The sequence below is a fragment of the Rhipicephalus microplus genome, chromosome 3, assembly GCF_043290135.1.
Source record: "Rhipicephalus microplus isolate Deutch F79 chromosome 3, USDA_Rmic, whole genome shotgun sequence".
Taxonomy (NCBI): Eukaryota; Metazoa; Arthropoda; class Arachnida; order Ixodida; family Ixodidae; genus Rhipicephalus; species Rhipicephalus microplus.
The window spans coordinates 154,779,083-154,923,261 of NC_134702.1; the positions used below are offsets into that span (position 1 = coordinate 154,779,083).

At 47.2% G+C, this 144,179-nt stretch overlaps 1 protein-coding gene and 1 non-coding gene across 3 annotated transcripts; one reads left to right on the top strand and one right to left on the bottom strand.

Annotated features, from left to right (window-relative positions):
- Positions 1–16,473: 16,473 nt before the first annotated feature.
- TRNAE-CUC (transfer RNA glutamic acid (anticodon CUC)) lies at positions 16,474–16,545 on the bottom strand. Its single transcript has one exon. It is a non-coding gene; the product is annotated as a tRNA-Glu (tRNA).
- Positions 16,546–16,841: 296 nt separating this feature from the next.
- On the top strand, positions 16,842–121,353 carry LOC119170357 (sphingomyelin phosphodiesterase 4). Of its 2 annotated transcripts, none has more exons than XM_037421505.2 (16): positions 16,842–16,980; positions 21,877–21,963; positions 26,291–26,500; positions 29,439–29,547; positions 33,475–33,533; positions 35,306–35,520; positions 52,591–53,053; positions 53,892–54,040; positions 61,747–61,837; positions 62,283–62,389; positions 83,673–83,796; positions 87,933–87,972; positions 95,413–95,582; positions 96,390–96,689; positions 107,504–107,743; positions 120,281–121,353. In XM_037421505.2, exons 1-16 carry the CDS (start codon positions 16,945–16,947, stop codon positions 120,635–120,637), a joined length of 2,757 nt encoding a protein of 918 aa, XP_037277402.2. In that variant the 5' UTR covers positions 16,842–16,944; the 3' UTR covers positions 120,638–121,353. The 2 variants fall into 2 exon arrangements, with proteins under 2 accessions (XP_037277402.2, XP_037277394.2); XM_037421497.2 differs by lacking the exon at positions 16,842–16,980 and adding an exon at positions 17,310–17,551.
- The last annotated feature ends 22,826 nt before the right edge of the window (positions 121,354–144,179 follow it).

Sequence of the window (144,179 nt, forward strand, 5' to 3'; positions counted from 1 at the left end):
CCGCCCTTCCCAACCCTATTGTTAATTGAACTCTGTGGCATAACCAGGGGTTGGCACACCAGGCTTGTGCTACACACACACACCTTTAGCCTGTGTTGGCTTGTGCCCCCCTTCTCCCCACATTTTTTTTGTCATGACATACCAAGCTTAAAATGACACTCGTCCACAATTTCCTGCCCAGACCCGCTTCAGATTAAAATATCCTCTCCCTCTCTCCCCCGCCTGATAAACAATTCTGTCCGCACCGAAACAACACTAAATTTACAGATCCGGGGCGGATCCAGCCCCTCAGTTTAGGGAGGGTGTTCGTCTGCAGTAGCATGCACCAGAGAGGGAGGGGGGCGTGGTCATGACTTTTTGTTTTTACTAGCATGAAATACTGTTGTGCTCAAAGGGGTTTAACACATTTGTCCTAATTGGTGATGGATGGTGAACTACGAGCCCAGAAGTGAGGGGGAGGGGTTGCTGACAAAAACTTTGGGTAAATAGCGATCAACTTTCCCCCCCCCTCTCTCTGAATCTGCCACTGTCAGAGGGTCCCTTAAGCATTTACTTAAGACAACTCGAAGCCGAAATCTTTCAGTTCTTCTCAGCCGATGTATTAGTCTTCGCCTGCACTCCACTGAGCCTTCCGCCCTTAACTTGGTTTCGGACTGCCTCCGAGATCGGAGGCGTTGCACGGTTTCTGCACCTCACCTGGTATTGCATGGCCTCCATGATCGGCCCACCTTTGACCAAATGACGTTGTCGTGTGATGACGTCACCATGAGGTGCCCCTTGCACGACGTCATAGTGACGTCATGTAGACACAAATTATAGTGATTTATGATGACGCCATGTAGTTGCGTCACCACGTGATGATGATTTTTTTTTGCATCGTTCGCATGGCGCCGGCGCCGCTGGACGCTGGCGGTCAATAGAGGCATCTGATGAATCATCTAAGGCTTCATCCTAAAAAAAAGTGAAACCCAGCAGTTCACTTGCTATCCATGCATTGACAGCGATTCATGGCAATCCTTATAATCCGAAATGCATGTTATACAATAGGCAACAGTTTTCTGTAGGCTCGATACCAAACATACAAACAACAGAAATAACTTTTTTGCCTTGGAGGTAACATACATACTAAAAAAACATTACTCTAATAGTCTGCACCCTTCTTAGTTTCGTTTAGCTATAACTTTAAAAAAGTCGTTCTTTCAGATTTTATTATAGCACATTTCGCAGTAGAATAACGATTGTGTCTTTTATTACTCGGCTTTACGCATGTTTTTATTTTCTGAGTTATACAAATAACGCAGTTTAAAATAACAAAAGCCATAAAAGCGGATGAGCACCTAGCGTTCAACTTTAGCCATGTAGCAGGTAGCCATTTTTACTGTAACATTTTTACATCACAGAGCTGCGCGGTTGTCTATGAATGAGAGGAATTATGAGGAGGGTTATTATGCTGTACATATTACTTCTACGCCTTCCTCATCACAAATACAATCAGCATATATTGTTGTGTGAAAAAAAAAATAACATAACTTGCCATACCTTTTTTTACACAAACCTCTTCAATTTCAGCATGAATGTTATAATAAGTGAGTGATGAAGCTTTTGTGGCAAATAACCGGCGAGCTCAACTGAACGAGTTAAGCGGCAGCACGTACTCTCAGTTCGCGAAAGTGCGGTACGTCATGGACTCGTCGTTGTGTTCTCATAGAACGACTGCATAAGCGTACATTTTTGTTACAACATAAGTACTTCACGCCTCATTGAATTCATTGTACGCACCTTCAGAGAGCGCGTCACAACGCTGCACGCGAAGGGGCTGGTCCAAGCGACACGTTTACTGACCGCAGCCTGTATTCCAGTGGTAAGGACAGTCGTGGCGCCATCTCTCGCGCGTGTGACGAACTGGCACGACCGTCACGTCTGCTGCGCGCGTGAATTGAACGGTTGCCGTAGCTCGCTAAGACTCGAACTTCTGACGAGGACTTTCATGACGAGGACGTATGTGTTCTCTTTTACACTCATACGCACAACGCTACACGTTAGAAGTGTGGCAGCTTGGGCTAGTTGGTATGGCATGACGATAGTTATAGCGCGAGAACAAAACGACGACACAGAGTCTTTCGTGTCCTTCTTGTCTCTGTGTCGTCGTTTTGTTCTCGCGCTATAACTATCGTCAGGCTACACGTTGATGTTTCGTAGTCGGTCAATTAAAGCCGTTTTTCGGTGTTTCTAAACGGCAAGAAAGAAGAAATGCTTGCAAGCGGTCCATAGGTCAACTTTTGCTCGTTTAGCACTGAGTCCGTAGACCTATATTGAAATTCGGAGACAACTGAGTCATTGAATTAATGTTGAATGACGACGATGTTGCGTTTGGGCCGCGCCTTCTCCTCTCCATCCACCATCTCCGGCGGACAGATGACTTCCGCTATCCTCCACTAGGGCGCCACGTGATTTACGGGTGCGCACATTCAGTCACATGTTCCTTACTGGTTTTCGCTACCAATTTTGAATTCATTGCTACTTTGCGCAGCCGGTATTGTGCCTCTAGTTCTCTTGGACAACTGTCTGTTATAATTTACTCACTTGCAGTCTGTGCTTAGCCTACTTCAGGTCTACTAATTACTTTCAGCTGGAGCCCTCATAAAGAAAGTCTATATTCGAGGCAAATTCAAAGCAGCCATACCTCATCATCTACGTTATATTCCGTTACAGAAAGCATAAAGCTGAAACCTTATTGTTGACATTCCCGTAAAGCGTGCTTCTTTAAACGCTTCAAAGCCTGTGAAAAAGCCAGCTTTAAAATCAAAACCATTATCGTTTTTTTTTTTTTCGGGCATTTGCACAGCGATGCGGTATTCGCGGCTTCAATGAACTGAATAGAGTTGTACGCACAGACGCACATGCATGCGTGGTCGCACACCTGTAGGCGTCCATGCAGACTGAGATATTCACCGTTTGGTGCTGTAATGTTCAAAGGGACACTCAAGCGCCTAACAAGACGCCGATGTTTAATAGTAGACTATTTTACTACGACCTTTGCCTGGTTATTCTGACAGCGAAGAGAGCTTCAATAAACCAGAAAAGAGCGAGAGAGAGAATTGCGAGGCTTGCGCAAGGCCACATCGGACTTGGCACAACGAAACAGAATGGTTCTGAAGACTAACCTAATTGCTTCTATGTATCTGGAACTTAGCTAATGGATACAGGTTGCTTCTAGATCGTTGTTAGGCTTTAGCTAGGAGATGATTGGTTGTTCCTAAGTTGATCCTCAAAGCACGGAGGTTCGAGAATAACCGCAGATAGTCGCAGACACGCCACGGATTACCAAACTAGTAACGAAAGCTGGCAGTGAAAGCAAGCGTTCGCGCCTCTTTTACATATACGGCAATGTCGTCCTTGGCCTATATGCATTCCAACGCTTCGGGGTTTCCCCTCTCAGCGGTCGCTGCCTTTTCCCGTTTCCTACAGTGTTTTTTACTTGCACGAACTCGGGGTCTTCGGCTCACCACCATCGCTCCGCAGCCAATTGTTGTGGGACTAACTGTTGCCGTTTTGATTATTAGTGGACTATTAGTGCATCGTGGGACTTCTCCGATTTCTGTGTCGCATAAGTATTCATGATGAACATAGTTTTCGGCATCAATTCCCAAGAAACGATTTGCTAAACAGCCTCGCTGGTAATACTGAAGGACACACGCTGACGCCCCTTAGAATTTCTCGCTATAGACTATAGTCTCAAACAAGCGGTCCGAACGCAGCGTGTGGCCGCGGGCGGTTTTCTAGAGGCCCATGGCACCTCAAAGATTAAAATTTTTGTTCGCTAAATAGTACTCGAAATATTTACTTGCCCATTGCGAATAATAACCATTTGTGCGGCTTAGCTGGAAGCGGGACTGGTATCAAGCATATTTCTCTCGTGAGGTACCTCATCGGGTCACCATGTATTGAAACATAACCATAGAACAAAATATCTATTACGGAGTCGGCGTCCAAATCGGAGTCATTCTGCAAATCAACATCGACATTTTTTCTGGAATCCTGACGCATAATGATAAAAGTCATATGTGAGATGTGGGAAACGCGGTCTTTCAAAAGGCAGCACGTTAGGTGACATATTTTTTCAACCCCCCCCCCCCCACACACACACTCCTTTTCCGCTTCAGCCTTCATCACTGTCCCGGCCCTTGAGAAAATGAATGTCGTCTCTGTAGCACGTAAGCTGAAGTGAGTTTGACATTCTTGCCTTAGATACTTGTCACCTTGAAGGTCACAAACGCAGTCCGGCCACGATTCGTCGAGTGTTTTTCCTCAATGATGGCGAAGACGCTAAATTAAGTATACCTTACACGTGCAAACGTATTGCGCCGCTACAAGTGAACTTGATACTCCATCGACGAAAATGACTTGTTCTTCTCTCTCGGCACTGCTGGTGGCGCCCCGTCCAAAACATCCACAGCAGTTAGTGCTCCGTTTTTACCGTAGTCGCTGAAACGCAGCCTCACTAATCTGACGACATCTTCTTTGCAAGGTTCAATGTTGGCGACGACACCTATCAGGGTGACTGTGGAAGCATCGTGACCACTTATACACGTGCCAGCTTGAGAGTCGAGGCCAATAAAGCCGTGGAAACACTGATTTAACGCATAATCTGGGACGAGAAAAACTACTGAAGAGATTATTGGTCTACGGTTACGAATTTCGCCACGATATAGTTCCTCTTTCTGCAGCTAACAAGAGCTGCGCGCCTTCTCGGATACTCGCATTTCCTTCCAGCTCAGCCACGAGTTTCTCTTCGATGCTTTTTTTGGTGTAATATAAGTACGGCCACAGAAGCACGAATTTGACATTGGAATTTACTTCGAACAGCGGCGCGCTGCATTCTCACCACTCATTCCGCAGTCAATCAGGTTCGGTCAATTGCATTCTCAGTAGTTAACACTGTATACGCAGCGTTCTAGGAAATACTCTGCGCAGAATGTACGTACATATTATGCACATATACAAAGAGACTGGGAAGCACTGTACTGAAGCAAGAACTAACTTCAATGGACGCAAGTCTCACTTCAAATTCAGGTTTTCCTCGAAGCGCGTTTAAGCATGAAAGCAGAAGTTGCCTCTCTGCATGCCTAATTAAAAAAAAAGCACCACCGTGCCTCTTCAGTAAGTCACTACGGCAAACATACTTCTTCATAATTTTCGCGTTAAGGTAATTTTGTCCGCTTCGGTTGTATCGGACAGGCAAAAAACGTGTACACCGAGCACTTGTTCGTCCATACAGCGGTGCGAACAAAGCACCAGCCAAAGTGCTTTTGCCACCCCAGGATTCATGTTTATAGAATTAAGATATCTAGGATAAACTGTGATCCGCAACACCTGTTGCTGGTGAACTAATGCTGCAGACAAAGCTTTCGCTGACCGCTAGCGAATAGTACGCTGAAGCAAAATGGCGTCCCCTGCACCCAACGACCGGCGATGACAAACTCTATGCGACGCATCATCTCCGTTTTCTCTTACAATATTGTTCGTATATAGTCGCAGCCACGTTAGTTTAACAAGCACGCATTCCGCCTGATTATGTTCTTCGCGCACATTTCACCTCTGAAACGACGCATGCGAGTGCGCTGCTTCGGCGTTTTTTTTTTATTGTTCTTTCTTGACGGCCGGACAGCCAATCTTCCCATCCCACACGCTTACGTTCTCTCGTACCGAAAAAAAAAGAACAAACTCGAGCGAGTGTTCGGAACGGCTCGGAGGAGCGGCGACATAGCTTCTCGTTCCACGTTCGTCGTGTGTTCGCCGGCATCTAAAGCGGAGAACGCCTTTTCATGAAGCTAGTCCGCTCCCCCCACCCTATCCAAGCCACGGTCAAAGTCGCATGATCTAGTAGCAGACGACGTTGTCGCCAGCAGACGACCGTACACACACACGCGCACGTTTTGAGCGTGGATCCAGCGCCGTCGACAGTGGCTAGCGGTGGCCACGACGGCGTGTCGTCTGCGAGGACCAGGCAGCCTTTTCAATTTGCCCGCCAAATGACGCTTGAAATGAAGACGCCCCGCTCTCCGGCGCTAAACCACCCGCCACAACCGAGCGAGCGTTGCCGGCCGTGAGTGGTTGGCAGGCCGAGAGGAAAAAACGCAAGAAGAGCTCCCGTTCTCTCCGTCCGCACTATCCCTGGTGCCGCTAAAAGTCGGTGACAAATGGCACGGCGTAAATATAGCCAAGACGAGCCACGAGCAGATTGTCCTCGGTGGAAGTTGGAATGAAAAGAGGGTGGGGATGGTTGAGGGGACGTTTGGAGTGTCGCCTTCATTTTGGGCCGGTGTCATGTGCGGAGGTGGAGTATAAAGTGGGTCTCGTGCTATTGACGCTCATGCGCAATTTGTTTTCCTTTTTTTGTTGTTGTTGCAGCAAACACCAATCTTGTAATTGGCGCACAAAAAGGAAAAGTGGATGACCGCGCGTTTTCATCCTCCGATCATTACGCAACGCACGCTCACAGATAGCCGAGACTGAATTAGCCTCTTCAATGACTGTTAACCTATAGCTTGAACCTTGCTAAATCTATTGCGTGTTTTTGGCCACTGTGATAATGATTAGGTACCTTGCGGCAGTCTTAGGAATACTATACGCGAACACAGTACACTTGAGAGTCAGCCGTGGCGGTGGCGCGTCGCTGAGAGGAACCAATTTGTGGTTGTCGCTGAATCATCACCCACCACGAAGCAGTTTGATTCCGTATTTCTACCGCGCACAACACACTTGAAACAGGGAAGAAATGGAAAGACAGGTAGACTCCTTACTGGGAGCAGAAATAATTCAGCACTCAACCTCCCCCTGGGGAGCACCCGCACTGCTGGTCGAGAAGCCGGACGGGTCATACCGATTTGTAGTCGATTACAGGGACCTCAACAAAGTTACCCGCATTGACCCATATCCGCTTCCCAATGTTCACGAAACACTCGCCCAACTGGGGAAGGCGAAATATTTCACGGTCGTGGATATGGCCAGCGGGTACTGGCAAATTGAGATGGAGCCAGGTGATAAAGAAAAAACAGCCTTCAGCACCCCCTCCGGTCATTACGAGTGGAACCGAATGCCCATGGGGCTTGTAAACAGTGCGGCCATCTGGCAGAGAACCGCAGATGTGATCCTCGCAGGCTTACTCGGCAAACTTTGCCACGTGTATTTAGACGACATCATAATATACAGTGAGACATTCGAGGACCATCTGCGGGACCTCGGTGAGGTGTTTTCGAGAGTGCGAGCGGCTGGCTTGAAATTGAAACCCGCTAAGTGCCAGTTTTTAAAGCCGGAGGTTAAATACTTGGGACACATCGTGTCTGCGGAGGGCGTCCGTCCGGACCCGTTGAAAGTACAGTGCGTAAGGGATTTCCCACCACCCAAAAACAAAACCGAGGTGAGACAGTTCTTGGGACTCTTGTCCTATTACAGGAGACACGTTCCTTCATTCGCGGAAATAGCGAAACCAATTACCCGTCTCACCAGCAAGAGCCCATTCGAATGGAATGCAGGCACCCAGGCGGCATTCGAGCAACTAAAAACGCTACTCGTAACGGCACCTATCCTGCGGTTTCGAGACTTCTCAAAACCGTTTGTTTTGACGACGGACGCGTCAAAATACGCTGTCGGAGCGGTGCTATCTCAAGTCCATAATGGACTTGAACACCCAGTGGCCTACGCAAGCCGCCAGCTTAATTCGGCGGAGCAGAAGTATGGCGCGACTGAACAAGAGTGTTTGGCCGTCGTTTGGGCAGTGCGTCACTTTAGGTGTTACTTGTACGGTAGGAGTTTCCGAATTGTTACCGACTGTCAACCTCTCAGGTGGCTCATGAACGTGAGGGACCCTAGCTCGAGACTGGCGCGCTGGAACTTACTCCTTCAGGAGTACAGCTTCGACATCGTACACCGCCCAGGAAAGCGTAACCAAAACACCGATGCGTTAAGCCGTGTGGGTGTGGCGGGTGTGGTCGATTTCACGCCGTCGTCTGATGAAGCTCATTTCCGTGAGGAACAGGGTAGGGATCAGGCACTTCAACAGGTGATCCAGCAATGCAAAAACTCCACAGACAACACCTGTGGGAGGTATCGGCTAGACAGCGCCGGACTATTGAGACTAAAAGAGGGAAGTACCGCAGACGGCGGGAAAATCGTCGTTCCGAGATCGATGGTCGGCGAACTGATGAGAGTACACCATGATTCACCTTGTGCCGGACACCTGGGAGTGAGGAAAACCCTGTTGCGATTGAAGAAGGTATTTTTTTGGTTAGGGATGAAAGCGGACGTGGTCAAATACTGTAGCAGATGCGAGTCGTGTATTCTCCGAAAGATACCGAAGGGTCGAAAACAGGCTCCACTTCAAATATTCTCTGATGTACACGAGCCGTTTCAGAGAACTGCGATGGATATTGTGGGACCGCTGCCATGTACGACGTCCGGAAATAGGTACATCTTGGCCTTTGTTGATCACCTGACTCGATTCGCGGAAACATTCACGCTGCCAGACCAAAAGGCGGACACGATCGCTAAGGCATTCATTCGTCGAGGGCGTAGTGTTGCGTTATGGCGCCCCGCTGCAACTCCTCACAGACCAGGGCACCAACTTCACTGGTAAACTCATGAAAGAGGTATGCGACGTGCTTGGTGTGAAGAGGCTACGAACGACCGCCTACCACCCGCAGTGTAACGGAGCTGTCGAACGCCTAAACCAAACACTCGTTGGGATTATGTCCCACTACGTGAGCGAGGACCAGAGGGATTGGGATAAGTGGCTACCGTTCGCGACTTTTGCCTATAATACCGCCGTCCACGAAGGCACAAAAGACAGCCATTACTACCTCCTGTTTGGCAGGGACCCCGTCGTTCCCGGGGTGGCTTTCTGTGAACCAAAGGGGCACTACGGCACACTCGATGACTACCGCGCGGAGCTAACACAGAGGCTCCAGCGAGCTCACCACATGGCTTCGTCCATGCTCCGTTCCGCGGCAGAGTTGCGTAAAAAGAGGCTTGGACCTTCCCGCAGGGACCCAAAATTTAAAGTTGGAGAGAGAGTTTATATCAGGGTCGGCGCGGTCGTGCGGGGACTGGCCAGGAAGTTAGCCGCCAAATGGGTTGGACCGTATCGCATCATTGAGCGCCTTTCGTCCGTCACCATGCGCGTGCGTAACATCAAAACGCGCGAAAGCAAGGTTATCCACGTAAACAGGCTGCGACGAGCGGATCCCTCGGGACGCGCCGAACTTGAGCAAAGCAGCCGGCCAGAATCCTCGACACGGTCATCCGGCAGTCCCGCCATCAGGGCAGGTAACGCGAACATGCCTAACGTATACCCCCGGAACTACTGCTGGAGTTAGTTCTACAGGAGCAGCCGCAGCGACCCGCATGTCCAGCAGGCGCCACGGGTCCTAGATACGCCCTTAGAAGCCACGGTCCTGTCCCGAATCCACCTTAGGTTAGGAGACAACGCTATGACCCACCCATACAGCGGACGAACAGGTAGTCAAGAGGCGAGGCGGGATCTTGGGCCACCTGCTATGTCGAGGTCATAAATGTGCATGGTGATTGCTATTTTTATCCCCATGTTTTTACCCGTATTCTACTTTCATTACTTTTGCGTGAGCACTGTGCCGAAGTTTTTCGCCCTTTGGGGGTATTTTTTTTTGCTTATAGACCTGTTTCGTTTCGAAGATTGGATTTCGAAGAGGGCATATAGTTCATTTGATTAGTGTGGCTTTGTGTTACTCGTAATATCTGATGTTGGCCCCTGAGCGAATGATGTGCCTACAACCGATTGCACCTATGGCATAGGGGAGGAACATAGAGTTAGTCAATGTGAGATTATCTAGACCTCGCCGCGTGTCGGAGAGAGGGCGCGAGGGAGACTGGTTTGGGAACGGTGTGGTTTAGATGGAAAGGATATGTGGCTGGCATCTGTGGCCCAAACTAGGCAGATTATGCGAGGTGGTTGGCCCGCTCCTTTCGAGATGTGTGCGCTCGTTTCTCAAACCCACGCATAAAGGGCATTCCGGAGTTAAGTACCAGAAGGATTGTTTCTATTATCCTCACGGACTCCCCCGCGTAGACACGAGGACCGGGCGGCGCCTTGTCGTCTACAGACGATGTGACAGAGTACAATAATCGGCGCGCACCCTTCAGATCTGTGGCATGGGGGAGCAGCAGAACACCTTTTGTTGATTCGGGGAAAGCGACCTTTGCGGCAAGCGCCTGTGCCGGGTTCATTATGCCTTTCCGTCAGTCTCCGTGGTGCCAGGGCTCTTACTGCGTTCTGCGCGGATGGCCGCCCGCGACGGTGAACGACGAGGAAGCGGCGGCTACGGAGAATTTCGTGGGAGACACAGAGCTGCATAGAAACGTTGAGACTTGGTCTCGACATCGGCTCACCAAGTAACGGAAGCATCGAGACCATTGTTCGCCCGTAATTAAAGTGTCTTCGGACGGCGCACCCATCACTCTCCCTGAAGCTTGAGTTTATACATTTTACTTGCTCGGCTTTGTTCGGGAGAGGGTTTTCTACTGGTGTAGGCCACGGGGGCGGCCGCCGAAGATAATACACTCCGGACAGAGAAGAAAATATGCTGCGTGGATAGCGACGATTGGTTTGGTGCCCCGGTAGGGCAGAGTGGGAACCCGAGAAAGGCGGCCACGTGTCAAGAAAGGGGAGAAGCGAGGAGGGTCTCTCCCAGGGGAGAAAAAGAAGTAGACGGCGACGGAAGGAGACAGATCAGACCGCGATGTGAAGAACCAACCTTCGGCCCCGACTCGAGCAGCCAACTCCGAGACTCCGACTACATGGACATTCTGTGAGACGAACTTCACCTCCTTTACTTGAACGAGTTTTGCGGGAAGGAATGCGGTGTATTGAGGCATTGCGCGGTTTTATTAATTTATCACTTTATCATTTGTGTCGTTGTACGTTTACTATGTATTGAGGCACCGTTGTATTGCCACCACTACTCGCTTATGTATTTTGTTTCGCGTGTCGCGAGTATTTGTTGAAGTGACCTAGGTGCTTTTGTGTAACAAAGAGGTCGTTCACGGGCGCTATGTGGGTACGCCATTTGCACTTGTTATTCAATTAAATGCGTCCATGATTAAGAAAAGATCGTGACGTCTCTTACTTCCCGGCACCAGCACGAATCCCTGTATGTGGAAAGCAATTGAGACACGTAGCCAAGAGGGAACCAAATAAAAAGGGGTTGAGGGGCTTCCCTCTCTTTGGCGATCGGTGGCGTAGCGGGGAACGTCTCAACCTTAACGACTTTTGTACTGGCTGCTTGAAGATCAGTTACAGTGTTTTCGATAGTGATCGACCACGTCCCGAATAAAACGCACTGATTTGAGCTTAACATCTGGTTCACGCGCAGGTCGCCAGGAATTGTGGAGCTCACTCGAACCCACTCATCAAATATATTTTACGCTTCGGATCCACTCGAAACTCAGACTCACCAAAATGTTCTTCTACCGGACTCACTCGGTCTTATGCTCACGGCTCGATCTGAGTCTGAGTGAGTTCGTGTGAGACGACTCATGAGTTCATGAGCCTAGAATTATATAGATAGTTCGACCATGAAGTCAATGCGTTGTAAAACCATTATCTTATCTTATCAGCGCTGTTCATGGTGCCTTTTGATGTAGTAGATTGGAATATGAGTGATGAGTGGCTGGAAACGAACAAGAACATTTTTTTTCTGAGAAGAGGTGACAAGATAAAATATATTTAAGAAGAGCTCCTCTGAAAAAGTTTGTGCGGGAAGGTCAAGGTACCGCCTTACGTAATTCACGCCTCTGCATGGTGTATGAATGATACTGCCATGGAATACCTGTGAGTAGACGCGAGTATAAACGTGAAATCAAGTAAGACCGATAGTAAGGTCAAAGATGAGTATAGATAGGTGACGCAGGCGACGCCGTCATTGAAACACACGTAGAATATCAACTGGTATAGCGTATAGCTCTATTGCACACAGCACATCACGAACCAACCGTCATTTTTGAAGAAACAGAAAGAATCACAGCGAATTTGTGCACCCGGGCCGGCTCGTGTGCGCTTCAAAAATTGAAAAGGGATTCTCGTCACCTATCCCAAATTTGCTGTCTCACAAAAGAATAAATAAAATATTTGACAAATCCCACATACCTTGAGAATCGATGTTTCGCGAAGCATGCGGAGGTAAGGTGACTGCGTTGTAATTAGCGAAACGTTAAAAAAATGATGCTTAAGATATACAGAATGTACAAACAGACATATTTGAGCCATCGCATACATTTTGGTTAATGAATTGTTTACGCTTACCTAATAATACCAACAGCAGTATGAGTGTTAACAACAGCAGAAGCCTTAAGCTGCTAAGCTGCACTTGCGCGCTGTTGATCAGCTTAAGGAATAAGGAATAAGCAATTCACAGTAAGTTCGGTTCTTTTACGTTTTCATCATGAAAACGTAAATTGAGAGTCTTGGTGCGAACTGTATATCTTTAAGAATGTCTGCGCAGTAAGAATTTTAACCCTACCAGAGACTATTCTAGCACTGAGCCACGCCGGTGCTTAGGACTTGTCCGCAAACTTGCATTAGGCAGGCTTGATGTCGAAAAGGGATCGTGTTAATACGAATAACAAAACGTTTTAGAGCAGTAAATGAACGACTAGGCATTGCACAAGGCAAATAGCGTAACGAGTGGGTCGTACAATGCTTCAACCCATTACAAAAACTTGTTCTTGATCACCTATTAACTGCGGCGCATACCCTCTTCAAGCGTAATTCCTCATTGTAGTCAGCCACTGCATGAACAATCGGCACACAATTCCTTGCAAGTCTTTAGCGGATGCCACGCTTCTCAGAAGAATGACGAATAATGGCGTATCGAATGCCGGCCTACTACTCACAAATTATTATCATTAATGCCGTAGTGGTACCAAGCAAGTGTGCTTGCAGCAGTTACACAATGAGTGTTTACGAAAGGCTCTGAAAGACAACTTTTCTAGCCTTCGCAGCGCAGGCCTGGCGTTTTATTTTTCTGTGGGCGTAAAAAGAAATGTGAATTTCATAACGTATCAGTGTTTCAGTGTTCAACGGACTACTTCGCACAGTGTTACATGTGCAGAAGCTCCGTCCCGTAGTTTTCTTTCCCTTCAGTACCAAGAAAAGTTGTCGCCCAATATACCAGACTTTCAAAGTGTCCAGCTGCATGTTCGGAGTCGGGCAGCCCAGGACAATCGGAATAAATTAAGATTGAGGTTACAGTGAACTAGAATATTCTAGCTATAATTGAGGTTCATCACGAGTGGAGGCGTTGGAGTGACAAAGGCTGAGTACGTACCGAATGGCCCGCCAACACTCTGAGTCACACGGCCCAGACTCTGGCAACGCCTCGTTTTAATGAATTGGTTAAGTCCTTTGTGAGACATGCATCAATCGAATAAGTACTTTTAAAATTTTTCTTTTTATTTGCACGACTACGGTCCTGGATAAATACAAGACACTCACTTGACTTTATTAAAATTATCTGAATGAAAATGTTGTGAAGGGGTCCTGAAAAAAATGCCGTGTGCCACCTAACACTATCACCTGAAAGTACGCATTTTTCTTTGCATAATATATATTGGGCTCTTAACGTTGCCGCTTCGTATCTTTAGAAGACTAACAGGTTGAGTTGGTGCATTGGACGTTTCTACATCTAACCGTATCACGTCGCGAAATAAAAACAAGGAAACATTCACCCAAGGTCGTGGCGTCCGTACGTCTTGCGTAAAATAGTCTATATGGATCCTTTCTGAAAATGATTTGGTGTCGCGATTCGAAACAAACGGATGCTGCTTTCGAAAATTACGCAAACCGAGGGGCCCATGCATGCACTGCATAGTGACTGTTTCATCGTTATGCATGGAGCGCCTATCTCTAAAAAAAAAAAAGATCTTTTTTTCCGAACAGATTGTTAATAATGTCAATAGGCGAGTAAATGATTCGACGTACAATGTCGGAATATCCCAAGAAGCCTACAACCTTATCCACAAACATTTCACCGCTGGGAAAACGTTTCACAATCATTCACCACTATGAGCACTTCTATTTGAAGTTGATGCAAAGCTTTATGCTTGTTTGTTTTCAGTGCCTCAGTCGACGTAACTGTAAAGCATAAATGCATCATACCTGCTCGCTCGTGCCTTTTGATTCCGCTACTGTCAGCCAGGAGCATAATAAGAAATCTTTTCTTTTGGAGCGGAGGGGGGAGGGGGCGTAGCGTTCAACCATATTTTATATATGTTCTTGCGTGCGTTCGTATGTGTGCATGTATGAACGCAAAATTCAAAATTTCGTCCACTGCGGTGGTTGTTCGTACGGGCTGCTGACTGTGCCAATTACGCCAACACAGGTCGGTATCGGACCTGGTCGGAGGTCCGATACCGGCCGTGGCGGTCTCATTTTGATGGAGGCAAAGTGGTAGGGACTCGTGCGATTTCAGTTCGCGTTAAATAACATTAGGTGGTCGAAATTTCCGTAGCCCTCCACTACTTCATCTCTCATACTCATATCGTGGTTTTCGGACGTAAAACCCCAAATATTATTATTAAAATTGAAAACCTTCGGGAAATGGGTTCGAACTCTCACCTCTTGGCTACGCCCAAACCGCCAACACACGAACGACCGGCGCATTTAAACCATAAAGCATGCTGCTTGATTTGCTGCTTGCTAGGGATGTGCGCAATAGTTGTGACATGTATGTGGTAGCTTTTCGAGAGGCAGCGTTCAGGGTTCATTCGCACGCGCTAAGTCTATTGAGAGCTCTCAACCATAGAGAAAGAACTCATGGCGAGCAGAGAGACAATCTACAAGGCACGCTGAAGCGCATGCATCTGCTACCCCCTTCCCTTCAACGTGCTTCCTTTCGTTAACTTCGTATATTGCGGGGATTAAAAAAAATAATAATAATAGGGGACCCTAAAGCTTCTCCTTTAGGAGTTGAACGCGATAGCGACATTATGCTCCTATAGCGCGTACTTCAAACACTTAGTGCATGAAACCTTTTCATGCACCGGCTTTCAACCGTGAAGCCATTATGATAATCACATATTCTGACGACCATTGGCAATGGACGCTTGCACCACGCATTAATAGTGCAATATTTCATGTTGTATTGTGAAGCATGTCTACAGGACGCGTGTGTTTGTAAAGCATGAAAGCTACTTTCACTGCATTACCATGCAGAAGACCTTGTTTTCACTATTTTCACAAGCATAAGCGTGGCCATGTGGTAGAACATCCACTTGCTACGCGAACGACCAGCGTTCGACCGCCAGTTGGAACAAAACAACCCTGGTTCGGTCCCCGTTCTGTTGCAGGAGTGTTCATTTATTTATTGCATTTTTCTCGATTTTTCGGTCACGCATAAGATGACGATTTTTCACTCACAACCAACGATGTCGGCGCCGGCACCGACGCTGGAATATCTGCAAAATGAGCAGATTCGCTATCGCGTTAAAATCTTCGCTTCATACGAAGCTCCGTGTAAGTGGGGATTCTAAGCCCCCGCGACTCGGTGAAAGCGCTGATCATTGCATCCCCCCCCCCCCAAAAAAAAAAAAGATTCCGGCGGTTTGCTTTCGAAAAATAAGCCGAGCCTAATCATGTACAGCACGACTTGACTCCTCCTTAGAAGTGCGGCTGTTTGAACTAGTGGTATGACATGACGATAGCTATAGCGCGAGAACAGAACGACGACAAAGCGCTCGTGTTCTTCTTGTCTCTTTGTCGTCGTTCTGTTCTTGCGCTATAACTATCGTCTTGTCTCCTCCACCAGGCAGAAACGCGAATTTCCTTATAGGCACCCGACAGTGGACCAGAGGGCGCGGCGAAGCTTTTTGGACTAGAGTTACTACATATGCTACCTTTAGGTAGCATATGCTACCTAAAGGTAGCCTATACCTAAAGGTAGCATAGTTACTATATATGGTAGCATATATATAGGTAGCATAGTTACTGTATAGTCTACCTAAAGGTAGCATATACAGTAACTCTATTTTGGGCCACCTCAGCATTGTTGGTACCGACCACCAGGGATACCAAGAAAATGAAACGCCCGCTGAACACATTGAGACGCTGAAGTGTCAATGCCCTTTTTGGCGCGTTTTCAAAGAAAACTTCCTGGGCGCTTACATAATCAGCCGTGACCCCTTGCTCACAACTAAAAAAAGAAAATAGTAAGCGCATGCAAGTCCGGTTTTGCTGCGTCTGTTTGCTTGGCTACGCATTGGAAGACTCGATTTTGCTGCGCCTACTCGCTAGGCTGTGTGTTCTGGCGCTACCATCAGATCTCGTAAACTGCATTGCAGGGTGCCTATACACTAAGTGCTCGGCCCACAAAGGACGATGCATGTATGCAAACTTGACAGTTACAAAAACAAAAAAATGAGTTTATAGTATGAAGTAAAAAATTGTTCCGACACCGGGAATCGAACCCGGGCCTCCTGGGTGAGAGCCAGGTATCCTAACCACTAGACCATGCCGGAGTATGAATGAACGCGGAATTTGAAATGTAGTGTAGCGTAATGTTTTCGTATTATCTCCGTTTTATTATAATTTTACAATAAAATAAATACAATGTCAATGTAGGTACCATTTACCAATGCTAAATAAATGAAATAACCTTAAGTATAACATCTTACAAGCACATTTCTAAGTTGAAGTTGTCTATTTACAAACAGTTAGCGATACGTCTGGAATAAGGCCGCTCATAGTTCGATGGACATCACGCATGTTTATTTCAGTTTAAATTAGAGATTTAAACGTGGTACGAACGTCTAGCAAAAATTTTAAACTCGCGAATGACAAGTGGCTAATTTTAGCGTACTTTTAAACCGCAACTGGGCAACTATGCGCGTAGCAACAAAACACGCGTAAACGTTGTAATGGCGGGTTCCGCAGGCGGTGCGGTTCAGTTTTCGGTGCGTATACGATTTCATATTTTCCTCCTTCTTCCTCGCTATCGAGTTCCTCGCCCCTATAACAGGGAATAAAACTATTTTAAACCAACTTACCTACACTGCTTCAATAGCTGCCGCACCTTGCGAGTGTGGATCCTTGTAGCATTCACGTGCAGTCCGTAAAGACAACTGCCTGCCGCTCGGCCTACCTTTTTTGGCAAATTTTGCCTGGAACCTCATACTTGTAATTGCGTCGTACAGGGTCGCTGGTTGCGCGTACAACTCCCAACAGCCACACTGAGTCCGATCAAATGGACATCGCGGTCTATTCAAACCTGCCGCTGGCATCCGAAAAAGGAGGCTACCTTTAAACGCAGCTACGAGCAGCACACTCATTGGCCGTCACCAGCCTCTGACGGGATTTCCGGCTTTGCTTACGGCAGGCAACAAATTTGGTGCGTGCCGCCCACGCCACAGCCGTTATGTTTTGGTGACACCCAGCCGTGCTCAAAGGGTACTCGACATGGGGTGGAGGAACGCCCTACAAATATTCTCGAACGATGCCTCGCCGCCTTTGTTGTACCAGCAACAGGTACTGTCACGCTCGGCAACTCGCTTGTTTCGCATTCGTCACGCGTGTTGCCATTCGTTCGTTCCGAGTAGAATTTGTGCGAGTTTTAGTTGACGAAGATTGACGGTCGCGCGTCTGTCCAAACGAAACCCGTTTTCGCAAAACGTTGTCTTTGAATTAAAAGCTCACCGGCCGTTAACCATGCGCTACAAGCTGCATGAGCAATCGCGCCAAGGAAATTCAGTGTTGTTGTTGTGACACATCGTATTGAGTCTCATGTTTTGTAAGCACGTGCCCTACGTGACAGTTTTGTGCCGTGTCTTTCAGCTGTGCTCTCACTGCGAGGCCTCTCGCGTAAAAGAAGAAAAAAAAAGAAAAATACAAGCACCGACATGCTTTACGTAGTTCATGCAGTTTTGATTTTGGCCGAGCATGGCAAGCTTTCGTTTGAGGACGCGTTTGTTAGGATTACGTATCTGTTTTTTCCTCAACCAGTCTGAAAGGGGGCAGTAGTCTTGTGAATGTAGACGACTATCTACAAGATTGTGCGCAGTTGTTCTGCTGCGCGAAGCCCACTTGTAATGTTACGGAACGAAATGTTGTTCTGAAGTGGTATATGACAGAATGTTACAGAAATTAGGCTCCGAGAAGCGTGGAGTGCTGGAAGTTACTTTCGGAATCGCTCTCCCCCCGACACAGTGCGCAATCATCCGGGGTATACCTGACAATATGTTTTCGTGCGAGTTTTTTAAAATGATTCCTGCAAAGTTAAGGCAGCCGTTCGGCAGTCTTCAAGCCACTTCTGTGCTTCAAGCGCAGCCCGCGGTGCTAACGAGGTCGCCGAGTTTATTCTGGCCACAGCTGTGGGTTAGTTTAAGAGGCCCGTGACTGGAGTTGCGCGCGCAGCCGATAACTGCGCGCATTTGGAAACCCTCAACTTTTCCCTTCATTTTCTTATGCGTTACTGTGTCATGGTTTTGGCGCACGAGGCACCGAAGTTCGGTGCGTATCTCCTTAGCTGTTACGACATTTTTTAGTTTACTCTGTATTGTGGTTATTTTTACATTTGTTATTGAATATTTCCCATGTCTAATCTAAAAAGCATGCTGCCATTAAAAAAAATTGGAAGTACACACAAAGTATAATTGCCGTTATGAAGCTCACTGTGATTTTTTCATGGATAGAAAGGCCGGCTACTCAATTATAATTCGCACAATCAAGAACGTAGGTGAAAATGATCAGCATTCACAGAATGGTTTGATAATTCTGACAACGCAGGAAAGGCTTTCTGTCAAGTGGGTGAGCTACATTCATACAGAACGGTTTGGTAGCAGTTAAAGGGACCGGACATGGCCAGACTGTGTGAATAGGTCCTAATCGATATTAAGAGACCGCAAATTAAAGCGACACATTCAAGCATGCTTTTTGCAACTTCAGTAGGTTTATATTTTTAAATTGCATTCAAAAGTATCAAAAACACGGATATGTCACGCAGCCTACCCGTACGGGAATAAGCTTGGTGCTGTACTATAGAGCTGATGCTGATGCTTTTATGTACACTATAAATAATTGCTCACAATTAGAGTAGTGTGTTATTGTTTAATCCATGCTTTTCTGTGATGCTCTTCAGGTAAAAGGATTTGATGCTGAACTGTGGCATTACTGTTGTTGCAATTAGGGCGGCATATCGATCCATGTTGCATGCAGTAAACCGTTGCACATTAACGTGAATCTCTCTACTGCTCACGTACCACTGTTTGCAGCGAGTGTGTTGTGTTGCAGCGAGTCTTCACAGTTGCCGTCTATAGAAGAGGCTTTGACTGCAAGAGTTCCAGTGTTCTTTCTGCGTTACGATTCCATGATTAGACACTCTGACGTAAACTTTTTATTGCACTAAATTTGGGACGGTAAAAATTGGTGGTCTGTTCTTTTGACAGAGTTAAGTGGCGACATACATCTGGTGTTGGTGATGCAACTTTATGCTGTAGCCTGCTATTCTTGTGTTCTGTGGTGCACCAATATTCATGCCAAGTTTTATTGCATTTGCTGTCTTGTGCAAAAGTAAGCCGTTTGAAGCAGTTTTAGATTCCACACGTCCAGTCGTGGACACGTGAGACAGTGTTCCTGAAAAGGGGCAAGCTAGAGCACAGAGCAACTCTGCTGAAAGATATTGCAGAAGTAACGGCTGTAGCTGAATTGTATTTATGCTTCCTTCAGTACTGTGTTGTCTGGCAGAATTGTGGTCCATGAAATGTTTTTGAAATGGTCAGCAGGGAGCCAGGAGTGCACATGTAACTTGGGTAGCACTGAATTTGTGACATTAGCGTGCCATAAAGCCAAGAAAAAAATGAATAAATCAGGTTACCTTTCACTGCTGATGATTGGCCAGTGCAGCTATCGATCACCACAAACGGCATTGCTAAGTCGGTTTACTGTCGCGGTAGTGCTGGTGCCTGTGCTCGCATTCTCGGGCACAAATTGATGAGTTTTACATAGCTCTGCGCATCAACCTGGCAACCTCCCTGAGCGATGTGTTGCTACCTACAGTGACTATGAGCATAAATGCCGGCTGTTCCCACCTGGTTCCTGATATAAATTTTCAAGAAAAGTCTTAAGAGGACATAAGGCAAGAATGGTTTTTGAATGTGCAGAGATTGTTCTTAAGTCTATGTTCTTCCAACTAGTTATGGTATGTTCTTCTGCTACTCCAATATCGTGTGCTGCTGTACCTCGATACATTGATCGCACATTGCCATTATGTTCTGGAGAAGGCATTCCGGCATGTAGAGTGGTTTTCATGAATGTCTCCATAATTTCACTTGGTGCTGACAGTGTTTTCTGCACAATCCATAGTCTGACTATTGCTCAATAAAGTTGAGTGATTTGAGAAATCCATGCGTCACTATGAACTGGGCGAGTTTTAGTGCTGCCTCCAGAACATTGTAGCATACCATATGCCATGTGTAGGTGTTTTTTGACCTGACAGAGAGTGAAACTATGCGAAACTTGTGGTTATGCAGGACAGATTGTTAAGGAAATAGTTATGAGTGGTCAGATTAGTGATATCCTGATAAACGTGCAGCACGACTGATGTTCTTAGCATTGCCAAGGTATAATATCTCAGTCTTATTGGCTTGCAACTGGGCACAAGTGCATGTTTTATAAACTTTTAAAATCTAAAATGTCAGCACAGCACTGACAAACATTGAGCAAAGTTGTAAATAATCAGTGGTTAACTTGAAAACCATTTTGTGACTTAGCATTGAAATGTGGGATGTTTAAGAACACCAGAATAGTCACAAGCTCATAAAAGATGAATTTTGAACTATTAATGACAAAAACATAAAATTTTCTTTTGCAAAATTTGTCGTCACATACGCTTCATCTTTTTTTCCCCCATTTTTCTGGGAGTGTGTCCTGATTGCAAGCCTCATATCTGCAGGATGTCTCAATGGTGCAACCACGTCCTTCACCCTTCTGACCTTAACTACCCGCCTCAATAGTGCCACATAGGTTGATGCCTTGCCCTTAGTACTCCTGTGTCTTTAGGGATTGTCGTCTGAGCAGACTTGGTGTTCTACAGCTGAGCTGGTGTATAGCAGTCCTCTCCGGCTTCCTGGAGACTTGTTTACATTAATGCAGCCGCCAGCTCAGCGACAGCGATTTCTACGACGTCTCCTGGACTGTGCTGAAAACCTCCAGTCCATTTCATCCCGACCTTGCCACCACAAACAGTATTTGTCCACCCTGTCGCGGCCACTTTCAATACACATATTTATGCACTGTGACGCAGTCCAGCCACTTTTAACCTCAGCCTACGATCAAATATTTAGTGTCTTTAATCGTGCCCCAGAAACTGCCACCCTCCTTCAGAACAGCCTCGAAGACAGAGCAAACTTGATTTGACCTAAGGTGTTATAGTTCGTATCTATGCCTGACCTCTCGTTGGGCTGTCACAAATGGCCTTCAGCCACATTTCAACTTCGTCTATGCAGAGTCCTGTAGCGCCCTCCTTTGGGCGGTTAGCCCAAACGAGGGCTAACCAGAATAGAAGCAAGTAAAGACCTGACCACTGAGGCAGTGTGGAACCAGCTGATGTGCAGAAAGCTTGCTATGGCTCTAATCTTGGAAGCAGTGCAAAACTAGGTTAGGTGAAGCTTGGGAGGATGAATACATTAAGTAAGAAGAAAAAGCAGATAGCTTTTGCCTTTGACTCATCATAGATTGATGCATAAGATATACTGTTAAGGCTTTTTTTTTCTTTCCCCTCATCTCTTTCGTACAGCACTCACACTGGGTGTACAAGGGGTATTGTCTCAGTGTTGCGTTTGCTTGTTCGCTCTCAGGGCTGCCTAGTGGCTGCATTGGATACATACCCATTGGAAAAGCGGTGCCTAGAGTTGAGCCGCCTGTTTCACGAGTTGCCTTTTAAGGTGAGTCTGCTGGTTCTGTGAATATGAGATGTAAAGTAGCTAAAAGTGTCAAGTTAATGCTATGGTATGACCAGTATAGTGTGGCCACCTCACCTGGGTGCTTAAACCGAAGGTTCAGGAGACACAAGTTCTCTCAAACGTTTACATCGAAGCACCACCTGTCTGAACATACAGAAGTTTATTTTATGCTACGCTCATTAACCAATCTTAGGCCTTTCAGCAGCTGTGCTGTCAGTAATTCATTGACAGCTCATGATGGAACGGCATACTTGTTGCTCTAGTAGGTGTGCATAGTTGCGGGTTTTTCGGGTGTAGCGCCAGGTACGCAAATTGTAAGAAGTTGACACGAAAGACAGTTGATAGGAAATTGCAAGAAAGAAGCTCACATGCATAGTTGATCTAAGCATAAATGATGCTATGCTAGGTGGTAGAGTCAAGGGGCAATTTTTTAGAGGTTTTTTTTTTCTTTGGTAGACAATCTAACAGACAGTTAAGTGAAGGAAAGCATAGGAGACACTAATTGTTGTCCTGAAATGTAGTAATTATTACTAGTGTGTGCCACGCTCACTGCCTTGGCAATGAGTGGAGCTAACTAACACTGCCAGGGATTACTCGTACAGAAATGCCCAATGAAGTGAACTGGTGAGTGGCTTCTGGCATAGCTCAGTTGGTAGAGCATATTACTCATAATTTGAATGTTGTAGGTGTAAACCAGTCAATGGAAAGTGTGGTTTTTAGACCACTTTATTTCTTATCAATTTACGTTGTTATTGTGTCACTACAGTTAGAGACAACAGCTAATGCCCTCTAAGCATACCTTGGTCTAAGTGTATATTGCATTCATTTGGCTGTGCTAGATGAAATATAGAACGTAGTAGTAGGCTGCTTCGCCGCACTTTCTACTTTTGTCAGTTGTGTACAGAGCCATTTCTACTACAATTAACCCATGAATACTTGCATTGTGCTGATTGGCCATAGCTGATCCTTGTGTCATTAATTCATCACTAACATGCCTGTCGTGAATCACATGCATAAGTTTTGCGTCCTCATTAATGGCAACATTTTGCCGTGCTCATATATTCACTGTTTTTGTCTCACTGCGTGCCAACTTCAGGAAAATTGCAATAGCTTTGCTTGGCAGTGCTTCTTCGTTTCTGAAGTTGTGGTGCTTGTAATTGGCAGTTTTTGCCTTTTCGCTGTAACACATTTCGCCCTCATTTGAATCAAGTGGGACAAGTGAAGGCTTTGAGATAGCTGCTGCATATCTTGATGCTGAGTTTGACTGATTGCTTCTGACTAGGGCTCCACGTTTTTGGATAAATTGGTAAAAGTTAAATAAACTCAGATTTCAAATGGGCATGTTCGATGTTAGAAGAGCCTTTTCGAAGCTGAGAATAGCCAATTGAACAGAGCACACCTTCGTAAGCGGTAGCAACCTCGTAGAGTATGCTTGCATATACAGTCGAAGATGGATATATCAAACTCAAAGGGGATCGCAAATGAGTTCAGTATAGGAAAAATTCGAAATTCGATATTAAAAAAAATACAGGCCCCGAGAGCTTACCTATAGCGCACCATCACCTACAGTCGGCGCATTCAAGAATGACAACTAATTCCGCACCAAGCCACGACAGAATTATTTATTTGCATGGAAAAAATTGCTTATCTTGGCCTGTTTTTTCGTTTTTGAATGAAGTTGAAGATGCTAGTTTCGATCTTATTAAGGCTGTCTATGTGCGACAGCCCGGGTTCCTCCATGTGGCTAATACAATGGCGAATGACACTGAACGCTGCCACCACTTCAGTGGCAGAGTACGCACGTGTAGCCAGCGCCTCGTCTGGACGGTCCTTCTTGTCACATGAGCTGTCGGTCAGCGCAACCTGGGTCGCTGTGACTGTACGTATTATGTCCCCACCAGTGAGGCTCGCAACGGCCTTGGCATTGCAGTCCACTTTCACGAAATCGTTCGCAGACGCTTCGCGTGTAACTGTGGCAGGTAAGCGGGATGACAACCCGTGAAACGCGTCTATGCACTCGTCATCGTAGTCTTTGCAGATTTCCGCAAGTTACACCGTCTTGAAGCCTGCCTTGCCAAAGCCATTGACCACTGTGTTCGTCTTCACGTCTCGCCAGGCGTTGAAGGTCTTCGTGGTAGAAAACTTCGTGGAGATTTCCGGCCACTTCTTCGTCATCCACTGCTGGATGTCCTGGCTGCTGACAGCTTTGCCAACGTTGTAGCGCTGCTTAAATCGGTGAAGCCACTTGGTGTTTTCGGCAAGGTTGTTTCGCCGAGTGCAGCGGCAAACTATTTGGCTTTGGCCATCAGCGCCGGGCCGTCTATTGGAATGTTCTTTGCACGCGCTTCTAAAAACCAGGTATAGAGTGCCTTTTCTAAATTCCCTTGGGCAGGTGCGCGCACATGACAGGCTCCCGACATTCGCTGCTTTGCCACCTTTGCCTTGATATCTACTTTGTTCTTCAACAAGGTACTCGAGAGTGCTCCGTGTTATCCCGAAGTCGTTCGCGACGATCGAACATTTCTCGCCCACCTCAACAACCTGAATAGCCTTCAACTTTGTTGCTAAGTCAAGGGCCTTGCGCTTCTTGACGCTGCCCATAGCTACACGGAACGTCGACAATTTCAGGAGTCCGCAACGGCTTTGCACGCCACGCACACAAAAGAGAAATGCTGCACTGCGGCGGTACGTAAGCGAAGCGACAACTTGCGAGGCGATGGCCACCTGCGAGGGCAACAGCAAAAGGCTCAAGCTGTGGCTGGCTGATCAAAACTCGCAAAACACCAACAAAAATATCAAAGAAAAGGCGAAAGGAGGAGGACGTCAGCTTTCTTCCTGCTCTTCGAGCCGACGACGGAGATAACATGAGAGAGAGAAAGAGAAACCAAAAAAAAAGACTCTTCTGCAAGTTGGAGATTGTGTAGTCCGAGTCCTCTCGCCCTTTTCTTCTTTCAAGTGTTTCGGGATTTCGTGGAGGCGTGGTGTCACGCGGAAGTCACCAAGCGCTGCGAGTGCCAAAGTGCACCTTCAAACTCGCGCGCCGAGTCGCCTGTCACGGAGTTCACCTTCCACATGACCACCTTCCAGCTCACGCGGCGTTCGGTATATCTGAAGGTGGATGAAAATACCATTCGATATAAACGTGCAAATTTCTATATTTTTACAAAAGAATTTCAAGTGGATAACTTTAGAGTTCAACACTATATCCAAAAATTATACATATGTGGGTTCGATATATCCGTGTTCGACTGTATTACATGCAACAAGCTGTACAGGTCCAGTAAATAGGCTCCGCCTTTTTTTTTTTCGCACCCCCAAGTTCGCCAATTCGTACAGAAAACCACGTTGATCACATTTGCCGAATATTACAGGGCTGCGCTGGTCCTCCATATTGAAAAACAATCCCGCGCCTGTTTCCCTTGCCTGACCAATCTCCCTCACCCGCGCAGTCTGATGAAAGCTTGCCCGTGGGCAATGTTACGCACCACTGAGCTCGTCGATTGGCTCTTTGCCTTAAAAAACGCCGCCTAGGCCCTGTGGTGATGCAGTTTCAGCCGCACAGTTCACATTTTCATTTTTTTGTGCTGCCCTTTGCTGTTTTGTAGAGCCCGAGACTTCGGGAGAAGCAGTTGTGCCAGAATAAAAGCCTCCAAGATAATAGGGCATCTTACTACTTTACCGGCAAGGGGAAAAGTGCCCATCGCTCTGCATTTTGCCTACAAAGTATGCTTCACAAAGTATAAAGTCACTTTCTTCACTTCAATGCAAATGCTGGCGCAATAGTTTTGGCATTCTGCAGCTTCGCATATTTTGTAGGCTTGATTCCCAAGCACTGAAAGGAGTAGAGTTACAATGTAGGCTGAATTCTGATATGTTCTGGAATTTAAAAAAATTACAAATGTCTGCCTGAAAGTATGCTGAAAGGCAGTGAATGACCTTTATGTTACAGATCTAAAAAACAAGAAATTTTGGTATATATGCATGCACACACACTACTACTAATCTGTTGCTGTTCAAGATGTTCTTGAGGAGTAATCTGAAAAGGAATTTTGAAGAGGCACTGTAGCCACTGGAAACTGTCACCTCACCTAACCAGGATCAGGACATATGGTTAGATGTTCACGTTGTTGAGAATTCCTGTTGAATTGATGGCACCGTGCATTTTTCGGGGGGAGCAGTAAGTAAAGCATACTTTGTTTTCACTGTGCTTGATGGGAGCTTGTTAGCATTTGGCTAATGACTCAAGGGCTGCAACCACGCATTACGTCAAACTGCCAGGCGAGAACGAATTTTTTTTTACGCACTGCAGGAACTGCAGCACTACCTGCCGACAGTGTTGGAGCATGTGTTCGGCTTTGGGGCCAATGTTGGCTGGAGCCTGCAGAACATCACTCACGGTCAACAGGGATTCAATGAGGTCCGCCGCTTCCTCAGCCCAGAAGGCCCGCTGCTGCTGCTCATCTATCGGCTACTGTCTGATGCGAGTGTCAACTATGAATTCCCGGTATCCTGCCTGCCCGTGAGTGTTGCCAACAATTACTAATATTGAAATCCAGCATGACTAAAAAATGTAGCGCTTTTTGCATCGTTCCTTTGTGTATAAAAACTAATGTTAACAATATCAAGAGTTGGTAAAATTTATTATTATTAGTTATTAAGTATTTATTTATTTATTTACAAAATACTGCAGACCTTAATTGGGTTCATGCAGGAGGGCAGCACATAAATACATACATTCACAGAAACCACTACAAAATAAGACAAATTTAAAAGACCAAAAGAAAAAAAAGAATAACAATAGCATCAGAACAAAACAAAAGTAATAATGGAGAACATAATGCACATGCATGAACATTAGATAATACTCTCACAATATTGAAGACAGCAACAACAGTTTTTAAATACTCAAGAAGAGTAACAGTAAAACTAAGGAACGAAGGGTTAATCAATGTGACATTCTTGATAACATCAAATACATATACGTTCAATAGAATCTACATTTATTATTTGCGATACCTCCAGGTTATTCTAATCGTTTACAGTTCGTGGGAAGAAGGAAAACTTAAATAGGTTATTTCTGGTGCTGTATGGCGTTAGAGAAAGATCATGACGATGTCTTATTCGACGTGCTGTAAGTGGGGACACGTAAGCCTGTGGGTTAAGAGAGAAGCAATTGTTTTTAAGTTGGAAAAGAAATTTGAACCGGTGTATTCTCCTTCTGAGTTGTAGAGTCTGAATATTATGATGTATTATTAGGGCTGTGGGAGAGTCATGTATTTATATTTAGAGAAAATAAACCTAACTGCTCGGCGTTGTCATCTCTAATTCATTGTTAGTTTTTGTGTAGGGGTCCCATACGATGCAAGCATATTCGAGTTTTGGTCCGGTTAGTGATCTGTAAGCCAAAAGTCTAGTGTCACAAGGAGCATGTTTTAGTTTGTGCCTGAGGATACAAAGTTTCTTGAAAGAAGTGTTACAGATGTTGTAAATACGGTTATTCCAGCTTAGGTCACTGGTTATTGCAAATTCCAAGGTATTTATATTGGTTTACTTTGGTGAGCGGTGTGGATCCTAGGTTGTAAGTGCACGACAATTTGTTAACTTTCTTGATAACAATACAGACCGTGTCATAAAATTTTTACTGGGGCAGGCTTTTACGTAGATGGCATAGCCAGTGTACAGATGTCCAGTCTTCCTATATTCTCTTTGACTTCATTTGGAGACAAGTCAGGCAAGGAAAAGCCCCCTGCGTCTGCTTGCATGCCTGGTATGTGGTGGCACTGTGGACAGTTGTGATGGCCGATTTGGTTCTAAAGCATCTTGCGATTTATAAATATTAAATAAATACAATAGACTCTGACTAAACATAAGCTGAAGGGACCAGGTAAATTCGTTCCAGTTATCAGGAGTCTCATTTACTTCAAGATGAATTGATTCAGGAGTCTCATTTACTTCAAGAATTCAAGTATGAAATCAGCCATATTAAAGGCAGCAGTTTCGTTTATTGAAAAACAGCTGTAAGTGCAGTTAATTACTTTTTCATTGTACTGAAAGTTATTAGGTCTATATTTTATGCTATTTTTGTTTCACGTCCTCAGCTTGCAGAACAAGCCAGAAACCATTCCACACTAGGAAGGCCACTTCCCAGGGGCTGTAAGTGGGCGAGCACGACATCAGATAGAGGCTTAGAGGCACTGCGGGGCACACGCGCCGGGGCATCGTGTCGTTCACTTTGCGCCTCTTAGTTTCACACTGCATGTGCCTATAGCCAGTGTTCGATTTAGTGCTCTGCAAGTGACGATTGATTGGTAGTCCAGGTGCCAACTTTAAAGTTAGTCATGTTGGTGCTCTTTTTAAAGACTGCCTTGAATCATTCATAGCAGTTGGTATTAAAAACATCGGAATGTGTTTTATGTCTCCCGGAAGTGTACACTCGTAAGAATTTTTCACTGACATGCAGTGAGAGTGAAGATAATTTGAGTTTCATATTACTATTTCCATTCTGCATTGTCCCTGAGGAAGAATGCAAATTTTTTCTCTTTGACATTCTCTCTCGATGCCTTCTGCCTTTCAAAGGAGGTCAATCTTTCATCTGAGCTCACCATGAGGATACCCTATCACACTTCCCAGCATGAATTAGTCGACCATGCGAAGCACATAGACTAAATAGAGCAAATGAGATCTGCAGAAGCCTACCAGGTGGAGAACGGTTTATGAGAAGAAGAAAATATTTTCTCTATCTATTTGGGCAGGGAATATCAAAACTTTAGAGGCCACAAGTCTCGAGAAAAAGCTTAATATTCCCAGTGCTTTGTCGGGCAGCTGTCGCTGGATTTCTGACCTGTTCGAAACATGCTCACCGCATGTAGAGTCACCCAAATTTTTAACTATCGTGTGCAGCGGTGTCTCTTCTTTCTGTCAGCTCCATATGATGTAATGAAGTTGCAAAAGGATATTTTGTGGGCCTGTGCTTTGTGAGAATGCACTGGTCCTAATAACCCTCTTTGGAATTTCATTCAGTGATATGGCGAAACTGCACATGAAAAACTGCTGCTCGTGCACGATGCTCGACTGTACGTTCAACCAGAAAAAGTTATGAATCACTATGAAATATAGAGTTTTCCCAGACTTAGTGGCCTCTAAACTTTTGGCACTTTCTGTACCTAGAGGCTACAAAGAAAGAAATCTTCGAGGAATCCGCATGGATTTCCTCCGTGGCTTCACGGTACATGCATGTAGATTGCAATTTTTCTCTTACCAAGTGCGTTTGCATGCGTCATCAAACTGCATTTGTATAGTTACTCTCATCCATTCATTTTGTCATTGTCTGCGCTGCAGCTTTCTGTGCATGGGCCTTTGCTTTGTGACAAGGCCTTCACGACTCGCTGACTCTGTTTAGTGTTGTTGTTCTTGACTGCTGTATTTCCTTCTTTCTCTTCTGTCGCAACCACTGCTAGTTGGATACCAGAAGTACCCTGAGCACGGGTGGTGTGCCACCTTTCTGTTCGGGAAGGATACCGACGCTGGGAGCTCTTGGACCACAAGGACCCACTGTCCTGCAAACCAGTATCCTTTGTGTCTCATTTTTGTCTTGATATGCATGTGTCTTATTTCAGATGTTGTACATATTTTTCAGGGGGTTCTAAATGACACCTCGTGCTTGTCGGAAAAAACATAGTATGCAGGGCAAGTACTGCTATGAATGAACGAAAAGAATTTTTTCTAGAGCTCGTTCCTTTTTTTGGCACAGTCTTGATATAGAACAGCAGATAATGAAGCCAAAATGAAAGGTGTAATGCACATTAATTCTACTGTTTTAACTGTACTATAAGAATTGTGAAGTAGGTGGGAAGAAAATTGAATGGACTAAAAGACAGCTTAGACAGCTTGCCACTGGCAGTTAGTGTAAGAGCATTGAGCACGTAATCCAAAGGTTGCATGCTTGGTTCCAGCAGGTGGCACGGTCTTTTTTTGTCTGCTTCATTTTTTTTTTGCATCTATGTCCCAATGATTGCAGTACCCTTAAAACAGTACAGACTAATGTGCGTTATACTTTCCCTGGCTTCAGTATCTCCTGGTTTTTGTGAAGGTTGTGCAAAACACTGCTATGAGTAGTGCAGCCAAGTTTTCTGGTCATACACTGCCCATAGAATCAACAAGCAGAGCGTGGAGTTTCTACTTTCTTAAGTGCCCTCTCTTCGTACAGATGCCTGTCCTCTCTCTTTTCGAAACTGTCAGCAGCCGCTAGATTGCATCGTTTCGGCAATTTCTGCTGTTAGTTGGTTGCAGGCATAAATCGAGAGCAGCGTTTGGATCAGACGTACTTCTTGCCTTGGGGGTGCTGCTGCATGCCAGCACCACACTATGTAGTGTGCTAAAATTGCACAGTGGCAGCACTAGCATGCACTGAAATCTCACTATGAGCATACGAATGCGTTTCATGAAGCACGCTGATGTAGCTTTTCTATTTCCTATCTCCTTGCGTGGCTTCCCGGTCACTAGTTCAGAGGAAAGCAAGGAGAAGCATTCAGTGCACGTGACATGTCCCAATAACTCCTCTCGACAGATTCAGAAAGGATACAGTAAAAACTCGATACATTGCTAATTTGTATCACTTTCATTTACCAATGGCTTGCAATCGGGGCGCGAAAAATGGCCTTATATATTAATGCTTTGTTTAAAAGCAACACTGTTCTTAGTGAAACCTTTCTTTTCGGGAAGTTTTCATAGATCGTAAATGGGTATGTGCCAGAGAAAGTGGGCAAGTCCCATTACGGGTATGTGCCCCTCCTCCCACAACTCGCTACTACTCCCGCAGCTGCTCCTGCCACTTCATTCACCCACTTCGTTCTCATTTCATTCAAACAAATAAAATAATTCGCAAAGCAAGGGCTTATTTGTCAGCCACCAGCTTCATTTCATTATTATCCGCCGAGCCTACCGTAAAAACCGGACTATAGGTCGGACCGCAATATAGGACGACCCCCCAAAACTTCGAATCGTAAAAAAAGAAATTTAAAAAAATCGCAAAGTATCGCGGCACACCCTTACCTTGATAAAAACGCAACGCAACTAGCTGCACTGTGGTAACATTCATTTTTATTTAGACACTGTTCAATGCTAGGAGGTCACGAAGTTACTCGGACTCATCCGAACTCGAGTCGGATGATGTTTGTTTTTCACTAGCGATGTCCCAGAGTGCATCGTCCTCTGTGCCGTCTAACGCGTTGCTGATGCAGCATTTGCGGAAGGATTTGCGAACCATCTCTTCCGGGAGGGATTTCCAGGCTGACGACACCCAGCCACAAACGGTTGCGAGCGGTGGACGCCGTAGGCGGCCAGCGGGGGTCTTGGGATTGTCTCCCAGCATCCACTCACTGTAGAGCTCGCGCACGCGACCTTTAAACGGCTTGTTCAGCACAACGTCCAGTGGCTGGAGTATAGATGTCAGTCCCCCGGGGATGACAACAAGATCCGTCTTGCCATCGGACAGCGATCGCTTCACATCGGCCGTGAGGTGACCGCGAAAAGAGTCGAGCACCAGCATGCTCGGTCGTTGAAAAAGGGCACCGGGTCGCCGGTTCCACACGAGCCGGATCCATTCAAGCATGAGGGATTCGTTCATGAACCCCTTCTCGCTTGCCCTCACGATCACATCCCGAGGGAAGTCCTCCTTCGGTAGCGTTTTCCTTTTAAAAATAATATAAGGAGGCAGCTTCTTTCCGTCTGCTGTACACGCGAGCATCACGGTAAACCGCGAATGCTCGTTGCCCGTTGTCAATAGCTTCACTTGCTTCGCTGCTTTCTCGGTCACAGTCGTGTTCGATGGCATATCGAACCAGACCGGAGTTTCGTCAGCGTTGCCCATGTGGCCCATCATGTAGCAACGCTGTCGACGAAGCTCGATGACGAAGCGCTGATACTCCACAAGCTTGTGCTCGAACTCTGCGGGTAGTTTTTGGCACACTGAAGTACGCCGCCGCAGAACAAGGCCCTTCCGCTTCATGAATCGGCGCACCCACGATGGCGAGCCCTTGAATTGCGCCCTCGTGAGCCCCGAGTCGCGCGCAATCTCGAGCGCTTTCACGCGGATGCACTCCGTTGTCACGGGTAGCGACCTTGCGCGCAGCTCCCGTACGAACTCGACGAGTGCCGTTTCCAGTTCGGGGTGAACTGCAGTCCGTCCACGAAACGACGTTTTCTTCTGGTTGCTGCAACTTATGATGCGCTGTTTCTGGCTCCTCCAGTATCGGATGCTCTTCTCCGTCGGGCCGAATTCTCGTTGTGCCGCCAGGTTGCCGTGGGCTTCCGCATATTCGATGACTTTTTTCTTGAAGCACATCGTGAACTGACGTCGGCTGCCACTCATATTGAAGGAGATAGCCTCAGATGGGGATAATGAAACAGCGCAAAACCACCGCAGCCACCCTTGCTTCGCAATCGGGACAAACAAAACGCAAAATGGGCGTCGCCCAACGATGCTGTTGCTGATGCTCACGATGGCAATGGAGCCTACCGACTTTTGTCAACCCATTGTTGCAAGACTTCCATAAGTTTTCTGCCAATGACCGGTATATAAGACGGGGGTCGACTTTTCATCGCGTCTCTTTGAAAAAAAATTCGACCTATATTCCGGTTTTTACGGTAGGTGGCTGAATTTTTTTTCAGCTGTCATTATATCCGAGTAAACGCACTTTGGCACAAGCTTTCGGTTTATCGCACTTGTTTGAGAATACATTTTCCAACAGGTGGTACCCACATCGCATGTTCAACAGAGAAGTTGAGAAGGACGCATTATCGAAAGTATTGGCAGTAAACTGAAGCGGCTTTTTCGTGGTACTCGCCCACTTGTTTAGTGAAGACGTGCAGGCAAAACACTGTCTTCCCACACTGGCAAATAACTACGGTGATCCTAAACAACGCATTCCCTGGTATCACTACCAACGCTGTTACTAAGTGCTATTTCAACAGCATGCCTCCTTGACTTCATTTGGGAGCGTAGTGCATACTTTTAATTGATGAATAACTAAAACATAGTGGCATTCTTCTCCACCTCTTCCACTGAGGCTGTTTCAAGCGTGAATTGCTTGCAGAAATGAAAAAAACGCATGATATCACTGGCAGCTGCCCGCTGTTCAGTTGACGACGTATAGGAAGCGAGCGAACTGTGGCTGTATCGACATGGAATTGTAAATTTCCCGCAGAATGCATTATGCAATATATGGCTCACATGTTCAAAGAAAGCTTGACTGCAAATAAGCAGCATTTTTTTACTGTTATTTAAAAAGTGTTCGGCACTACTTTAATTGACAGTGCTGCTGAACGAATGTTGCTCACACAAAAATGAAAAGATACTTGCTACTGCAGATTAAATTGTCGATGCTGATGAAGCCTTTCTTTTTTTCTGCTGGTGGGTAAAGGACCTAGCGTGTAGTGGCTGAGGGGTACCGTCAATTGTGCTGTGGGTTTCCTTGACTATGCCCTTTATCATAGATGCCTTCGAGCTGTACATGTTCCATTTCGCCTACTATATCGTCAATCCATCGCAGCCGGTGAGTCTTGGGCTCGTTTCTTTTTTTCAAGCTGTTGCACAGTTTGCATTGATATTACGTAGTGGCTTACAATGAAATTTGTTTGCTGAAAACTTTATTAAGGTCTTGCAAAGCACGCACAACTAAATGCCTCCAAAAAACAGTGACCATGTTGATGCTGTCATTTGTCCGCTCACATGGGCGACAAAACGTTCTCCATTGCGCCTTTAAAGTTGAAGGCCACTCTTTCACGCCTCAGTGGCAGATTTCATCTGCTTTGTAATCGGTGTGTCATAGCACGTAGTTGTAGCAGTATTTACCAGAGGAGTGTGAATGTTTACGCATTTTGGATGGAACAGAATATGTTTTGATGTTGTCAGTGAGAAACATGCCTGGCACTTGTGGCCTTTGTACTAAATTTCAGCCTGTCATGCAGTTGCAGGCAACTGCACGACAGTTGCCTGAAACTGTCGCTGTTTTTTTTCTCTTGCACATTCTGTAGTTCTTATACAGTGTATGTTGTACTTCTCTCATCTGTGAGAATAGACAACAAAAAGATTGTCAGGAATGTCACGTTAACTATGTTGAGATGCTTGTAAAAGGAAGTGGCAACGTGCGAACGTAACATCACATAAGGAAGAGGGTCATTTCTTACTTTCAGATTTATTTTTGCAGTACTTAGGGGGCTCATTCATCTTGTGAACATGCCAAGCAGTTAATCTTTTAGCATGATGATTTGTAATAAGTTCAGCATCAAAAGTATCTTTGATGGGCTGCACTCTAATGACAAGCAGTTTAAATAATTGGTTTCAGAGGAGTAATAAAAGCTATTGTTGCCTAATGCTTTGCAGCTTTTTAACATTGCACAAGTGGCTATCGAGGACAAGGCAGGATTAGGTGGAGAAACCTAAGTAAAAAATTGGCTGGCGCAAAATGAAATTTGCTTGTGCTAGACAAGGTGGTTTTAAAGCTGAGGCAGGGACCTTCATCCTGCAGCGTACAGTAGAGATATAAATAAATATGAACAGTGTGTTATCTACGTTCTCTGCAGTTTTGCATTTATTTTCAAGTGGTTATAGTCCGGACGGGGCTGAAAAGCCAGTAGAGTAATTCATGGTACAATAAAAAAAAATTATCTACACCCAAAGCTCAACATAACTCTTCAATGAATTATAGACTATAACAAAGCAAGCATTACGAGTGTACATTTCTAGCGAATTTCAGACATAATGAAGTTATTTTGATGGCTGATCAGACTTCGTAATAATGAGGTTGGAGTGTCATGTATGTTTTTTTGCCATGACGGTTCAAGCATGATGAAATGTGGCACACCATTCTTTTAGTGTTTTTTTTTTTGCATCCTCCTGTACATTGAATAGGCTGCTGCTGCTAATGATGATGTCATACCTAGTATTCAATTTTCTGCCTTACTCCAAGTCGATTCATATTGTAAAGTTTCAGTATTCACACTCCGCTCATCGAAAGTGTGTCACTTCTGTTTCTAAAATTTGCTATGGGAAATCTGGCAAAAGTTGCTTTGTGCCGTATGGAATGATATTGTAGTTTGTGTGTCAAGTTCTTATAGAAGGGCACAAAAGAATGGGAGCTGGCTAAATGTACCATCCGTTGTGCAGTGACGGAACCTGTGTGTTTTTCTTGCCCCGCAGTTCTGAAAGTCGGGCCAGCCATGCATGCCATCGTGCACCGACAGAATCTTGCTCTCTTTGAAGCACTTGTCTCGCCTTCGTTTTGTCATCGCTTGAGTGCCATCCTGTTTTCTGTTTTCTCACCAGGGGTCTCAGCATCAGTTTCAACAGTCCATGGTGCTGGACGTCATAGGCGGTGAAGGCCAGAGAGCGCCCGGGACCATCCTGGATAGCCTGTACCTGGCTCTGCTCCATGACTACCTACACTACTACCTGCCACATGATCGTGACTTTGCGCCTGAGCTACCTGGCTACCACCCGCACCACCAGGTGTCCTCTTTTGGTGGGAGCATGCCAACCAGGCAAGTGTGGGCCGTCTACTTGCCAGCGTGCACTTGCATTATGTTACGCACACTGCAGTGGGGTATGCCCAGTCTACCCGCACCTGTCATGGGAACTTAGCAACATAGGGCAGACTTGTCCAGCCTCTGGTTGAACAGTTCTGCCTGCCCACACATCACCGGAACCTGCCAGGACCATAGGAGTTCCTTCCTCCGTGGCCGGGACAAATTCCTTTGGGAAGAATACTAGAATGCTACTGGCTGTCTGATGCCTAAAAGAGACTGTGTGCTTGCCAACATCTTTGTAAGGACTTGACGAATCGCTGTGCGAGCACTTGTGAATTTCTTCTTCGGTTCCGTGTGAGATGGTGTGAATACGAGTGGTAGCGAATACACCACCGTAACTCGTAAGTGGAAGTAGTATTGACATGAATTTTAAGTTTTTGGATTGTTGATCGAAATAATAGTACCCTATTTACTCGATTCTACCGTGCCCTCGATTGTAACGCGCACCCGATTTCAAAGACGAAAAAAAAATTAAGACATCGATTGCAACGCGCACCCATTTTTCTCGCCGGACCGCACGATCACACCACTCGAAAAAACGACTCCTTTTGGGAGCGTCTTCCATTTAAATATGAGGTACGAGAGGAACCTTGTGCCCATCTGACGTGTAACAGAGCATTGCCGTCACTGTAGTTTTATTGTGGACCGACGTCAGCACGCGAACTTGCTTCGCCCCCTTCTCGACGGTTGCGGTGCCAGGCATATCGAAGTAAAGAGGTGCCTGATCGGCATTCCCGATTTGCCCAAGCAGGTAGCCGTTGTTGTGCCGCAAGTTTAGGACGAACCTGTGAAAACTGTGAAGCTTTACATTGTACTCCTCTGCAGAACTTTCGCATATGCCCGTTCACTTTCGGAGGGAAAAGCCTTTCCTCTTCATAAAGTTAGTTAGCCAGCACCTGTTCGCTTTAAACTGGCTCTGCATTGGACCTTTTTCTAAGGCTAGCTGCATATCCCTCATTTGGATCAGTTCTGTCGTCACGGGCCGCTATGCCGCTCGCTGCTCAAGCACATACTCGCCGAGCAGTTTTTCAATTTGCGGAAACCGACCCTGCTGTGGTCCACTGAAGCCTTTGCGTGAAGCTTTGCTGTCGACAATCTTCTGCTTTTGTTTCTGCCAGTCCCGCGCGCATGTTTCATATACTCCGAACGACCGCGTTGCAGCCCGCATTTCCGTCCATTTGTGCACACGCGATGACTTCCCTTTTAAAAGCGGCATCGTGGTGCACTCGAGTTTTTGAAGTCGGCCCTTCCATGCCGTCGATGCTAATGCACTACAATATGACGAACTCCTCAGCACACGTACGAAAGGCCGCACATGGGAAACACATGAGCAGAAATGGCCGACGCGCGTAGGGGGCGACCATTTTGAAAATGACGATGGCAATAGAATGACCGCATTCATTTTTTTTTTCGTACCCCATTCTAACGCGCATGCGATTTATGAACTCGCTTAACCGGAAAAAAGGTGCGCGTTAGATTCGAGTAATTACGGTACTGTTGTCGAGAAGCCTAAAATGAATGTTATGGTGCTTGGGAATATTTTGATTTCTGCTATCTTAAAGAGACACTTTCGGTTTGGATGTCGAGGAAGTGGCTTCTCAGTGGCATGTCAGAGCAGTCTTACGTCGTTAAAAGACAGCAGCTGGCAATGTACTAATTACGAACCGGTCATCTGCTTCTGGTGCACGGGAACAACGATGAGTGGATTGTCATTTAGTGACCCTGACAGCGATTTCTGGGATTTTCGCTGCGCACAGGACACAGAGCATGCAAATTCGTGAACTGCCTTCACTTGTCGGGATAACGTCGATTGCAGTGGAGTTGGCCTGCAAATGCTCAGTGACTAAAATCAAAATCATATATTTTATATGTGTTGCCTGACTCCTGTGTGTGGACAGTGTTGACTGCATACCAAGGAAATGAAAAATGTCCCTTTCTCAATGTCTTCAAATCATGTCGTTACTCCTTTATGGACAGAACGCTGACTGATCAGCTCGTGTGCGTGACGCAGTATGAGATGACCGTGAGGAGCTGTCACTCTTGGGGACACGATCAGTTTTGTGGTGGAATTTCGCATCGTGTTGTACTACATTTGCTACGTGCATTGCGCAGAAATCACCTTGTTGAGTCGTTAGTGGCATGGCAGTTTTGTTCACGGAGGGGTCGAGTCTCGCATAGTTTTGCAAACATATGTGATCATACCCCAATTGCTTGTCCTTGAGAATATCACTTCAGCTCTTCGGCAAACCTAGCCACATATTTCCAAGTGCGCAATGCAGAAAGAACCAGTGCTCATGTGGGGAAATGCGTCGTTTGCTGCTGCCGTGGCAGTTGTGTTTCTTTATGTTTACACCTGCTGTCCGAGCGTTCGACTTTGCAGTCTTCGGGCATCTTTAGGTGTTTCGAGATTTCAACTCACGGGACAGCGATGTTGTTTCCTTTCTGTACTAAAACTGGCTAGCTGAGCTCTGGCTGCCAGAAGTCCGAAAATCGAGGTGTGCCTAAGTGTTCTAAGAAATAAATGTTTTTTGCCCTTGCACCTCAAAATGGTCTTGTCAGTGCCATTTTTCACTGGATTTGGATCCTACATTGTTCCTAATACAGTCAAGCCCGACTATATCGAACCTGTTTACATCGAATTATCCTGTATAGCGAACAACTTCTGAACACGGTATAGTTATTCAGATTATACAGTCGAGCCCACATATAACAGTCCCACTTAAAACGAACTTTCGCTAAAAACAAACAATATCCGCATGACTGTGAAAATACCGTATATACTCGTGTAAGGGCCGCACTTTTTTTTCGAAAATTTTGCTAGGTGCGGCCCTTACACGAATCAGGCCGATTTAGTACAGGCAGTACAGGCCAAAGGTCTGTACTGTTTATGCAACAGTAGCAGAGTGCAAGAGTCACAAATGACATGCCAGAAATGTTTTTATTCGGATTCCATTTCGCTGTCCTCGTTCTCGGAGGAGCTCGCCTCGGCGTCCGCGTCTTCCCAGAGACGGTCATCTTCGGTGCCGTTCATGGAGTTCGAAATTCCCGTTACCTTGAAGCTTTTAGCAACTACTTCTACTGACATGGCACGCCACGCATTCAAAATCCATTCACACACCTGTTGGAGCGACGCCCGCTTCAGCCGTCCTGTAGGGGTCTTCTCGTGGACGCCTCCAGCCATCCATTCAGAGTAACATCGGCGAAATTCCACTTTGAATGGTCTGTTGACGCATACGTCGAGCGGCTGCAGCACACTCGTCAGGCCACCGGGAATGACGGCCAAGTCCGTACGAGTTGCGGCAACTCGGTTCTTGACGCGGTCGGTCAAGTGGCCCCTAAAGCTGTCCAAAACAAGGAGGGCTTTCCGTTGTAACAGCCCTCCAGGTCTGTTTGCCCAGACGGTCTTAATCCAGTCAACGACCAGTTCCTCGGACATCCAGCCCTTCTCTTGCGCACGTACGACGATTCCCTGAGGGAACTTCTCTTTTGGGAGAGTCTTCCTTTTAAATACGACGTACGGCGGAAGCCTCCTGCCGTCTGCCGTGATGCACAACATCACAGTGCACCTTTGGCGTTCTGCACCAGTCGTGCGCACAGACACACTTTTCGCACCTTTTAAATCCACTGTGGTGCTTTCCGGTGCATCGAACCACACAGGTGTCTGGTCCGCATTCCCAATTTGGGACAGGTCGTATTCATGCTCCCTCCTGAGAGCATTCACGAAGCGATGAAACTTAATGACGTGGTCTTCGTACTCGCGCGGCAGTTTTTGGCAAATCGTCGTTCGGCGCCGAATAGAAAGCTGGTTACGGTTCATAAACCGCGTAGCCCAGCCCCGACTTGCCTTGAATTGTGCCGGGGGTATTTCCATGTGGCGAGCGATGCTGAGGGCTTTGACGCGTATCATGTCAGTCGATACGGCGTAGCCGTCCCTTCGTGTGTCGACGACGTAGTTGACGAGCTCGCTTTCGAGTTGCGGGTACTTGCACTTTTTCCCGCGAAACGCCTTTCGGCTCCTGTTAGTAGCGGCGAGGGCATCTTTCTGATTCATCCAGTAACGCACGCGCTTCTCATCGACGTCGTACTTTCGTCCAGCTTCCCGCTTCCCGTGCTCCTCGGCATAGTCAATCACTTGCAGCTTAAATGCTGCAGTGAATGATCTCAGATGCCGGCCCATCGTCCGTCACGTGCGCTGGCTTCTGCAGGGTTCACTACAACCAACAAAGTGACACCGACGACACCGATCTGAAGTCGCGCTGCCAACGTATCGACACGATGCTAGGAACGATGCCAACAAAGAGGCCGCACAAGGCAAATATGGCGGCGCGCTGTCAACAGCGTGGTCGGCGCGTCGGCGGAAGTAGAATAAAAGCGGAAAAGCGTGCAGCGCCATCTGGCTGTAAATGAACTAACTACACTTTTCTGGCGGGACATTTTGAACTTTTGTTTTTTTTTTTCGAAATATCCGCTTTCAAAGTTGGGGTGCGGCCCTTACACGAGGGCGGCCCTTACACGAGTATATACGGTATAGATTGGTTCAATGGCACAAAATCGCACTTACAACGAACGCCTCCGAGCACTGCTGATTGGTTACAGCGAACGGAGTCGGCGGTCTGTTGACTTCCCGGGAAACCACTTTTGACCACCGGTCAGGTATCGCTGAGGTGCCCATACATTCTTATTGTTAAACACTGGCCCTGCCTCCACGACCCTCTAGTTGCCGCTCTCCCGGACCCTTCCTCCATGCCCTGACTGCTTTTTGTTATGCACCTCTCCATCCTTTGTCTGAGCACTCCGCATCTCTGAGCACTCCGCATCGCCAGACGAGGCCTGTGCCACCGATTCGCCTCACTGCCACCAATCTTTCGAAGGCCGGTCTGCCATCTACCCTGTTTTTGGTCGCTGATACTGTCATTGGCGTCGCCGGCCTGGAGTGACCAGACAATTTGCCAACATTGTCGGCCACCGACTGTATCTGATAGTCTGCGTCTAGTGCACGCGCGTACGCTACCCCACCGGCTATGATAATTGGCGATTCGTTTCGTGTTTAGGACTTGCTCTCACTCACTTTGCACTCTGCTCAGCAGCCTTCCGCACGAGTCCGGAAGCGCTACAACGGCTTTTAATTTGTGCGGAAGAAATCGCGAAACATTGAAGTTCATGAGGCCATGCAAACCCGCTGGCGCAACAAAACGATTTTTTCACCACGGCCGCCGATTCTTCAAACACCGCCGCGCGCACCGATCCAGGCGGCTTCTTTGACTTCTGCACACGTAGGCACTCTTTCCAAGTTTTTTTATGGGCGAGTTTCGCGAATCTTTCAAGCAAGCTACCCAACCTGCCTCCTTCCCGCGTGTTTTGGTTTTCAAGGTCACCCTTCCGCCACATCCTCCCCTTTCTTTATCGCAACTCCTGGCCTTTCTCTCGTAAATCTGCTCTCCTCTTTTGATCACAATCCCTTCGCCTGTGGAGGAAGGAAATGCCTTTGCCCGTCTCCACCGCTCTGCGACACCCGCCACGCTGGCTCGAATTAGTTTCGTTTTCTGTCTGGAAACGGGCCTGGAGCTGTTCCACGCGTTCTGGCATGTGTGTCTCGTGTGCGCGTCCTGCTCGCTCTTGGTGTGCGTGTGGGGTCATGGTGGCCGACGGGAGGACTAGCATGCTTTTTCCTGCCGCTCAAAAAAAGTGTCGAAAGTGTGACAGCTTGGCTTGAGCATAATCCGCGCGTTAGGTGCCGCGTTGCGGAGCGCTTGCTCATAGCTGTCGACCACCTGGCAGCCAACTTGCCGCTTCGGGCGTGCAGGTATTCAGTTCTGGAGATGAATATTTTGTGGGCGGCGGTGATGTCTACATGCGTGCGAAACTGTTTTCGCGAGGCCGACTTCGTCGACGCCGGGCCCGATGGCGAGCTGAAGCTTCTGGACAGGACCTCTGCGGCGGTGACTTGTGGCAGCGCGTTGTGAACTCCAACCTGTGAGAGCGGGTGGGGGCATCTGTTGCGATGGTTTGATTATGGCCGATGATGATGCCGACACTGCGGAGCCGTGCACGGATTGAGGCATTGTGAATGAAGTACGACGTGGGAGCGATTTGGAGGAATGGGATTGCCAGAACGACGAAACTTCGGAGCCAGTGCCTCATGCAGCTTATGCCATGGACCTCGGCGAACAAGAACCCTGCCGTTTCAAATGAACTCGAGATTGCGCTTATCCCTTCTGCTCTTCGAAACACGGGCATCAGGGACTTTTTGGGGAAAGAAAAAATTGTGTTTTCACTCGCAACTTTTTTTAAAAGCTTTGTTTCATTTACTATGAACTTCAGGATACAGCGAACTGGTGCCGTTTCGCGCTCAGGTTCGTTATAAGTGGGCTTATAGTGAAAATTACGGTTACATCTCACAAGAGCAGCAGTGACTCCTGATATATTGAATGTAAAGCAGGGTAAAAGTGCCTCCGGAAGTTGGCCTTGCGTTGTAGCAGCAGCAAACCTTGTTCTTCCCCCCCCCCCCCCCCTACTCACTCAAAAAGCTGTCTAACCCGGTGATGCATGACCCACTATTTCCACCGTGACAACGCCGTGTCTGTCGAGCCGACGTCGCCTCCCTGTAAAAAGTTATCGCGACCCGCCTGCGCTTGCTGAGACGGCCAATCTTTTACTCTCATTGTGCGAGAGTGGGGGTCATGGGAGTTATCCACCCTGATTCTCTCGTTCCTTGTGCTTCGCACCGTGTGCCTGTGCCATGATGGCTGGCGTTAAGCGACAGAATTTGCCTTTCGCCATGAAACTCGAAATTATAAATGGAGTTGAACAGGGTGAAAAGCAGGCGGACGTCACAGCAGCATACAAGATTTCGAGGAGCACTTTCAGCACGATCTTAAAAAATAAGGAGAACAAAAGACCCAGCACCCGTGGCACCCGACACATACACATAGACGTGTATGAAGACGTTGAGATGGCCATGTAGAAGTGGTTCATTGACGTTCGGTCGCGCAACTTACCCGTGTTTGGCTCCTTGATGAAAAAAAGAAGCAAAGGGCATGGCTTTTGTCCTTGGCAGGGAAGATTTTCAAGGTGGCTCTGGTTGGTTACATTGGTTCAAAGAAAGGCACGAGATCGTCAGCGAAGTCGTTACTGGTGAAATCCGAGCTGTGGACTTGGACAGTGTGAACAAATGGATGCAAGAAAACTGGCCTGACATTACAGCAAGATGTGAACAGCAGGACAACTGAAACGCCTGCAAGACTGCTCTCTTTTGCCAAATGCTTCTAAATACAGTCGACGTCCAATTTTTTGGACCCTGAAGGAATCGCAAAAACGTCCGGAAAATTGGGCAGTCTGGAAAAACAAGTGCAAGGGAGAACACACTTTTTAGTGGGTATTTTTCACTGACAGAAAGGGTCACGGCCGGAGAACAGGATTGTCATTGCAATTCAGCAAATGCATCGTTTAGGCGGCTCTAAAAAAAGCTGTTTATATGTTTTTTAAATGCAAAAGAAAGAAAAAAGAAAAGAAAAATCTGATGTGGCTGGCGCTATCGCATTTGTTAACATTTAGGCACACACACAAAAAAAGTCTTATTTTCAGTTGCAAGGCTTTCCACTTGCTCGTGATGATGTCTGCCCTAATTTGAGCTAACGTCATGCTGTCACTGTACACTGATGACAGTGTCAGTGCTCGCGTCAACTCCGAGCTCGTTGATTGTGTAAGCGCTGCCTCTTCAATCTCCATGTCCGAGTCGTTGGAATCCTCCGTAACTTGACGAACGATTTCTTTATCGGTCAATTTCGCACATAGCTCACTATCTTTTGTCAGCGTGAGCAAAGCCCTCAAAGGTTATCCAAGGTGGAACTAAAACGCCGGTAGCGTGCAGATTATCAAAGGCAACGTTCGTGGTGGGTGGAAGTTTGTCACACGCACTGTCCACTCCGAGTGAGACAGCCGTCTCTACATCCAGTATAAAGCTCGCGTGGCGAAAACAGTTCCAGGGGGTCTATTGCATAAACGCCTTGCACAAGTCTGCAAGCATGCCTACAGCAGACCATAGGTCAACAGCGTAGCTTTTTCCACTGTCAGAGCACAAGTGCAGCAGCACCATGTGGCTGGATTGCGGCGTTTGGGGTTTCGAGAGTGCGGCAGCTGTGGTGCGGGCGGTTCGAGGGTTCAAGAACAACCAAATAGGCGTCGATAGTGCTACGAGTCTGCGGTTAGCAGTAAAAGGTCTGGAAAATCGGATGGCCAAAGCTGTAAACATCTGGAATTTCCCACTTTTTGATACATTTATTTTATGGGGACTTGACGATGCACCATATGAGTCCGGCATGTCTGGAATTTCGGGCGTCCGAGAAATCGAATGTCGACTGTAGGACTATTGTGTGTCGGTGTGAGAAATCTGATGGCAGCAAAGTGAACAAGGCCAATATATTTGTGCTGTTGGCCACCACTTTGGATGGATCAATAAAGCTTTGGCCCCTAGTTATGGGCAAAAGCAAGTCACCGCGGTGCCTTTGGAACGCACTGTCACTTCCACTAACCTACTGGTCAAACACAAAGATGTGGATGACTGAGGAGCTCTTCAGCAAGTGGTTGTCAACGTGGAAGGATGATTTAATAAGCAAATGTCTCAAAGTGTACTTGCATGTGGACAGTCGTTCGTCGCACTGCTGCAGTGCGAGTTTCAGCAACATAGAGCTGCACTTCTTGCCTCCAATTACAATGTCAGTTCTGCAACCTTTAGATCAAGGCGTAATATGCTCATTGAAAGCCAGCGATCAAAAGCGTCTGGTAGTAGAGAGACTGGTGCTAAACTTTTGTGTCGGCAGGAAGCTCAAGACTGACTTGCTCGGTGCCCTTTCTATGTTGAGTGAATCCTGGGCAGGCGTTATAACGAAACCATCTAAAAGTGCTTCAGCCATTCCGGCTTTCATTTTTTATTTTTTATTTATTCATACTGTAAGTTTTAACAAGCTGCTACAGGAGTGGGACCAATAGGATACAGATTGGTTAATTTTTATGCACACATCTACCGAAGAATAAAATCGATAACAGTAAAAAAGAGTAGTAAAAATCAAAACAAGAAAAGATAACTACACAGATGACTACCGTATTTACTCGCATAATTCCCGCACTTTCTTGCCGGAAAACCGATGCAAAGTTGGGGGGTGCGAGAATTACGTGGGGAAAACTTTTTTTAAGGGGGGACATGGGTCTTTAGAATTTTTTTTCTGTTTTTGGCTCAATCTTGACCAAACCTCACCATCTTGGACAGTTTTTCATGCTGATTTCAAATATGTAATTGTTTCTAAAATAGCTTCAGTGGATAAAAAGATAATAACATCTGTAATTTAATTAATTATGCACTTCATTGGGGGCTTTTTGGCAACTTAATCAAGCCATATCCAAAAAATAACTGCATAGCCCCAATGCTGAGGGCTTTCTGTATGGGGTGATGCTATCTTTATTAATTTTTAGGCATTATATAGATAAGAAAACAGACCAGCTCTTACAGTGGATATTCTGTTCAATTTTCGCTCATTACTATCCATAATTGTAGTTAACAGTATGCTTCAAGAGTAATAAAAATAGCATCACCCCATAGGTAATGTTATTACAAATAAAATGATACCAAGTTTGTCATTCTCAATCAACAGTAACATATAAGAAAAACCCCTAAGGTTTAGTGTGGTGCACAAAAACATCAAACTGAGAAAAACGCATTTAAAGTTTCTAATAACTGTAACTTTTGCTAAAATGAAGCTAGAGCAATAAAAATGGCACCGTTGTATAGCTCTACATTATGTGAGTATGGCTGTACCAAATGTGTCAATGCACCTTCCCAAAATATTTGCCACAGCTCATTTAAAAACTGTGTACTGGCCGTTGAATCACTATAAGGAACCCAGTCTACAACTTTGTGGCTGTTCTAGTGCACTGAAAACCAAAGGAAGACACATGTTATATATAAAAACATCGCCCTTTTATACATAAAACACTATTTCAAGTAAAACACACATTTTTGTCCCAGACATCCTTACAATTCTACAGCATGCCAGGGCTGTATGCAGTGTCTCTTGCAGGCTTATGTCGCTTTGCAAGTGTTGCCTTTGTTGAACTGCTCTGCAGGTGCTCCCTCCGCGATTTGTGAAGCCTGGTTTTATCCTTTTCAAGGCTACGACGCATGAAGAGATTTCCTGCACTGTAGCCTAGCTTCTCAGCAATTGCTTCATTGCTCTTCGTGGCCCCCTGATTAAAGTGGCTGATGGCTTCAGCCACTGCTCTTTCTACGCTGCGCAGTGAGGCATGGGTGGTCTTGGGGACTTGTTGCCAAATTATAGCGTGTAAGCTCTCACTAGGATTCTGGGTGATCCCATCACTGCACCTTGAATGGTTCCAGTTGTGCCGGATGACGATCCGCTGACGTGACGATCCGACGAAGTGCTGCAGCTGGGCCGAATAGAGTGCACCGCTTCGGCAGGCACTCGCGCCAGCGAATCGTCGTCTGAATGTGCTGCCTCGGCAATAACAGGTACTTGCGCCAGCGAGTCGTCGTCTGAATGTGCTTGCTGCCTCCGCAGTAACAGGCATTTCCGACAGCCCGTTGTCGTCAGAATGCGCTGCCTCGGCCATCTCCGGCGTTCTCGGCGGCGCGCAGGCCGCTCCCTTCTGCCGCGCATTCCACGCTCGCTTTCGTTTCCTGCCGAAAGCTTGACGAGTGTTCTTCTTCAGGCGAGCTTCCCAAGCCATGCCGGCGAAATGCAGAAAGACGTATACGTCTGCGACGTCGGTACACGAGCGGGTAGCAGACGAGATAACACGCACGAGAGCAGGCACCGACGGAGCAAAACCAAACAAAAAAAAAAGAGCGAGCAACCGTGGCCGCGCCGCCGCGCCAGCCAATGGTAAGCGCGAGACGGGGGGGCTCGCCGGCGCGCGCGCGCTCTAGCCAATCAGCGGTCCGGCAGACAGCTTCGCAAAACGGGGGAGGGCAGTCGTTCTGTTGGAGCTACGCCATTTTGAGAGCCCGCAAAACGCGCACAAAGGAACCAGCTTCAAAACAAGCCCAAGGTGGCGCCGATTCGCCGGCTGCTTCGCTGGCGGCACGCGCGGGAAGTTCGAACAAATTTTCTGTTTTGCGGGTTGTTTTGCGACTCCCGTGATGGTTTGAAAATAGATTTTAACCTATTTTTTTACCGAATTTAGCGTTAATAATTTGAGGAGAGGTGCTTATAGGTTCAAAGATTCGAAAAATGCGTTTTTCTCAAAATCGATTTTTTGGCCATTTTTTACTTTTCTAAGACCCGCGTCCCCCCTTAAATACATACAGAGCGAAAAAGAGAACGAAGTTGCCGCAAATCGGGATTCTCACACCAGCAAATAACAGCAAGCTTTAAGAAGTACTAATTAAAACTTACCTCAACAATAAAAGCAGAGGTTTAACACAAGACAAGATTTATTTGATACACAAAAAGTGGAAGCAAATAGTCGAGAACTAGAATACCATACGCAAAGCTTGTGGACGTTGCGGGCGTAGCGGTAGCATTCGTCGCTCAACAGGAGCCCTCAAAAGGTAAGCGTAGGACGTCAGTATTGGGCTGATGGCCATTTAACAGAATCGTCCACAGTTTCCTTTCGAAGAAATAAAGTTTACCATCAATCCCAGTTTTAGGCACACGGCAGGCCCAAGCGTCTTGGTGGCTTGCAGCTGCCGTCACCAGTAGTGAACACAAAACTCACAGACTCTGAAGGGCCTACCGACGTCCCTGTTGCCGTTGTTCAGTGCATGATCTACCACTTGCAACTTGAAGCAGCCGTGTAGCTCAGTATCGCCCCATAACGTGCCAAGATTACCAACACAACATACAAAACACGCCGCAACACGCACTGGCCACTTCGGCTAGGCTTGGATTGAATTGAATCTCCGTGCAATAGTACGCTTGATGGTTAAGAGATGGCGCATGCTATCATCATCAGTGGCTTGAACAAGCAGACGACATTATTGCGGCAGTTTCGGGGGTGCGATATTTACTCGAGGAAAAAAAGAAATTGTATTTTTGTTGGGCGTTGTTGGGGGTGCGAGAATCATGCGAGTGCGAGGATTACGCGAGTATGGTAGATGAAACTACATATTGCAAAAAAAAAGCGAAAGAACACGGCAGAGACTAACAAGGGAGCACACACATTTGACAACTCTACGAATAAAAACTGCGGATGGCATAGCACCAAAAAAGTACATTCTGCGAACAGTTGCGCTGTTATGTACGACGTCGCTATTTACTGGTAAAAATATATCTTAAGATCGGCAGTGAATGAGTGAGCAGATTCTGAGGATACTAAATCACGTGAGAAGTTATTCCATAGTTCAATAATTGATGGAAAATAAGAACACTTGAATGTATTGCAACGGGGGATAAAAGACCTGATACCCTTGTCGTGGTTTGTTCTTGCTGAGCGCTGATATAGTGGTTTTAAGTACTCATGCTTGTTTATATTGATACCGTCGTGATAAAGTAGATGGTAAAATTTTAAAAGCAGCAATGTGACGCCGGATTGCCAAAATCTGAATGTCTGTCTTATTGTGTAGAGTAGTTATTCTAACACCACGTGAATACTGGGAATACACAAATCGAAGCACTTTACTTGGAATTCCATCCAGTAGGTTAAGAAGATAATTTGGTGTGGGTTTCAGACAATACTGCTGTATTCAAGGATTGGCGACACAAGGGCTTTCTAACCTGTTACTCGACTTTGGCTGGTGCTAGAGCAAGTTTTCTGCGAAGATAACCCAACTATCTGTATGCTTTTGTGCATGCCTAGTTGATGTGATCGTCCCATTTCAATGTGTTTGTGATGGTAACGCCCAAGTATTTTACTGAAGCGGCCTCAGCTACGTGTAGTCCCATTAGTTGATAAACAAATTTCAAGGGTGCACTCTTTCGAATATTATGCAAATACGAAGTTTTTACTACAGTTATTTCCATTCCCCACTCGTGACACCATCTCAAAATATTAGTGAGGGAGGTATTTAGCCGGATTTGGCCATCTATCGTTAGTACTTGGCATAAATAACGCAGTCATCCACAAAGAGTCTCACTGTTACATCAGGTTTAACGTAAGAGTGCATGTTGTTAACGAAAATCAAAAATAGAATGGGGCCTAGCACAGACCCCTGGGAACTCTTGAGTGAACGTCTTAACTTTCCAGATTGAGCATCATTCATTTTAACGTACTGAGTGCGGTTTGAAAGATAGGTGTCTATCCATTGTACTATACTCGTTTCAATCTTGATAGCCTTCAGTTTGTAAATTAGTTTATGATGGGGTACTTTATCGAATGCTGTATAGAAGTCTATAAATATTGCATCACATTGAAGTCTCGAGTTACTTACAGTAGCAAAATCATGTGCAATTTTTAGATCTTGAGTTATGGTAGAAAGGCCTTTACCAAATCCGTGCTGTTGGGAGTAAAGTAGGTTGTTGTCTTCTATGTAGGTGCTGATCGCCTTGTTGATAATATGCTTCATCATTTACAACGAGAACTAGTCAGGGAAGATGGGCCTGTAGTTGTTCACGAGTGGCCTTGTCCCCCTTTATGAATAGGAAGGATCTTGGCAAGAAGCCAGTTTATCGGCGAAGTGGCTGTTTGAAGCGATGCTACGAAAATTGCATGTATGAAAGGGTTTAGTTGTTCTGCGTAGCGCCGAAGAGAAGCATTTGGAAGATTGTCAGGGCCTTGAGATTTTTTTACGTTAATCTGTAGCAATAAGTTAAGTATTCCATCTTGGATTATGACCAGGTCCGGCATTGATAACGCAGAATCCGGTGCTGATTCACTCTCTGCAAGCTCACGAGTATGTGTAAAAACGGATTGGAGGTACCCGTTAAATGTGTTAAGGATAGTGTAAGCTTCATCTGTGATAGTCCCGTTTATATTGATCTGAGTCGCGTGGTCCTCGGGCTTGGATAGATAGCGCCAGAACTTTTGCAGATTCTGGGTCATGAAATTTGTAAGTGTCCTTGAAAAGAAAACATCTCTTTAGTTCCTAATAGGTGCCCTTAGCTCAACGGAAAGGCGACGAATATCATCATAATTATGGTTTTTCTTTCGCATTCCTTGCAGCCTTCTTTTTCAGGTGGATCACATGGGGCGTAATCCATGGGTTTCTTCGTTTTGTACGTTTGAGTCGTGTGTGAATGAATGTGTCCTTACAATAATTTATTATGTCTTTCAGATTTAGCCATATAATATTCACTGTACGGTGATTTTCAATGGAAAAGCATTCTAGCACTACTTCAAGGTAGTCAATAATCCTAACATCAGCATCTCTATTGTAGTCTTTAACAGCTACGCAAGTTTTCGGAATTGGTAGGCTATTACCAATAGTGACTGCTAGTAAAATAAGTTTGTAATGAGATATGCCATCTTCTAGCTTGACGTCAGCTGTTAGATGGTTAGAAACAAAGGCAAGATCTAGCATTGAGAATGTCTGCCCCTGAGTGTGTGTTGAATCTCTGACAAGCTGAGATAATGAAAAACTAAATGCTAAATTCAAAAGCAGCTCAGAACTATGTTTCTACTACCAAATGTAAACGTATTCCAGTAAATAGTGGGTAAATTAAAATCGCTGGTAAGAATGAGCTTAGTTCGAATATTAAACTTATCGTGGAGGAAATCGTCGATTCTTGTGATGTATTCGTCAGACGCGTTTAAGTTTCTCTAAATACCACCTACAAGCATCGATGACTCATACGTATGCAGTGCAGCACAAACCTTCGTGATCTGAAATTCCTTGCTCTTTGCGAAAAGATAGGCCCTTGCGTACTGCCATTGCGACCCCGCCCTTGCGGCTATCTCGGTCGGCACGCAAAGAAGAATAAGAAGGTGGAACTATCTCTGAATCATGAATATCGCCATGTGAGCACGTTTCAGTTATTACTGACATGTCAGTAGAGTGAATCAGCAAAATTTCTTGAAGTTTCGCAGCTTTATTCATAATGCTCCTTGCATTAAAGCTTATCTGGTCTTCCTGGTGTTGTCAAAACACACGGCGTTCAAAGGTAGCCGGCATTTTTGATCATCATTCCATACGTACAGTTGGTCGTTCACTTTAAGTTTATCATAAACAAGTGTTACTTTATTGCCCCTCTCACGCTCTGCTTTGGAGGACTGCCAAAGTTTACTGCATATGTCACGAACTGAGGCCGAAAAGTCTTCCGATATAGATATTGAACTATTTTTAAACTTCTTGCAGTTATGCAGAATGGTGATCTTTTCTATGAAGTTGTGAAACCTTATAATCACAGGCCTTGTGCTGTCTGCCTGTTTTTTCTTCTCGCAATGTACACGCTAGACCAATCTTGTTTCCACTCAGAGTTTGTCTTTGAACACACCTTTGACTATCACATGTTCTAGATCTCTTTTACTTTCATTACTTTTTTCTTCCAAACGATAAATGAGAACGTTATTCCTGCAGCTTCTGTTCTCCATGTCGTCTAGTTTTTTTTGCTCAGATTCCTGATGTCCTCACTCATTGTGGTGACATTCTGTTCACACTGCTCTATTTTTTTATGGTACTGCTTTAGCGATGCTAGTGTACCTTCTATCTTTATCAGCCTGGATTGTACTTCTTGCAACCGTTCTTATAATGCTCGTTGCGAACTCTGTTTCTGTAACCCCTTTTAGGATCTCGTTGAGCGTGTGAGGGCCTGAATTTTTTTCAATATTACCGCTAAGCAACAACAGTGCACGAGAAATTTTAAAAGATTCACAAATGCAACACAAAATACACTCAGGGCTCGGCAGCACTACAAAGCAAAGAGCGTCACTTTTGTGACACTTAGACAAAAGGCAGTCTTTTCTAACCTGTACGAAAAGAAGAAAGAGGTTTTTCATGGCGGTCGTGACGGTGCCACCGAGTCCTCTGAATGAAGCATGTGATGGATGGGGCCTTTTGTACGACTGGCTTGATGTCGCTGCTGTCGCTGGTTGGCCGATGGGGCGGTGCGGTGTGACAGTCCTAAGAGCTGGATTCACGGGCAGGAAGATTGCCACCGCCAGCCTAGATAACAGCACAGCGGTGTGCTGCTCGTGATGATGCGGGACTGTCATCGTTCCAGAGTCATGGCCCTGAAGTTTTGTAATCCAGTCGTAGTTAGCTGTATCCCCCGTTAGTCCAAGCAGTGTCTGTACGAAAAGAAGAAAGTGGTTTTTTATGGCGTTTCTGATGGTGCCACTGTGCCGGTAATGACTCAAAAAATTCTGATGTGTGCAAAGAAGCCATTGCTGGTATTGCCAGAGTTTGGAACAAGCTGTCAAACTTTCCGGACTCTGTTGACAGGTCAATGGTCGACAAGTCTGTGAGTGCAAGGGATGATGTCGCGACCTCGGGTGAGCTCGAAAACGGCTACATTGCCGACATCGTACTGGGCACATGTGAAAGCGGGCATAATGACCAAAGCAATGACAATCCTTTGCCCACGTCCTCAGAGACGATTGCTGCTCTTGCACTGGTCTAGAGCTTCTGCGCGAATGTGGAAAGTTTCGGCCTCGCCTGCTCCGACTCTTTAGAACGTGTTGAGAAATGCGTGCTGTTGGAGGCAGCAAAACTGTTTAAACAGATAAAAAAAAAATGGAGGACTACTTCATACACAACTAAGCTAGCTTCATCAATAAAGTGCTTTTATGAATGATATGTGAATTTATGACGTCCAAATTTTTAGCAGGTTTATATTGAAATATGTCCTATATCAAACTGATAGGCATTTTTTTTTTGGAGTTTGATATATCTGGGTGTGACTGTATTAGGTTTATTTTTTGTTTTTTTTAGACACACAATAACAAGGTTCTGCTCTAGCAAGTTCAATGTGTTATAACAAAGAAGTGATTTCAAGATAGACTACAGCTATCGTTTGGGAATAAGATGAGGGTTTCACGAGCAGAGCATTTCTACATTGACTTCTTGTGCTCGATTTACCACCTCCCGCGTTTCAGATCTTATGCAGAGGTTTCTGTGCTTTTTCACCCAATTCCTAGTCCTCTCTACCGAGAGCGAGACAACGTCTTCTGGAATGGGATGTCATCTCCGGGCAGGATCTGCCCGAACAGCACTGCTGCCGGAGTCGTGCACCGCCATGTTAACAACGAGCCGTGCCTGATCCGCAAAGACATCCTGCAGAGCATTTACTCGGGGTCCGGCAACATGAGCAACTACTCCCCGTCCACTCCGCCACGGCACTACGGCACGACCATGGCATCCACACCACCCTCTGGGTTTCCCATCCTCACGTCATCGCCATTGCCGGCAGTGGGTTGCAGCGACCCTCACGCACGCGTCTCTGAGACCTTCTTGGAGGTCCTGCTCGAGTTCTGGCTGGGCCGGCAGCAGGTGGCCACAGCCGTGTTCGGCAGGACTCCGGCGGGTGCTGCGTCGCCTTACGGAAGTCCGGGTGCTGCACCCACTTCCGTGTCGTTTCACCACACCTTCAGCACAACTGAGGTGAGTTCAGTCAGCGCTAAGGAGCTCGGATATGTGCCGACTAGTACGTAACGAAGAAAGCTTCAAGGACAGGACTATTGACCAGTGTCTGAGACAAGTATTGCAGATAAGAGGCGAAATATATGTGAATATGATTCTGTAGTTTAATAGAAATCTCAGCACAGTTGAATCCCTTTGTAAGGGACTTGCACTAGTCAGCGATTCTTGCATCTTAAGAGCAGGGTACCATGGTCTCATTTTCTGACGAACCCCTATATTTATGCAAGTACGCTCGTGTCTTTTATTCCATTTGTGTCTTCATTGTGTTTTACAAAGGGGTTCAGCCGTACTAACAACAAAAGTATCAGTGTTGGTTAACAAAGACTCGCTGTATTTCACATACAGTAAAACCACAATGCAAGTAACATGAGTATAATGAAATCCACAATACAGAGTGCACCAGAGGTTGATCACTGAGATTTAGAAGGGGGACACTTTAGCATTCTAGCTTTTTTTTTTGCTTGTGTGGCCTAATCAACATGATAAATTTTGTAACTTGAGGAGTACCGAACTAGTTGTCACGAAGTCAATGAGAAGTTCCTATTCATTTTAAATGACTTCCATATTAGCTGTTTTCACCGAATGTACTCGAATTTAATAACTTGAGCTCCGAGGGAAACAGAAATTTGTTGGATTTAACCAGAGTTGTCCCTTTGATTAGCAATATGGTGCACAGTTTTGTGGAAGGCGCTGTGTAGCACATTCGTATGTGCTGCATTTCACGTGAAATGATGGATGTGTGAAATGAAAAATGCGGGGCTCATGTTTTGTTTTTTTTACCATTCTGTCGTCTTGGCAGGATTGTGCTGTACCCAGCCAGCTTCACATGCTCATAGTGCGAATGATGGTCAAGCACCTGCACCAGTTCCGGTTCAGTGATTGGCGGAACGCCAGCAGCAGTGCTGCCTACCCATGCAACATTCAGACCCCTATGGGTGACATCAAGCTGTGAGTTCTTTACCGTCCACATACTATCATAACTTGATATAATGAACCCGGATACAGTGAAATTTGGTATAACGAACTTCAGGGGGCCACGGCAATTTGTTCGTTATTTTAAAAGGTCGTTATAGTGAAAGCCCTAAAATTAACCATAAGTACTTATTTTCAGCCGACCAAACCGACTTAACTTTACAAAGGTGGGTCCTTGAACTTGTTTTTCACGAGAAAAAACAAATGCACTAGTGAACACAAAAAAATGCACGTTTACTTTAAATACGCCTTTTTTTCTTTTTTGACGCGTGCAGCACAAACTGCAGCGCGAAGGCCTCCAGCTTATCCACATTCCTGTGGTGCGATTCGGTTCTTTGGTCACAGTAGCCTGCTTTTTGCCTTCAAGTTGCCGAAGAATATCCACTTTCTGTTTTCTTTTCAAGGATTACGTATCGTGTATCGTTTTCAAAAACGATACACGATACGTAATCACAGGTACAGATAAGTACAAACTAACAAGTGTCCCAGTTGTTATACCTCGCTGTGTATGAAAAAGCACGCTGTTTTCGCAAAAGAGGCCTGTGCAGAGACCAATGTGGCATTTGCAGGGCCGGCAACTAACGGTTTTGTTTCAGTGAAGGCCGAAGGCACACTATTCCCTCACCAAAGGATAAGCGCTCGCGCATGGGGCAAAGTACACGTGAAAGATAAGCATGCTTCGGCGCATCGCGACGAGCTCGGCGCGAGCGCGGGCGGCTTTTTTTTTTTTGAGTGTTTATATATATAGATACGTATACATATACTTTGAAAGACGGCGACAGTGGCGACCCCCCCAAAAAAAGAAAACAAAAACAAAAAAAAACAGCCTGCACTGTTCATATCATTGCTGTCGCAATAAAAAGGGGCTAGACGCGTTTTGGCGTTCCTGTTCAAAAAAATAAGAATGCAGTAGTGAGCAAAGCTTTGACCCGCTCTTTTGCAGCAGCCAGCTGCGCCGTCCCGGTCGTTCACGTGTGTCCCAGGAAGACACACGCGAGTTGTTTCGACTGAAATAGATTCTGCTAGTTGTGTTGATCCTTCGAGGCTTTCACTTTAGTGAAAAACTGTACCCTCGTGTGTTCGGCCACTCGTAGCCCCTCTAAGACCGCAACGCTGATGTTGGCGCTTGCAATTTAAAACCCCTCCCATTCCCTTTCTTTTTTCGCGATGTTTTTTGTACCCTCGTGTGTTCGGCCACTCGTAGCCACTCTAAGACCGCAACGCTGATGTTGGCGCTTGCAATTTAGACCCCCCTCCCATTCCCTTTTGTTTTTCGCGATGTTTTTTTTCCTTGTTTGTATATCCTTGTTTTTTTGTGCCCCCCCCCCCCCCTTTGCGGAAATTTCCCGGATTCAGAATCCTTGAACTTCGCAGGTATGAACTACTTGTCTTGCTAGCGAGATGCTTGCTTTGCACCCATAGGTTGCATTGTTTTTTTTCAGAGAGATCAGTTATGCAATCAGACTATTATTGTCTTGAACTGAGCAAAGTGTCTATCTAGTGTGGTAATTAGTCACCTAAGGGAACAGGGTGAGCCCTATACCCGCCATGAATTTTATGTAAAGTTTATTTACCTTTTTTGCCATAACCATAAGAGCTATAGTAATTGTTTTACTATCATTGCGATCATGAGGCATTCCTGTTTTTACTGAAGCAGATTTAGCACTGGAAATTGTAGTGCTAATTTTTTCGTAAATATTTTTTACCTCAGGCACCTAGTTATCTCTTGATAATAGACTATAAGATGACCTATTGCAGAACAGCACTTTCCCACACAGCAATAATTTGCATCAGCATATTTCCTTGTACATTATCTAAATACTGGCTAAAAACTATTATTCTAGGTACTGCGGTTGCCGAGAAATAGAAGCATAAGTACAAAAAAGAATGTTTTGAGATAATTGCATGTAAAGTTGAAAATACGCAATATTTCAAAAGAACAATGAAATAACAGTAAATTGACAGACCCATTCAATAGGCAGCAGCCACATACTCATCACCATTATTATTTTTTCTTTTTGTGTTGAAAAATCTTGCCTGGCGCATTTCATTTGTCGCCTGCTCTGCAGCTGTGTCAGCGCAGTACTGTTGACGCAGGTCAAGGGTGCATAGGCCCTGCACTGTGTAGTGCTATGGCTCAATTCCAGAATAGTTCAGCACATTCACATGGGCTATATGGCGATGATTATAAGTGAACACAGCATCAAGAGCGCATATTTACCAGGGTGCGCTTAAGTACTTGAAATCCTTAAACCCTTGACAGTGAAAAATTCGTTTTCCAGGCCTTGAAAGTCCTCGATTTTCATTTGAGTCTTTAAAAACCCTTGAAAATTGGGGATTTTCAGAGGCTCCAAGTGTACGACTCGCCATTCACTTTAGTTGAGTGTAGTGCGGGGCAAACATCATTGCTTATCGCATCCCGCGACACCGTGATTGTGAAGTCGGACACTGTCAAACCACCCGTATGAGATGGAGGCATGCATGCACTCGTAGCGCCATTTTCTTTTATTTGGCTGTAGCTCCGGTTGGCGAGAAGCCATAAGCTGATGGCCACAATGAGGCTACAGAATTTTCAGCTTTGGAAAAAAAGTTGCACGAATGCGCTTATTGCTGTAGACATTACAAGTGCTTAAAAGGTTTTCTTCTGGCTTTGCTTAGTGGTATCCCTCAGCCACCTCAGTATCATCTGTTGGCCACATTGTAGGCTGTGTAGCTTGTCGGTGTTTGCTCGTGCTCCGGTGGTGTTTTGTTTTGCACATGTTGATTGCTGTGTGCTTGGCTTTGTGACCACATTATCGTGCACGCGGGTGGCATAATTTGCACTAGTGCTTGGGAAATTCAAGTTCCAGAGCGTTTGGATCAGCAACAATAATTATAAGCGTTGGATTGCGCCAGATGTATCGGACCCCCACCGCTCAAAATGCACATTGTGCAAAAAGAGGTTTGACGTCGCTTTTATGGGTCAATCTGCTATCAAAAGCCACACAATAGCACCAAGCACAGTGGAATTGTGAAAATGGCCGCTGGAAACTCTATGCTGAGCTACCTGACAGTAAGCTCAAGTGAGCGGTTCACTAGCTCGGCTCCATCCCAAGCGACGGATCTTAGCAGCGCCTGCAATTCGCACGAGGTCGTCGCCAATGCCAAAATTTTGTGGACACTCAAAGTAATTACATCCCACTACTCGTACAGATCGTCGGCACAAACTGGCGACTTGTTCAAGCGGCTGTTTCCCACAGTAAGATGGCCAAATCATTTTCTTGCGGCGAATAGAAATGTGCGTATGATGCGTGCCATGGACTGAGGTCATTTTTCTTGTGCTTGCGACAAGAGGTACAGGAGTCCGAATATTACGTCGTACTTTTTGACAAGCCGATGAATGACTTCCTACAAGAAAAGCAAATGGATGTGCATGTGCGATATTGGGACCCGGCACACAAGGTGGTCACTACACATCCACTTTCATGGGGCACTCCACAGCAGACGATATGCAGGAGGTACCGTATTTACTCACGTAATCCTCGCACTCGCATAATTCTCGCACCCCCACATTCCCCCCCAAAAATACGTTTTTTTTTTTCCCCTCGAGTGAATGTCGCACCACAGAAAACTGCCGAAATAATGTCGTCTGCTCGTTCCATACACTGATGATGATAGCACGCACCATCTGGCGCCATCTCTTAAGCATCAAGCATACTATTGCACGGAGATTCACTCCAATCCAAGCCAAGCCCAAGTGGTCAGTGCGCGTTGCGGCGTGTTTTGTATGTTGTGTTGGTAATCTTGGCACGTTATGGGGTGATACTGAAGCTACACGGCTGCTTCAAGTTGCAAGTGATAGATCATGCACTGAACAACGGCAACAGGGTCGCCGGCAGGCCCTTCGAAGCCTACGAGTTTTGTGTTCGCTACTGGTGACGGCAGCTGCAAGCCACCAAGACGCTTGGGCCTGCCGTGTGCCTAAAACTGGGATTGATGGTAAACTTTATTTCTTCAGAAGGAAACTGCGGAGGATTCTGTTAAATAGCCATCAGCCCAATACTGACGTCCTACGCTTACCTTTTGAGGGCTCCTGTTGAGCGAGGAACGCTACTGCTACGCCCGCAACGCCCACAAGCTTTGCGTATGGTATTCTAATCCTCGGCTTTTTGCTTCCACTTTTTGTGTCTCAAATAAATCTTGGCTTGTATTGAACCTCTGCTTTTATTGTTGAGGTAAGTTCTAATTAGTACTTCTTGAAGCTTGCTGTAAGTTGCTGGTGTGAGAATCCCGATTTGCGGCCACTTCCTTTTCCTTTTTGCTCTCTACGTTTTCGTGGAAAGTTTTCCCCGCGTAATTCTCGCACCCCCCAAATTTGCATCGGTTTTCCGGCGAAAAAAAGTGCGAGGATTATGCGAGTAAATACAGTACTACTGAAGACTTTGGAGCCTTTGCCACTTGGCCAGATTCTTTAGATATCCACGGATGGGCCGAATGTCAACGTTAAGTTTTTAGGAACGTGCAAGTTCATTTTCAATAAAACCACCAAGTTCAATGTATCGACTTGGGAACGTGTTGCCTTCATACCATCCATAACGCCTGCAGAGCAGGCGTCGCAGCCTCTAAATAGGGCATCGAGATTCTACTGTCAAGCATGAGTGCACTCTTCCATGACTCACCTGCACGAAGGGATGATTTTTCAACCGTGACTACTCAGAATAAATTTCCTCTGCCATTGGTGTTTCATCGATGGGTGGAAAGCACAATTGTGATTGAGAGAGCTTTGCTTCTTTGGAATGATGTGAAGAAATATGTGGAGTCTGCAAGAAGCAAACAGGTGAGCGTACGAAGTGTGCATCCTGTGAAAATGTGCATAGCTTCTGTCTCTACTCCTTGACACTGGCAAAACTGAACTTTGCCCTCAGTGTTGCATTTATTGTTCAGCCATTCTTGAAACACATTCAATCCGACAAACCCATGATCTTCTTTCTTGGGAGAGATCTTGAAAGTATTGTGCGGAAGCTCCTTTCAAAATTCATGAAAGCCTCAGAGTTGTCGTCATTGGAAGGAGTTGGTGGTCTGCTGTGGGTGGAGGTTGATAGCCCCCATTAACCTCATTTCACTTGAAAAAAAGTACATATTGGTTCCAAGTGTGAACAAGCACTGAAAGAGTCAAAAGCCAGTGCAAAGAATGCATTTCAATTCAGAATGGAGTGCCAGCAATTTTCGGTAGCGTTGGCCAAGAAAATACTGGAACATAGTTTCTTGAAGTCATCTTTGGTTCGAAACCTGTCTGCTCTAGACCCCTGGCTTATGTGCTCAAAGCCAGATCAGTGCCTGGTGGGCCTAAGAAAGGTGCTAGACATCTTGACCTTAACAGGAAGACTGAGTGACAGCCGACGAAAATGTCTAATTGCAGAGTACACCAAAATGCTGGAAGAGTTCAAGCATGAGCTTCGCCTCTTTGAGAGGAGCGTTGGCAGGCTGGACGAGTTCTTTCGCGAACTCTTGATCTTCCACCATTCCTATAAAGAGCTATGCAAAACAACCAAGCTCCTTCTTGTTCTTAGCCATGCACAAGCAAGTGTTGAACGGGGGTTTAGCGCCAACCGCCCAAATCTCTGTAGAGAACCCGAAGGGCTTGTCGTATGTTTCGCAGCATGTCATATGTGATTCAGTGTAAAGGGCAGGTGGCATTTTAAATTTCGCCATAACAAAAGAGCTCAGATTGGCTGTGTCCGCAGCGAGGCTGCACTATGGAGCACACTTAGAATTGGATAAGAAAAAGTGCCAACAAATGCAAGTCAGACAAAAAGACACCTGATTATGGAGGAAGTGGAATGCATGCAGCTGAAGAGAAAGAAACTTGAAGCAGTTGTTTCTGATTTAATGGCCTCTGCTGATTGCTTTGCTGAAAAGGCAGAAGCGACACTTGACATCAACCATGTAGTGAAGTCCGATAGCTTGCAAAAGACTGCGTAAGTCAAGTTTGATGAACTTGATGGCATCGGGACTCAAATAGAAAAAAAAAATTGAAAGACCTGCCCTGAGCTTCTGAACTTCTAGTCCAGTGAAACTATGCAATAAGTGAACTGAACATCTATTCTTTTGTGCAATTAAGCTTATCGTGAACTACAATCAAATTATTTAACTTTGTTGAAAAGTCCTTCATTTTTTCTTTTGGAAACCTGTACGAACTCTGTTTACAATGTTTGTTATGAAACGCGCTTCATATGACAATCTAACGACTCAATATGGTTTCGAGTTTTCCTATGGAGGCACTTGGCAAGTAATTCTGGATGAGCTAGTTCCAGATAGTTTGGCTTCACAATATCAATAACAGGTGCTGGAAAGTGTTTTTTATGAAGGAACGATTCACCAATCCACTGAGCTTGGTTGAATTCACACCGAGTTTTGGCGTCCCTCGAGCAAAGGCCGTGGGATTTATTGGTATCCTTTGATGCCATGTGAAAATATCTGCACTGGATAGCTTTTCGCGTGTCCCCCTAACTGGCTCTATTTCTTTTAATGGCCACACGATAATAGTTTTGGGGCTTGCCAATGATGACACCGCTAAGTCGTCGCCAACCACGATATAGATTTCCCAACGGAGTTTGAGGATGCCTCTGCTTTTCTTTTCACAGTTCTGGGCCCATTCTTTTCTGAATGTGTCAAATACTCTTCAGCTTGCGAACTGTAACTTTTACATATGGCTATGAGGCTGGAACTGCAAAGAATTCCTTGCTACGTAAGTATGGGGCCACGGCAAGCCACTAGACGAGTTCTGAATTATGTCATTTTTAGAGAAAAAAAAAATTATAAGACAAACTGCTGATTTGTGTTCATAAAAGGCTGCAGATTTCAAATGATGCAAAAAGAAAACGATTTTTTTCAATATTTTTGCTTACCGTGTCCCCTTAAAGGCGCCCTGCAACAGTTTTTGTGCATGGTCATAAAACGCTGCGGAATAGTAGTAGAGGCTCCCAACAACAAGCGAGCAAAATATTATAGCGCAGCACGTAGCCTTGAATTCACAATAAATTATCAAAAGCGGCTAAAAATTGCTTTCTCTTCTCTGGACAAATCACGGAAGACACTAAAAAATCACAGGGAAAAAAAAAACATCTATCAGCCATTGACAGAGATCAGCACGGGAGGCCGCAGCTTGTCCACGCGTGTGCATGCGATCACACTGAAAAGCCGCCCATTCTAAGAAAAACAAAACAAAAAAGTGCTCAAGGTCACGAGGTGCGCATGACGTTTTTAATAGCCCCTGCCATCCCTCCCTGCTTAGCTTCCAGTGCTTCCGTCGGGACAAGAAAAGGGAGAATGCCATTGGAGCATGCAACAAATCTTTCTAACTCCACTCACACTAGACAAAATTTTAAAAGTTTTGCAGCGTTGAATTCGTGAGGCAATAAGCTTTTCCAGTGAATTCATACCATGGTTACTTGAAAAAGTGTTTCAGGGCCCCTTTAACAAAGTACACTCAAGCCTAGTTATAACAAAGTTGCATCTTACAAGAAAACATTTTCAACATATAGAAAATTTTGTTACAGAGGATATTCCCAACACTGTATTTATTGCAAGACTACTTTTCATTGACTTCATTATAACTGATATTTTGTTATATCTGTGTTCGTTATATTGAGGTTGAGTGTATTGAAAAGTCATCTGCTGATGTGCTTGTGTCCCGTTTTCAGGAAGGTGTTGCCGCGGCTCCTTCGCAAGCGACTCTACTTGTTCTTGAAGCATGCCCTCGCCAGTTGGCCACTGGACAGCTCTTTGCGCCTGGTGAGTCTGCTGGTTATTTTTGTTCAGCATTAGAGGCGCTAAAGATGAAAACTGGTTTAGTTTTTGGTGGTAGATCGTTATTATCACTTTTTCAATACCAGGAGCGATATCAAGAATCGCCTGAAGACATGCATGCCCAACTGACTCAGTTAAAGTCTGAGGGTGCTGTTTAGATTTGACTTGTGTATGAATATAGCCTACAACTGTGAAAGAGAGTGACTGAATTAAGGGACACCAGCCAATTCGTATAAACTCAAAGCTTGATACAGTGAACACGGGTATAACAAATTATTGGTTTTAATGAAGTAAATGAATAGTTCTGTCTTAAAAACAGTGCTACAAATGTTTATTATAGATTTTTCGATATAACATAGAATTTTCGTGAAAAGTATGACTGTTATAGTGTACCTCCTTGACACATTGCACTTTCTTTACTTGTTTGCAGCCACTGGAGACGTGGCTGAGTTTCATCCAGCCGTGGAGATATTCCTCCTCACAAATAAGGCACCCCGACCGGCACAAGTCAGCGAGCCACGGTGTCGAAGCCCACTGGTCAGTAGCCAATGAGATGGATTTTTTTTTTTTGCAAGGTATATGCAGATAAAATTATGCACAAACTTACCCTGAAGCTCCAGCAGAGCACACAAGCATTGGGTTTTTATTGGAGAATTTTCGTTACATGTGTGCGTGTGTATTCTGTGTCGAATTTCATAGTGTTCAATTTCATAGTTTTAGTTGCAAACAGCACTGGCTGCAGAATGGGCCCACGTTTTCTTTGTATCACGTGGTGTGGGTAAGGACTCTGGCGGAGTGGAAACAACAAAAATAACAATGCTGTTGAGCCACTGCGACTCGGGCAACAAAAGTGTCACACACAACAAAAGGAAAAGATAAAGATGTGAGATGCAGGAAGCCCTCGTGGCACGAGCACCTTGGAGAAAAAAGAAAAGGTGAAAGAAAAATGTGGGAGCAGCGCGTGGGAAAAGGAGAGTTCGGAGGAAAGAGCATCGAGGTGGACAAGAGATCCCAGCTCCTGCTGACGCACGGTGCCTCAGAGTCTCTGGCTGTGAACCGTTGGAAGTCCACGGGCAGTCCCAGAATTGACCTGAACGTTAGGCGTCACGCAGTGCCCTGGCTAGAACCGTTTGCGACCTGCCGTACGACTCCCAGCAGAGCTTCAAGCCTGATGCAACGCCGCTAGGCATCGCATCTGGGACACTCCTTGTTTCTCTGGCCAATACCCACTATAATGTGCGGTCCTTGACTTTTCCTGCTTCTTTTTATCTAAACTGTAAATGTGTGAACTGCTTCTTTCCTGCTTCTTTTCTGTGAACTGTTCAAGAAAGCTCCATAGGACACTTTCTTGAACAGAACGCATGCTGAGTCCCAAACTTTGCCCTTCCCATCCTTAGTGACAGGACAACAATCGGCGTCCCGTGAACACGGCGAAAGGTTGTCTCGTAAACACGGTGAAAGATTGAAGAGCACGCGTGGAGAACCGAGCAGAATGACAACTAACGGGAAAACAACATACGCCAAAAGAACACCAAAGCTTGCAAGTCTGGCGTCGGAGCAGATGGCGAGCCAGAGGAACAGATGCGTCATCGCGCACAGCAGCCAATAGGAGCTGCGTGATCACCCACTCCCTCGAGAGGCGCGCGCTTCTTGCGATCGTGGCTTTGCATCCAAGCCGCGGGAGATTTCAAAACTTTGAGAGCCCTCCAATCATGAGCGATTCCCGCGCAGCCATGCCGCTGTGGCTGCTGCAGGTGGCGAGAAAAAAAGGAGCAAAAATTGATGAGCAAAATAAGACCAAGGTGCGGCGCTGGGTTGCATGGTGGAAAAATTGCAAACGCGCGAAGTTGGGGTATTTTCAGCGCTCGCTGGCCACTCGCTGGCTGCCGCGGCATGTTATATAATTTGACGTACTTTTGCGATGAATTGAACATTGATATTTACAGCACAGATAGTTTATAAGACATGTACCCAAATACAGTCGAGCCCACAACTTTCCCTCAAAACGAACAATACCCGCGTGACCGTGAAAATATACATTGGTTAAATAAAACAAAATTGCACTTACAACGAACGTCTTGAGTGCTACTGATCGGTTACAGTGAACGGAGTCAGCGGTCTGCCGACTTCCTGGGAAACCAGTTTCGACCACCGATCAGGCATCGGCGAAGTGCGCATACATTCATTGTTAAATGCCAACCCTGCCTCCGTGACCCTCTAGTTGCCGCTCTCCCCGACAGCTTTTTGTTACGCATCCCTCCGTACTTTGCCCCCCCTCCCCCGCTAATCTGAGCACCCCGCATCGCCAGACGAGGCCCGTGTTTTCAGACTGCCACCGATCTTTCGCAGACTGGTCGGCTGACCAGGCCATTTGCCAACATCGTCGGCCACCGACTGTATCCGATAGTCTGAGTCTAGTGCCCGCGTGTACGCTACCCCATTGACTCTGATGATTTGCGATTCATTTCGTGTTTAGGACTTGTTTTCGCTCACTTGGCACTCAACTCAGCATACCTTCCGCGTGCGTGCGGAAGCGCGGAAACGGCTGTTAATTTGCACGGAACGAATCGCGAAATATCGAAGTTCGTGAGGCCACGCAAACCCGCCGGCGCAAGAAAACGATTTTTTGACCACGGCCGCCGATTCTTTGAACACCGCCGCGCACACCGAGCCAGATGGCAATGCCTTGACTTTTGTGCGTGCAGGCACTCTTTCCAAGTTTTTCTACGTGCGAGTTTCACGGACCTTTCAAGCAAGCTACCCAAGCTGCCTCCTTCTCGTGTTTGTTGGTTTTCAAGGTGGCCTTCCCGCCGCATCCTCCCCTCTCTTTATCGCAACTCCTTGCCCTTCTCTCGCAAGTCTACTCTCCTCTCTTGATCACAACCCCTTCGCCCGTCTCCACCGCTCCGCCACGCCCGTCACGCTGGCTCGAATTAGTTTCGTTTTTTGGCTAGAAACGGGCTCAGAGCTGTTCCACGTGGTCTGGCGGCACGTGTGTCGTGTGTGCGCATCTTGCTCGCTCTTAGTGTGCGTGTGTGGTCATGATGGCCGACGGGAGGACTAGCATGCTTTTTCCTGCGCTCAACAAAATGTCGAAAGTGTGACCGCTTGGCTTGAGCGTAATCCGCGCGGTAGGTGCTACGTTGCGGAGCGCTTGCTCATAGCTGTTGACCATCTGACAGCCAACTTGCCGCTTCGGACGTCCCGGTATTGAGCTGTGGAGATGGTGAATATTTCGTGGGCGGCGGTGGCGACTACATGCGCGCGAAACTGTTTTTGCGAGGCCGACTTCGTCGACGTCGGACCCGATGCCAAGACTGAAGCTTCCGAACTGCGGCGGTGATTTGTGGCAGCGTGTTGTCGACTCCGACCTCGGAGAGCGGGTTGGCCATATGTTGCGATGGTTTAATTACGGCCGATGATGGTGCCGACACTGTGGAACCATGCACGGATTGGGGCATTGTGAATAAAGTACGTGGCGAGAGCGACTTAGAGGAATCGGTTTGCGAGAACGACGAAACTTTGGAGCTAGTGCCTCATGCAGCTTATGCCACGGGCCTCGGCGAATGAGCATCCTGCCGTTTCAAATGAACTCGAGACCGCCCTTATCGCTTCTGCTCTTCGAAACACGTGCGTCACAAACTTTCTGGTTCAAAAAAATTTTTGTTTTCACTTGCAACTTTTTTCAAAAGCCGTGTTTCATTTACTACGAACTTCAGGATACAGCAAACGGATACCGCGTCACGCTCTGGTTCGCTATAAGCAGGCTCGACTGTATATGATTTTCAAAAAATCGACTTTTTTGCGATTTCTCGGTTTTCAAAGGGCGCGTCTCTCTTTAAATGTCTGTGTGAGTGTGTGACCGGCAACGCCCGATTCGTCCTTCGTATTCTTTTTTACTTGCTACGGTAAAGTTTGTGGTGACCCCGCTACTAACTGCAGCGGACGATCATCGTGGGGTCACGCTTAGCGAGCCACAGGGCCGCTACTCCGTTTACTCGCGTGTAGCGCACCGCTCCGCGCGCGCTCAACTAATAAGGCGTTTAGCGTGGTGCGGCAAACAGACAGTGTTCTAAGCAAAAACAACACTTTATTGCCTCTGGCGGCACCCCGAACAACAGTACAACGTCCGCTCCCAAGACGCGGGTAGCAAAGGCACCCGCACGCGGACGTTCACAATAAGGGGAAAACCGCGAGCACGTCGCAGCTGGCAATGGCGAGCTTTGACACGCCGGTCGGGAAAAGGTCCCTCGCGGCTATGCTGCACACTCTCACGATGGCCACTGGGCCTGGTCGCGAGTGTTAGGGCAAACCTCGTACGCGTAGGCCTACGGCAAGTGCGGCTCGTTGTGGTACGACCACTTCAAGCACTAGGCATCGCTGTGGGCTTAGCGTACTCTACCGAAGCTAGCACTCAAGTAAACGCGCCTGCCGAGGTGCCCAAGGCCACCCCAGGCAGGCTACAGTCCGGCGATTCCCAAAGGGGACGCGGACGAAGGAAAACACGTGCTTACCCGGCGCCGACCACGGAGAAGAGACCGCTCCCTCGGCGCGCGCGTACCGCGTGCCGTGCCCGCACATCGCGCCATCTATCGCCACGTTGTGTTAACAGAGCAGGAAAGCAAAAGGGTGTGGCCGTGTGGCGGAATGCCCGTGAAATGGTCGCGGGCGCGCCTCAGATTCCCACATCCTCCTCTCCTTAATTCACCCTATATACCGGTCTGCAAAGGCAGCCGGTCGTCGCCCATGCATGCACAGGCGTCATGCAATGGGCAACAGCTAGCCTCAGCCTCGCTCTGCAACTGCTGCTGAAGAAAAAAAAATAAAACAGCACAAGAATACACTTGAGAAATACAATGGCTCCACGGAAGAGGGCTAACGGGAGTTCATGATACTCACGCAAGAGCGCGTTCACGGCTCGGAGGGGCAGCGTCACGTAATGTTTGACTTGAGTGACTGCGTGGATGCGAGAGTTCGAGGGGAGGGTTCTGGTTGAGGCCTTCATGCGAAGAACGGGCTCACCTTCGTCTCGTCGATGTTGACGACAGCCCTGCGAGTCCGACGAACGCCGCCTCGGTGGAGGTTCGGATGGACCTCGCTGCGACAGCCGGCCCTTCTGCTGGAATAATGGTCGCCAAATCCACTGGCTGCGAGGCGTCCTGCGGCGTCGGTCGAGTCGTGCACAGCATCTGCGACAGCTGGCCTCGTGCAGGAGCCGTGATAGAAAGGCCAGCAGAGCTTATCAGCGACGGTCGAGAGCAGGGCGCAACCGGGCTGTCTAACGACCGCAGGTCTCCAAACACCTCCAGAGTCCAAAGTGGTGTAGGGGTCGGTGACTTCTTAAGTTGTCGCCCCACGCACGCACACACACCTCCGATGGTCGGGTCTCTCCAAACGCGCACCGCAAAGGAAGCGCAGAGTGTCATTTGTCCCTCTCCCCACGCTAAAGCACCAATTCACAATCCCCTCCTCCAGCGAGAAGAAAAAAGAAAACACGGAAAAAAACATCAAGTAAACAACAACACTCAAATGACAATCAGCAGCAGTAACTGGGCGGAACAGACTTCTTTGCAAGCACTGGCTGTAAAGAAGTTAGCTAACTGAGACTAGAAAGTAAAAATGAGGGCCTTCGGTTGCAGAAATAAGCCCTCCGTCCGGCGCGAAATCACTAAGGTGACTGCTTCCTCAGAATATACCGGTGCGTGGTCCGAATGCGGTCCGCCGCGCCGGGTGTGCGCCGTTGCTTGCGCGAAGAGCCATTGGGCGCTGGCGCAGGCTCGTCAGGCCTTGACGCAAAGGCTTTCAGGTCTGCGATGTGGGCACGGCTGAGTTTTCCCGAAAGCGGGTCTTTCAGCAAGTACGCGAGTGGAGTCCAAGCTTTCTCCACTCGGTACGGACCAAGCCACTTTGGAGCAAGCGAAGTTGAGAAACCCTTGCTCGCATCGCTAAGAGCGTGGTTGCGCTTAGGACGAGGTCACCTACCTTAAATGAAAGGTGGCGACGTTTTCGGTCGTACTGGGCCTTTTGGTCGGCCCTGGCCGATGCCAAACTCTGCCTCGCTCTACTAAGAGCTCGACAAAGCCTGTCCCGAAGTGTGGAAGCGTAAGCAGAACAGTCTGCCGCTTCTTCCTCGTCTCCGAGCTGGCATTGCATGACACTGGTCACTGGATTTGCCAACTCCCTTCCGAAATTAAGGAAGGCGGGAGAGAAACCAGTTGAGCGACTCTCGGAGGTTCGGATTGCAAACGCGAGCTCACTCAAATGGTCTGCCCAGTCCTTTTGACTTTCGGCAAAGGCCGCCAACATCGGTTTGAGCGTACGATTGGTTCGCTCCGTCAAATTGGACTGGGGATAGTAGGGCGAAGTGGTGCAGTGATTTATTCCTAGGGAACGGCACGTATTACCAAACACCCGAGCGGTGAAATACGACGCATTGTCCGTGATCAATCTTTTCGGAAAGCCGAATTGACAAAACACTTCCTGTAGCCTCTCTAGCACCGCTCGCGCTGTCACTTTCCACAGCGGAAACAGCTCCACCCATTTGGAAAAATGATCAACAACTACCATCAGATGTATGAACCCCTGCCTACTCCTGGGGAACGACCCCATTAGATCGCAGGTGGCTACTTGCCACGGACGCTCACTGACAATCGGTTTCATCAAGCCGGGCGGCTTTCCACCCCTTGATTTCACCGTTTGACAGACGTGGCAGGAACGGCAATAGCAGAAAATGTCACGCTTCATGCCAAGCCAAGTCACAACCTGGCTCAGTTTCGCAAAAACACTCTGGTGACCGGCAATGGGCTCGTCGTGAGAGGCTCGCAACAGTGCGCCTCTCAGACTTTTGGGCACAACCACCTTGAGGGGGGAGGCTACCATCGGATACCAACTTTTTTGTTTATTGAGATATCTTAAGGGGAGATGCGAGTCGAAAAATCGCGTTTTTAGCGAAATTTCTCCTATTTCTGATTTTTATTGCATTGTAATCATCAAACCTTCTTCTCTCATCTATGAAAATTTCAAAACTTAATTCGAACCGCAAAATGCAAAAAATAGTGTATGAAGGCATAGCGGTGGCTCAAAATTTCGTGAATTTGCGCCGATATTGGCCATCTTTGACTGCGCGCTGCTCCACGTCGCAGTGCCGCCCGCCATCGCGATCGGTTGGGAAAGTTGCATCCGGCCTTCTTCTTACAGCTCCGACGACCGCCAGTTTCGTACGTGGGCAAAAAAAAGAAAAACGAGGCCTTTTTATCACGTGGTTTGAGCGGTTTGAAACGCGCGGCACCCTAAGCCGCATCACCATTGGCTACCGAGTCATTGTCAGCTGTGTTGGTGGCGGCCATCGGCATTTGGTCTGTCTGCTTTTCTGCGCGTCTACGCATATTTCCGCGATGACAAGCCCGAAAAAGTGCAACGTGAGACCGCAGAAGTTTCGAACGAAGCACAAGTTCAAGGGAAGGCGGCGTAAAGTGCCCCGAACGACGGCAACGAACGAGAACGCGCCTACGTGTGCTAGGCCTGACGGCGGCATCGACGAGTGCGCGAGCGACAGTGGCTGCGATGAAGGGATTGACGCTGCGCTTTCTTTCGTCAGTGCTTCGGAAAAGAAGCTCGGCTTCTTCGAAAAAGACGAAAGACAGCGCGATGAGGTTTGTGCAATGACAGTTTTGTGCGACACCCTCTTGCTGACGGCACTTGTGGCAGGTGCGGCATGCCCTGCTTGCGGTATTCAAAAACTTGCCGTTCTGGAGCCGGCAGAAAAGCGCAAGGAACTTTCGTCGCTCCTCGAACTTCATTGCGAAAACAGCGAATGCTCAGCGACTGTTCTTTCGTGCTCCTATACGTCACTGCGTGTTACGGCGGACGGCAGCAGCCGAGTAAGCCTACGGTACGACAGTGGGAGCTCCCGAGATAGTTTCGCTGTAAATGTGAAGGCGGTGGTGGCTGCACGCGCTGTCGGCATTGGGCATGAGCAATTGTCGAGATTTTGCTCCATTATTGGACTTCCAAAGCCAATGCACCACCGAGGATTTTTTTCGATAGCAAAGAAGGTGCACACCGCTGCCATGGCAGCTGTGAGTGAAAACTTGCGCTGATCCAGAGAGTTGACGAAAGAAGTAGCAGGCGAAACTGATGTGGCTGTTATGTTCGACGGCACTTGGCAGAGGAGGGGCCACTAAAGCCACAACGGGATTGGCGCAGTTATCTCCTTAGATACTGGCCTGTGCTTAGACTTCGAGGTCACATCAAATTACTGCCTGACATGCAGTAGGCACAAGGATACGGGCCCAGACGAGGAAGTGTGGCAGGCATTCCATGGCCCAGTCTGTGAAAAAAATGCAGACTGTTCCTCCCATGCCATGGAAACGGAGGCTGCAATGCGCATTTGGCAGAGAACATTGACTTATGACACCCCACTGCATTTTATGACATTCTTGAGTGACGGTGACAGCAAAGCATATAGTGCAGTTGCAGAGTCAAAAGTCTATGGTGCTGTCAATATAAAAAAAGAAGACTGCACTAATCATGTGGCCAAGAGACTTGGCACCGCGCTACGGAAGCTGCATGTGCCATTACCACGAGGGCAGAAAATTAGAGAGCCAGCCATTCAGAAGCTCCAAACATACTATCAGATTGCCATAGCAAGCAACAGGGAAAGTGTACGGGATATGTACACTGCAGTATGGGCTTCGTACTTCCACTCATGCTCTACTGACAATGCTGGCAGCCACAAGTTTTGCCCTGCAGGAACAGAGTCGTGGTGCAAACATCAACGCGCTGAAGCACTTGGTGAACCTGCACCACGCCACACACCTCTCCTGACAAAAGCACAGGGATTGGCTGTTTTGCCCATTTATAAGCGGCTAACGGATGAGAAGCTCCTTGCTCGATGCATCAAAGGGAAAACCCAGAACGCATCGGAATCCCTGAACAGCAAAATTTGGCTACTTTGCCCCAAGACTAAGTTTGTCTCCCGAACAGTTGTCGAGACTGCCGCAGCTATGGCAATCCTGTGGTTCAACAAGGGTCATGCTACTTTCGAGCACATCCTGGAAGAGCTCAACATACTGCCATCTAGAGATCTAGTTACTTTCAGTGATTCCCGCGATGCGAGGCGCATCAAGAGAATGTCCGAGCGTCTGACAGCAGAAGCAAGGGCCCACCGTCGTCGTGGTGTGAAAAGGGCACGGCTAGAAGAGAGTGCTCGCAAGGACCGTGAGGGCACAACCTATGCTGCAGGACAGTTGTAGTAACTTGCAGTGCTTTTCAAAGTTCTGTTGAACATTATGGCCAAAGATTATGCATTTCTAACAACTCTGTGATAAAAAAAAAAAGGTTTCAAATTTTCAAATGCGTTTTTTCTCCTTTTGCAGTTTTGTGTGATCTGTGCTTCTTATACACGCTAGTTCGTATACTTAGAATTGTCATACCTCTATGAACTTTTGCACATAGCATGATGAAGGCCCATAGAGTGCAAGTATCTATTCAGATTGTCAGTGCTGCTTGATTCTGTTGTTCAAAAATTACATAACATTGAAAGCCCTTGGCAACTAGAGCCATAGTAAATTTTTCTATTTTATTATTGTATTTCACCTTTTTACACACAAAATTTATATAGTTTTTTGCACTCTACAGTTCCAAAGGATCATAGTCAGCTATATCTGCATGCTTTATTTCAAATTTTTATAGGTCAGCATTGTTGCATAACAATGGCCATAATTTTGCAGTATCTGACCTGCAGAAAGAAAACCAAGCAATCTACATGAAAGTAAATAACATATTTGAAAAGAGGAGAAAAAACTCTATTAGCATGCCAATTTGTGTTAAATTCAGACTCTTATTAAAGAAAATCGTTTTTCGAGTAGCATCTCCCCTTAATGAAATTTTCAGGATAGACTTATAGCAAAAGCATTAGAAGAACTACAAAATTTCATCAAGTTATGTTCACTGGTTTTCAAGTTACAGCAGAATATCAGGGTAGTGCACATGGTTCTCTTATTCCAGGCCTGGAGAACTTTCAAAAGGTGCTGGAACTATGAAATTAACTATGATGATTCCCAGATTGATACTCCAGGGGGTAACAGAGCCATTTTTTTGAATTTCCTTGCTGAAAAGTTTTAGCAGACCATCAAACTTTGTGTTTGTGATTAGGATATTATCAATCAAATTTTGATTAAATATAATGAATAACACACACAATATATTGAAAAAATGGGCTTGTCACCCCCTCAGAAATTTATTCATGTACATAATAAAAAAAGACTTATGGAAATCCAATGAGTGGTTCCAGAGATATGGCTGGAATAAGCAACCTCACTAGCCAAAAAAGTCATTTTGAGAAAACGACGTTTGAAAGTTTTGAGCACATAGGAACATAAAAAAATGAACCTGCAGCGTAACTGGAGGTGTCCTTTGGCACTCTCTTTCTTTGCCGCCTTTCCATCTTCTCTAGGGATCGCTTCTTAGCCTTTTTCAAGCGCAGAGAATCTTTCTCGGCTGCCCGTTGAATGGCCAGGTGGCCAGGTGTTAGCCCCACTGATGAAGCTAGCTCTTGGGTGGCCCTGTAGCAGCCAGCATTGTATCTTAGCACTGCATCATGCAGTGCTGTCTCCACAGCAATCAGTGACGCATGCTGCTCTTTGGGCATGAGGGACCACAGCACAGAGTGAAAGGACTCTGATGCATTCTGCGTCTTTCCTCCCAGGCAGCGTTGCAGAAGAGAAGCCTGTGAGAGCCTCTCATAAATGGGTAGAAGTGCATCTGCAACATAGCGTGGCAGCTTGTACGAATGCTTCGGAGGTGGAACACCGGTAATCTTGCTGGCATTGTGACGACACCAGGAGTCTGCACCCTCTGGGCACAAGTCGTGGTGCTACTCCTCATCCGTCGACGTCACATGGTGGTACGATGCCATCACTGCCCGCCGCATTGCAGCCACATCATCGGAATTGTTCCGTAGGGCCCAGCCATAATAATCTGTCAACTTGTCGATGAGGGCCTTTGTCAGCCTGCCCTTCCCTTTTCTGCACAAGGTTGCGAAGTGCAGTCCCCATCCTCTTCTGAACGTGGTTCAGGCATTCCTCTTTTGAAATGGGGACCAGTCCATAAACATTTTCTTGTACAAGGGCAGAGAAGGTGGCACTATCTCCATCAGACACGAGCGTTGTGTAACGGAGGTTGTGCTTCGACAGTGAGCGTGAAAAGAGGATGATAGCTGCCTCAACCTCCATTCTCCCTGATTTAGAGTCGGTGTTTTTCTGGCACACCTGATTCTCCAGCCAGCATGCATAGTCTGCGTCTCCAGGCTTTGGCCCTACTTGGCAACCAAGGCACTGATTAGACAGAACAACGGCGTCCAAGACAAGGCCCGTATGGTATTCGATAATTGCCCCGACTCCAATATGGGATGTGTGCCCACGCTTGTGCCATGTTCCATCATAACAAACTGTTATATCCCTGGTGAAATATTGATCCATTTCTTTGTAAGTGGCTTTTACAGCAGAAGCAGATTCTGCATAGAAATTTTCTATGCATTGTGTCTGCGGTTCCCTGAATTTCTCCAGGTGCTTCTGAAAGGTCTTGTGATGGAGGCCACGATGGGACACGTTCATCGCTGCCCAAAAGTCGTTGAGAGCTGTTTGTCCCTTGCCTATTTGTTTTGTTGCCATAATGGCTCTTACATTCACATCAAAGGCCTTTGTGTCTTCCTGACGAGATGAACTCCATGAGCTTGAAACTACTCCAAAATGCAAGCATACTAGCTCAAGCTTTGCAGCAAGTCCAAGTTGGGTGCCTCCTCGTACCGTCATCCCAATCGCGGTGCACCGGTGGCACGGGGTACGAGATAGCAGGTCGTCTAGGGCGTCCATTTGCACAAGGAAAAATTTTTCGCCTTCACTTGTAGCGGTGGCAGCTTCATGATCGCGCTCCATTGCCTGAAATTTCCGCTCCGTCGCTGGCATAGCGCCAAGTTCTCTTTGCAGAGCAGCGCGTTGTTGATCCGCCGCCTCTTTCTCCTCGCACGTCAGGAAACTTGTTCGCAAACGCACAGTTGACGACGCGATCGCACTCGAGGCCGATGAAAGAGAAGATGCGGAAGCCACTGTCGATGAGCACGAGACACCAGGCGCACTTGTAACGGCAAATTCTTGCACCGGCGGAGCAGGAGTCCCGTTGCTAGGCGCGTCGATGCGACCACTCTCTTGCGTAGATGAAGCAGAAGCTGCCCCACAGGTACCGTCGGCGCACGTGCGAGCGGAGAGCCTCGCCGCGCGGACAAGCTTCATAGCTCGCTTCCTTGCACCGAACGATTGTAGTGTCTTCTTTTTCGTTGGGTGCATCGTGAGCGAACACAACAACGGTCTCGTATAGACGGTTGAAAATCGTCTCGTAAAGACGGTTGAAAATCGTTTCGAAGACAGTTGAAACGTGGAGAGTATGCGAACGGCTGCAACGATACACGGAAGCGAGCGGAACACAAAGACGCCGGACGTAGGAGCAGCAGACGAGCGGCCGCATCGGCCGCATTATGCGCAAGAGCGCTACGTCATCGCGCGCAGCAGCCAATGGCAGTCGCGGGCTCCCCCGCGTCCTTGGGGAGCGCGCGCTTCGCCCAATCCCAGCTGCGCGCCTCAGCCGCGGGAAACTTGAAAGCTCTCGCGAGCCCTCCAATCATGAGCGGCTTGCTCCTCTCCTGCGTTGCCGCCGGCGACGCAGGTGGCGGGGAAAGAAAGAGCAAGAATTCACAAACAAAACAACACCAAAATGGCGGCGCTCCGTCGAGCGGTCGAGAAACTGCGATCACGCCAAGTTGGGGTATTTTGAGCGCTCGCGCGCCGCTCGAGGGCCGCCGCGGCATGTTCTAAACTTTATTTCAAATGGTTTCGCGACGAATTACACGTTGATATTTACAGAAAAGGTAGTTTATGACACATACTGCCCGAATATGTGGTTTGCCAAAAATCGACTTTTTCGCGATTTTTCGGTATGCTGGTCTCACAGCTCGCATTTGACGGGTCAAAGCGTCCGCTATCCAGCCAGTTAACGGTCGAACACTCGTGAACATTTAAACAAAAGTAACTTTAATTTACAGGAATTGGGGTCACATTTCAACAAACATTCACAAGCACTCAGTAAGTCCCCCCGTAAAAAAGCGGTGCTGTTGCTCGGGCAGGTAGGGTGAGTCTGCCCGCGGCTTGGCATTTCTTCTTCCGTCGACGACTGGTGTTTTCACTCTCTCCGTGAGCTGACAGAGAAGATGACAAATGACGCTCTGAAGGTCGTTTGCGGCGCCCGTTTAAAGTGGCCATAACAAAGGAAAAAGGGGTTTCAAGACGTGGAAGTAGCCCCTATTAAGGGATTAAGCGTCTCCCCCGACTGCCTTTGGCGGCACTTGAAAGGCAAACACGGCTCCTGGCCGCTCTCTTCGAGAGGGGACAGCACACTCCCCGTCTGGTGTCTACTTGTTAGACGCCACAGTTTGTTGATGGCGAAAACAAGGGCACCACTTCCGATATCGGTCGGCAGAGTTTCCTTATTGCACCATTCCTTGCAATTTTCACCTCCACCTTGCGCACCATTCCGTGCGCACTGGGCAGGCTTTGGGTGACAACGCCGATGGGCCAATCGTTGCGATTTGCTTCTTTGTTCCTGATGAGCACGACGTCGCCTTCTTTTATATTCTTTCATGAAGTGCAGGAAGCGCTCTTTTGTCTCAGGGTTTCCGAAGATGTCGTCGAGCCGTTTCCACACGATGTTTAAGCCCTTCGAGAAGTCATCCACATGACCAGATTTCAATCTTCGAACTTGATGCGATGACTCAGGACCAAGCCATTTGATTAGAAGGTCGAGCTCTTCCTGCGCAGAAAGGTCTAAATCCCTGATGACGCCTTTGAAAGATGACTTCCAAGCTCGAAATTTCTCAGGTCGATCATCAAACTTCGTAAGTCCTGTAGAGACAAGGTCCTTGCGGCACAGGAATTTAAGGACGCCGGCAAGCTCTGAACTTGAACTGTTAGGTGCTGGCGTGTACGCAGGCGGCTGGTGATAGTCACGGAAGTCCGGGAGGTGGTTGGTTACTTCGGCATGCTCCAAGCTCTGGCTTCTCGGATGAACAACAGGCACCCGAAGAGACGCAAGCTCGGCATCACGTATGGCGGCTTGCTCAGTGATGTAGCTCCAAACCCGTAGTGTCCGGTCTAAAGGTGGGTGTGGGCGCACACACTCCCCGCCATCCTGTTCCACAGCTGCCTCGAGTGCACTTGCCTGCGCGTCTGCAGCAGCTGCCTCTTTTTCATGTTGTAGTACCTCAAGCTCGGCCTCAATTCTTGCCTTTTCTAAGCGCATTGCGGCCTCTTTACGACCAAACTCAGCTCTTACTTTGACGGCCTCTGCTTGCGCGCGGGCCTGCACAGCAGCCAGGCTAATCGTGGAGGAGCCCGATCGTCGTGATCGCGAGGAAGCTCTTGAGTGAACCGATAGAAAGAACTGCGATGCTGTTTCATGTGCCTTGTCGCGTTCTTGTGGCGTAGCCTCTCGTAACTTTTCGCTCACGATCGCCTCACGGTCTTCATCGATTACCTGTCGGAGCCGTAATTCGTGTCTGGCTTCAAACGTCCTCGCCTTCTCGAGAAAGGCTGAGTATGTTGCGGTAGCACGTTCGTAGCGCTCGTAACTTGCACGAAGGTGCGTTTTGGCGCCGGTGAACTGTTCTCCCTTAGCGCGTGACAGTGCCTGAAGAGCGCTCTCCACGTTTTTCCAAACAGAATCTAGTTTGCGGCAGTGCTCTTCGCGGCTCGTTTGGTACATTTCTTTAGCCCTCGTCGATAGGGTTGTTTTTCTTTGCGGCCGAACGTTCGATGCGGAAACTGCATCTTGTGGTGTGACATTTGGACACTCATGCGTCAGCTCGTCCTGGTCCATTCTTGCTTGCACGTTTTGTCTCGGAGCGGACGTATGTGAAACAAATGGTGCTAAGCTGCGCGTTGAGCGATGAGAGATGAAATGAGCCCACCTTGTTGCTGCCCTTCTGCTGTCAGCTGCTCAACGCCTTGGCGATGAAATCCTTGCATGGGCGTGTGTCTGGGTTCAACCGGGGGTCTTGCCGTGGCGACGTATCCCATTGCCGGCGGACGTTGAGTTGGCGGCCGATGGCAGTTGAAGCGCTTTTTTACTATGTGGTGCGCTGCGCGTTGAGCGTCGAAAGATGAAATGAGCCCACCTTGTTGCTGCCCTTCTGCTGTCAGCTTCTCAACTCCTTGGCGATGAAATCCTTGCAATGGGCGTGTGTCTGGGTTCAACCGGGGGTCTTGCCGTGGCGACGTATCCCATTGCCGGCGGACGTTGAGTTGGCGGCCGAAGGCAGTAGCAGCGCTTTTTTACTATGCTGAGCTGCGCGTTGAGCGTCGAAAGCTGAAATGAGCCCACCTTGTTGCTGCCCTTCTGCTGTCAGCTTCTCAACTCCTTGGCGATGAAATCCTTGCAATGGGCGTGTGTCTGGGTTCAACCGGGGGTCTTGCCGTGGCGACGTATCCCATTGCCGGCGGACGTTGAGTTGGCGGCCGAAGGCAGTAGCAGCGCTTTTTTACTATGCTGGTCTCACAGCTCGCATTTGACGGGTCAAAGCGTCCGCTATCCAGCCAGTTAACGGTCGAACACTTGTGAACATTTAAACAAAAGTAACTTTAATTTACAGGAATTGGGGTCACATTTCAACAAACATTCACAAGCACTCAGTAAGTCCCCCCGTAAAAAAGCGGTGCTGTTGCTCGGGCAGGTAGGGTGAGTCTGCCCGCGGCTTGGCATTTCTTCTTCCGTCGACGACTGGTGTTTTCACTCTCTCCGTGAGCTGACAGAGAAGATGACAAATGACGCTCTGAAGGTCGTTTGCGGCGCCCGTTTAAAGTGGCCATAACAAAGGAAAAAGGGGTTTCAAGACGTGGAAGTAGCCCCTATTAAGGGATTAAGCGTCTCCCCCGACTGCCTTTGGCGGCACTTGAAAGGCAAACACGGCTCCTGGCCGCTCTCTTCGAGAGGGGACAGCACATTCGGTTTTCAAAGGCCGCGTCCCCCCTTAAACGGGTCCACTGACTCCTCATCGGTGGCTATGTATTTCAGCAGGAGTCCATCATGGTCCAGCAAGTATGTATCCGCGGGGGACCCAGCGACACACACCGGTTCCCGTCCCCCTGCGCCCGCCGCACTACCAGCAGCGTCTCGGCGCTCCGTCTCCCTGAGACCGTCGCTCAACTCGCGACAAAACGGATCATCTTGCTGGGCCTTCAGTAACTCTTGTCTGCTGAAACCGATTCCCATTCTCCCAAAGGGGAGCTTGGTATCGTTCCCACTCAGGACTGCAGCCATCGCCTCCGCTCGCATTGGCGTTACGGGTTCGCTGCCCTTTCGCTCCCCCTCTCGCCCGCTTCGCGGTGCGCTGCTTGCCTGGCCCGTGGAAAGGGTTTGCTCGTCAGCGCACTCACCCTTTTCTCCACTCGGCGGCTCCGCCGCCGTTTCGCCCGCACCGCTCGCTTGCGCAAAGGCACCGCTAGCGGTTGTCGCACTGGGATCCAGGCTCCTGGTAGACACTGGGGCACGAGATAGCGCGTCAGCTACCACGTTAGTGCTCCCCTTCCGATACTGCACTGAAAAGTCATAATGCTGTATTAGGAGAGCCCAGCGCGCTAGCCTGCCTGCAGGCTCACGGAGCCGCATCAGCCAGCTAAGCGCGCTGTGATCTGTTTGCACCACAAATTTTGTCCCATCAAGGTAGACATCAAACTTCCGCAGTGCAAACACGATGGCGAGACAGTCCCTCTCGGTCACGGAATAATTCCTTTCCGCGGGTATCAACGAGCGGCTGGCAAAGGCCAGCGGCTGCAACACACCATCGTATTCCTGTAGGAGAACTGCTCCTAATCCCAGATCGCGTGCGTCAGTCTGGACAACAAACGGTCTGGTCAGGTCGGGGAGCTTGAGCTGCGCCGTCTCCGCAATGGCGCTAGACAGACGGCAAAACGCCTCTTGCTGCTCAGGTCCCCATCGCCACTCAGCTGACTTACCCAAGAGCTTGGTCAAGGGCGCCTGCACTCGGGCACAGGACGGAATGAAAGACCAGTAAAAGTTGGCCATTCCGAGAAAGTGGCGCAGGCCGCGTACGTCCTTGGGCGCGGGGAAATCGAGGATTGCTCGAAGTTTCTTCCGATCTGGCTCAATGGAGCCTTCGCCCAGCGTGAAGCCAAGTAACTGAACTCGGGTTTGCGCTAGTTGGGCCTTTGCGGGATTTAACGTCATCCCGGCGGCTCTCACCCTCTCGAGCACATCGGCAATGTGGGCCAAATGCTCTTCGAAGGTTCGAGAATAAATCACGATGTCGTTGAGGTAGCACATGCAGTAAGACCACTTTGCTTCCCCGAGGACGCGGTCCATGAGTCTCTGAAAAGTCGCAGGAGCATTGCAAAGACCAAAGGGCATACGAGTGAACTCAAATAAGCCTCTGTGGGACGTGAACGCGGTCTTGCACCGGTCACGCTCATCCATCTGGACCTGTAGGTAACCTTCGGAGGCATCTAATGTGGTAAAATACCGCGCAGTGCCGAGGTTTCCTACGATGGAGCTAATCGTGGGGAGCGGATAGGCATCCTTACGAGTCACTCCGTTGAGACGGCGATCGTCTACGCACAGGCGATGACTGCCATCTTTCTTAGGCACCAACACAATTGGGGACGCCCAGGCGCTGGACGAACGGCGAACAATGCCAGCTGAAAGCATCTCGTCCAGCAAGCCGTCAATTACCTGCCTTTTGGCCTGGCTGACGGGCCTGGGGTTGCACTTCAAAGAAAGCGCGTCGCCAGTTTCGATCGAATGGCTCACCAAATCGGTACAGCCGGCTTGATCGGTGAAGAGCTCATCGTATTCGCGTAACGATGCCGACAGACGAGCCTTCTGTGTATCATTCAATTGAGTCGCACAGGCGATCAAAAGATGCGGAGCCTATTCGTGTCGTGCCGCTCGATCCCGATGGGGATTTTGAGCCGACGAGTGCATAGCGCAGGGGCCTGCCCCCGAAGTTTGCACGTGACACGGTTTCGACGCTTCAACTGCACAGGCAACAGAAAGCGCCGGTGGGCTGATGAACGGCTTTAGCTCGGAAAAAGGTCCGTCGCGATAGCCTCCATTCGCAATGTCCACTACGATACCGGTTTTTAGGAGAAAGTCCCGACCGAGAATCACAGGAACACTGAGCCCTGGAAGATGAACAAAACGCGCGCGTCTCATTCGGCCTCCCCATCTGACAGTTAACCTCGCGGCGCCCGCCGACTGGGCCACGCCTTTCGCGAGGGTGAATGTCGTTCGGCTGTCCCACAAGCGCACCGAGCGCTTCTGCAAGTGGGACAACACCTGTTCGCCAAACAACGAAGCGCTTGCGCCCGTGTCCAGCAACGCCGAGAATTTGCGACCGACAATGGTGACCGAAATAAACGGCGCGTGCGCACCAGAAAGACTGCTTGCCCGATACACAGAGGGGAGAAGCAAGGGTTCGGCCGCTCGTGCCTTCACGAACGGCCCGCGCTCCCGTTTGCCTGCCTCACAGGAGGCACAAACGCGGAGCACTCCCTTGCTATGTGTCCTCGTTGACGGCAGCGGAAGCAGCGCACTCTATCGCGGTCCCTTTCCCGAGACGGAGCAGCTTCGAGCTGCCGGGGTCGGTTCGCCGCATGATCAAAGGAACCGCTCTGACGACCGTTACCACCGGTGATGCGCTGGGTCGGATTTCGCCCCTGCTCGCGCGCGTCGAGTTGCGATGCAGCACCGGCTGCATGCCTCCCGTACGTGTAGGGATCTAAAGCTTGATCGCTTATCTCCCACGCGCGCCCACCCGTAGCGGTAGCCGCAAAGGCAGCTCCGGCGGGCTGTTGCCGCTCAGGAAGGGAAATGGCCCCTCCCCACGCGCAGCGCGGTTCGAGGGCCTCGCTGGCTGGCGGTGGCAGTTGATAGGAACGCGCGGCGAGAATGTCGCCTTGGATGCGCTTTGCCTCGACGGCCAATTCCTCCAAATCACGGAAGCGACTGCCGCGCAGGTACGCCGAAAAAGTCGGGTGTGCCTGCCTAATCACCCGTTCGACGCGCTCCTCGTTCGAGGCTCTGGGCGCAGCGATAGAAAAAAGGTCTTCCATCGCGCGTACGTACTCCTGAAGAGACTCATCAGGAGCTTGTGTTCGGAGCTCGAGCTCACGCCGCATCCTACTCTCGTAGTCAGCGGATAAGAATTCGCGCAGGAAGGCCACGCGGAACTTATCGAGGGTTGCTGCTCGGTGGCCGGAAAGCCGATGCCACCTGGCCGCCGTGTCCGACAGTGCAGCCGGGACGACGCGTCTGAGCACTTCCTGGTCGTCTAGACCCATGGCTCTCTGATAATGTGTGAGGGAGTCCAGGTAATCTCTTGCACTTTGCAGATCACCATACCCGCTGTAGGTCGGAACGGCCAACATGACAGCGGGATGAGGGCGTTTCGGAATGGCCGAAAGCGTTTGGACTGCCCCCATGAGTGCCTGAATCATTTGGGCGGCATTTTGCAGCAGCGTCTGTGCGCCCGCTACAAAGGAAGGTGTCGGTGCATTATCGGCGCGGGCGAGCGATGGGGAACTGTCTCCGAGCTCGATAAGCGGCGCGGTTTCAAAATGGATACCGACCGTCGCAACTTTGGGGAGCGCCTGTTTTTCACAGCTGACTCTTGGGGCAGCTTCAAGTGAAAATGCTAGGCCGCTTGCGGCTAGCGGTGCAGGCGCGTGCTCGAAATGAGCTTGGCTGCTAGGTTGCGTAGCAGCCAGCGGGCAAAATTCGGTAACGGCTGAGGCCGCGCTGCCGATCTGTGCCCCGGAAGCTCCACTGAGAGCCGTTTCGAAGCGCTGTGACATGGAACTGCCATGCATTCCAAAGGGAGCAGTAGTAGTCCAATTTGCCCTTGTGCACTGTTCGGGTTGGGCTATGGCCCCGGACCCAAAACACGCTACCTCTCCAGTGGGAGCTGATACGTAGCACCTCGTGTCATCTCTACTGGGGCTTGTGACAAGTGAGGGTGCGGGACTGTGATGCTCAAGGGGGGCACTGGCCCTGTTCTCCAGCAATGCGGTATCTGCTAAAGCCCTGTTCTCCAGCAATGCGGTATCTGCTAAAAGCGTCAGCGGACAGAACTCACTCGCAGCAGACATAACGCGGGTAAACGCGGCGAGCCTGATTCGCAAAAACGGGCTGACTCGGCTAAGAGTAATCAAAGGCTTAATGAGCCTTTGATACCGCGTTGGGCGCCAGTGTGGTGACTCCGCTACTAACTGCAGCGGACGATCACGGCGGGTTCACGCTTAGCGAGCCACAGGGCCGCTACTTCGTTTACTCACGTGTAGCGCACCGCTCCGCGCGTGCTCAACTAATAAGGCGTTTAGCGCGGCGCGGCAAACAGACAGTGTTCTAAGCAAAAACACAACACTTTATTGCCTCTGGCGGCACCCCGAACAACAGTACAACGTCCGCTCCCGGGACGCGGGTAGCAAAGGCACCCGCACGTGGACGTTCACAATAAGGGGAAAACCGCGAGCACGTCGCAGCTGGCAATGGCGAGCTTTGACACGCCGGTCGGGAAAACGTCCCTTGCGGTTATGCTGCGCACTCTCACGATGGCCACTGGGCCTGGTCGCGAGTGTTAGGGCAAACCTCGTACGCGTAGGCCTACGGCAAGTGCAGCTCGTTGTGGTACGACCACTTCAAGCACTAGGCACCGCTGTGGGCTTAGCGTACGCTACCGAAGCTAGCACTCAAGTAAACACGCCTGCCGAGGTGCCCAAGGCCACCCCAGGCAGGCTACAGTCCGGCGATTCCCAAAGGGGACGCGGACGAAGGAAAACGTGCTTGAAACACGTGTCTCTCCTCCGACACGGAGGAGAGACCGCTCCCTCGCCGCGCGCGTATTGTGCCCGCACGTGGCGCCTTCTATCGCCACGTGGTGTTAACAGAGCAGGAAAGCAAAAGGGTGTGGCCGTGTGGCGGAATGCCCGCCAAATGGTCGCGGGCGCGCCTCAGATCCCCACAAGTTATACACCGTGACACTGTGGCAGTTGGATTTGCCAGGGTGCTCACCGTATACACTCAAACCTCATTATGTAATAAGGTTGCATCTTATTGGATAATAAGTTCATTGTATCTGAAAATTCGGCATGCAGGTTTATTCCTAATGCTATATCTATTGCAAAACTATTTTTCATTTACTCCTTTATAACTAATATCTTGTTATCTCTGGGATTGTTGAACTGTTAAACCTGCTTCTAATGAACCTCCATATAATGAATTCCTTAATGTAACAAAGTTTTTCTATTCACCATCGTTGCTCCATAGAAGCGCATGTCTTCGCATTTCTGCAAACAGACTGACGTCTGGCTGACGCAATTCGCACCCTTCAATTTCATGTAGAGCTGTTAGAGGCATTCTACATGAAATTGAAGGGTGAAAGATTGCATCAGCCAGACGTCAGTGTGTTTGCGAAAGTGCGAATTTCAATTGCTATGTCGCAATATGCTTTAGTTTTTGATATGACCAGCTTTGTGATGTGTGTGGAGCCGATTTTGTGACGTATGGCCTGCATATTTTCCACAGTTCTTTCATAATAAGACCATTTGGTAGTGAGTGCCCGTTCCTGTCTACTTGTCTCCTGTGTCTCGTCTTTTTTACACTCTAGTTTTTTTGCTAGTGAATTGTTTGATGATTTAGAGGGGAAGGTTCACGAGTGGACAAGGAGTGTGACGCCCTCTTTCCGTTTGTGATGATGCAGGCAGCCATTTGTGCAGGAGCACCTGCTCTTCTACACAGAGCTGCTGGGCGTGCTGTTGCCGCGCTTCCTTCGCATGGACCTTGCAAGCCGCTACTGTGCATTCGTGCTGTATCGGTGCACCAAGGTGCGATGCACGCTCTTCTACTGCTTGCTGCTCGCATACATGCCTTGGTTTTCGATTCCTTACCTATTGTGTGGGATTGAGGGGATGATGAGTTCAAGGTTCGCCGAGATTTGAAGCACGTAGTGATTTGGTCGAATGATTTCGAATCGAATAGCTTTAATAGTGTATATCACACAGTAATGCTGAAAAGAGGCATTTTTGTTGGCACCCCACTAGCACTACACTCAAACCTCGTTATAACGGGATATAACAAAATAATGGATATGAGGAAGTTAATGGTATTCCCCTTAAAAGCTCCATTGAAAACCATGCATTTTAAACTGCGTTGTAACAAAGTAAAATTGACCGGTAAATGGATATAATGAACTAATTAGTCTATCAAATTGTCTATAAAAAAACTGACCGCAGTGTGTTAAGTATATCATTTTCTGCAGACTTTAACGCTCGTTTCGCGGAGCTCTTTCAAAACTCCCGCATCGACCTTATAGCCCCGTCACGCGCAGCGGAGGGAGCCATCCTCCTCGCACAGCCAGCCAGAGAAGATCGAAGAAGCGCTCGGCGGATCACATGACCGAGAAGCGACGCCGCAGCACAGAACACCTACCACTTTGCCGCGGTGCAAGGCCATTTCCCTCTCCCTTGAAAACCGGTTTGTACCAGGTCTGCCTCCCTGCTGCGCAGTCGTGGATTGTCGTAAGGCTTGTCAACGTGTTTGCTTGGTGCACATGCTCTTCGACGATGGATATCTGCTAACTGTAGTCGCCTGTGTACGGTCAAGTCGCCATGGATGAAGGCTAATGAAAGCGCAAACGAAAAAGGCTATCCTTAGAACAAAGGCAACCATTTTAAAGGCTGTCAACTCGGAGACGAAAAAAGCTCGAGTGGCCAAAGACTTCAGCATTTCAGCGAGCACATTGTCGATTATTCTTGCCAGCTGTGAAGCGGTCACAAGTGCCATTACTGACGGCGTAAAAGGCAGCCGCAAGAAGCTGCGAACTGTGGCGTTCAAGCCCGGCGTTCAAGCCAGTCGAACATGCTGTTTATGAATGATTTCTAAACGCTAGAGCGCTGAATATGACAATGAGTGGCGAAATTTTGCAGAGAAAGGCTAGAAATTTTGCCTGTATAATGTGCCATGACTGTTTCGTCGCCAGTGCTGGCTAGCTACAGTGTTTCAAGGAGAGGCATGACATCGTTGGAAAAACGGTAGTGGGCGAGTCTCGTTCCGTTAATGCCGAGTCGGCAGCAGCATGGGTGAAAAAGAGTTTTGGCCGAGTGGAAGAAAAATACTGGGTGAGACTGGGCTCTTTTTTTCAAATGTTCCTTAGTAAACCTCTGTCACTCAGAGGTGAGCTGTGGCGGGAAGCACAGCAAGCAAAGAATCACCGAGCTGCTCTGCACGAACATGGATGGAATCTGAGAAGATGCCAGCGTTCGTCATAGAGAAAGGTGCATCGCCTCGATGCTTCAAAGGGAAGCGCAATCTGATGGTGCGGTACGTCTCGAATAACAAAGCGTGAATGACGCAAGACTTTTTTCGAAATGGTTGCAGGATTGGGACGAGCAACTGCATAAGCAGAACCGCAAGGTGTGCTTAATACTAGACAATTGCATGGCCCACCACACAACTGTTGAACTTCGCAACACTGAACTTCTGTTTTTGCCACCCAATTGTACTTCTCTCATCCGGCCACTTGATCAAGAGATAATTACGTCCTTGAAGGCAGGCTACCGCAAACGTCTGGTTGATCGCGTGCTCTGAACATGAGTTTGCAGCGAGAAACTAAAGTGGACCTATACACGGCTATTGAAATGCTGCAAGACGCGTGGACAAGCGTTTCCGCAAGCACAATAGGCAACTGTTTCTGACATGCTTTGTGCGAAGTGGCTTCGTGCGACTCCACTAGTGCCGCGCGTGATGGGACTGCTGTGGGTGATGGAACGTCCTGGAAAGCACTTTGTGACGCCGGTGTTGCGGCAGTTGACTCCTTCTGCGGTTATGTCAACGCTCATGCCAACGTGGTAACAACAAAGGAGCCTACTGACTATGCTATCGACACAGCTGTCACCGGACAGACCGATGCAAGCAACAACAAAGACGCCGTAGTCTCGCATGCGTTCGACGCGCCGACGGGTTGCAGGCGCTCGCTGCGGTCGACCTCCTGCGCCGTTTCTTTGGTGCCCATGCAACGGCGAAAATGGCATGAACACAACGAATGGGCATTCCCATGTAACGAATGGGCATTCCGGAGTGGAGGAAGACCTGGAAGGATTATTTCTACTATTCTCGCGGGCTCCCCCGCGCAAACACGAGGACCGGGCGGCGCCTTGTCGTCTACAGACAGGGTGACAGTGTACGGTGGAGGTATTCCGCGCGCACCCTTCAGATTTGTGGCATGGGGGAGCAGCAGAGCACCTTTTGTTGGTTCGGGGAATGCGACGCTGCCGCAGCGCCTGTGCCGGGTCCAGTATGACTTTCTGTCAGCCTCCTTGGCTCTAGGGCTCATTACTGCGTTCTGCGCGGATGGCCATCCGCGGTGTTGAATGACGAAGAAGCGGCGGCTACGGAGAATTTCGTGGGAGATACTGAGCTGCATGGAAACGTTGAGACTTGGTCTGGACATCGACTCACCAAGTACCGGAAGCATCGGGACCATTGTTCGCCCGTAATTAAAATGTCTTGGGACAGCTCGCCCATCTCTTTCTCTCTCTTAGGCTTGAGTTTGTACATTGTTACTTGCTCGGCTTTGTTTGGGAGAGGGTTTTCTACTGGTGTAGGCCGCGGGGGCGGCCGCCAAAGATGATACACTCCGACTGAGAAGAAAATATATGCCGCGTGGATAGCGGCGATTGGTTTGGTGCCCTGGGAGGGCAGAGTCGGAACCCGAAAAAAGCGGCCACGTGTCAAGGAAGGGGAAAGGCGAGGAGAGTCTTTCCCAGGGGAGAAAAAGAGGTAGACGGCGACGATACGGGGGTCCGAGAGATACGATGCGAAGAGAGTCAGAGAGACGATGCGATGAGCTCGAGATGGTAGAGAAGCTAAGATGGAAATCACTGAGAGGCACGACGTAGGCGACGATGACGAAGACGATGAAGACGCTGACGATTTGGACAAATCAGACCTCGATGCCAAGAACCAACCTTTGGCCCCGATTCGAGCAGCCAACTCCGAGGCCCCAACTACATGGACATTCTGTGAGACGAACTTCACCTCCCTTACTTAAACGAGCTTTGCAGGAAGGGATGCTGCATATTGAGACATTGCGCGGTTTTATTAATTAATGACTTTATCATTTGTGTTGTCGTGTGTTTTTTTTTATGCATACCCTTGTATGGTTGCCGTTACTTTCTTTATGTGCCTGCCCCGTGTCGAACGTCGCGAGTGTCTAGATCATGTGTTATAATTTTGTGTAGTGGTTGATGTACGCGGTATACGATGTTTTAAATTAATAATAAATTAAATGAATCAGTAAACAGGAACAGGTCGTAGCATCTCTTACTTCCCGGCCCCAGCACGAATCTCTGTATGTGAGAAGTGTTTGAGACACGTGTCCGAGAGGGAACCGGATAAAAAGGGGTTGAGTGGTCTTCCCTCTCTTTGGTAATCAGTGGCGTAGCTGGCGACGTCTCAGTGCCACGAATGGCTTTCCGTAATTTTGATCAGTGCAAAGATTGGGCAGTCAATTATTCCGACTGTCGCGCGATTGTGGCAGTGCCTTTGCGGGTAATCGCAGGGAAAAAGAACGAAGACGATTGAGATGGCAACCACTGGCAGGCATGCCTGTATGAATTATCGCTGTGAATTATCGCTGTATGAATATGAATTATCGCTGGCAGGCATACCTGTATGAATTATCACTGTATCACAGCAAGCATCTCCAGGTATCTGCTTGCGCACTCATGTGCCATAGCGCCACTTTAAGCCTATTGCACGCTTTAATGCTAGTCGTCTTTATTCAAACATTAATCAACATCTTTTAAACTAAATAAAGTGCTGGGCTCCTTGCTCTCCCTACTCCCCCCCCCTCCCCCCAAAGAATGTCGCTATTTCGAGATGACAATGACTTTCATCATCTGTCTGCTTTGCTGCTGCTTATGTCTGCATTTTGGCCAATTCTTCTTGTGCTATGTTGCAGGTCCTTTTTCAGCCTAACCTGTTTGCTATGATCACAGAAGGTAAGTTGCATCATACAGCAATCATTGCAGCCTGCATATCTCTATGTCTTTCTGTCCTCCTTTCTCTTTTTTCCATTCACATGGCTGCTTAATTTCTGAAATGCAGGACATTTCCTAAGCTAGAAATCTGTGAATGTGTTTGGCATAGAGATTAAGAAGGCGAGGCACGTGTCAGCCAACGTTCGCTAAACCTGGCACTACTGTAGAATGTTGGTGCTACGAATCTCAAGGGAAAGCGAAAATTTTTTTATATTGCTATATGCATGTATATTGATATTCTAGGGGGCGAAGCGCGTGTGTGCCTGACAAGGGAGACGAAGAGTTGTCTCCGCTCGATCGCTGGTGAACCGGTCACGCTATTACCGCTGGTTTTCAATATATCTAATCCCCAGCCTCGTCGTTACGGCATCTCTTCTTTTCCGTGACATATTTGGTGGAGGTGGAACATTCCCCGTCTTCACCACGAAGCTTCGCAGTGGCCGCACCATTCAGTCTCCGACCATGGCTACCAATGACAACAGCCCGTCAGCGTCTCCATCTGTAGCTCCAGCCACTACATACCTGACGATGCCCGCCCCCCGGGATCCCGATACATTCTCCGCACAACGTGGGCTCACGTTGACTACTGGCTCCGTATGTACGGGCGTGTTAGCCAGACGCACCGATGGGACCCTACCATGATGCTCGCCTACGTAATATTTTACTTGGACGGCATCCCACGGGTCTGGTTCGATGCCCATGAGACCGAGCTCACCAGCTGGGATATCTTCAAGGAGCGACTACGCGACATCTTTGGGGACCCGTCCAGTCGCCAAATGGAAGTGCGAAAAGAACTCGCCACTCGTGTGCAGTCCTCAACAGAGTCGTATGTCTCGTACATACTGGACGTGCCCTCGTTGTGCCGAAAAGTCGACGAGCAAATGACAGAGAGTGACAAGGTGGGCCACATACTCAAGGGCATCGCGGACGATGCCTTCAGTTTGCTTGTCTACACTAACATCACGACCGTAGATATGACAAGGAATGCCGCCCCTTCGAAATAGCCAACAGCCGCCGTGTTCTGCCTCAATTTACGCGGTTACCAAACACAGCTTTTACATCCACCTGCACCGATCTCGGTGCCGCACCACCCATGCAGGACAGCGTGACACGAATAGTTCGACGGGAGCTTAAGGCGTCAAGTCCGGCACCATTTCCTCCACATCCGCTCGACCATGGCGCCGCAGAAAGCCTCCGGCGGTCTGTATTATTCAAGCCGTCGTGAGGCAGGAAATTGCAAAGCTCGGTTTTCCTGTGGCCTGCTCTGTCTCCCGACCCATCTCCAGACCAATGACAACAAATGCATCACGCCATGACTTACATTTTATACCGCGATCCCGCAATCCGGCGGAATGGAGAACTGCAGACGACAAGCCGATCTGCTTCCGCTGCCACCGAGTTGGCCATATCTCCCGCTACTGCCGCAGCACTTGGACGCCCTAAAACGAGCCCATTTTCCTCTACTCGACCATACGAGGACTCCCATCGTTGTTCGCCCAGTCGTGTGTACCCTTCTTTTGACGTCCCTAACAGCCGCTCTACTGCTCGTTCGCCGTCACTTCAATGCCGTTGTTCCCCATTGCCCCAACCACGCCGCTATCCGTCGCCAGTCAATTATGGATCCTCTCAGATGGAAAACTAGATCATGCAGCTCCGGGAGGTAGTGTTGCATCACTTGCGACTGATCCGAATCCTCCGTTGACGCTCCTCACTAATACGAACTTGATTTAGGTGTATGTGGACGGTATTTCTTTGATGGTGTTAGTTGATACCGGAGCTCAAGTGTCCATAATGAGTGCTCATCTGTGTCGCCTGCTCAAAAAAGTCCTCACGCCTTCAGCAACTTTATGAAGCCCTCCGTGTCGCTGATGGTGGATTTGTGGCCATCACTCGAATGTGTACCGCTCTTATTAGTATTGCCGGCCGTCATGTCCCCATTTTATTTACGGTGCTTGAATATTGCCCGCACGACCTAATCTTCAGCATGGACTTTCTATCGACGCATTCTGCCCTGATAGATTGTGCCGCCGGTACTCTCTGCCTAGAACTTCCTCTTCTCCCGGATTCTCACCCTGAACTCCCGAACAGCCTGTGCACCACTGACTTCTTCCGGATACCGCCTAAAGCTCTCACATTCGTCGAATTGGCAACACCCTCTCCCGTGCTCGACAGTGACGCCGAGCACGGGAGTATATCGTGACGCCGATTACTGATGTTCTCCTGGTGCGTGACATTACTGTCCCACACTCCGTCGTAAGCACGGCCTCTAAGCGAACATATTTACCTGTTATCAATTTCGGTTTTATAAAACAAGTGCTACCCCAAGGAATTTCGGTCACCACGCTAAAGCCCTTAATTGACTACCGCGTCACCTGTTTTACGGCAGACGTATGCCCCGAGCACCCACATCGCTCGCAGGATGCCACGTGCCTCGATGCGACCTTACGCTCCATGATCGCCCCGGACCTCAAACCTGAGAAGTCAACCGCGCTATGCCGCCTTCTGGCTTCATACCGCGACATATTCGACATCGACAGCTGTCTACTCGGCCAGACTTCACTCGTCAAGCACCGCATTAACACAGGTGATTCTCATCCCATTCATCGGCGACCATACCGGGTGTCTGCCACCAAGGGTGAAGTAATTCAACAAGAAGTCACCAATATGTTAGCAAAAGGAATTATTGAACCCTCTTTGAACCCATTGGGCCTCTCCCGTTGTGCTCGTTAAAAAGACAGATGGCACGTGGCGCTTCTGCGTGTATTACCGTCATCTGAATAGAATCACGAAAAAGGACGTTTACCCTTTACCCCGCATCGATGACGCTCTCGATTGTCTCCACGGCGCCCAATACTTTTCTACAATAGACCTATGTTCCGGCTACTGGCAGATTGCTGTCGACGAAAAAGACCAAGAGAAGACTGCATTTGTAACTCGAGATGGCCTATATCAGTTCAAGGTTATGCCGTTTGGGCCATGCAACGCTCCAGCCACGTTGGAGCACATGGACTCTGCTACAAGGGTTCAAATGGTCAACATGTCTTTGTTATCTTGACGATGTCGTTGTATATTCCCCAACATTTGAGACCCACCTTCAGCGTTTGTCAGCTATTCTTGACATATTCCGCACTGCAGGCCTTCAGTTGAACTCGTCGAAGTGCCGCTTCTGACGCCGGCAAATTACAGTGTTGGGCCACCTTGTCGACGCCTCTGCAGCCGGACCCTGAGAAAATTCGTGCAGTCACCAGTTTTCCTGTACCCCAGTCAGCCAAAGACGTCCGGAGTTTTGTAGGACTTTGCTGCTCCTATTTTAGGTTTGTGAAAGATTTCGCTATCATCGCTTGACCCCTCACAAAGCTTCTGAAGAAAGACGTCACATTTACGAGGGGTACCGACCAAGCTGCTGCTTTTTGACCCATATTGGCTCATTTTGACCCATTCGCTCCGACGGAAGTTCGAACCGATGCTAGTGATCACGGAATCGGAGCCGTGTTAGCCCTACACCAACGAGGACACGACCGAGTTGTCGCCTACGCTACCGCCTCCTCACAGCTGCTGAGCGCAACTATTCTATTATGGAGCGTGAATGTCTTGCTCTTGTTTGGGCAGTCTCAAAGTTCCACCCATATTTATATGGCACTAATTTCTCTGTGATAACTGACCATCATGCGCTATGTTGGCCTACGTCACTGAAGGATCCTACTTGCCGGCTAGGGCGCTGTGCTCTGCGACTCCAAGAGTACACCTACACGGTTACGTACAAATTTGGACGCCTACATAAGGACACAGACTGCCTGTCCCGCTACCCGGTCGCTGAGTCGAGCACTATGCCTGACACCGACACAGAGCCTTGCGTCTTTTCCCTTTGGCGAATGACATGCATTGGTGACTAGCAGCGCTATGATGCGTCCTTGCGAGCTGTCATTAAGCACCTCGAATCGCCATCTCCCAGTCAGTCCCATCGCTCATTCGTGCTCCACGATGATTATTATACCGCCAAAGTTTTGAGCCGGATGGACCGGCTCTGCTGCTTGTCATTCCGAAACACCTTCGCTCAGAAGTTCTACATGAACTTCATGACCTGCCCATTGCTGGTCGCCTTGGTATGTCACGCATTTATGACCGAATACGCCAACGTTTCTTCTGGCCAGGGCTTGCACGCTCAGTCAGAAGATACGTTGCGGCTTGTGGGAAATGTCAGCGCCGCAAAACACCATCGACACTTCCCGCCGGACGCCTTCAACCACTTAATATTCCGTCAGAACCGTTCTTCCGCGTTGGCTTGGACCTACTTGGTTCTTTCCCCTTGTCTTCCTCGGGTAACAAGTGGATAGCCGTGCCACCAACTACGCCACGCATTATGCCATCACACGAGCTCTCCCAACAAGCTGCGCCACAGATGTCGCCGACTTCTTCCTCAAGAACGTGATTTTGCAACACGGAGCCCCACGGCGGCTGCTTACACACCGTGGTCGCACCTTTTTGTCGAAGGTCATAGCCGACATCTTGCGGTCCTGTAAAACGAGACACAAGCTGACTACGTCATACCATCCGCAAACCAATGAACTCACGGAGCGTCTAAATCTGAACTCCTACAGACATGCTCGCTAAGTGTGTTTCTACCAACCACACCGCCTGGGATCGCACATTGCCGTACGTCACATTTGCCTACAATTCTTCGCGCCATGACCTTGCCGGTTACTCTCCATTTTTTCTGCTGTTGGCCGAGAACCAACATTGCCTCTAGACACCGTCATACCGTTCCGTGGAGTACTGACCAGTGAATATGACATGGACGCTATCACTCTGGTTACTCACGCACGCGAAATCACCCGTACTCGCCTTCTGACCTCTCAAGAGAAGCAACGGCGCTTGTATGACCAACGACACCGCGACATACACTTTTCCGCCCGGTTCTTTGGTCCTGCTCTGGTCTCCAACCCGTCAAGTTGGCTTGTCAGAAAAACTGCTTACTCGCTACACAGGCCCATACCGAGTCATTCGTGTGGTTACTTCTGTAACATATGAAATTAGTCCTGCCACCCTGTCGCCTTCATGTGCCCAACAGGCTACCGATATTGTACATGTTGCGCGCTTGAAGCCCTACAACTCTCCTAGTGACGTTGACATTTAGATGCGCGGAGACAGCGCTTGTGCCGCCGGGGGTTATGCTATATGCATGTATATTGATATTCTAGGGGGCGACGCGCGTGTGTGCCTGATGAGGAAGACGAAGAGTTGTCTCCGCTCGATCCCTAGTGAACCGGTCACGCCATTATTGCTGGTTTTCAATATATCTAATCCCCAGTCTCGTCGTTACGGCGTCTCTTCTTTTCCGTAACAATGTTATCAAAAAATATATATACAGTAAAACCTCATTAATTTCAACTCGGTTCTATCGAAATCGTGCCTAATTTGAAGGATTTATGCTGTCCCGTATTTTATAATGTAAGTTAGAGTGGCGAATTTGAAGCGGCGGCCGGCATCAGTACGATCAATTCGAAAACTTTGGGTGCCTTGTGCCGGTTCCAGATCCCGATTTTGCCGCGAATCTGTGAAAACGACGGCCATTGATTGCCTTAAGGCAATGCAACGTGTCGATACTTATGAGTGGCAGCTGAAGCACCCTAGTCTCGCTACTTCTAGCGCAAAAAAAAAGAAAAAGAAACGGTCTCGTGGTGAACCAAAACATGCGCCTGTGGAAAACAAGCCATGCTTCACTGCAACACAGTGGTGACACGCAGGCAGCTTATTGCATGTTTCTCGCTACGTCAGCGGGTCATGGTTTACCCATTCTTTCTGAGATCGTAAAGAAATTGATAAAGAACAGTTTAGCAGATATCGTGTGTATGCGAACCTCCAATTGCCGGTTGCTCCAGCAATTCGAGTCTTTGAACTGCTGGCGGAGGTCTTGCCAGCAACACCTACTTCGAAAACCAAGTTTGAAAGTTTCAAAGATCATTTTTTCTATTTAAAACACATCGTGAGCTTTGTTATACTGGCCATTACTTAATTCATAATTATAATAGAAAAAATCTGCAAATGGTCGCATCATGGCTGACGCAGCGAGGAGCAGGCGACATGCTGCCCGCATGTCACTACTGTGTTGCAGTGAAGATATGTTGTTTTCTGCAGGCGCACGTTTCAGCCAGTCACGACCGCGTTTTCTTTGTATTTTTTCGGTGGCATCAGCGAGGCCCATCATTCCTTCATGTTCGCGAAAAAATAAAGGCCAAATATTGCTGCAAAACATAACCTTTAGAGCCGCAAGCTAGCCGGTACAGCAAACGACGAGCACCGATTACTTTGAATAGTTCTAAGTTCCTTGCATCCCACTTTTTGTATGTTCTGTTAATTCGAAAAGCCGCTCAATTCGAACCTTTCTCGTGGCCCCACTGACTTCGAATTATCGAAGTTTTACTGTACAGGAAAGTGTGTTTTCAAACCATGATATTTGTACTCAACAGTTATTTTTGCCAAAAGAACCTGCATGTGAATGGAACTATAAGGGATGACGCAGCTGGCTGCTGTGAATGCTTCTGTCAAAGCTTCGGGTGAGGTCAACTGAAAACCAAGTGCCATATACTGCTCCACCATAGTCATAAGCAAACTGCAGAAAGCCACAAGGCTTGAGGCCTTTTTACGACTTTATTGCTTTTAACCTACCGCTGCATTAGCCGTGTTACTTCAGAGCTGCCGTGTTACTTTAGAGCTGCGTTGTTGCTATGAATGATTCTGTTAATGGCGACTGGAGTTTCATGCGCTGTAGGCAAACGGTAGTTCCATGTTCCTGTAGGCAGGAACATGGAACAGGTAGTTCCATGTTCAAGGCATATGTGTGAACCATGCACATTCCTTGAGAACTAAGTCGTTGCTGTCTATGATCAACGCGGTTTAGACCTCCATGTTTGCATAAGCCACATTGCTTTGACTCGGGGAGCATTGCATGCACGTGTAGCTTCGAAGCGTCATGGTCCTTACACAAGATTGCGCTGATAGCAACCGTAGTTTTGTCCGCAGCCTTTGTGGCAAACTGTAACAACAGTTCCCACTGTGTGTGTGCTGGCCATGTGCGTGTACAAAGATTCTAGAGCGAGCTTCTCGCGTAATTCGCTCGACGGTTTTCGCACTAAAGTTTGAATCAACTCACCGCGAAATAGAGAAGTGTTTGAAAGATAACGAATTTCGATTCATTGAACACAATATCGTGCCAAATGTATCAGCAGGGCTTGTGTCACTACTGAATACAGTTTCTACTGAATACAGTTTAACCTGGACGTGACACAGATTCTCAAAAACATTTGTTTCAGACAGGTTTTAATATGTAACTTCAGTACTGTGATGGCAGGTTAGCTAGCAAATTGGTAACCCTCTTTTTTCTCACGTCTGTGGCCGTTCCAGCGGAAGCAAGCCTCGGCAATGGCGGACAGTCAGCGTCGCCAGTGAGCAACGCCCTGCAGCGGCAGGCGGTGAGTGCCCCAGTGGCCACCCTGGTGAGACAGCACATGGCCGACGTCGAAGAGCCTGGCTTCATCTACCGGCCCCTTAATGGCGAAGAGAGACGCAAGCAGGTGGGTGCTGGGACACTGGACGATGGTACTTCTTTGGGAGATGCTGGATGCACTAAGTGGAAGCTTGGATCGATTGTTGTTGGTTTAAAGAATTGCAAAACCTGCTTCAATGCAGTAGGAAAACATAGCATTAGTGAGCAGTTTTATCGCATGAAGATGCAGGTCAAATGCTATGTTCCACTCACTCTGGTTGTAGACCTTCAACCTGGCTTTGAATATTGCTTGCTCTCTTTTGGCATTTCCTTTCTTTTTTTTTGGGTTATGGGTAGCATAATTCAAAACATTCTGTGAAGCTCTTTGCCCGTAATTGTTAGTCATTTATGAGCATTGTCATTTGTGGGCTCGAATATTACGATGAGTTGACACAAATATAAAGCGACTTCGCAATGTCACAGATGGTCGAAATTAATACAGACTTCTTCTAAGGGGTGGTGCCTCATTCACATGTGACGCGTGAAAAATCCTTAATTTAGTGTGTGATTCATGCACACAAACCTCAATACAACAAGTCTGGATGTTATGAAATATTGGTTGTAACCAAGTAAATAAACAATAGTCTTGCGATAGATACAGTATTCAGAATACACTCAAATCTTGATCTAACGAACCCAGGTATGATAAAATATCGGTTATAACAAAGTAAATGAAAAGCCGTCTTGCAATAGATATAGTAGTGTTAGGAATAAACCTTTATAACAGATTTCTGGATATAATGTGCTTATTTTCGTGTAAGGTGCAGCTCTGCTATAATGAGGTTTGAGTGTAGTAGGAATAACTTGGGGAAACTGAGAGCTGTCTGCTGTGTAGGTAATCCACCTGGTGCAGCTAGCGAGGCAGGCATGCCGGGCCATCGACAGGCAGCTTCAGGAAAAGCTTGGCGTCGAGGGCAGCCGCAACAGCAGCGTTGCGCAACAGCACCATTCTCTCGCCAATGCCCGAAGCAGTGGTGGTGGCAGCCGTTTGAGTTGTCTGTGGGGTGCGCTGAAGCGGACAGGCAAGAAGTGGCTGAGTTCGTTCAGTCCTGGGCCCCCCGACGAGGTGGTCGAATGGAAGCGAACGCAACACTTCTTGCGAACCTCTGTTGAAGAGCTCCGCGGCGCCTTTAAGGTGGGTGTCTTCACTTCTATTTGCTCTGTGCTCCACGGAAAGCACAGGTGCATACGTAGTGGTTGAGAAAACGGTAACAAAATAAAACCGCCCGTTTCAGCGTTTCCAATACCTGTGTAATTGCTTTTAGCTACGCTATTGTTTATCTGCACTGTATAAAAAAGAAAACTGCACTGAATCTGCACTATGCCCCGAATATGTAACTAGTTGTCAAAGGCGAATAGAAAGAAAGAGCTCGAAATCTCGTGAAAATACAGTGGACCTTCAATTACACGTCTCCTGCTTTCGCAAAACTATACGGTTCATTAGCCTCCCCGGATGACGGCCTCATAGAGGCAATGCATTGAAAAACCCTAATTGTCCAACGTAATTAGATGCTCAACTTGCTTTACATGACTCATGCACAATGGGGACTTGAATGGTGAAAAAAAGAAAATGCTGCCGGCTTTTTGCCTGCAGGTTTTCCCTTTTGTCCGGCTTTTTTTTTCTCTTGTGCCATATTTTTCTGGACCGGGCCTCTTCACATGCACAGTGCTTGACCCCACTACGCAGCTAGACCAGTTTGTTTCCGCACAGCTTTCTGCCTTGTCTCATCGTTCCAAGCAGCGGCTGGCACCACTCGATTTTTCTGAATGGTGTTAATGTGATGTCGTTGACTTAGAGACTCTTACTGTTTCTCTTTCTCCCCTTATCGTCTTTGTCTCCGAACGAAAATCTCGTTTCTCCTGCTGTCCCAGCCTGTCATGCCAGAGAAGTGTTTTCTGCTTTCTTTTCAACTAGCAGATTGCAAACATCTTCATGCAAGAGGCTTTAGTTCTCACACATCTTTTTAGTGACCGTATCGCACGAGGGCCCAGGATGCTGCGAAAGCACAAGGTTTTTTTGTTGCTCAGCAACAAGCTGAGCAACATGCTTCATCTATGTGCAACAAACGTGCTTCATCTATGTGAAGTGCTCGTGAAGTGCTAGTGATAGTGAAGCGCTAGAAAGATAAAAAACTTTTGAAGATTCTAGTTCTAGGTTTTAATGGTTGGGTCTCGTTCTCAATGATGTGCATTTATGTGCATTTATACCACGTTGTGCTGTTTTCTTTGAGAGACTTCGTACTTTCTAGCACTTTCACCATCATGAACGTATACCGATGTGCTCAACTGGCTAGCTCGTTTTAACACGATAGCGTTAAGAAGCCCATTTTGCTGAAATTTCTGTGGTGGCGTCAGTGGGGGCATCATTGTTTGTGAGCGAAAAATCATTTTATGTACAACTGAAAAATCGAGAACAATGTAAATTAGCAAATATTTCGAAATCTTGGATCAGAGTGGGGGTTGTTTTCGGGTCGTTTCGGTCCGAGTGGGGACGGAACCAGGGTCGTCAGCGTGGTAAGCAGGTGCTCACTACAGAGCCACATGTCTGCTTAGGCATACTGTGAAAATAAATCCCTCTGCCTGTAAATGAAGCGAAAGTAACTTGCATGCTTTACAACCACATCCGTCCTGTATACAAGCTTCGCATTAAAACATGTAACATCGCTCTAATAATGCTTGGTACAAGCGTACATTGCGATCAGGCTTCATAACCTGTGATTGTGATGACTTCATGATTTGAAGTGGGCCACCCACTATAAAAGGCACACGCATTACTGCGCCTTGTCCCTTAAGCCCCTGTAGTGGGTGCATAGCAAGCTTTAAGAGATTTAACAGCGCAGTTGCTCGTGGTTTAAAGCAGGCTACCCATTACACGGAATACAGCCGTATACAAAAGCTTCACTGACAAGCCATTTTGAACTCTGTATGCACTAGGGACAGGGTAAGGCTATCGCATCCAACTCCTAAAGGCAAAGCTTAAGGGTCCCTCAATTTTTACGTGGCGCGGGCGAGGGTGCATTCACGTTCACTCTTATTCATGGCAGAAAGAGAACTTGTGGTCTGGAACATGCTTATTCATCATCAGCCACAGCGCAAAGTGCAGATAATGCCTTACAGGTGTTTCGCAGGCATATCGCTTATGAGCAGAATGACGAATGGCATAGTGGGTGCTTCCCTACTTTGTGAAAGTTAGTGACGAATAGCAAGTACCTTGCATGGGCTGTGCCCTGCTGGACACACAGACAGACAACGGACAAGCCCTGGTCTAAATGTGCTTCGCCCTTATATGTTGGACAAGCCCTTCGTATAACGTAGAATCACAGCAGCACATTTTATGTAATCTAGCCCATTCTAAATAACCTTAAAATTTGTATCGTCGCGAAATTCGGATCAACTGTAATCGTGTCATCTAAATTCTAATGTAGGGGAATTTGCCCAATTTTTGTGATACATAAGCTTTACAGGAGCGGTTATCATTGAGGAGTGAAAAAGATTGAAAGCCAGAGAATGACCACAGAGAGAGAAAAAGAAAACATTTCGAAAGAGAAAAACAAAACGCCATGCCTGCGCGGTAGGCCCAACACTGTCACAGCGAAAGCTAGAAGAGCGACCTTTCAGATCCTTTTCAAAACACTCATTTGGTAACTACTGCAAGCACACTTGCTTGGTACCCACTGGAGATTTAATAATAATTTTTTGGGTAGTAGGCCAGCATTCGCTATGCTACTTCTCGTCATTCTTCTGAGAAGCAGGGTGTTCGCTAAACACTTGCAAGGAATTATGTGCCAATTTTCCATGCAGTGGCTGACGACGATAAGGAATTTTGGCTGAAGTGGGTATACACCACAGTTAATAGGGGAACACGAACAAGCTTTTGTCATGGTTTGGAGCATTGGACGGCCCACTCGTAACACTATTCGCGTTGTGCGACGACTGGTTGTTTTTTCGCTATTGTAAAATGCTTTATAAGTCGTATTAACGTAATTGCTTTCCCGACATCAAGCCTGCCTAAGGCAAGTTTGACAATAATTCACAAGCACCAGTGTAACTCAGTGGTAGAATACTGGGCAGGCACCCAGCGGACCGGGGTTCAAGCCCCACTGTGTCATTGGTGGAAGGTTCTTTTTCTAATTTTTTTTTCTAACAGGCGGCAGTGGCGGACAGCAACAACTTCGCAAGACCCCAGAAGTGATCTCATAACAGCTTCCGCTTTAAAAAAAGACAGGAAAATACAGAAAGACAGGAAAACAACTTAACATGGGGAGAAATTGAATGGCACAGGCTCAGCATAAAAAATAGACAGGAGGGGAATCTCTGCTCCTGTCTGCGCTGCGATTGTGTCACCCCCCGGGGCGGCGGCAAATGTCGTGGCAGCGCCACCTACAGAACCGCGACCGAACTGCCGCGCCGGAGCTGCAGACGCAAGAAGCGTGGAGCCCACTCTTGTCGTCTGCCTGCACACTTACTCTTGCTGCTTAGTGTATTAGGGCATAGGTCAGATACACTCTCTAAATGAGACGGCAAATTGTTACGACGAGTTTTCACTAAGCTAGCCAGAGCCCCTTGGGAGAGAGACCATACCGCGATAGTTTCACAAAGCTGTCGGCAGGTCCTAAACAGGTTTGCTTTCACTCTTTCATGTTTGCATGTGAGGGTAGAAATGGGATACAATATGCTCTAATGAAGAAAAAAAACATACAAGACGACTTTTTCAGATTACAGAAAAATAAGAAATCGGAAGCGGAAAAACAGAAAAAATATTTTTCTGATGTGTCTGCTCTCTTCTGAAGCTTGTGTTATGTTGGAACTTTTTTAGAACCAATCGTTCATGCCAAGCCACAACAACGAAACATGTAAAGCTGAGAACCACGCTTTTTTCATTATGTAGCTTACAGGTATGTTTGGAGGTTGGTAAAATATTGGCTGAAGACTTCCGACTCATGACGAGTATCCTCTACCTTCACTCGTTTGGCGTTGCTTTTATCGGTAATTTCAGCGATATACCGGCCAGTTCTTGGCTTCATTTCTGGGCACGAGTAAGTAAAACCTCCGCTTAAAGTGCCGCTTCAGAATCAAAAGTTCTTCGGCTAGCCAGGGATGTCTGTAAATTTAAACTTAGCGTAGTGTGTCGCCTGCCAACCGTTCCGCTGCGAAAATAGTTTTCCTAGGCGCAGTCGTTTTCCTTCCATTGTCTATCTCCTCTTCATATAGCCCTCGCCGATTCTTGCTACTGTTCTTGGTCAGACAGAGCGTTAAAAAGCCTAACTTAATATTATTTTTTTGCGCAGAATTGATTCATATCTCCAGGAAGTCTCCGCTCTTCTGTTCGAATCAATTTCTGTCTGCTCAAACGTGCTTCTCAATGTCTGTTTTTCTTTCACACACAGTAGCTCTGTATAGCATTGTCATGTTGAAGAACGTGAAAATTATATCCTCAAGTGACACAATGAGTGATTTTAGGCACACACCTAGCTTCGATGACAATCATCTGTTTTTTTTTTTTATTCTACCACTTCATTCCTTTCGTTCTCTAAAGATCATCTCATCCAGCCTAATAAATAAAAATGCTGCCACTAAGACGCTCTACTTGCTTTATTTTCTTTTGGCAAACCATGCCGGTGAAAAACTTTCATAGCTGCATCCAGTAGCATAGTGGAGTTGGTGAGAGGCAAATATATAGCAGACGACACTTGGGTGCGTTGGAGACAGTGAGAGCGCGCATGCTTCTCCCGCATGCTTCTCCCGCAGTGTAAAACCAATACTTCGGTGCGACACCGCAAGGATCGCTGCGTGGAAGTTTACCAACCTCCTCTCCCAGTTCCCCTCTTGTCTTTCTTGCACCGTAGCTCAGCCATTCCTCTGTCTGTCTGTTTCCCTGTTCGTCTGTCTGTCTGCCATCCTATCAAATTAAACCACACGTGCCCACGCCATCTAGTGATCACTTCAAGTGATCCCACTTCTGCACCGAACGTGCCAAAGTGCGCCAAATCATATTTACTGTGCCATCTTGATAATATTTACAGAAATTGCACCAAACTGTGCCAATGTCAGATTTGGGAGCGTCTATTACCGGCAATAGCAACACCGGCGAATCAATACATGTGCATCTTGTTTCGGGACCACTCAAGTCACAATCACGGACTTATTTTATTACGCTGAATAAACAGTGGTCGCGCGTGCGTCCTAAAATCAACAGTGCTACGTTTGGTGCCGACGCAACTTCTTTTGTGCAAGTCTGCTTAACGGCAAAATGCGCTTTCCGCAGGCGCTCATGGCGCTAGTCCTATCGGTAGCGTGAAATGTGGCAGCGATTCAACAGCGGACGTCTTAAGCTCCAGGATTGCTGCTGACAGTTTGTTTGAAAAGTTGCATGGCGTGTAATAAAGCAATTTTCACTAATAACTACACGCTTGCCGCCAGAATGTTTGTCACGTCTATTTCTGGACGTCGTGATCTAATTTTTTGTGCTTCGTGTCCGCGAAAGAACACGTGAATGGTGGGGACGCGTTGACACTCTTCCTCTAATATGCTTTATCCATGCATCATCCTACAGAAGAGTTTTTTCGTAATTCCTTTCACCAGCACATTCGCGTTTATAATCCCTGTGGCGGTAAAAGCCCCTAAAAGACTCTGCCCGGTCGAACTCGTGGTTGCTAGGATCAGAATTGAAAATTCTCGCATGTTTTCTTTTTAAATATCGTCTCATTAGTAAAAGCATGTTTCCTGGCCGAGCAGCCACAATTCGGTTACAATATGTGCAGCTATAGTGGGGCCATTGCTCGCGGCTCTGGTATCGGAAGGCCTGTGATGGGGCTACGCCTTGCCACACTTCCACCTTTAGCTTTCCAAGGTCAATAGCTTACAATTAAAGAAAAAAGTGTACATCACGGCATTGCATACATTGTTTCGTTTTGAAAGGGGGAGGGGGTAGGGGAGGATGCTGCATCGCTTCAAAGGTGCAGTAGCTGGCGTGCGCTATCTCGAGGCATAATGAGACTGCTCGTAAATTTTCTGAGCTGCTAACATCGGTTTTGCGTTTACATAACAGCACGAAAACTGGCGCCTGGAGTGATCATTGTCCCTTCAGCCAACGTTCTTTTGAGTTACACAATATCATATGTAAAAGATACAATTTGTTAGCTTCAGTTAGGCTCTTAGCAAAGAATGCGATACCAACAAATTGTATTGGTATAACAAATGAGGGTCGACGTCTTTCGTGAGAAGCGCTTGTGGCAGGGTTGCCATTTCCAAGGTCCGCGCACTTGCCGCACTCGCAAAAACTTGCTGCACGCGCCTTGTTAGATATCTGGAGACTTGGGTGGCTAGAAACCCCTGGCACATCTCTTGAACGCCGATGCACGTACAGATGGAATCAGACTTGTCTAGAGCACCCAGCCGGCTGCTCCAGCTGGCTTTCTTTTTTTTTCAGAAACATGTAAAGAGAGACTCTGTAATGATACCAAACATTGTCATACTGCGTATTAGGCCCTAGTGCTATAATGTAAGCATCAATGGAAGCTTGTACCTAACGTGATATAGAAGCCGCGGCCAACAACAGTGTCGACAGGCGCGCTGCGCTGCTCTAGACCAGTGTAATATATCTGTACAGCACGAACGACACGTTCGAGTAGACCTCTGAAACGGTGCGAATCGAGGCTCAATGCGTACTCTTATGTGGTCGCTCTAAAAAGCAAAGCACTTTCTGAAGTCTGTTCGCGTTGAGAGTACAAGGTAGAAGGGTATACCAGTTGTAAATAACGCATGCGCCAGCGATCATACCCTTAAAGTCAAAGTTCATAACAACGTCCCCCCTCGCATTCCTAACTCGATCCTTCCTGTCTATTGAGAACAGGTGGCGCATTCTCCTCTGCTTGAGTAACAATCGATGGGAGGCCTGGCACGTGGGGTGATCTTATCCCATCCGACCTCAGTGCAAACTAGATAGGTCGTAAAAGTGGCGTTTCTTGGTCGAGTTGGAAAGGTCAGCTCTTCTTATCTCCGGTCGCGTTCGTCGCCTCCGCTCGTGCACTTTTACCTGTGTGTTAAGCGCACGATGCGCCGGGAGGTGCTATCGATTTGGACATTATACACAAAACATGACAGCCAGTGGCGCAGATAGGGGAGGAGGGGGCACATCGGGAACAAGTATCCCCCCACCTCCGAAATTTTTTTTGCCATGGTATATATAGCGCACATTGGCCTTTTGCCTGCCCCGCCCCTCAGATCAAGGTGCATGATGCCACTATTCTTCCATCAACTGAAGTAGTGCTCCTAAGATGACTGGCTCCATGAAATTTGCAAAGTTTCCTATGAATCTAATTGCTCTTAATCGGGAGACCTCAGTGGCGTCACTGCACTTCACATACTGCAACAGTGCAGTGCCATATAGTGAACATTGTGAGAAGTAAAGGGTGGTTATGGAGGAAAATGGCCTGAGCCACAGTGTAAGGAGCTTCACCTCTATAAAAAAAAAAATTAAAGAAGCGTAGGAAAGTCAGGTGAGAGGTTAAAAGCCTCACCAAATGAGAATCAGCTACGCGCCCTTTAGCCCTGCTTTGACCTTGCCTTGCTCGACTTGGTGCAAGCACTGCGAATTTTTCTTCACCCTGTCTTACTTTAAGTACATGTATCGTGAAATGTTCCTTGTGGAGAAAAAAAATATTAACAGGTCAGGGAGTATACTTCACGTAATGGCACAAAAACTAATATGAAGTAAGACTAACAATCTTACAAAGTTCATTTAAGGGGGGATGCTACACCTTCCGAAAACTCTTTTATTTTTGCGAGTACCTCAGTCAAATTTGGAGAGCCTATGTAGATTTTACTGCTGATTTCAAAAATCTAATTCTTTTTTTGCTGTGACAATTAGTTTTAAAGATATAATGAACTGCGGCTTTTTTCAATTAAGGCCTAATTAGCTAATTAACTGTAACTTGGATGTTGATGTGCAACCTATAGAACCAATTCGGTATGTTCACAGTGTGCAATAAAGTATAAATCATTGTTCTGGGCTATTTCGAAGCAAAGTTGTGGGATGTTGAATATGACATGAAAAATTTCCCCATCTACACTTGAAACAAAAGATCCATTTAGAGAATTTTCTCCAAAAATTATTACAATAAAACTTACTTTACGACACATCCCCTGCATTTATCTTCGAAACAAAAAAGAAATCGTAATGATAACCCAGATAGAACAAGAGATATTGCTCCGGCATAATGGGAAGCACATGAAAATTGTCGTTTTGAGAAATCGAGAAAAAACGTGGGCACACATTTTTATTGCAGAAGATGCAACAAGACAACCTCAAAACGCACCAGAAGCATAGTCTGAATGCATTCTGTGCTCATGCCTCCTCTTCACTAGCTTCCGGAGTTCCAATGAGGCTGTTCTTTTCTTGTTGGAGACAATGCTGCGACGGTGGTCTTTTTCTCTCGCTCTCCTGGCACCAGTACTTGTCGCATTCATGTCCATTTCACCTAAGTTTGCCGTTGCAGAATTCAAATTGCCCGTGTTGAAGCGCAGCACTGCTTCTGCAACAGCTGCTTCAACAGCGAACAGGGACGCATGGTGCTCCTTGGGGGCCAAACTCCAGATTACCGAATGTAGGCTCTCGTTGGAGTTCTGCGTTTTGCCGCGTTCGCACCTCTGAAGCAGGGCTCTTTCCGAAAGCCGGGTATAAACCGGTAGTAATGCCTCTGCCACGTCTTTCGGTAGATTGTAGGCATGCCTGGGGTCGGGCTCACCCTTTGCTTTTGCGGCATTGTGCCGACACCATGAAGTTTCACCAGCTGGGCACAGACTGTGGTCCGAGCATTCATCAGTGGAGGTGACGTGGCGGTATGTGGCCATCACAGCCTTTTGCATCTCGCCCACGTCACCTTCATGCGATTTCAGAGCCCGGCCATAATATGTGCTCAGCCTGGTGATCAGCTCACCTATGAGCCTGCCTTTCCCACCAAGGCCTCTTTTCCCATCGCACTTTTGTTTCTGCACCAGGTTTCTCAATGCGGTGCCCATCCGTTTTTGTACATGATTAATACAGTCTTCCTTCTGCACGTCAATGTAACCATACACCTTGGCGTCTTGTATGGCGCAAAATGTCCTAGAGTCTCCATCAGACAGCATAGTTGTGTAGCGCAGGCCATGGCGTTCAAGCGACCTCTGAAATAGAATTAGAGCCGCCTCCACTTCCATTTGCCCCGCTTTGCTGTTTGTATTTTTTTGGCATTTGTGGTTAGCCTTCCATTCTTGATAGCCCTCACTACTAGGCTTTGGGCCCACCTCGCAGCCTAGGCAAAAGTTGGAAAGAACGACGTAGTCCAACACGTAGCCACTAAATAATTCGATAACTTTGCCCACGCCGATGTGGGAAGAATGGCCTCGCGTCTTCCACGTGCCGTCGTAGCTAACGGCAATATTGCCCCGGTGGCCGAAGCACAAGTCATCATAAATTGTTCTAACCTTTTCCGCACATTCGCTCATAGCGGACTCAGCCGCTCGCGTTGCAGCGGGTGCCAGCGTGTTCTTCAAATGCCGCTGAAACGTCTTGTGGTGCATACCGCGGTGTGAGATGCCCATTGTTGCGAAAATATCGTTCATTTTCGTTTGGCCGTTGCCGGTAGCCACCATCGCCCTCGAAGCGAGAAGATTTACTTCAAACGGATTGCACGTTTTCGTGCCGTTCGCACAGGGCGAAGTCCATTCATTCGCGATCTCGCCGCACCTTTCACACTGCACTAGCACTTTCACGGCAAGTCCGTAGTCCCGATCCCCTCTGACGATCGTAGCCGGTCTGTGGCAGGCTTTGCAACACAAGGCACCCATTATCGCGTTTAGGATATCTAGATGCATAAGCAGATAAGGAGCAGCGTGGTCCGAGTCCTGTGCGGTTGCCTCGCTACAACTCGCGGTGAAAAAGTCAATTTTCCATGCAGTTGCTGGCGCCGATGAAAGCCGGTCGAGCGTCGCTTTCTCCCGGGCATGATTTTCTTCAACTTCGGCGTTTGTCACCACCTTGGCGTCGATTCGTAGTCGTCCGGAGTTCGCTTCACCGTCATCCTCGTCGGAGGCAGCGCGCTCGGTCGCACCATCGCTGAACGGCCGCGGAGCGTCGACACATCGTTCGTCGGAGTCAACCAAGGGCTCTGATGACTTCGTAGACTTTCTCCCACGACCTTTGCGTTTCCTGCGACCAAATGCGTGCACGGTCCGATACTTTTTTGCGTTTCCAGGCATGGCGATACGATCAGAAGCTTCAGAGTGCTCTGCCGATTTCGAGGCGTCACAGTGGTAACCCTTTCAAAATGGCGTCGGGTCGCGTATGCAGGCGCAAGCCGCGAGCTTCCAGCCAACCGGAAAGCGCCATTTCAGTCACGTGCGCCGTTTAGCCAATGGCAGTGAGCGCGGCTCTTCGTCTTTGAGGCCCCGTTTTTCGAGCCGGGGAAACACTCAATGTTGCTTACTGAATAAAAAAAAACAGCTGAAAACGCGTTCTTTCAAACAAGACCAAAATGGCGCCGATCGAGCGCGTAGTTCCCGCGTATCGTAGAGCCGAAACCTGCGCTATTCGCCCTCAATTTAAAGGGCAGGACGCCCGTTTTCGGTTTTTTAAAGTTGAATAACGATAAAAGTTGATGGTATTCGGCTATGAAATTTTGTAAATAGGTGCGCAATGATGTTGGGAACGCGAAAAGAAGGTCCGCGAAAACTCGATTTTATGGCTGATTTTCGGTCCCGAAGTGCCGTGTCCCCCCTTAATTGAGGTTTAGCTGTATTAGTGCCATTTCAGTTTTAGTGTATTTGTGCCATTTCAGTTCCGTGAGATTGTGGTACCACGATAAAAAGTGCCATTGCCTGTAATTGTTTCTTAAATAATAAGCTAATTCCAGTGGCTTCACTACATGCAGTTTCAGTTGTGTAAATGTGCTTGCTTCTGGCTTTTTGCAGCTGAACAAGGATATCGAGCTATCTTCTTTGGCCCTGAACGGGCACGAGCCATTGTCGTTGTTTGCGTCTTCGCGTGATGTCACCGACTCCACCATGGGCCGTAATGGCTTCCAGCAGTGCCTAGACAACACCAAAGCACACAAGTACCAGGGAAATCCTGATACAGAACCAATTCGTAGCTACGAGGTGGTCTTCCTCGTGCGCCTGCTCCATCTTCTGTCCACTGCCATCAACGACAAGGTGAGGGCACCTCAGTGCTGTACACTGCTGCTGCTGCACTTAACCACTATGATGGTCTGGTAGTTAAGGCGCTCGACTTCTTTTCCGAAGGCCGCTGTTCGAATCCTGGCTGCAGGAGCTGCATTTTCGATAGAAGTGGAAATGCTTGAGGCCCATGTACGTAGTTTTAGGTGCACGGTAATGTGCCCAAGGTGGTTGAAAATTTCAGAGCCCTTCATTACGGCATCCCTCACAATTGTATCGTGGTTTTGGGACATTAAACTCCAACAGTCATCATGCTGCTGCAGTGTTAAGTAGCTTGCTACTGTGTGTGCTTTTTGTGCGTAGGCATGTGTGAATGTAACTTTCTTGGTTCAAAGCGAATTATTAAATGGCGTCATAGTGCCTCCATATTCCCACCATTGGTCACGTCTCAAAGAAAAGAAGCTTTGCTATGGATTATCAATGATAATGAAGCAATTATGTGCTTCCCACAGTGACCTACTTTTGGTCAACTGCTTTACTGGTTAAGGGGAGATAAGAGTCGAAAAATCGCGTTTTTAGCCAAATTTCTCATATTTCTGGTTTTTGCTGGATTGTAATCCTCAATCCTTCTTCTATTATCTGTGAAACTTTCCAAACGAAAGTCCCATAGGAAAATTCAAAATAATGTGTACGAAGGCGTCACGGTGGCTCTAAATTTCGCGAATTTCCGCTAATATTAGCCACCTTTGAATGCGGGCTGCGCCCCGTTGCAACGCCACCCGGCGTAGCGACCAGCTGGGAAAGTTGCGTTCAGCCTTCTTCTTACAGCTCCCATACCTGACAGTTTCGTACGTGAGCAAGAAAATATTAAAAAAAACAAAGCTTTGTTACCGCGAGGTTTGAGCGGTTTGAAACGCCCGGCACTGTCAGCCGCATCGTCATTGGCTACCGAGTGATTTTCGGCGGTACGGCGACGACCATCGGCATTTGGTCCATCTGCTTATCTGCGCGTCTACGCATATTTCTGTGATGACAAGTCCAAAAAAGCGCATCGAGAGACCACAGAAGTTTTGAATGAAGCACAAGTTCAAGGGAAAGTGGGGCAAAGCGTGTCGAACGACGGCAATAAAAGAGAACCAGTCTACGTGCGCTAGGCCTAGCGGCGGCATCGACGAGTGCGCGAGCAACAGTGGCTGGGATGAAGGGATTGACGCTACGCTTTCTTTTGTCAGTGCCTCGGAAAAAAGATAGGCTTCTTCGATAAAGATAAAAGACGGTGAGGTTTGTGCTACGACTGTGTTGTGCGACACACTCTTGCTGACGGCACTTGTGGCGGGTGCGGCGTGCCCAGTTTGTGGTAATAAATAACTTGCCAGTTCGGGAGCCGGCAGAAAAGCGCAAGGGACTTTCGTCGCTCCTCGAACTTCATTGTGAAAACGGCGAATGCTTAGTGACTGTACTTTCGTGCTCTTATACGGCGCCGCGTGTTACGGCGAACGGCAGTAGCCAGGCGAGCCAACAGTACGACAAGGGGAGCTCCCAAGATAGTTTCGCCGTAAATGTGAAGACGGTGGGGGCTGCATGTGTTGTCGGCATCAAGCATCAGCAACTGTCGAAATTTTGCTCCATCATTGGACTCGCATAGCCAATACACGACCGAGGATTTTTTACAATAGCCAGGAAAGTGCACACCGCTGCCATGGAAGCTGCGAGTGAAAACTTGCTCCAATCGAGACAGCTGACAAAAAAAGCAGCAGGCGAAACTGATGTGGCTGTTATGTTCGATGGGACTTGGCAGAAGAGGGACCACAAAAGCCACAGTGGTATTGGCACAGCTATCTCCTTAGATACTAGCCTCTGCTTGGACTTTGAGGTCATATCAAATTTCTGCCTGACATGCAGTAGACACAAGGATATGGGCCCTGACGAGGAAGTTTGGCAGGCATTTTAAGGACCAGCCTGCGAAAAAAATCTTTCACGTGCCATTACAACATGGGCAGAAAATAAAAGAGCCAGCCATTCAGAAGCTTCAAGTGTATGACCAGATTGCCATAACAAGCAACAGGGGGAGTCTACGGGATATGTACACCGCAGTATGGGCTTCATACTTTCACTCATGCTCTATAGACAGTGCTGGCAGTAAAACTTTTGTCCTGCAGGAACAGACTCGTGGTGCAAACATAAACGGGCTGAAGTACTTGGGGAACCTGCACCACGCCACACACCTCTTCTGACGAAAGCCCAGGGATTGGCTGTTCTGCCGATTTATAAGCGACTGACCGATAAAAAGCTCTTTGCTCAATGCATTCAAGGGAAAACCAAAAATGCGTCAGAATCCCTGAACAGCAAGATATGGGTACTTTGCCTCAAGACCTAGTTTGTCTCCCAAACAGTTGTCGTGACTGCCGCAGCTATCGCAATCCTGTGGTTCAATAGGGGTCATGCTAGTTTCGAGCACATCCTGGAAGAGCTGAACATACTCCCATCTAGGGATCTAGTTTCTTTTAGCGATTTCAGCGATGTGAAGCACATGAAGATGATGTTCGGGCGTTTGACAGCAGAAGCAAGGGCCCACTTTCGTCGTGGAGTGAAAAGGGCACGGCTCAAAGAGTGTGCTCGCAAGGACCGTGAAGACACAACCTATGCTGCTGGACAGTTTTAATAACTTGCAGTGCTTCTCGAAGTTCTGTTGAACATTATGGCCAAAGATTATGCATTTCTGACAACTCTATGGTAAAAAAGTAATGTTTCAAACTTTCAAATGCATGTTTCTCTTTTTGCAGTTTTGTGTGATCTGTGCTGCTTATGCACACTAGTTAGTATATGTAAAATTGTCAGAACTCTACGAAATTTTGCACATAGCATGATGAAGGCCTGCAGAGTGCAAGTATCTATTTTTATTTCCAATGCTGCTTAGTTATGTTTTTCAATATACTACATAACATTGAAAGCCCTTGGTAACTGGAGCCATGATAGATTTTTCTATTTTATTATTGTATTTTACCTGTTTACACATGAATCTTGTATAGTTTTCTGCACTCTATAGTTCCAAAGGATCATAGTGAGCTATATCTGCATGCTTTATCTCGAAGTTTTATTGGTCAGAATTGTAGCATAACAATGGCCATAATTTCCCAGTATCTGATCTGCAGAAATAAAACCGAACATGCTATATGAAAATAAATGACATACTTGAAAGGAGGAGGAAAAGCTTTTTTAGAATGCCAATTTGTGTTCAATTAAGACTCTTATTAAAGAAAATTATTTTCTGAGTAGGAACACATCTACTAAACAAGACATTGTTGCAATATGCATTGTTGGTGACCCTCAGTCACCATTATAGTCGAAAACCTGCGTGGGTTACGTAACCCTTGTCGATGATTGGGCATTTCCAGCTGAGCAAAGCTGTGGCGAAGACTCGGGACACACCTTTAAGGCCACATTCACACTTGAGAAGTGAAGCCAAATCGAAAAAGGCAGAATGGACAGAAAATCATGACCGCACGCGTTGAAAATGTTCAAATTTGTTCTGATGCTACCACCGCCGCTGCCGTCGCTACCTCGAGAAGTAATTCGAGTTTGCCTGCTAAATTACGCACTAAATTTCGAACCGAATTCTAGTTAATCACGCAAAGTACTTAAAAGAAACAGCTTGCACCTTTTCAAACATTGTTTCGGGAGATGCGCGAGCAGGAACGACACGAGCGAATGCACTGGCAGTGGCCGCGACGTATTCAGCTGGCTGTACACAAGCAGACGAAGCACGTTGGGGCATGCCAACACTCAGCCGCTGCACCATCTACTTCCAGTGTTCTCGGTGATCATAATTTAAACCAGGCTCTCAATGAATGTGTCCTCTTTTAGTCTGTCAAGCTTTGTCATGCTGTATGGGTAGTTTGGAATTTGAGCTGATGGGAGCTGATGCGATTTGAACTGATGAAACGCCTTTGTCACCGTGTTGAATCTGCGGCCGGCTAGTTAGATCGCAGGATTTGAGCTAGCGGAAAGCGTATACGCTTTCGCGTGGCGGAAAAGTGGGTCTTGGACCGATTTTTTTCGTTCCGACCTCGCAGCATTGTCTTCAGGACGCTTAGGTGGCGAAGCGAGTGAATTTTCAGTGAGTTTTATTGCTCTCAGTTTCTTCGAGGCCCAGTGTGAATGCAGCCTAAATGTCTCTTATGTGCACGCCTATGTAGAATAGTTTCAAAAGGAAATAGCATATTGGTAAGTGCTTTATTTGAGTAGAACACTGCTATTACATTCCCCACTGATGCGTATTTTCGGCTGCTAGCTTGTTTTAAAGGGGGAAGACGGATCTTTGGGACCTAAAAATCGCGAAAAAAAACTTTTTTTTTCAATGGCATTTTTAAATTCTGCAAGCATTTTTACATGTGCGTGCCAATTTTCAGACTCCAGAAAGTGATAATTTACTTATTATATCATTACAAAGAGGACTCGCGAGCTTGCACAGAATCTGACGAAAAATACTTCTTTCGCGACGCAGAGCTACCGTTTGCCCAACGCCATAGCCGCGATCTAGGTCTCGTTCGAAAGCGCATTTCTTCATCTTCACATTTCCACTCAAACAGCCTTGCTTCGCTCATTGGTTGCTGAAAAGAGCGACCGAAAAAAAATCTAAATATGTGACGCTATTAGTTATTAAGTGCACGTGACCACAAGGTGGCCACTTCATTGGTTGATTGGACTCTCATAGTCTGCTCGGTGCGTCAACGCGCGAACAACTTTTTCTGCTGCCACACCACCTGTGCTTTGACTAGCGTGCTCCGATCGAAGTTGTTACAATGCCTGGATCATCGCAAAAGTTTTATACCTGTCATAAGTTCGGTAAAAAAAAAAAGAAAAAAAAGGCTCAGGCGAACAACTTCAAGGCACGTCTCTTGGCAAGTAGCATCAACAAAGAATGGGATGGGTCACCCGCCGATGCAAGCCTGACGACTTGCCAGCCTGTGACGTTCCCAAACCTGACGCATCGCCGGCATATCCATCATTGGAACGTGCAGATGAACATTGCGCACATCGAGACTCCACGACCCCTATCTCGTCCGCCGACAGCGAAGGAATCCCCGAGGCACCCAAGACAGTCGACGGGGAGTTAGGACCAGTGGCTCCACTGGCCACCGACGCTTCGCAAAGCAGCGGCCGCCTCCGCCGTGACACAACCTTGCTAACGGAATCGGAGCTGCAGGTACGGTGCGCAAAAGCCAATTCAAGGCTGCAGGCACTGCATAGACGGCCGTGTCGAAGAGAAAATTTGAGTTTTTGAAGAATGACGCATCGGCCGGCGCAGCTCCCCCGGAGCCAAGCGAAGAGGAGGCAAGTTTTTTGATTGCCGGTCGTGGCTGCATCGGTCAACTGCTCGATGCCATGAGATGTTAAATTTGCAACGGAAGCGTCAGTATTTACAGACAGGACAGACAATACGGCCTTGCCGTGAAAATGTGTGCATGTTGCCTGAACTGTGGCGACATTGCGCATGTGTAGAGCTTTCGCGAGTGGATAGCGCTCGGAAAGTGAATTCGTTCATTGTCAATATGCTCGCCACTCGAGCCACGCAGGCTACTGGGAACCGTCAAGCGGCTATGAATGATATATTTTCGACCATGAATATATCTCATCGCCGACTTCACAAGGAAACGTGGCAGGGATATGTGAAGCAGAAATTTACACCTGCTGCTAAACGCATGGCCGAAAAAGTGATTGGCGAGTGAGCAAGTACAGTTCGCGAGTGCAGTTCACGAGCTGTACAAGGAGCTGCATAGTCACTATGCCGACAGTATTGCAGTCTCGACAGTATTGCAGTCTTGCCGGGTGTGAGTGTCTACCGAAGGACAGCGACCCGGCATATCAGGCTTGGCAGGACAGCCAGGTGTGCCAAAAAAAATAGTACAAAAAAAGCTGGCGAAATGGAAGTTCAGGCAGCTGTGCCCCTCTTTGAGAGGTCCCTAAAAAGAATGGCCTGAAGTACACAACAATCTTGTCAGATAGTGACAGCCGCACCTTTCTAGCCTTGCAAGAAGCGGAAGTCTACAGCTTCACAAAAGGACTAAAAGAGGACTATTTGAATCACGTCCAAAAGCGTATGGGCACTGTGCTACGCAATTTAGTAGGAAGACAAAAAGGATGTGCTTATGAAACCCTTGGAGGAAGGGGAATGCTCATTGGTGACATCATCACAAGGTTGAGTTCTTAATACGGCTGGGCGCTTAAATCTCACAAAAGAGATGTTGACGGCATGCAGAGAGCTGTGATGGCGACTTACTATCACATCACTTATAATGATAGTGAGTTGAATCACAGCCTGTGTCCCACAGGTCCAGACTCTTGGTGCCGGCAGTACATAGCTTTTGCCAAAGGGAAGCCAGCTCCGAGGCACCATTACAATTTGCCTCAACATGTGTGCAAGGCTCTTCTGCCAGTATATGAGCGCCTGTCTGTTAAAGTACTTCTAGAAAGGTGCCAAGGAGGTAAAACCCAGAATAGCAATAAAAGCCTTCATTCTATGATCTAGGCTTTGGCATCTAAGCAGCGCCATGCTTCACTGTTTGCGGTTGAAGCTGCAGTTGCGAAAGCAGTAATGAAATTTAATGGCAACAACTTCAGAACGTCAAGAGGCATCCTCGACGAAATCTCAACCCCAACCCCTCAAGCTTCAGATGAATGACCTAGAAGAACAGGTGGCTAGTGGCTGACACAAACTGCCAGCGTGCTTCGAGCGAAAAGCAAGCACTAAAGAAGTGCCACCGCAGTGCTAAGTACCCGTGAGGTTATGGCAGCTAGAGCAATAATTCCTTTTGCAATAGAAGCCTGTACGTGTGTAGAATGCCAGTATGGAAATGGAATTTAGAAAACAAGCCTTTTCAATTACTTATCAAATTTGTAATAGCATACCAACTGCTTTTTCAGAGTGTAAAATTCAATCTGCCCTAAAATAACTGAAAAGCCAAGTAAAATAAACTATTTCCATTATTTCAATCTTCAATCATTATTCTATGTTGCCATATCATAAATGTTGCTTTTAATTAGGCACTTTTTTTCTAATGAGGCTTTAAACATCATCATCATCATCATCAGCCTGTCTACGTCCACTGCAGGACAAAGGCCTCTCCCATGTTCCGCCAGTTAGCCCGGTCCTGTGCTTGCTGTTGCCAATTTATACCCGCAAACTTCTTAATCTCATCTGCCCACCTAACCTTCTGTCTCCCCCTACCCCGCTTCCCTTCTCTGGGAATCCAGTTGGTGACCCTTAATGACCAGCGGTTATCCTGTCTACGTGCTACATGCCCGGCCCATGTCCATTTCCTCTTCTTTATTGCAGCTATGATATCCTTAACTCCCGTTTGTCCCCTAATCCACTCTGCTCTCTTCTTGTCTCTTAAGGTTACACCTACCATTTTTCTTTCCATTGCTCGCTGCGTCGTCCTCAATTTAAGTTGAACCCTCTTTGTGAGTCTCCAGGTTTCTGCTCCGTAGCTAAGTACCGGCAAGATACAGCTGTTATATACCTTCCTCTTGAGGGACAGTGGCAATCTACGTGTCATAATTTGAGAGTGCCTGCCGAATGTGCTCCACCCCATTCTTATTCTTCTAGTTACTTCAATCTCGTGGTTAGGCTCTACGGTTATTACCTGCCCTAAATAGACAGTCTTTTACAACTTCAAGTGCACTATTACCTATCGCAAAGCGCTGCTCCTTTCCGAGGTTGTTGTACATTACTTTCGTTTTCTGCAGAATAATTTTAAGACCCACCTTTCTGCTCTCCTTGTCTAACTCCGTAATCATGAGTTGCAATTCGTCCCCTGAGTTACTCAGCAATGCAATGTCATCGGCGAAGCGCAGGTTACTGAGGTACTCTCCATTAACTCTTATCCCTAACTGTTCCCATTCTAGGCTTCTGAAAACGTCCTGTAAGCACGCAGTGAATAGCATTGGGGAGATTGTGTCCCCCTGCCTTACACCCTTCTTTATTGGTATTCTGTTGCTTTTTTTATGAAGCACTATGGTAGCAGTTGATCCCCTGTAGATTTCTTCCAGAATGTTTATATATATTTCATCTACACCCTGATTCCGCAGTGTCTGCATGACGGCTGATATTTCTACTGAATCAAACGCCTTCTCGTAATCTATGAAGGCTATGTATAGTGGTTGGTTATACTCTGAGCATTTCTCTATTACCTGATTGATAGTATGAATGTGGTCAATTGTTGAGTAGCCTGTTCTAAATCCTGCTTGTTCCTTTGGTTGATTGAATTCTAATGTTTTCTTTACTCTGCTAGCAATTACCTTTGTAAATAGCTTGTATACTACAGAGAGCAAGCTGATCGGCCTGTAATTCTTCAAGTCCTTGTCATCTCCTTTCTTATGTATTAAGATGATGTTAGCGTTCTTCCAAGACTCTGGTACTTTTCCCGTCAGGAGACACCTCGTAAATAGAGTGGCTAGTTTTTCTAACACAATCTGTCCTCCATCTTTCAGCAGATCTGATGTTACTTGATCCTCACCAGCAGCTTTGCCTCTGTGCATGCTCTCCAAAGCTTTTCTGACTTTACCGGTGGGGTGTCGTCTGGGTTACTGCTAGTTCTTATAGTATTAAGGTCGTGGTTGTCTCGGCTACTGTACAGATCTCTGTAAAACTCCTCCGCTATTTTAACTATCCTATCCATATTGGTAGTTAATTTGCCTTCTTTGTCCCTTAGTGCATACATCCGCCTTTTGCCTATCCCAAGTTTCCTCTTCACTGCTTTGACGCTTCCTCCGTTTTTCAGAGCGTGCTCAATTCTCTCCATGTTATACCTTCTTACATCGCATACTTTACGACTATTAATCAGCTTCGAAAGCTCTGCCAGTTCTATTTTGTCTGTTGTACTTGACACTTTCATGATTTGACGCTTCTTAATTAGGTTCTTCGTTTCCTGGGAAAGCTTGCCGGTGTCCTGTCTAGCTACCCAGCCTCCAACTTCCACTGCACACTCCGTGATGATACTCGCCAGATTATCATTCATTGTATCTACGCTAAGGTTGGTTTCCTCGCTAAGAGCAGAGTACCTGTTCTGCAGTGACACTCTGAATTCCTGTACTTTCCCTCTCAGTGCTAGCTCATTGATTTGCTTCTTGCGTATCAGTTTCTGTCGTTCCTTCTTCAAGTCTAGGCGGACTCGAGCCCGTACCATTCTATGGTCACTGCATCTTACCTTGCCAACCACTTCCACATCCTGCACGACTCCTGGGTGTGCAGTCATTATAAAGTCTATTTCGTTCTTATTTACGCCATTAGGGCTCCTCCATGTCCACTTGCGGTTTTCTCGTTTTCGGTAGAAGGTATTCAAAATACGCAGATTATTGCGTTCTGCGAATTCTACTAGTAGCTCTCCCCTGGCGTTTCTAGTGCCGATGCCATAATCTCCTACTGCCTGGTCTCCAGCCTGCTTCTTCCCTACCTTTGCATTAAAGTCGCCCATTACTATAGTATACTGTGTTTTCACCTTACTCATTGCCGATTCCACGTCTTCATAGAAGCTTTCAACTGAAGCGTCATCATGGCTGGATGTAGGCGCGTAAGCCTGTACTACCTTCATTTTGTATCTTTTATTCAGTTTAACCACAATGCCTACCCCCCTTTCATTAATGCTATAGTAATCCTCTATGTTGCCAGCTATGTTTCTGTGAATTAGGAACCCTACTCCCAGTTCTCTTCTGTCTGCCAAGCCCCGATAGCAAATGACGTGCCCATTCTGTAGCACAGTATAGGCCTCATCTGTCCTCCTAACCTCACTCAGCCCTATTATATCCCATTTAATGCCTTCTAGCTCCTCGAATAATACAGCTAGACTTCCCTCACTAGATAACGTTCTAACGTTAAACGTTGCTAGGTTCAAGTTCCAATGGTGGCCTGTCCGTATCCAGAGATTCCTAGCACCCTCTGCTGCTTTGCAGATCTGACCACCGCCGTGGTCAGTTGCTCCGCAGCTGGTGGGGACTGAGGGCCGTGAGTTAATTGACGAATGCCTACGGGAGGGGGTGGCCAGGTACTGCACCAGGGTGGCCAATCCTTCTCTGGTGAGATCATCGGTGCGTACCGGCTTTAAGCCGGTACGATCAGACAGTAGTGGGAATGCTCCATGCATTCCCACTACTTAAACAATGGCCTTAAACAATGGGGGTTAAACTTGCATTATCTTAGGAATGAGATGAGTTACAGGAAAAGTAATTGCACATTTGAAATGAGCAGAAAAAACTGCATAGGCCTGTGCAGTTTCATCAAGATCAATGAATAAATAAAGAAAAAGTGTCTAAAATGAATCTGCCCCCTTAATTGGTCCCAAAATAGTTCCCATAGGATCCCATGCATTGCAAATCTCGCCGTTACGCCGCAACTGTGGTGCCTTCTGACATGATGCGTCACAACTTGGCTCACCGAACCCAGCAGGTTACCGCCAGTTTAATTTGACTTTTGACAGTCTTAGCCTGGCTTGGCTACAGAACTGGCTGCAAACAGCTGCAGGTGAGTTGGAGAGGCCACCACTAGATTACCATCTGTGAAAAGTGCTATCACCGTCATCTCTGTGCTGACAACAGAAGTTTCACTACAGAATGACAAAAGTAAATGACAGTCAGCCTTCTTATGCAAGCACTGCTGCACGCTGACAGAAGTGCAGCCTTTTAAGTTATTGAAAAACGCGGTGCTTTCTTTCTTTTTTTTTTTCAGTGGTGCTTTCCAGTCAGCGAAAAAGTAGGCAGTCTACTATACTCAATTTTAAATGTAGAGCATTTCTTAGTCGCGCAATGTCACGCGTCGGCGGCGATGGGGTGTGTCCACACCCCCACTACGCATGCTCGTGCCTTGTGTATTGTGCCTCATGCTTGCATCTCGTGCCAACTGTTTCCTCCCCCCCTCTCTCGTCTCGCAAAGCTATTGCAGGCAGAGTCTGCGAGTAAAAGCTGACTGCTCAGGCTGCGCAACCGTTCACTGGCCACTCCGTATATGTAGGCTCTCGATCGCACATCAGCAAATCATTGGTACAAACAACTGGGCTGGCATAGCTGTTCCCTCAGATGAAGAGTACAGCCCTCCTCATCGCTCTCCTACCATTCAATGTCCAGTGTGCTAGCGAGAGGTCAGTTGAGGTGGGAAGGAGCTGAGTATCTGTTCCATTAGATTAGTGCTGTCAAGGCTCATCATTTGTTTTCTGTGTGCATTGAGTGGCGTGTCTCAGGTCAGTGGTAGTGATAGGATTGCTCTGCCAAACTTCGACCAGCTGGATTATAGTCTGTATCATAATCGCGGCTCAATGAATTTTGGGGTGATACGAATTTTTCTGTAATCCTGGCGAAGACTCATTAGTCAACAAAATTCTAGAGTATGGTCATTGTGAAACCATTTTTTATGCCACATTGTTTTATACAAACTCACTCTGCCTCGCAGATACAAACAGATTGGCTTGTGTTTGTTTCCTTCTCTGCGGGCACTGGCTCATGCTGCTGCCCTTCGGAGTCCTGTTTTGTTCAGACCTGCTTGTCACTTCGAAGTAAGTCATGCCCCACAAGTGAAAGCTCTTCTAACGTGAAGCTGGAAATCCTACGAAAAGTTAGCAAAGATCCAAAAAGGAAGCAGATGAATTTGGGGAGGAGCTAGGCCTCGCAACATCACCATGCACTATGTAGGGTGTCCTGACCGAATTACGAACGTACTTTCCTTCAGTGTCCGAAGAAGCATATGCTTCCAAGAGAGACTGACTAACTAACAGCACTACATTATGACGAGCTAATTAAGAATGCTTATTAAGAAAGTGCAAGAACATTCCTGTATGTACGTCTCGCAGCTGAATTGTAGATCTTCCATGATCTTGCGTGGAAGCCACATTGTCTCGGTGGGCACGTTCGCAGGGGATGCACTTTGGAGAACTTTGGCGTGTATCACGGCATAGGCTCTGTTTCTGTTGGTGCCTTGATGTGATATGGCCTTCGAAATTTTTTTAAGAGCTCTATTGTAACACTTCTGATTCTGATTGAAGCCTGCTGGACACCACCCACATCATTGCTTGGAACTGGGTCTCTCCTGTTAGGATGTTGAACTACTTTGCATAGTATATTCCTTGACAATCATATTTAGGGCCGTCAGATACAGGTGACCACGCTCATGCCCATTACTTCTGCCATTTTTCACTAACTTGAACTGGTTGTATCAGTGGGATTCCGACATGGCATTGTATGTTTGTGTATCTCTTTAACAGTGAAGCTTCTGGTCGAGGCTTTCATTTGTGAGGACATTCTTAGATCTTAGAGGGATTCACCCTCAGAAAATGGGTAAATCCCACTGTCGAGATATGTCACAGCTCCCACTACTCGTACAACTCACCGCTGCACCCATTACTGCTTCCCCCACTCCTCCCACTTCTGTCACCAAGTTTATGCCATACCATTCTTGCTTTATCCCCACTTCATTCAACCTACTTCATTCTACTTCATTCAAGCTCCACTGCACGCCACCAGGTTTACAGTTTCATCAGTGTCAGCTAAGTGGAGCAGGCTGACTTTTATTTTTTTGTTCTGATGCAGTATGGACCCCAGCTGCAATTCCTGTACAGCAGCCCCCACTTTGTTGGCCATGTGGCGCGTCTACTGCTGCAGCCACCAGCTGTCTACACTGAGGTCATCAAGAGGGGTGTCGGCGTACCGTACACGTACCGGCAGCACGAGCTGCCCGCCCGCGTCCGCCTACGGTCGTTGGCTAAAAAGCAGTACCTCGTCTACTTGTGTGCCGTGGTATTCTTTGGCTACACTTGGGACTACAGCCCCTTCCTAGTCTGTTTTATTGTGCTGGAGTGCATCTGCGCCAGCCTGCTCCTCAGGGCGGCATGGTCCTGGGGAATGCAACATCTGCGATGGCAACAACCGCACCAGGCTCTGGGCTGAGTTGCCCTAGCCACCATTCCTAGCGAGAGTTTTTTATGTGGTTACGTCAAGTCAGTCGGTGCAGCAGTGGCTGCAAACCTTCACATGTGCAGCATGGCGCCAAACTTTATCAGCAGTGCCTAGGGACTGGAAAGCAGTGAAAAGGTTTGGAGTCTTCTTTAAAGAAAACTTAGCAGATGTGTATCCTTGCCCGCATGAAAAAGATAGTTTGCAGTCTGTGTTTGCATACTTTTCAACACCTGTAGAAGCAGTGATCGGTGAATGTAAGAGCAAGCAGCGTGTTTAAAGGGCTTCCATATGGTTTCAACTTTTCAAAGCGAACCCAACCAAGAGGGCTTGGGCATTTCGCTCGTACTCTTAGCATTTATTTGCACACTCACAGTGTTGTTGCATTACTTCGTATGACCTGCTGACGCATTTCTAAGGAGAGCATCCTCGTATATTACTACGGCTGAGTACTTTGAGGCTTTTGGTTTGCGTTAAGTTATGCTGCTACATTCTGTATAGAAGTTATTCTTCCCAGTACCGTTACTCAGAAGATATGCAAAGTGTTTAATGTAGCCATGGTGCAGATTCCTTACATGGGGCAAGTGCCACTGATATTCAGTTGGTTTAAGCGGTGATAGCTGGAACTTAGCCAATCACTGTTAATGTCGTGCTAAAAATGGTACTTGTTCAAGCTGACAATGAATAAAATGTTTCCATTGCTTTTACAAGTTGTTTCATGTTTTTTTTTTTCATGCAGGCTTGTGCCATTGAATGTTGCTTGTTCCGGAATTGAAGCCAGCGATACATTTTTCATCGCTTGTGACAGGGAAACCTGTACAGCTTCAGGGTATACGATATTGGCAGCAACAAAGATGCACCAGTTTTGTGGAATCCGAAATGTAGAATAAGACTTTAAACAAGAACATAAATGAAAGTGCAGTCAAACACAAGTTGATGTCCTTGCTCGCATAATCATTTCTGTCCTTTTGCCCAGTTGCAATAGCAGATATTCAAAATGTTGGGTCCCGTCTACAGAGATTGCCACAAAGACCATCCGTCATCTACTCTTGGGTGCACTAACGAAACCAGCTGCGCACCACAGCCTCTTAGACGCTAGCTACCGTATTTACTCAATTCTACCGCGCCCTCTATTGTAACGCGCACCCGATTTCCACGACGAAAAAAAAAAAAAGATGTAAGACATCGATTGCAACGCGCACCCATTTTTCTCGCTGGCCCGCACGATCACACCACTCGAAAAAACCACTCCTTTCGGGAGCGTCTTCCATTTAAATATGAGGTACGGGCGAAGCTTGTGCCCATCTGACGTGTAACAGAGCATTGCCGTCACTGTAGTTTTACCGTGGACCGATGTCAGCACTCGAACTTGCTTCGCCCCCTTCTTCTCGACGGTTGTGGTGCCAGGCATGTCGAAGTAAAGAGGCGTCTGATCGGCATTCCCGATTTGCCCAAGCAGGTAGCCATTGTTGCGCCGCAAGTTTAGGACGAACCTCTGAAAACTGTGAAGCTTTTCATCGTACTCCTCTGCAAAACTTTTTGCATATGCGTGTTCCCCTTCAGAGGGAAAAGCTTTTAGTCTTTATAAAGTTAGTTAGCCAGCACCTGCTCGCTTTAAACTGGCTCCGCATTAGACCTTTTTCTAAGACTAATTGCATAGCCCGAACTTCGAGCAGTTCTGTCATCACGGGCCGCTGTGCCGCTCGCTGCTCAAGCTCATACTCGCCGAGCAGCTCTTTAATTTGCGGAAACCGACCCTGCTGTGGTCCACTGAAGCCTTTGCCTGAAGCTTTGCTGTCGACAAACTTCTGCTTTTGTTTCCGCCGGTCCTGCACGCACGTTTCGGGACCTCCGAACGACCGCGATGCGGCCCGATTTCCGTCCGTTTCTGCACACACGATGACTTTTCTTTTAAAAGCGGCATCGTGGTGCACTCAAGTTTTTGGTGTCGGCCCTTCCACGCCGTCGATGCTAATACACAACTAGATGACGAACTCGCTCAGCAAATGTGCGAAGTGCCGCACATGGGAAACACATAGGCAGAAATGGCCGACGCGCCATGCCGACGCACATAGGGGGCGGCCATTTCGGCCATGCCGATGGCAATAGATTTACCGTAATTTGTTTTCTTTGTTTTTTCGTACTCGATTCTAATGCGCATGCGATTTATAAACTTGGTTAACCGGAAAAAAGGTGCGCGTTAGATTCGAGTAATTACGGTACTCAAAAGCGGGCCATTCCGGAGAGGACTGACAGAGCAATCGAACTTCGCACGTTGCAGGGATGCTCCACATGATGGCGCCACAGTATGTCCTCGTGCCAAATAGAATTGCTGAGAAAAAATATGGTGCGCATTTCTGATTTACCAGTAGAGGGCTTTACTGTCAGCTCGACCACTTGTCCACAAAACAACCATTGGCAGAAAAATGCACAACCAGAGCTTTGCACCAGGTGTAGTAGCATTGCACGACTATGAGGTGGAGCCTTTCATTACATTCAGCGAGATAATGTAAGGGAATGGGAAAGAAAGCGTTAGCTCAGAGATCTCGATAAGAGAGAAAGCATTCCGCTCCGCTTTATCCCCTCTATCTAACATACCCGGCGCCGGGTATGTGTCACTGGTATGCAGGAAAGTGCCGCAGGTAATAAACATTATATAACTACCCAGGAATGGTGAGAACGCACTAAGATAATTTTAATGCTTGAGGGTTAAGAGAAAGCTGACATAGGCAATGCTGACCGGACGAAAGCAAAGAATTATAAATGTCAGTATCCCAGCAGGAGTCGAACCCTAGCATACTGCGTGGCAATAAAATATTCTACTACAGAGCCACACCAGGTCTCTGAAATTCTTTGCAAATGGACCCTAATGTTCGTCAAATGTCAATTCTGCTTGCAGTACTGACTCAAAATTTATAAGCATTGCATATGTACACCTATGATACAGTCATGTTGGGTTAATGTCAGTTGTAGTTATGCACCATCCACTGAGGTTGATTTGTGTAGATGGCACTGAGGTCGATTTGTGTAGCAGTGTTGAGGGCTATTATCGTCGTAAGCCTTAGCGCAAACGGCAGTGCTTTATATCAGCTAGCTGCTTGTGGTGTTGCTAATATCCATCTTGCTGTTGGCAACGTTACGCAACTGCAATGAACTGTTAATATATAGCACATGCAGCTGTTCAATGTATGTGTGTGCGTGAATTTGTACATATATTGAGGACCATTTGATAACGTCCCACTCAATAAAAAAAATTTAAACACGTTCACGTACAACTGCATCTTTCGCATACCATCGATTCCCAAGGTAAATGTGATCTGCTGAATGTTCGCTTTCTTTATTTTACTTAATTTATATTTTTTGTTTCTTCTTTCTACTTCTAGCTTGCTTTATCTTTTCTATTTTTGTGTGTGGTTTTGCCTGCGTTAAGACAGGTGATGACAGCATACGACAGCCCTGGCGCCTAAAGTGCTGCGCAAGAAGGGAGTGTGGGGGGGGGGGGGTGCTGCAAGTTCCATCGCTGCGCCCCACCTCTCCTTCCCCGCTGGTCAAGACCGCAAGAAAACGGAACTTCGCATCATATTCAAAAATTAAAACCAAGCAATGGCGTCCTTCTCGCAGAGGCGTTTTACTAGGCCTCGGCACCGCGGGGTAAAGGTGTGAAGTGAACAGGTCTGTGAATACAAAATCGGCAGTCATTTGGCGCCAGTGTCGGCAAAAGGCTTGCGTATCCACAACCACACGCTATAAAAAATTCACAACATATACGTAGTGAATGATGATTGGGGCGAAGCATCCATCCGTACGTCAGCTGTAAGAAATCGTTCGTTTGTCTGTCTGTTCGTCAACCACATAAAATCGTGAATTGTGCGAAAACCACTAGCGCCATCTAGGAATATTTCCAAGGATGAATGGATTGATACGGCTGTACTATTTAGATCAGGCGGTGGCTAACTCCACCAAGCCATAATAGTGAACCAAAAACTAGATTTATTTTTTTTTTCCTTTAAATAGTGAGGTTGAGGACTCTTACTTTACAGTGAAGGGTTTATTTTCACTCGTGCCTTGAGTATAGCCACCAATCGAATAACCTCCTTCTAGTTAAATCTACCCGCTTAAAGTCTATTTTGCTCTCCCTGTCCCTAAACCCTAGTGCTTTGAAAAACTCTGCGCCATCATTCTGAACTATAGGGTGAAGCCTTTTACAGAACATTATCAAGTGTTGGGCAGTTTCTTCTCCCTCTCCACATGCACTGCATACCGTGTATACCCCTTCGTATTTGCTCCGATATGTCTTGGTTCGCAATACTCCCGTCCTGGCCTCAAACAGTAGAGAACTACCCCGAGAATTATCATAGATACTTTCCTTGGCAATTTCCTGCTTAAAAGTCCGATAGATCTGTAGTGCGTACTTCTTAATCATGCCCATTCTCCACATATCGGTCTCGGCTTCCTTCACCTTCTTCTTAACCGATAATTCTTTTTGGTTTGGCCCCCTGCTGTTTTTTAAGAATTTACCAGTCAATTTTCTGGTTCCCTCCCTCCATTTGTATCGACATTTTTCATGTACAAGTAGCTGAATACCTTCCTAGCCCAATGCTCCTCCCCCATTACTCTCAATCACTTCTCAAATTTTATCTTGCTGCTAGCTTCCCTGCCCTCAATGGATGTCCATCCCATATCACCTTGTACTCCCTGATTTGGTGTATTCCCGTGAGCTCCTAAGGCAAGCCTACCTATTCCACATTGCTTAATTTCTAATCTTGCTTGAACTTCTGATCTCATGCACAAGACCGGATAGCCGAAAGTCAGACCAAGAACCATGACCCCTTTTCATATTGCTTTCGCAACCTGATGCCTATTGTAATTCCACAGTGCCCTGTTTTTCATCACTGCTGCATTCCTGTTACCTTTAGTCTTCACGTATATTTCGTGTTCCCTTAGGTACTCGGCCTCATTGTTTATCCATACGCCCAGATATTTGTACTTATCTATCTCTAGCGTGACCTCCTGTATTCTAAGCTCGCTACCTTCATTATCATTAAAAATCATGACTGCTGATTTTTCCTTACTGAATCTGAAATCTAACCTATCTCTCTTATTACCGCAGATGTCCATCAATCTCTGCAAATCTTCCTTGTTGTCGGCCATTAGCACTATATCATCTGTGTACATAAATGCTGGTAGTGCCTGTTCAATAAGTTTTCCTTGTTTGACGAAAGAGAGGTTGAAGCCCAGTTCACTTCCCTCTAATTTGGCTTCTAATCCTTGTAGGTACATCATTAATAACAAGGGTGACAGAGGACACCCCTGCCTAAGCCACTGTTTTACTTTTGTAGGCTTGGATACCTGTTTTTCCCACTTTATAACCACCTTGTTACCTTTCTAGATATCCTTTAAAAGATTAGTGACTCCATCTTCCACACCTAGTGTGTCCAGTATTCCCCACGACTCCTCTTGAACCATGCTATCGTATGCTACCTTGATATCCAAAAATTCTAGCCACATGGGCCCGTGTTCCTTTTCTGCTATTTCGTTGCTCTGCGTCAATGAGAACAGATTGTCTTCCAACCTCCCGTGTTTCTGAAACCCATTCTGCAGTTCCCCCAGCACCCTCTCAACCTCTATTCATGCCTGCAGTCTTTCCTTTATAATCTGCATCGCCAGCCTGTAGACCACTAATGTCACTGTTATAAGACGGTAGTTGTTTATGTCAGCTTTCTCCCCCTTTTCTTTATAGATCATGCTCATCCTGCTAAGTTTCCATTCATCGGGGACTTCACCATCGATGATAATCTTGCTCACTGCCTCTCTCAAAGCCTGGTTAGACTTCGGACATAATGTCTTTATCAGCATAATTGGAATGCCATCTGGGCCTGTTGATGTACTACTAGGAACCCTTTTCTCAGCCCTTTCCAACTCACGTGAAAATGGAGCTATTGCGCCACTTGATTCATCCTTGTCTAATGTGGTGCATGAAGCACTTCTTTGTTGAAATTTTTCTGTCACCCTTGTTCATATATGTTCAATAGCTTCGTCCCCTTCTAGCCTAGCACCTTGAGCTGTAGTTATAAACCTCTGCTCTAGGCTCGTCTCATTTTTTAGGGAGCTTAGAAGGTTCCAAAATTTCGCAGCTGCCTTGGTATCTTTTTTATGTACTTCTGCCAGCCACTGAGGTCCCTTTCTTCTAATCTTTTCATTGATCAGAAGGGATGCATCCCTTCTACAGCTTAGAAAGATTTCCCATTTTCTTTCAACATCATCTGTCGGTTCACCCCGCTGCTTAGCATGTCTGTTCCCTAGAGGATTCCTGACGTTTTGCTATGGCTATCTCAACTTCCTCAACCCATCAACTCTTTGGTTTGTGTCTTCTTTTCCGGGGTGACTTGTCACGTGCCTTAGCAAGCTCTAGCTCAAACAGTCTAATAATATTCGTGTATGTCCACACTGTTTTATTATCATCAGTGATTACTTTCTCAATTTGTTTAGTAGCTATTTCTATTTGCCTTTCTGAATAAAAATTTTCCTGTAGTTGCTCATCTTGTCTCCTTCCCACTTTCACCGCTCTTCCAAAACTTAGCTTGATACGTTTGTGATTACTACCCCGACTTCTGGAGCCACCTTCATCTATGTGCATTCCCCTGAGCTTATTGTACATCCTATGTGACATCAGTGCGTAATCTATCGTCGACTGCAGCCTTCCTACCTCCCATGTTATTTGCCCTTCACACTTTGCGGTACTGTTTCAAATAATCAAATCATGTCTTTCACACATATCCATGATCACTTTGCCTGTTGAGTCGGTATACCCATCTATATCTTCTATGTGCGCATTCATATCTCCTAGTATAATTATCTCGCTCTCGCCTCCTAACTCCTCAATGTCCTTTGATATACACTCTACCGTTGCCTGGTTTTCCTATCTGGCCTTTGCTCCCATCCACAAGTACACCAAACCAAGGAGCGTCATTTGCCCTGCCACTTTCCCTTGTAGCCATAAATGTTTCTTGCACTCCTGCTTGACCCTTTGCCAGTCTGTACTTTTATGAATGAATGCCCCAATACCACCCCCCTTTCTGCTGCCTTCTGTTCTATTACAATATTCCCACGAGTATACTGGATTGTTAGGAGGCTGTTTTATGTCCCTAAGATGTGTTTCTACAAAACCGTATACTATCGGGCACGCTTAGCTGTTCTTCTATCTCTTCCCACTTCAGCCTGTTCCTGCCACCCTGCATGTTAATATAACCTATGGCTGAATTGACCCGGCGCTCGTGGCTACGTCTATTTCTGCCCCGAACTCTATCTATCTTAGATACTGGTGCCACTTTGGAATCGTATCTCTCCATACCACATGTCAAAGAGTCTCCCTGTTTGTTTTCCTCGCTACTAGCTATCCTGCACCCCGAAGGGCCCGCGTGCCCCCCCAAAAAAGCTACTGCGCGTCCTGCAAGTCGCCAACCCACCTCATGACCTAGCCGCTCATCGAAGTGATTTCAGTCTCGTTGAAAGCCACTCCACCTATGCACCTCTCTGTTTATTTCCACCACCTCAAAGCCTTTCTCTCGACTCATCCGCCATATCTCTCGGTTTGCGTTGACAACCGCTCTTTGCAGGTTGCCGTCACGCACCGGTACCTCCGGTATTGTGCATATCACTACCTGTACCTGAGGAGAAGTGGCGCGCATGCCATCGACCCCTTTCGCCAGTGTGGTTGCTAGTCCTGCCGTATCTTTATTTATGACATCGTTTAAACCGTCTGAAGTTATCACGAGGTTTCGTCTATCAGCTGTAGTTTTGAGTTTTGCGCTCGCTTGCCTCATGACTGCTTCCAGCTTGCGTCCTGGGAACGTCCCTACTGCAACCCTCTTGTCACCTCTTACCCTCTCTTTGATTGCTTCTGCGCATCGATTTAAATTCGAGTCTCCAGCGATTATCACATGCTGTGAATTTTCCGTTGGAGCGTCCTGCACCTGGGACTTACTTGCACCTGTGACGCGGGCTGTTTTGTCCCCTCCCAGCCCCACCACTACTTCGCTGAAGCTGGGCCTTGCGACAATTGAACCGGCTGAACCTGTTTTTTCTAAACTTGCCAGCTCTTTCTCATCCGCCGTTTTGGTTGCCGGTGCCCTAGTGTTCTCTCGGTGGGCCGCTCCTTTGTCCACCTTGGCTAGTGCTTCCTCAACGGACTTCAGCCTTTCTCCCATTGTCCTCGTTTTTTCTTGCCCTGTCGCTAACGCAGTCTCCAGCTCGGTGATTCTCAAAAGCAGTTCACTCTAGGCAACCATCGTTTTCTCCGTTTTTTCCTCGACGTCACATTGCCTACACTTCGCGTCAGCCTCCTCTCCATTTGCGTCTGCACTTGGGTCCGTTTTCAAACTCACTCCGCATCCTGAACACTTTACAGCCTTTTTAACCATGTCTTTATGACACCAATTCTCCTTATGACTTGTCTCACTCGATAAATACAAAACACGATCCCTGCCCTACAAAAAAGAGAAAGTGTAAACTCTACTACAAAAATTTGCGTGTTCAATGTACGTGCACCTTCACCACAGGGGTGGCAAAAGAAAACAAACACAAAGAAACACACACACGCACAAACTAGTAAATGCCTGGTGACTGCCCCCCGGAAAAGCCGTACAATGTAATAAGTGCTACAAAGGTTTCAACTGCTGCCTTATAATTATAAAGGCAAGCTCAAAACATGCAAAACCACTTATCTGCGAAATCGATAGGGAGCGCTCAAAAAACACGTCGATCCACCGTGCCAGTCCGAACTGAATCCAAGGACATACGCACACAACGCCATCTATTGCGCAATAATAAGCTAGACACGGCATAAACTGTAGTGGCCTACCACTACAGAGAAGGGAATGACCCACACCCTGAGGAGCTTCCCCCATAAAAAAATTATGCGTGAAAGGTGCGTCTGAGTCAAGGTGTAGGGCGGAAGGCGCCTCCTCCAGGTGATCAGGTAGAATTTTACACCCTACCTGCCTACCTCGGATGCCAAATACCAATTGAAATTTCTGGGCAGACATTACCAGTAATTCGAAAGGCTTCCCTGGATAGTCCTAATAATAAACGCCAGAGCCGTACTTTGCAGATTCGCATGGTTAACCAAATATGCGTGTAGTGCTTGGCCGGTGATTTTTTTCTATTATTAGCAACTAAATGAATGCGATCATAGCAAAAAATAAAATAAAAATCTTAGCACTGGAGTAAAACGAGGGCGAAGAAGGAATGCTCTAAGTGCGTTGTGTACCATGCACAGGTAAACAACAACAACAACCATGAATTGTGTTCCTTCCATCCCTCGTTGCCTTGTTTCAGCGTTTCATATATTTATTAACATGCGTGTTACCAACAATGCCAGCGTTCTTATTTAGGTTGATGAGGTACTATTTTTCGTAGGGTATCAACTGAGTTCGGGTGGCATGGTTTGCATGAAAGGAGTATCATTTTAATGGGACAACAATTAACCTATTGAGCAGTGCGAGTCACAAAATACATCAATATGTACTTCGTTTTGACTAATCTGTTCTCCGGTACATTGAATTTACATAGCCACGTGAATGTTTTTCTCCGTTTACAAGAGTCACCTGTTTCCGTGTGTAATGTTACTATTAAGATGCGCGCTTTTCTGTTTACCATATAAGTGTGGAAATATAACAAATATCTCTCCATATGTATTTTTGAACGTGTCCAATGCAAACAGGTCGTCAGTTTCATCCCCATCATCATGATCAACCTCGTGCCTTCGTTCTCTCGTGCCACTCACGAGCGAAGAAGAAGTGCAAGATCGTGAAGCAGGTTGATCGCCGAGCTGGACGTCCGACATCACGATGTACTCCACGCCCTTCGGTTATTGGCAGCCTTCAGACGGAGCTGATACAACTCACGCAGCCACTCCTTCAACAGCGCCAGTTACGGAGCAGTCAAGTCCTTGGAGGAGCGTTCTCTCGGCTTGGAGTTCGACTGCGGCTCTCGCCGCTCGCTATCTCGGCAAGCCCGTGGGAAGCGACGACGACGTGGCAGCTGACATCTTCTTCGCCGAGCTCGCGTCGCGCGTCTACGGTCTCGGCGGTTTCCTCGACCTCATGTATCAGCAACACCCGAGACTTCGCGCCTTCCTCATCGGCCTGCTCCTGGCTGTGGTTGCCTTGCTGGGAGCCGCGGTTCCCCTCGCTTTCGTCGCCTGCGCCACGGGGGGCCGCGTACCGTTACCGTGGAGACCGACCGCCCCGCGCTGTTGCCTCATCTGCTGCGTGCTGCTCGGTGTGATCACCCTATTCACGTTGGCCGACCTGACCGCTATGATGACTTCGCAGGCAGTCCTAGTGGATGGGCTGCGACTGCTGCCGGCGGCGTTCCAAAGAGTGACGAATGAGCTGCGTCACTACACGAACCAAACTGTCGTAGACTTGCTGACGGAACTCGCTGGTGCCGACGTCGACGTCTCGGAGCGCGTGAAAAACTTCCTCTATGAAGTCCTACCGAACGAGACGGTGGCTAGAATATCCACCGTCAACTGCCTCACTGCCGCCTCCGCCGTCGATTCGGTAGCGACCAAGCTGCGCCGCTGCAAGAACGTTCCCGCCAGAATGCTTTTGCCGGGAGCAGTGATTCCCAAAGCTGTCGAGCTTGTTCGCGACGACTTGCACTTGCAGCTCAACCGCACGTTGGCGAGCATCGATCGGTTGGAGGGGAGCATAGCAGGGTTTGAGCAGCGCGCGAAGCTCTGGTCCAAGGCAACGATCGTCGATGTGGTCGCGACTCCGGTCGTCATAGTTTTGCTCTGCATCACTGTGACCTTGCTCGGAATCGGCATTGCCTCCGGTATTCGCAGTTGCGTCGCTCGGCGTGGAGAGCGTGTAAGGGCAAGTAGACGCATCACCGTGATAATGTTGGCAAATGGTGTGCTGATCATGCACTTTCTCACTCTCGCCACCCCTGTGTTGATGGTCGTTTCTTCGACTGGCATCCTGGGGGAGTGCTACCTGTGCGCGCCTTACAGGCAGTCGGCATTTTCGCGTCCCAATGCATTGGCTCGAATGGCATGGCCCGATGACGATCGTGGTGCGCTGTTTTCACCACTCACGCCAGAGCTCATTTTGACTAAGTGTGCGGGTGAAGGAGCTTCCATTGCAGCACTACGTATTTCGAGAACTTCAACTGCCGCGCAGCCTGACGGAGGGCCAAAAATAACCTCGGCGTTAGGTCTGAGCAGGTTAATTGCGGGGCACCAACCAACGGCCGGTAATTGCAGACCTCTTTTCGACGCCTTGACGAAAGCGCTGAACAACTTCTGCGACGAATTTCTGCGAAATCACCTAGGCACTGCCTTGGCTCTGGCTGTGGCAATTACCCTTGCTGTGGCAGCTCTGCCTCTGGTTCTCATCGTGTCGCAGTTCTTTCACGTTGCAAGGGAGGACGGCATCACGATGGGCGAGGGCGGGAACGCGCGTCTCAGCACTTCGAAACGGCTGGAGACATCTCGCGAAGAGCTCTTTGCCAAGGAAAGGAGTACCTGGTTCTCGTCCTGGCGCCATGCTTCCTCGGCTCATAGGGAACTGATGAAACGGGGTCACCGTTCTCGGAGACCACGAAGCTGCTGCCTCCCCATAGTCAGCAAGTCTCGGAGATCCAGACACGACAAAAGAGGCAGAGAGGAAAGCGTCGAATTGATTTGCGGCGGTAAAAGATCAAGAGTGGACGACAGTTCTTCGTTGATATTCACCGAGCAGGCCACCGCGACCGAAGCGTGTGGACTGCCTCGCGCCAACACGTCGACGCCGAGGCTCGTCTCCACGATCTCCCGGGAGTCACTGGCTTCGTATGGATCGCCGACTCTGCTCGGCACGACGGACTCGGTGCTTCCGCGGAGGTGCCCCCGCTCTGATCTGATCAACGAGTACTACCCGAGATTCTCCCCTACTGGACACCACATCAGGAGGCTCAGGAGCCGGTTCGCACTGATGGGCAAAGCCAGCCGCAAGACTTCGTTGGGAACGATACAAGAGGAACCAGAGCCGATGTCGGAGAGTGAGCTCTCGATGCTCACGGCGCTGTCAGCGATGAGCGACGAGTGGTGCTTCACCAGGAACACGACGCCCAGCGACAGTGATGACGACGAGGAGCAGTTCGTCTCTGCAGACGCTTTTCCGCTCCCTTCTCCGAAGTAGCTGGTGTGTGCGGCGAAGGTGGCGGCGTCGTTCGGTGGATGCTACTGGATACGCGTACCCGTGCATTTCTCGCAGTGTACGTACTGTATTGTTACAGTACTTTCGAACTATTTTAGAGATCTATTAAAAGTAAGTTTACTGATTATTTGCGTCGGAAGGCTCGCACAATAATGAAGTAATTTAGGAAAGTCTGTAGAGTGCGAAACAATCCCATGTATCGTTATTCCAGGCACTCGCCACCTACGTGATTAGCGGGAAGGATGCTTCTAAGAATTTTAAAAATAATTCATGACCAGCATGCGGATTCACATGCGCAACTTTTGTACAGCCGCACGTCTGTAGTGGTGTTAGAATAACAGCAGTGCATCCACACGTCTGTTGAAAAAGTGTTGTTACCCTACCTTCAGTGGGTGGTGGATGTTAATGCTTAGTACATGGTTGCAACGGAAATTCGTAAAATAAATGCAGTTTTACTCGGGGTGGACTGGTGCGATATTAACAAAAGTTTACGAATACTACAGTTCTCTAATGTTATACGAAGTAAGGCTGGCAGCTGTACAAAGAGTGTTTGTCGTTTTATTTTTTAGTTAAGCTCGAGATCTCATTCACTCTCGCGTTACTCAACAAAACCCTGCTTTTCGGGTACACGGCCACTCCTGGCACCGTATCGATTTTAGTGCTGTGCTTTCTAAACACCGAGTAAGCGTCTTTATAATTTATTTATAATTATATCTTCATAATTACCATTCATAAGCCTTCTCCTGATATTTGTCGCGATAGCGCGCTCTTCGGGTGACGGAGGCCTTTCCTCTTTCACGTCCTTTGGCGTCCATTCACGCTGCTTACAAAATTAGGTGGGGCGTTCCATCTCTTGAGGAGAAATCAACGGTAGGTCTCGCACGCGGGGTGATTCTCTGCGTGTGGTCGAGGTGGCCCAATCGTTTCTTTAGCAGCGTTTGTCGCCAGCTCTTGCCAGCTTTTATTTGACAGAATTCACAATGGGCGGGTTAACTTATGTCGTCAGTTTGTTGTTCACACGGAAATATATGGTGACGAAAAGAGAACAACTCGAGAGTCCTCGTGTAATTGCTACCGCAATAATATGGATAAAATAAATTAGGGGATCCTTAAGCTCTGCCTTTGAGTGAAACGCGATTGCGATATACTGTTCTATAGTGCGTACTTCAAAACACTTATTGCAAGAAATCTTTTCAAACTTTCTATGACCCACTACGTTGCCTTAAGAGAACAGGAGCAGTAACTTGTGTGCTTCTTGTAATGAGCGACCGGCTTCAAACCATGAAGTCATTATGCTGAGCTCATATTCTTACGCACGGTGGCAATGTATGCTTGTACGACGCATTATTGCTGCACTATTTCATGTTGTACTGTAAGGAATGTATACAGGAAGCGCGTGTTTGTAAAGCATGGAAGTCAATTTCACTGCGTTTCCAAGCAGAGGAAGTCATTTTCACTGTGTTCACAAGCAGAGGCGCGGCTTTGTGGTAGAACACCTTCTTGCCACGCGAATGACCCGCGTTCGATCTTCACTCCTATCCAGAATGTCTTTTTATTTAATATACTATATCTTTCTCAATCTTTTGGTGCCGCACAAGAATATTTTTCGGTCACAACCAACGACGCCCACAGCGATGCCATCATTTCTGGAAAACGAGTTCTGTGACGCTATCGCGTTAAAATTTGGCACATTCCACGAACCATGAAAATCGATTTGTGGAGCACGCGGAAAGGTCACCGCGTGGCGTAATTTTAGGGGCGAAGCTTTTTACAGCGGCACCTGTTCGTCCCTCGTAGCCGTTGTAGTGTGTAACAAGTATAACATTTTGACCTCCAAGGTTGTGCTGGTGAGAGATTTCTTCTGTGCGTTGTTGAACAATAAAAGATAGTGCTCAATGTACATGCCAATGGCTGCTAAGGGAGAATGAGAGACAGGAGCGTTCAGCTTTTAGTTAACGCGCACGTTGCGATCCCCATTAGCAGTCATTGGCATGCACATTGAGTACTATCTGACAAGAAAGGGTTACTACGTTATACTAGCTGGGTGTAACCTCCTTAGTTTTAGAAAGGTTTAGCGAGCGTTGAGCCGCAGTGCCATGAATACAATGAACTAGTATATACCATGAACTTGAGGTGGGTAAAGGTGGGAAGTAGATACGAAGCGCAAGCCGTAAGAAAGTAAAAGCCGAATTCTCCTGTCTTTCATTTTTCATTAGCAGCCATTGGCATGTACATTGAGCACTATCTGACAGGAAAAGGTTGCTACGTTATACTCGCTGGGCGTAACCTCCTTGGTTTTAGAAAGGTTCAGCGAGCGTTGGGCCGCAGTGCCATGAATACAGTGAACTAGTATATACCATGAACTCGGGGTGGTTAAAGGTGGGAAGTAGACCCGAAGCGTAAGCCGTAAGAAAGTGTGCTTGTGCCACCTCTCGTTTAGTCTTTGGAATTTTCGCTTTATGGCGGTTGTTCTCTATGGGGAATATATGATGAAAAGATACAAGACTGTGGTACTTGGATCGATCATGCACTCCGTGGATATGCTGCCATTTTTTTTTAACACAACAAGGTTAAAGAGCTCGTCCGGCAGAAATGTCGACGTCCCCGTCATTGGTTGGAAGCGAAAAATCTTGTCCGTGATCTAATGATGGTACATACTGCTTGGTACGAGAGATAGAAGTTCGTTCCTATTAAGGAACGAACTTCGATTTCTCGTACCAAGCAGTCTGTACCATGATGATGTAAGTACTGAGGTTGCCAATCTAATCGAAACTATACAGACTGCAATCAGTAACGCTGGTAGTAACTTATCTTCTCGCTCTTATAACGTCCCGATCTGCCCTTGAAGGACCCAAGACATTCTTACCATCTTGAAGAAAAAACAGTTCTGGTACAATAAATGGAAACAGCATAAACATAATCATTATTACTTAGGGCAGTGTAAAAAGTTATGGAATGAATCTGTGGCAATAATCCGCGTACGCAAGAAGAACTACTACTCCAGCTTGATTCAACGCGCGAGTGGGGATACAAAAACAATAAGGAAAATTATACTAGGAGTTGTTGTAAATTCTAGTGCGCATCGTATTCTCCCTTTAACAATAGACGAACAAACTGCTGAAAGCTTCAATTCATACTGCACTAGTATTAGCCCGTCCTTGGTAATCTAGTCATCCTGACTCTAATTACATGTGCTTAGCCAGCTCCATATCCAATACCTCCTTTACTCATGACATAGAATTAGGAGAGCTGTTATCTACCGCGAAAAAAAAATGTGTAATAACAAAACCCCAGGGCTGGATGGAATAGCAGTCCATCTGATCAAGGATAACATAGACATATTAGGCCCCATCTTGTGCCACATTTTCAATCATTCCCTAGCAACCTCGTCCTACCCTGATCCTCTAAAGGTCGCCAAAGTATTGCCCGTATTTAAAGACTGTGATCGCTCTGACCCTTCGTGTTACCGCCTGATATCAGTTCTCAGTATAATAAATAACATCTTTGAAAAGCTACTTTCTTCTCGAATCAACAAATTTCTGAAAAAAATCAAATTTTATGTCTGCAACAGCATGGTTTCCGTCCGGGATATTCTCCTACCACTGCAGTTCAAACATTGACACAAAATGTCAACACAGCTTTAAATAGCCATAAAATAGTTTCTATTGCATTTCTTGACCTACAGAAGGCATTCGACACTATCGACCACAGCATACTTAAAATAATTAAATAACTGTGGCTTTAGAAACGAAAGCTTTGAATTCTTTTCCAGCTACTTCACTCATCGTAGTCAAATTGTTTCTCTAGGTGGCATCACTTCTTCGCAAAAACCGATAAGCACAAGGGTCCCGCAGGGATCTGTCCTGTGCCCTTCGTTTTTTATATTTTATGTAAATGACCCACCACTGGTTATTAATTTTGCAGAGCTACTAATGTACGCGGATGATGCAGCTGTAATTGTTACGGGGGAAAATATCCAAGAAATTGAAACAAAAACAAATGCTGAACTAGCAAATATCTCACATTGGTTCAAGGCAAGTAAACTTACCGTCAACGCGAAAAAAACAAAGTACATGATAATCCATTTCCGACATATGTCAATAAAAATAAATCTAGACAGCATTCAAATGAAGATAAATAATTATGCACTCGAGTGCATCAATTCATTTAAATACATAGGTGTAGTTATGGACAACCATTTCCACTGGCAACCCAATGTAAAATCAGTGTGCTCGAGGTTATCTTCGGGCTGTCGTGCATTGTTGTAAGCGAGAAATTATTTCAACCTTGCAATATTACAGATCTTGTACTTTTCTCTCATCCACTGCCATCTTTCCTACTGCATTGATTCATGGGGTTAGACTTACACTACATACCTAAAGCCTTTACGAAAACTACAGAAACGCTCACTAAGAATAATAACGCACTCAAGACACGATCATACCAGTGCACCCCTGTTTAGTAAACTACAAATTTTACCAATGTACATTTTGCGTCAACAGAGAACAGCCATTGCCATTAATAATATCATAAGGCATAACCGTCCTGTTCATTCGTCCATTCTTTGCTCCTCATCACGCCCTACGAGGAATACTGCTGCCTGTAATTTTAACCTTCCTCCCACGAACAACGTCTATGGAGAACGACGTCTGCAGTTCGTCGGTACCAAAATCTGGAATAGATTGCCCCAGGATATAAAATCGGCTGTTAACTTTCCTCTGAAAATAAAAAAAAACACTTCCTTGCAATCCTTAATGTGTCTTCGTAACCCCCTTAATGATAACAAAACCGTTCAATTCTTGTATATAAGTATCACTATACGTCCAGTGAAAGTTTACTGCCTAGAACATATTACTCATTGCCTTTCTTTTGTTTGTGTATAAAAATACATGTTTCAGTTATCTTACCCAAGTTCGAGTATCTGAATATATAGGTCTGAGCAGTGCCTAACCTTCCTTACTATATCCGCAATGTTTAGCATTTCGTATCCTGGTTCAATGCCGTGTTCTATTGTTTTGCTACATGTGCTATTGTCGCCTTGTGCTATCGTTTGGATACTGTGCCATTTTGTATCGCATCATTGGACCCTGTTTTAGCCTTTGGCTATGGTTCCAAACAGTTTTTTGATCTATCATGTAGAAATTGAAAATAAAGTGAACTGAAATAAAAAAATTCAGAAGGTTGCAAATGAAATAAATAATAAAATTTTTGGGGTTCGTGTGAGGATCGAACACAGGCCACTTGTGTGGCAACCGGGCGTTCTATTACAGAGCCGCACCATTTGTTGAAACTGTTTTGAAAAAAAAAGAAAAAAACTACATGAATGTCATGTAGAGCAAGGAGTCTCCCCAACGATCATATATTGTGTGGCAATTAAGGCGCCTTGATGTGCGCGCAGGATCGTAGAATCACGTCATGCGTCAAGAGATGTGAAATGAGCAATGAGAGGATGAAAGGCTCACCCATTACAAAAAGCTCATGCATATTTGTCATCAGCAGCCGAACCGACAACGCAATACCGCTGCGTAGGATCGCGTGTTACATACGGCACACGCGACTGCATAGGCTGGACCCGTCTCGTCGAATTCGGCCTCCGATTGGGCTCTCTCGACTTGGAACAGCGTTGCTTTGCCGACTGCGGCTTGGTGTCGCTTTCACCAAAGTTTTCGCCTTCCGAATCAGATTAGAAGACAGTGCTGCTTGCTGTCATTGTGGTAGCGATGAAACGATAGAGCACGTTCTCTGTCACTGTTCGCGCTGACAGCTTGCAAAGACGGCCGCTAGCTGCTGCGTTAGCTCACCTTGACGACAGATCAGAACAGTCAGTGCTTGAAAGCCGACATGATGTGTCTTCGCACAGAAACTCAGTGAAGGCCTTGTTGAACATTTTGCGTGGTAGTGGCCTATTGAATAGGCTATAGCACCCTCGCTCACCTATTTATTTTACGCACGTCTATTTTGCTCTTCGCTTTTTTCTCATATTTCTTCCCTATTCCTCTTTCTCTTAGTGCAGGGTAGCAAACCAGATGCTCGAATACCTGGTTAACCTCCCAGCTTTTCTCTCGTTTTTCATTCTCTCTCTCTTCGCTGATTGTCAAGGCTGCATTATAGGCGTAAAACCTTAAAGGACCCCTGGCACCAAATTTGGAAACTCGAGCTGCTTGTGTTGTTTGATAGTCCTGCATGCGGGGTCACTTCTGACTGATTATTAGTGGCGAGCGTAACCTAGAAGATATTTTAGTTTGGTTTGAATGTCAAAATGCGTGCTCTTCCGATTACTCGGGCTCAATTGGCATTTCCTGTGGTTTCACGTAGACTGCGGGACCTCCTTGTGACGTTGCAGAGGTCAGAATTTGCGGGGCGCGCACATTATCCCGATTGGCACCCGGCGAGGACTATTGTTAGTCACCGTGGTCGCTCTGTTGTTGGGCTGCTCTCAAGGTGGGTGTGGCTGCTTACGCCAGGAATGCTTTTCTTTTTAAGTGCGAAGTATTTCTTAGTGAACTTCGGCGCCTTTGAGCATATCTATTTATTCACTACAGCGAAAGCTGTTATGCGATCACAACTCGGGTCTCAGGCAGCGCCGTAGTTCTCCGACGGCCGTGCCGCCACCACCGCCGCTGGTGTCTGTAACCACATCGCGAAAAAGAAAAAAAATAGCTTCTACTAATAGCACGGTGAGGCTCAAACCCGGGTCCACTGGACGCCAGTCCAGTAGTCTACCACCGAGCCACGCCGCTTTTTTTGTTTAATGCATGAACTCATCACCAGTGAACCAGTGAAGTACGCACAACATGCTTCATCAGAAGTCGGGCAAACACACACAGGCGTCAAGAAGGGGAAGCCACTCCGGAACGGGGTCAAAAGTCTCAACAACACTGCGAAATAATACGACTTATAAAGAGTTTTAAAACAGCAAAATAACAAGCAGTCGTCGCACAATGTGAATAGCGTAGCGAGTGTGCCGTCCAATGCTACGACCCATTACAGAAGCTTGTTTTTGTCCAGTTATTAACTGTGGCGCATACCCACTTCAGGCGTAATTCCTCATCGTCGTGAGCCAGCGCATGAGCAATTGGGCTTCGCCGTGGTGGTCTAGTGGCTAAGGTACTCGGCTGATGACCCACAGGTTGCGGGATTGAATCCCGGTTGCGGCGGCTGCATTTCTGATGAAGGCGGAAAAGCTGTAGGCCCGTGTGCTGAGATTAGGGTGCACGTTAAAGAACCCCAGGTGGTCAAAGTTTCCGGAGCACTCCACTACGGCGTCTCTCATAATATTATGGTGATTTTGGGACGTAAAACTCCACTTATCAATCAATCAATCATATAAATCAATGTATAAACAATTGGCACAAAATTCCTCGCAATAGAATAGCGGATACTACGCTTCTCAGCAGAATGACGAGAAATAGCATAGCGAATGCCGGCCTATTACCTTAAAGCTTTGCCGTAGTGGGCATCCAACAAGTGCGCTTGCAGGAGTTATCCAATGAGTGTTTAGAAAAAACTCTACAGGTCGCTTACGTTTGGGTGCTCTTGGATCGCCCCCTTTGATTGGCGTGAGCCAAAATTAGCATAGGAAGGTTAGATTGACGAATATGACGAGTGGGCCGCTAGCATTCAAGACATGAATAATGCCACAATCCCGTCGCGTACGTCGTCAAACATTTCCCGCCAGTGAGTGCACATACCCATGGGCGGGTATGTGCCGCTGGTATGCGGGTGTGTGCCACAGGTGATTTACACTTAGTACTACCCGGGAACGACGAGAACACACATGGGTAATTTTAACGCGCGAGCGTTAAGAAGTAAGTACCCGACCTCGGTAACGTCGACCCGCTACCCGCTGTGACTGTGCTGCGTGGAAGATGAAGCACAATCACAGCGAAAGCTATATGAATGCAAATGAAATAAATATTAAAATTTTTGGGGTTCAAGTGAGGATCGAACGCAGGCCACTTGTGTGGAAACCGGGCGTTCCACCACAGAGCCCCACCATTTGCTGAAACTGTTCTGAAAAAAAAATAGTTTTGAAAAAAAAACAGTGAAAAAAAAACAGAGCGGCCTTTCAGAGCTCTTTCAAAACACTGATTGGGTAACTACTGCAAGTACACTTGCTTGATACCCGCTAGGACATTAATAGTAAACTTTGGGGTTGGTTAGTTGGTTGTTCCCCAGAGTCCTGGCGCAACCCATGGACCACGGGGGATCGGCCATAAAACGGACGGTGCCTCATTTGTGAGGTGGAGTTGTTTTACCACCCTGATTATTTACATAACGATGTTTAACAAAGAACCAATTGGAAAACGATAGATTAGAAATAAAATAGAGGTAATAAAAAGAACGGGGTAGTAGGCCGGCATTCGCTATGCTATCTTTCGTCATTCTTCCAAGAAGAATGGTATCCTCTAAACACTTGCACGGAATTTCGTGTCAATGGTTCATGCAGAGGCTGACGACGATGAGGAATTATGGCTAAAGTGGGTGTGCGCCACAGTAAATAGGTGAACAAGAACAAGCTTTTGTAATAGGTTGGATCATTGTACGCCCCACATGTTACGCTATTCGCACTGTGCAACGACAGGTTGTTCTTTCGCTGTTTTAAAACGCTTTATAAGTCGTATTAGTGTGATTGATTTCCTGACATCAAGTTTGCCTAGGGCAAGTTTGTTAACAAGTCACAGGCACCAGCATAGCTCAATGGTAGATTACTGGGCTGGCACCCAGTGGACTCGAGTTCGAGCCCCACTGTGTCTTTGGTGCTAAGTTTACCAACAAGTCACATGCACCGGCGTAGCTCAGTCGTAAAATACTAAGCTGGCACCCAGCGTACTCGGATTTCGAGCCCCACCGTTTGGTGCAGGTGTCTTGGGCGGCGGCGGCGGACAACTGCGCGTGACTAAAGTTGTACAGCTTTCGCTGTAATGAATGGCAGGGTCTGAGCTAGAATCGAACCCAAGCATTCTGCGGGGCAACGAAGCGTTTTACCACAGAGCTACGCCAGCTCTCGGAACAACTTTCCAAATAGACGCTAAGCTTCGTGAAACATCAATAAAGGTTACAGTCTTCTTCGTGTTATGGCGTTTGTTGCAGCGGCAAGGCTCAAAAAGTATGCATTATCTGTGCTTACTCCAAGTCTCGATTCATCACCGGACTTTCTGCACCTACACAGTTCCCTTGGAGCACGAAATAATGGTGTGCAGCAAGACGGGCTGAAGTTGTAATAACCAGAATGCGTTGTAGAATTCTAAATCCTAATTTTTACATGCACAGAGCGGGTTTCGCAATCTCCCCTTTTTGCCCCTATTGCAACGAACTCGAAACTATCGAACACTTTTTGTTGAGCTGCCGACGTTTTTCCTTACACGAAAAATGTAGCAGCGAAACTAAATTGCGGCAATGTGGTCTACCGGTTACGTCGGCCGTTCTGTTATTTGGGGTCTCTACACTGGGACACTCGGACAGGAATATTTTCAAAGCTGTCGAAAAGTTTACATGCGACTTGAATATATTTGGTAGGTATCAACTACTAACAATTCTTTCTTCAGCCTTCCTAGTCAAAAGATCTTCAGTCTCTGGGAGGTTACACAAAATAGCGCAGCTTAAGATTACAGTCACTCATAATTAACGTTACATTAAAAATCATCTCAAAATTATTTTAGCTCTTATAAATATTAATCATATATCTAGTATGTATGATCTGCCCGACTCATGGCCGATCCCCTAGAGTGGGTAGGTAGGTAGGTACCAATGTTCCGATCATCATCATCATCATCATCACCATCATCATCACCATCATCATCATCATAATAATAATAATCATCGTCATCTGTCAGCGTCCCAAAAGCTTGAGCGCACTGTCTCAGGCGCTGCTCCACTGTGGGGCACTAGTTATTTTATTAGGGTGGGTGGTTCGAACTGATGCAAAATAATTCTGAATTAACGCGGCTAGCATTAATTATACGGTACATTAGAAGATTTAGGATATAATTTCAGCATTCCCAGTCGCAAGGCTACAAATTACTGCAAAAAAAAAAACGCTAACGAAACTTTCACTGTCAGGGTTCCTTTAAACAACTGTGCTTGCGAAAGGCGTTCAGTGTACATTGAAACGGCCAATGCTATGCGTACAGTCGTTTCCACACTGCGCAATTGAGGAGTGAGCCGAGAACCGAAGTGGGCTAGCACATCAAGAAGACGATGCACTCGAGGCCCGATTACGCTGTTGTAGTTATATTCAGGAAGGCGAAGCTCAAGCGTATCCAATTTTATTCAGCGATACGTTACAAAATGGATTTACAAAATGGACAAAGATATGTACAAGTGTTGTACGCACATACGTTCTTTGAACAATCGTATGTTTTATATAACCAGTTGTGTACAACTGCGTAACGACGACAACAGCAGCATGGGTATTACAAATGTCGGAAGTGGCAAGCTGATCCGTTTGCGCTAGTGCACGCATCGATGGTAGGCCTGAATAGTGCTACGTAGTGGATAGCGCTTATCTACAATTGAGATCACCTCACATGATGTTAGTGACATAGGCGCATATAGGTAATGTTTAGAAAGTTAGATAGCCAGCAGTGCAATCCACAACTGATGTCTTACTATGATTACGCCTGCCTATAGGGTCCTTTTCAATAGCAGTTCCGAGACCTGGCTTGGCTCTATAGAATACTCGATAGCCATGCAGAATGCTTACGTTTGGTTCCTGCTGAGTGTCTGATATTTATCCTTTGCTTTTAACTGCCAGCGCCACCGATTTCAGTTTTTTTAACGCTGTCGAATTTACTTCATCAATCTCTGTCCCACCCCGCCGTGGTGGTCTAGTAGCTAAGGTACTCGGCTGCTGACCCGCAGTTCATGGGATCCAATCCCGGCTGCGGCGGCTGCATTTTCGATGGAGGTGAAAATGCTGTGGGACTGTGTGCTGAGGTTTGGGTGCACGCTAAAGAATCCAAGGTGGTCGCAATATCCGGAGTCATCCACAACGGTGTATATCTTAATCATATGGGGGTTTTGGGACGTTGAACCCCACATATTGTCATTAATCTCTGTCCTCGTCGTTGCTGGTTGGATAGGAACTGCCAATTACCCGAGGCACATACCCTTATACCACGGCCCATGTATGTGTCACACGTATGTGGACTAAAAGGTTCGACATTGTACGCACGAGATTTTCACGTTAATTATGTCATATTAATATAGACATGTTCGTCGAACCTTTTTACAATCCAACAGTGGCGTAACTAAGGGGGAGGGGGCAAGGGGGTACAAGTGCCCTGAGCGCCTTTTGGGAGGAGATGCCGAGCCGAGCCCACTCAACA

Coding starts and splice junctions, on each gene's coding strand:
- LOC119170357 (XM_037421497.2), top strand. CDS start 17,483: ATGGGGTGGAGGAACGCCCTACAAATATTCTCGAACGATGCCTCGCCG. Junction 54,041..61,746: donor CCTATGGGTGACATCAAGCT/GTGAGTTCTTTA, acceptor TCCCGTTTTCAG/GAAGGTGTTGCCGCGGCTCC. Junction 107,744..120,280: donor CCACTGCCATCAACGACAAG/GTGAGGGCACCT, acceptor GTTCTGATGCAG/TATGGACCCCAGCTGCAATT.